Source organism: Clytia hemisphaerica, unplaced genomic scaffold (assembly GCF_902728285.1).
Source record: "Clytia hemisphaerica strain Z4C2 unplaced genomic scaffold, Clytia hemisphaerica genome assembly, whole genome shotgun sequence".
NCBI lineage: Eukaryota > Metazoa > Cnidaria > Hydrozoa > Leptothecata > Clytiidae > Clytia > Clytia hemisphaerica.
Genome location: NW_027103770.1, coordinates 831,348 through 969,663, shown reverse-complemented (window position 1 = coordinate 969,663; position 138,316 = coordinate 831,348). Strand labels below are relative to the sequence as shown.

The window sequence follows — 138,316 nt, the reverse complement described above, 5'->3', positions numbered from 1 at the left end:
GGGCCACTTATTTTCACCAAAATCGTAAGTGTACTTATCAAATATTGGCGTGCTCAAGGGATTAGAATAGCATGTTTTTTAGACGATGGTTTATCAATAGAATATTCGAGAGGGAAAGCAACAGAAAATTCGAATTTTGTATCTAGCTCTTTAGAAAAATCTGGTTTTATAGCTAACAATCAAAAATCGCAATGGGAACCTGTAAGTGAGATTCAATGGTTGGGTATACAAATCGATTTCAAAAACAAAACTTACTCTATCTCCGAAAAGCGCATCCAATCTTTATTAACTTCACTTGAAAACATTTTTCAACATCCAACACGCATTACAGCAAGAGAGTTATCTCGTATAGCAGGCAAAATAGTTTCAATGAAATTTGTTTTAGGAAATGTCATTCGTTTAAAAACACGTTTAATTTATAAAATGATCGAATCTAGAGTGTCTTGGGATAAGAGAATGAATTTGACATTTTTTCATGACGTCCTTAGGGAGGTGTTGTTTTGGAAAATAAATTTACGTGTTTTAAATAAAAGAGCCATAAAGAAATATGAAGTTCCGGAGTTAAAAGTCTTTTCAGATGCCAGTTCCACAGGGATTGGAGCAGTTTTAAATAATTTGGTTTGCTACAGAAATCTACAAAAGGAAGAGAGAGGAGAAAATTCCACGTATAGGGAGTTATTGGCTATAAAATATTCTATGGAATCATTTGACCAGTTTTTAGAGAATAAAACGGTTTTGTGGCACACAGATAACATTGCACGCATTGATCGTCAGGATTGGCAGTAACAAGATTTATTACAAGGGTTGGCCAATGACATTTTTATGATTTGTAAGAAAAAGGACATAAAATTGACAGTGACTTGGATCGCTAGAAAACACAATAAGAGAGCAGATAAAGTAAGTAAAACAATAGACTATGATGACTGGTTTATTAGAAAGGAATTTGTGAGAACAATAAAAAAAAAAAAAAATGGGGCAAGATTACAATAGATTTATTTGCAGATAGTTTCAACAAGAAATATGATCGGTTTTGTTCAAAATATTTTTGTCCGGGAAATTTTAGAACGGATGCTTTTTCCTTCGATTGGACTGGAGAATTTTGTCTCATTGTGCCACCGGTCTATTTAATTCCCAAAGCAATTAAACATTTTTTAGTTTCTAAAGGAAGAACAAGAGGTATTTTGATCGTGCCCTATTGGCCTCCCGCGGTGTTTTGGCCATATTTAATAAAAAGTGAAGGGGTCTTTAAAGATTTCGTGAGAGAAAAGCGGTTTTATGATGACTCTAGGACTTTCGTATCACAAGGGGAATATAAAAGGTCCATATTAGGAGACAAAAATTTAATCATTCCGTTTTACGTTTTTCTAATCGATAATTATTTTATTTAGATTTGGTTTCAAGCAAAATCATACAAAGTTTTCACGTTAATGATCCGGAGTTACAATCGTTAGTTAATCTGGTACCAGGGGTATTGATTTGTTCCAGGGCTAACAACACAATTAAAAAATATGAATGTTATTTCAAACAATGGGTTAGTTGGTCTAATCGTTTTAAAGAGATATAACCATTCCCAGCAAAGATTCAACACATTATTTTGTTTATAATCGGATCAATACAAGAAGGAAAATCTTTTTCAATAATAGAGTCGACCGTAATGGCCATAAAGTATTTTCATAACATTTCGGGATATGAATTCAAGCAGTCGAGAATGTTAGAACATGTTTTGGAGGCCGCAAAAAGGCTGGTGGGGAAGAACTCTAAAAAGAAGGAGCCTATTACAGTAGACATGTTAAGAAGGATGGTAAAAGTTTTGTCAACATCGAGGACTGGCCTCAAAGGCTTCAGATTGATTACAGTATTACTTGTTTCTTTTGCTGGATTTTTGAGATTTTCCGAATGTGTGAATCTACGAAGATCAGATATAAATTTTTTTACTACACATGCTGCTTTGTTTATTGAAAAGAGTAAAACCGACGTTTATAGGGTTGGACATTGGTTACACTTAGCGAGGTTAAAATCGAATTTATGCCCTGTGAATGTATTGGAGGGATATTGCAGAAAGATAAAAGAACCTGCTAACTCTGACAATTTTATTTTTAGAGCTCTTACATCGTCACAGAGATTAAGATCAGCCAACAAAGCAATATCGTACTCTTCAATCCGGGACGATTTTAAAACCAGTCTTGGAAGTTTCTGGGTTTAAAAAGTCACTTTTTGGTCTACATAGTTTGAGATCTGGAGGCGTTTCGGCAGCTGCCAACCTCGGGATTCAAGATAGATTGTTGATGAAGCATGGTCGATGGAAATCGGAAAGTATCAAAAACAAATATATTACGGAGAATTTAGGTAACTTATTGTTTGTGTCTAGGAATTTAGGATTATAATATATTTATTAAAGTCATTTATAAGACGGTCCCTTTTCACTGGTCAAACGAAAAGAACGAAAGTTGTCTCATGCTCTTAGTCCACAGGATTTGGTACGGCTCCTACTACCAGAATACATAAAACTGTCTCGAAATCGAGATTTTTGGTGTCAGCTTATTCTTTCCGTTTTCGGTTTTCGGTTTTCGTGTTCTTCATTTGTGAGGTTTTAGCTGTTGAATAGAGTGTCTGTATTATTTTCGGGGAATTAGGAAATAAATCAATTTGTTTTCGGTTCGTAGATAAGAAAATAAGTGAATTTATTTACGGTTTCGTAGAAAATCAAATCAGGAAAAGGTAAGGGGCGTTCTTTTTAGACTGGGCGGTTTTTTCGTATTTGGGAATTTTATCGTTCTGTAATTATAGCTTTTCGGACTTTCTGCGTGGTCATAAAAATGGTAGATTTCAAGGAGTACATCACACGTCGTTCAAACCTGTTCAAGTCGTATTCTAGAAACTTTTCCCCTAAAAATTCGTGTTTGGCAATTTTTTTAAAAAATATGATAGATACTATTTATTTTTGAATTTTTTCGAAGATCCGTAGGTTGTTGTTACCATATTAGTTATACAAATAGAATTTATGAGTTGTGAATCATTATTGCTAATAATAAAACATGTCGTTGCAAAATTGAATAGAATATTCATGAACGCCAATTGTGTTTCGACTACGTACCGAAGCATTAGACGTTTTCTAAGACGTGTTCTGTAAGTTTATATCAATGCAAGTTCGTATGTTCCTTTTTCGAGTGTTTAAGTATTCGTCGGGTTTCGTATACGATTTCAACTTTCAGAGGTTTTATTGAGTTTTAATTTTAGAAAGTTCATTTGATTTCAAATTTCCAAGGGTTTTCAAAAAATTTTTGTTTTTTTTGTTTCCTCAAGTTTCATTCATTTTCGGGTTTTATACGATTTTCAAGTACATTGGCTGGATCGAGTTTTATATGGGTCAAGTTTTACGTTTACTCAGTTCCAAGCGATTCAAGTTGTTATTGTTTTGGGTTTCATACGTTTAAAGTTTGTTGTAAGTTTACCATTCGCATACGTTTTTTAAGGACCGTTTCTAGGGGTGACGTTAAACGTTTTCAAGTTTTATGGGTTGTTCATTATATTCCTAGGTTTCGGACTGTAACCCTCTACGGTTTTTATCTCTAGCAGCCCAGTTTTCAGAGACAGTCAGGGCACCCAAATTGGCGAACGGGGCTAGAGAGTTTTAATCCAAGAGGGTCAAGAACGAGATTAGCACTATACCATCGTGTTTAAGCGTTTTAAAAGGAGAAAGTTAGAGTTAAGGAAGTGTTTATGATTAAGGTTAGGATTAGGGTTAGGACTAAGATATATATTTACGATTAATTTTTACTTAGTTAGGATATTAAATTAATTTTTATACGACTCAGGATTTGGTACGGCTCCTACTAACAGAATACATAAAACTGTCTCGAAATCGAGATTTTTGGTGTCAGCTTATTCTTTCCGTTTTCGGTTTTCGGTTTTCGTGTTCTTCATTTGTGAGTTTTTAGCTGTTGAATAGAGTGTCTGTATTATTTTCGGAGAATTAGGAAATAAATCAATTTGTTTTCGGTTCGTAGATAAGAAAATAAGTCGGAAATCACCGAATTTGCAGATTTTCATTAGACTTTTTCCTAATATTTCTTTGTTTTGTCACACAAAAACATTATTGATAACAATGCCTACCATCAAGCATGACTCAATTGTCAATAAAACTGATTTTCGAAGCTGGAACTTTCTTAATATCGCCGGAACAGCTGATTATCTCCGGAAAAATGGTATTTCTTGAAATTCTCGAGCTGTACTTTATAGCTTTTTATGAAATTTTGCACACTGATGTAAAATAGCAATACCTAAAATGTGATATTGCCCGATTTTCAATAAAACAATTTCCGGCCGAAAATGCCGGAAATATGCCGGAAAAACCGTTTTTTGGCATTTTCTCGAGATTTGGCATCACGTTGGCTCAGTCCCAGTCTCTCTTTGCATTATTATCATCAATGTTTAGTTTATAAGCTTCACAGTATCAGTATAATTCGAAGAAAAAATGAAGAGGAAATTGTCTTGATTTACTGTTAAAATCAGAAAAATCCTTATCGCTCACTTCAATCAAAGTAATCGTTAAAAATACCTTTAAGAATACAGGGGAAAAAATAAAACTGAAATATTTTCTGTAGAAGAAAAACGGATGTTTTTAATTTAGGCGCAATTGTTGAACAATTTCCAACCAACCATCAAAACAAAATTATAAAATACACCTCCAAAAATTTCTTTGAAATTCAAGGATTCCTTCGAAAACTTAATCTTATATATCTTCCGACTCTTCAAGTACCAAGAACCTTTTGTCCGAAAAATTTGGCCTAAATTTTTGTCGAATCAAAGATTCTTCAAGACTTTAAACAAAACCATTGACTCAAAATATTGACGTCAACTTATATCTAGGATCTTCAACACTATTTATAAACATCCCTGTCTCACACAGCCCCGGTGGAACTTTTTGCCACTGTGGATCAAAACCATCACTTATGAAGCTAGGATATTTTCATAACTGTTTTAAAATTAGGTACATTTATCAAACATATAATTTGTACCTTAAATTAATCATTGAATAAGTAGACTTTTTATAAGAAAGATCATCAAAACATCTTTTTCATTCCTGTAACTAGACTTTTCAATACCATCAACTTTAAAAAGTGGAAAAAATCAAGACCTTCCTTCAATTTTAATACTACTTCATCATCTGGCAACACCTTCAAGTTACAAATTGAAGCTTTAGAAATAGAAAAGGGTACTTTTATTGGGGAGGGGGGACTCGGGGTTGGCGGTGAGCACGATCGGCCCTTTTTTCAAACAGTGTGGCGAAATTCGACAATAATTTCGACGAATTTTAGAAATTGGGTCCTCTATCGGAGACGGAAAATTGGACAATTTTAGTGTGGAAAAACGAAATTTAGCAAATGATTTCGCGGAGTTTCGGAATTGGCAAAAAACATTCAAAATTTCCAGAATTTTGGACAAAACCTTCAATTTCAAAAGAATTTTCGGTTGCGGAAATTAGGTTCTTTTTCAGACGGTTTGGAGAAAATTGGCGGAAATGCGGAATCAGGTACCCCTGAAACCACCCGCTTTTATCAAAACTAAGAACACTTGAATTCTTTAATATGCATGAACATTTTTGGAGAATTTTTTGGTGGGGTGCGGAAAGAAATATTTCACTGAAAGTATCCCTTAAGTCAGAGAGTTATTCTATCAAAGTATGTAATAAATATTTTAGTAAAATAGATGCTATACACACCTTATCACATGAAAATAAATATGGAAGTATTTAACACGCATTGAAAATTTTCGTGTTAATAAAAAAACCCTTAATTAAGACCAGGCGTGGTGTCCTTAAAAAAGCAAATAAAATTCGTGTTAATTTTTTGCGTGTTAATTTCAAGGCCGTTAAATACTTCCATATTTATTTTCATGTAATAAGGTAATACCATAGTGTAAGAAAGCCGCGGCTGGAATGATAACATCTGATTTTCTGTTATTCTATCTCTGTCGTATTTGATGACTATTTGTTGATCAAGAAATCAGTAATGTAGCATCTTCAATGGTAAATCTTATTAGTGTGTCGTTAATACTTACTTTTCAGTGTGTTTTAGACATTAATGATATGCCCCTGATAATACACTTGCATAATAAAATCATTGTAAGGGAAAAATCAATATCAAGAAATTTAAACAAGCACAAAATTGCTTGGGCTGAAAGAACTCAAAAATTAATGAGGTGCCTCGAAATGCCTTCACAATATTTCAGTGAAATCTTTTCAGAAATCAATGAAAAAGTACATCAAGATAATACTTTGAAAATTTCAAGCCAGCACCTTCAAAATTTATCATTCAAATTGACAGGAAAGTTGTCATCTTGAATATAGTTCTTATAATTTCAATTTTGGCGAAAAACTATTCTTTTCACAAAATACCCCTAAAATATGTCCAAAATTAGTTCAAGTGTTCTATTGGGTACAGATTCAAAGAAATTTGACGACAAAAAAACTCTTTGTGAAGGAAAATAAGAGAACAATTTCAAAAACTATCTACCAATAATAAACTGAGCATCTTGATGTTCTTATAAAGCTCGGAGACAGAGATGGAACAGCAATTAGCTGAAAAGACAATGCGGTACATATTCCAGCCGCGGCTTTCTTATACTATGGTAATACATAATTTAGAATTACAAAAATAATATGATTTATATTACAAAATTATCCTTAAGGTCTACATACATAAAGCGCTCTTAATATAATGAAAAGGTAATATATTGCCGGGGAACGTGGTGAAACACTGAAAAAATTTATAACTAGTTCCAATCTTGCTTTAAAACAATTTTCCTATTCGACGATTCTATATAGTTCAAAAGATCGAATAATTGCCTGACTTGCACCATCAATATTCCCGCAGATTTTTTGTTACACTCTTCCAGTCTGTCGAAAACGAATCCAAGCGATGGTTGGTAACCAGCTTTGGAGTTCTATGGAATAATATAAGAGGTCTTTTAATTGTAACATTCGTTACCGAAGCATTTTCAATACAAAGGTTGCAAAATTAAGTCTGGAAGTGCCTGTTAAGTACATGACATGTAACATTTATTTCTGATTGGTTCGAATTTATTGACACTAATAAAGTTATCAGCTGTAAGTTGTAAAGCAAGTAACATGGGAATAAAATCACGTGAACTTTTTCGAGTAATCACATGTTTTGACTGCATTGATTTAATTTTGCAACCCGTGTATTCTCTTACGCTACACATTTTTTTTATAAGAACAGACTATATAAGAACATAAGGCTTCGATGGCCAAAATGTTAAGAACATGTTAAGAACATGTTAAGAACATTTTAAGACTTCGCGTACTCTAAAACACCTAATTTCTTAAGAAAATGGACAAAAATACTCAAAAATGGCGAGAAAAAGAACATGTTAAGAATATTATTAGGCTTAAAACTCAAAAAGTTAAGAACATCCGAAGGCACTAGGGACAAATTTTTTGCAATACATATTTTTTTTATTAGGAACAAACTATTAATAAGAACATGTTAAAAAAGTTTAAATCTCAAAAAATTAAGAATATCCAAAAATGTTGGATGTTCTTATAAAAATAACGTATAGTTACCTTCATCTTTCTTTTCTGAAAAACGGATTTGCCAATAACTCTTTTCAAACATTGATGTTTCAATGGCTGAACATTGTTTAGTTCTTTTTGGTAATAATTCAACAATGTTGTTGCAACTTCATTTGAATTCTGAAAAATAAACAAATTTATTCATTTTTCAGTTGTAATAGGTTATTTCAGTCAATGCCCTAAGAAACATTTTTGCAAATTTGAAAAATTAAGCCTTTTACATTGCTGGATATAGACCAAAAATCATCCACCTTTATTGAAAAATAATTAATTATGAGACGATAAAGGGATAAAAATATTTTGAAAACTTTAAGAAACAATCTTCGAAAAAATCATTGGGGGTCAAAGCCCCATCCTGCCCCTGCTTCGACATTGTCAGTAACTATCTTAAATATTTGTAGAATTACATAAGAAATGAACTGAAAAAGACACCAGAACATTTTCTTACCGGGACCAAAAGCCAATTTTCGAAATCAAATTTCATGGAGCATTTATCATCCAGATTTTTCATACTGCATTCATCCTAAAAGTCAAAATTAATTTTAGGAATCAAATAAAAGTATTCCTGATATCCATGACGTAGTATTTTCTGAGCTGTTTTGACATCAATGTTACGATTCATGATATTCATGACGTAATGTTTTCTACAGAAATACCCCGGTTTTTGCCAGTAGTGGTAAATTTTATACAACTTTTGTCTAGTTTAAACTGGCTAAAACTGGGGTATTTCCGTAGAAAACATTACGTCATGAATATCATGAATTGTAACATTGATGCCAAAACAGCTTTTTACTAAATATCTGGTCGCGGGTAACCGTTTGCTTGGAAAATTGGTGAAAATTTGGAAAGAATCCATTATTTCAGTTCCATTCAACCAAGGGGTAAATCACTTCCAAGTGTATGAGATCAATAGTCGTTTTTATGATTTTTTAAAGATTTATAAAAATATTAGAAAAAAAATTTTCTCAAGCGATTTAGCCCTCGCATTTGGACACAGTAGCTTTTTCCACCAAACTTGTTTTCGACCCCCAAACCGCACACCATATTGTTCCTCTGAGTCATTAACAAACTCGTTTTAAGGTGGTTTGTAGGGGTTTGTAATATCGTTTTCTCTTAAACATTTTGGCTGAATAGACCTTATCGGAGTTTTTGATTTTTTTAAAACAGCGATGCATTGTGGGATTGTTTCGGGGGTATTACAATGGAATTCCCTCGAAGAATTCCTAAGAGATTTCTATTGTAATACACTCAACTAATAAATACACTGTAATAAACTCCGATAAGGTCTATTCGTCACCGTCTGATTTTAAAATACCGTTTCCCGTCTCTTTTTCGTCAAATCCCGTATTACCGTACGAAGAAAGGGTCAATCCCGTCACATCATAAAAGTACAACCTCCCTTTACATCAGAGGCTTCAACCAAGAAAAATGATAAAAATATCTACCACTGTATCACAATACTGTTTTTCCAGATGCTGATAACATTCATCGATCTTATCCTCGATTGAATCGATTCGGATTCGGTTTTTCGGTAATGATTCGATTGAACAAAGGATCACCATTAGTGATACTACAGAAAAGAAGGGAAAGATATTATTCGATTTCTTGGACAAAAAAAATCAAAAATGAAAAAAAAATTGAACCAGGTGAATCTTCATCTTGCTTACCTATTGTCAAACTAAAATTTCTTGCCATTTTCAAGTAATGAAGTAAAATTACGATTCAATAAGATTGTTGATTTTTTTTCAAACCTTTATTTTTAAAAATTATAGAAATTTTGCGATATTTATAGGCAAATTTGGTATTACAAAATACTTACCCCTCGGGTGAAGATAGAAAAGGTTTCAGCAAATTTCCGAGTTTTTCTGGTTCTAAAAGTGCTTATTCTCCTGATAGAATAGAGATTCCCTGGTGGTTTCCAATGAAGTTCTGCTGACAAATTTGACCATCTCAAAACATCTTGTAACGTCATGACTTCCTACATGAGTCAAAACGCGAATTTTTACTAAAATGCCTAATAAAGACTATCTAAAGAAAATATTTTATTCCTACTTACTTTTTCGGAGTCTTTCAGCTACAAAAACGTGAGTGAATTTCAACGAAAATTCTTTTCGCGCAATATACCTTTTTAGAGATCTTTCTTGGTAGATTTAGATTTATAATTTCAATGGGTTTCATTCATTCACAATGACACTGACAATGTTCTTGCTGACTTTTCCATTTCACATTTCCTACATTCAAAGTGTCGCAGTAGCATGCTTCTGACGTCACCAAACTGACCTTCTTTGATTTAAAATATCTATTGAAAAAGTACTGGGAATTATCAAAAGAAAGTGCTTCATTTTTCATCTTCAGCCTCTATAGCGGGAGATTTTCCAATAATTTGTAGAAAAACTCCCTTTAAGCACTATTGATCTCGATACTTCTATTAAAGGCAAAACTTTCTTTTCAAGAACGTAGCGTTCGTAAAAAAAATGAGTATTTTCGAAGAATGTTGCGATTATATTTCCTACAACACTTTTAGGAATTCGGACATTGACCTAATCAAAGAACTTGAAATGGAATTTTACTGTTTTGAAATTTTGCTTGCTCGAGTGACACATCATGCTGTACATGCAACTGTAGGGAGTATTTATTTGCTTTAAGAGTAGATTTTATTTCCTGTCGAAGGAGTTATAATCCATAATAAAATTTTCCTTTAACAAAGCTTCCTGGTATACACGCTTTTTTATAAGCATGATGTTTTTCATTTAATCATTCATTCTTCATTTTTTTGGGAAAAAATATCCTAAGATATTCTGACGGTATTCTTACGTTAGATTCCATAAATCTAGCATTTTGGCAATTTGAAGGTTAATTTCTCTAAAATTGACATTCTCAGGTTCGGTTACTGGATTCCATGATGGTTGTATTATTAGCATATTCGACCTTAATTTTTAGGCTAATTTAAACATAAATATTCTTATGGAGTATAATCTTATAAAATAAAAAGCGTGTATACTATATATTCTTTTAAGTAATTCTTCGGTCTTTTACAGGTGCTCGATACATAAGTAGAGCGATGTCAGTCAGAAAGAAAAGACACTTTTTTATTCCGCTACTGGCAGTTTCATGCCACTTTTGTGACAATCTTCAGGCAACTTTCTGACTATATATTCTTTTAGAATTATGATTTCACTTCCTGATGAGTGGAGAAAAAATAACATTCAGTCGTTTCCCTGGAAATGGGTTCAATTCCCGTAAAGATTGGAAATTTTACTCTCCACAATCAATCATACTATTTTGAATCAAATAATCGCCTTTTTTTCAAATATAAAACTTGTATAAGAATGAGCGCCAACCATCAATAACTGGGACTTATTTCTCACACTGTGAATTTCTTAGAATTTTCATTTAATTGAATTAATTGCTCTGCAGGGGCTTTTGTTACTTCACGTAGCGGACCTGCTCGCCAGAAAAATATTCATGTTCATGTTGTTCTTTCGATTTCTTTTGTGATATTTTTTTTAACTTTCGTGCATTTTACACAGAGCATTTGTGAATGCGAGAAATCGAAAGAAATGTATTGTTTCATATCATGGCAGCTTTTTTTTGATTTTAGCAAAATATTGGACTCGCTTTCATTTTGAAAAATGGAGCTGCCCTTGACCAAATGGCTATTTCAAATGTACTTTCTTTTGAGTTTTTTTAGTCCTGGTTCCTCTGGGCTGGGTATGCTCTGCGCCTCTGAAGGGCATTTTTAGCCATGGCTAATTGCTAGTTTATGGTTCAAATGGAGCTACATAAAAGAAAAATAATTTTTGTTTTGTCAGAGATGAAACCTTTACTTAAACTAATGGTATACCTTCTCACTTTTGGAGCGCTTTACAATCAAACAAACTTACAAAGCCTTTCTATGAAGAGCTTGAATGTCGCTTGAATGTTCTTAATTTTTAAGTTTTTAAGCCATAATGCACCTAATATTAATTTGCTGATTTATTCATTATACTAAAAAGGCTTAAAACCAGCATTTTTTTGTCGGATCTGGGGCTGCAATCTGGTTTAAGATTTTAAGCCAAATTTTAGCCTCGTGTTCTTATAGAATTGTCCTCCTAAAAAAACCATATAGACACGCCCAGGCCAAGGATTTAAAAATACTTGTTAATTTCTTGTGGCTAATACAGCCCCTTCTCACAGACCCATTGAGACCCTGGAAAATTGGTCAAAATATCGTCCCCAGTGGAAATTTATACTCCAAATTCTTGAAGTTGCAATAAGATATATTTCGGTCTTATTAAAGTTTAGATTAAAAAATGTTGAATAAAAATAGCAATAATCTAGTTACTTTGGACTAAAAGGATTAAAAGATTTTGGAAAGGTGTACAACATATACATTGAAAGATTAGATATAAATATTGATATAAAAGGTTTATGTAAATGGTATAAAGGTTAAAAAGCTGCCTCAAGTAAGACTGTTGTTAGATGAGTAAATTGATTGATGAGTTGTTAAATCTCAGTGATTAATGGCTTGAGTCTGGAGCAGTTTTGTATTTTCCTTGATAAAGACAAGCGTTCCAGTCTTGGTTGAATTCCAATTTTCCTGGACAAGCAACACATCCAACAGTAACTCCTTGCCAACAAGCAACGTATTGTCGTTTTTCAGCTGGGTCAGCCACATTTCCACTGAATTCTGGTCCATAATGGGGGCATTTGTCTGGACAATTGAAAGTGGTGGCTGGTTGCCATGCCTCTGTGGTAACGCAATCATCTTTTTTGTTATAAAGACATTGGTTACACGTTTCACTGAATTGTAAACTTAATGGCCAACAAGCTTGACAATAAGCATTTCCTCCGAGACATTGGACGAAGTAACTTGCCTGTCCATAGATGTTGTAGTTTCCATCAGCTTTTCCATGACATAATTTATTTGGACAATCGATTGCTGGTGGTGTTGTGCCAGTGATGTCGGGAACTTTCAAGCCACTGATAGCTAGAATGAAGGAAGAATGTGATGAATTCTTTTGATCGACAAAAGAAGTGAAGTCGAATTAGCCTCAGATAACGTTCGATGGCTTGATTGGTAAACACTGTCACACCCCTGTCTCGCTGCCCTTGGGGTACTTTTTGTGTTAGTTGTAAATAAAAGGAAATAGTAAAATCACAATATGCTGGAGAATCTTTAATGTGATGTGGATGAGATTTAAATGAAGTTTCCCGATTGGGATTAAACTTTTTTACTATTTATTGCTGATTACAAGAGTAAAATCAAAGTAAAATAGTGCAGAAAAGAAGATTTCCGATGAGACACTTACCAGCGATTAAACAAGCAGCGATGATGATCTTCATTTTCGTTTTTTGTTCTTCTTCTGAACCAGCAGAAAAATTGAGTTAATTTATTTGTGAGTGATGAATATAGTTGAAAAAGTTCTTCCCTTTTATACACAAACTAATGACAAACATTAATAATAGGTTATATAAAATTGACAAAGAAAACAATGAAATTAACAAACAGTAATTTATTAGCTTAATTAGATTAAGTTTCAACAGTAAATAGCTAATTAACACAATTAATGGTTGGCATAAAAATTGCAATTAAAGGGTTCGATAATGTTTTCCTTTAACACAGGACATGTTGAATTTCTTGTTTCTACCGAACTATTGATGAGAAATTTACGGCAATTCTTTTTTTGTTTCCATCGAAATGAATGGTTGTTATGAGATAGATGACCATTATGAATTTCCGACAACGTTATGGAAAGCTTCGATCGATGGGCAAACGATGTCGCTTTTTTTTCTTTTTTCCTGTCGCCATGGCCTTCAGAAATAAATAAAAATTTTCTGTGACTTAAGATTTACTCTGAAAAAGTAAATTAATGAAGTAAATTGATTTTATAGTAACACACCGGATCTTTGATACGGGGGTGTAGCAGTTACCATGTAATCAGAGGGAGATTTACATTTACCTTTTTTGCCCAGGGCCACCTTAAAGGAACTTATTTTGGCGGGAACTAATTTTGTCGGGCAGCAAAAATCCTAAAAGAAATTAATTTTGGCGGGAACTAATTTTGGTGAATTTCGTCTAAATTCGCTAAATCTACGTCAAAATTAGTTCCCGCCAAAATTAGTTCCCTTAACGTAACTTCAAAGCCCCGAAGGGGCTAGACCCGAAACTCCTGGATGGGAAATGAAGTAGACTAGAGTCGTTTATAATGTGTGTAGTACAGTATATGAAATATGATAATACGACTATTGTTACGGGAGGGGGGGGGGGGAATTGTTCCCTCTATTACTTTTTGCTTTATTTCCACTATGTTTGAATTAACCGTCTAACTTGATAGACTAGAAATGAAGCCTCTTATTTCCCATCCAAAACGCCTGCGCGTGGTTTGTACACAAACTCTAGGTTAAAAATAAATCCTGACGCCAGATTTTGAAAATTATACCGCTTAAAAACAAAGAAAGGGCTATATTCAATCCGTCAATCTAAATGCGACGCAAATCTTAAGGCTTCACTTTTTCTTGCTTGAGAAAGATCGAAGATTCATCTCTAGCCCCTTTGGGGCTTTAAACCAGTCATGCCAAACAGCAGAATAAGGGCAAAGTCTTTCTTTTTTCTGTAACTTTCCGAGGAACTATTCAACCGTAATAAATTTGGTACCGTTGGAAAGATAATCAAAAGCACGATATTCTGCATTAGTTTTTGTTTTTATAAAACGAAGATAAAATAGTGAGAAAAAAAACTTTTGATACAAGCATGGTATGAATTTGATTTTTACACATTGGAAAGCTGAAAGGTCGGCGAACTCAAAAATACATACTTTTATTGAGAACTTTTGTTTCTTATTTGCAATATTTGTAATATTTAGGAGATTGAAGGGATATTGACACACCCCTGTGTCACAGACTCGCTGGGATCCCAGCCCCGCTTGAAAATTTGGCAAACATTTCGTCCCCGGTGGGTTAATACCCTGGAATTTCAGCCCCACTGGGAAATTTACTTTGATTTCATTCCCATTCGAAAATTCAATGTTTAAAAATGGCACTCCAAAACCATCCCCACTGGAATTTTTTACTTTAGATCAGTAGAACTTATATCCCCCTTGGATTTCAAATAGGAATTTTTATCCCTGTTGAGGAAAAAGTTCCGACGCGGCTGTGATACGGCGGTGTATTATCTCGCCGATCTTTCAGCCTCACAATGGTGTAAAAATCAAATTAATACCATACTTTTTAGTAAATGACTCAACAGATGCAAATAATTTAGAAGAAAAATTGATGTTTTTTTCATTACCTTTGTTAATCTCCGTTAAATATTAACGACTTTAGGATGTATTTTAGAGGATAGAAAAAAAAGCAAAAATAAATAATCGAAAATCATCAATCATAATGACTTTGTATGAGCAATTTTGATTCTTCCTTTTTTTCATCTTCCTTGTAGAAGAATGTTTTGGCACGAAAACTGAAGTAAGAAGGATTTCCAACATATGTCGGTGATTATTTAATCTTCAATTCTTTTTAATATGATCCTCGTGGGCTGTTTTGCTGGGTGTTTAATTCGGTTTAATTCGGAAAACCAAATTTGATTGAGTTTGACTAAAATAGAGCGTATACCATAACTGTTATTTTCAAACTTTGAAATTACTTTGAAACTAATTTGAGACCAATGCGTTGCGCACGTTCGACTATGATTGCAGTGCAATACTCTCTCCTCCCCTCTCCTCCCCTCCTATCAATTTTAGGGAAATGTTTTTGAAAATTCCCTCTTTTGCCCTAATCTATATATTAATAGCCGTAGTCTGTATGTGTGTTTGTTTTTTGTGTGTCACTTTCGTTTTCGCAAGCAATGTTTTGTTCTTTTAAAAGATGACTTTTGCTTCTTGCTCCACAAATGTGTTAAATCAGATTCGCGCCGTTTTATAAAGACTTTGTTTTGATTGATAGATTAGACTTTTTCTTTTTTTTTATTTCTTTTCTTTTGTTTTATGTTTTCGAATGTAATTAACGACCTTATTTGATTTGAGACATTCGAATTCTTTTCAAAACAAAAGAAAATCTTTTAAACAGAATCTGTTAAAGAAAAGAACAAATATAAAATAAAACATAAGAATCACAAGACAAGTTTGTTAGAACAACAGCAACATTCAAAATACATTCAAAAGGCGGGCGGTAAAAAACTAGAGTTCTTTCTTCGTAAAAAGGGACCTTTAAACATCTATGTCGATAATTATTTTGCTGTAAATCTAAGTCATTGTTGAATTTGAAAAGTTATCGAAGTTATGACGAAGTTATTTTATAAAAAGCACCATAAAATTGCTGCCTTCCGGGGGGACTATGGTTGCGAGCTGACTTTCGGCCCTGCCCCTTGGACCCTTAGCAGAATAAAGAGGAGAAGAAACAAGGGAAATTGTGTGAATTTTAATTCACTTTTTGGGACTAATTTCACCAAATTTCTATCTTTCTGGGGGAAAAAAGTTGAAATTTTCCTATTTTTCCGATTCTTAGTGGGACTGAAGTTTGATTTTCCGATTTTTCAACATCAAGAACTACGGCAAATATAACGCGAGCGAAGCGAGAAAAAAAAATCTAATTGCAGAGCCGTCTCGGACGTCGCTGGTCGCCGGTATGGTGTAATTTGGGAATGGCGCCCTTTCTGCTTTCTGATCATTTTGGCCACAAAAATCTCTTTCAAAATATGGTTAAAAGATACGTCACCCGGGAGGGATAGAGTCAAACTTTGAAGAGAATTCTTCCCTTTAATTTTGATTTCATCGTGTTTAAGGGGTGTTTAAGCCACCTTCCCAACATCCAAAGGACTTTAAATGCGTTCAGCAAACAGCTAAACCGGCGTGCGACGCCGGGTACCGGCTAGTTCTTCTGTATTAGCCTACTTTTCAAAGATTTTTCACCCAGGACATTTTTGAGAATTTTTCCACCCACAACGCTTATTCCAAACCCCCCGTTTATTAGGTAACCGAGAGTAGTTCGGCTCATCCTTTTTTAATGTAGTTTCTAGAGTGTCTTTTAAAAATAGATATTTTACAAAAATTCTGTCGTTTTCGCAAAGCCAAACACACTGGCCATTGGCACAAAAAGGGTTAAGATAGTGGTATTCTAAACTAAGATTAATATGATTGTGGCAAATTTATTTTTAAGAAGCATTTTATTAAGGGATTATCCTCTCGCGTGCTGTAGATTCAAAGTTCAAGCTGAATTCTTCAAAAATGAAATCAATTACCATGAAAAGGCAAAACTTTTTCGCCGAGAGAGGGTATAGAATCAGTGGACTTATTTTCGCGGTTACCAAATATCCAAATATGGTGTAAAACCAACGATACTTTGCAAGCGATAGATAGACCACAAATTTTTGACAAGTGACAAGTGCCTTAATTACAAGGAAGGAAAGAATCGAAATAAGATAATTGGAAACTCAAAACTCTGGATATCAGTTTCGTGGATTGTTTTTTATACCTCTGCAGTAGCGTAGCCAAGAGGGGCGCAAAAGTTGTGTAGGAGAGCAGATTTTTAATGACACTGTAATCATCTATTCATAATATAAAAGGATAATTACTGTGTCATAAAAATCTGCTCTCCTACACAAATTATGCACACCTCTTGGCTACGCTACTGCTCTGAACTGAAACACCGAAAAATATATTATCTATTAACTCTCGCAAAATAAATACCGCTAAATTGGACTCATACAAACTTTTCCCCATAATTCATAATTTATATGAGTGAAAAAATATTCAAATTTGACTACGATGTAAGATTTGAAAAATCAAATAACAGCCAATTAATAGCCATAAAGACAATCACAACAAAAACTATCTTCCCATCCCATACAACCAGCCTACTTAGACACCCCTGTCTCACAGACCCGGTGGAAAGTTATATCGAAATCCAAATTCTATTATTCCCAGGTCAAAAACCCAATATGGTGATGGTTTTGGAGTGCAATTTTTTCCATTGAATTTCTAATGGAAATGAAAACAAAGTCAATTTTCCAGTCGGGCTGAAATTTTAGGGTATTTTTCCCATCGGGTCTGTGCCTTGTACTTAGGACTTTTTATCTACCGTTTTCGATAAAATTTCCTTTCCAATTGAAGAATTCTATAAAAGTTTCGGTATTCATGAAATAAACATTGGCGATTCCTTAAACTTACAATAACCCTACAGTTTTGTAACAAACTATCTCTCAATCTCGAAATGGATGTCTGGTAAGTGCAAGCCATAAGAGTCCCTTTTTGAAACCATCGAAAGTTTCTTAAAGGGGTATGAAAACCATTAAAACCAGAGCTGTTATCTTAACGCTCTACCTTTTCCCGACGACGACTTTGTTGAAACCATCGAAGATGAAGAAGTACCTATTGAGTTGAATCTAAATGAAAACCTAAAGTTAACTCAAGAAGGTAGTCTGAATATTGCACACTTGAATATTAACGGTCTTCGTTCTAAGATAACCTTTCTCAAAATCTTTCTTCGACAACATAAATTTGATATTCTCTGCCTAAACGAAACCAAAATTGATTCATCCGTCGCAACCTCTGAAATCTCTATTCCCGGATATAAAACCTTTAGACAGGATAGAAGCTGTCATGGAGGGGGTGTCCTCATTTATGCCTCTGATCATCTGACTCCAAAGAAGCAAGCAAATATTTCCAACAAGGCTCTTGAAATTCTTTGGGTTGAGATAAAACGGAAAAAGGCTAAATCTATATATGTTTGTTCATTGTACCGTCCGCCAATCAAAGGTAATAATGTAGAGTTGGTAGAAAAATATAAGACATTTTTAATAACTTGCTTCAGTAAAATCCCAAAGAACTCGGAAGTTTTTATACTAGGAGATTTTAACTGTGACATGCTGCGGAGAAACCATCTCTCTTCTACCGTCCACGATCTATGTAAAGATAAATCTTTAGTTCAGCATGTCGAATCACCCGCCAGGGTGACTCAAACTTCATCTACTTTGATTGATCTGATTCTGTCTAATAGTAAAGAGGCAACTGAGTGCCAAGTCATTGACATGGGTTTAAGTGACCACTCACTTGTTTGTATCAAAAGGTCGAAAATTAAAATTCAAAAATCACCAAGGTTTCTCACTTCCAGATCTTTCAAAAATTTCAACCAAGAGGCATTTCTAGATGATCTAGGAAACCGTGATTGGTCGAAAGTAATCCATACGAACAATGTTGATACTGCTGTCTCCCAGTTCAATGAAAATATCCTCGAGATATTAAATCGTCACGCTCCTTTAACCAAAAAGAGGTTGCGCGATTCCAGCCCTCACTGGGTTACAGAAGAGCTTCTAGATGCAATAAAAAGAAGGGATTATCTGAAAAAAATTGCATCCAGGACGAAAAACTGTTATTGATTGGAACAGATTCAAAAAACAGAGAAACTATGTCATTAGTTTGAATAATCGACTTAAAAAGGGACACTATCAACGCGTGCTTGATGAAAACAAGTCAAATTCCAAGAAACTTTGGAAAACTCTAAATCACCTTGTCCCAAATGACAAGAAATCAAACAACTCACCCCAATTCATCACAGATGATAAAGGGGTCGAAATTTCTGACAGTAAAAGAAATTGCTGAAAAATTCAATTCCTTCTTTGTCTCAGTTGGCTCAAAGTTAGCAGCTGCATTTAACTTCTCTCGTACTGATCACATCTGTCCGTCTGTCTGCCCTAACTCCTTCATCTTCAGTAATGTCTCTCTGGCGACTGTACAAAAATTGATTAAGGAGCTAGATAATGATAAATCTACAGGACTAGATGGTATTTGTGTCAAATCACTGAAGCTTGGTTCTCCTATCCTCTCGTTCTACCTTTCTCACATCTTCAATCTGTCTCTTAGAACAGGGGCTGTCCCAGAAACTTGGAAACAAAAAAGGGTAACCCCTGTGTTCAAAAAAGGTGAAGTGGACAGTGTCAATAACTACAGACCAATCTCCATCCTCCCAATCACAATGAAGGTTTTTGAGAAAGTAGTTCATGAACAAGTTTCGACTTTCCTTGACAACAATAAGATCCTGAATCCATCACAATCAGGATTTCGATACGGACACTCAACGGACACTGCAGTTATCTGCGTTTCCGATTTCATTCTTGATGAGTTAGCAAATGGAAAGTATGTAGGGGCTGTTCTTGTCGACCTTAAAAAGGCATTCGATACTGTCGACCACCAAATTCTCTTGAAAAAGGTATTCTGTTATGGTATCAGAGATACACCTTTCGATTGGTTCCAGTCATATTTGACTAACAGAAAACAATGCTCTGTAATAGATGGAACTCAATCCTCAATGGCAAATGAAGAAGCTTATGGGGTACCACAGGGTTCTGTCCTGGGGCCCTTACTCTTCCTTTTATACATCAACGACATCTTTGACTGTATTGACCAACCCAAAAAGTTTTGCCACTTATATGCTGATGACACAATCATTGTTCAAAGTGCTCGTAGCCCTATTTCTTTAAAAACAGGACTGGAACAACAGCTTCAGGATCTCAGTGCCTGGTTTTACAACAACAAGCTTTCAGTCAATACTGATAAAACTGAAGTTATCTTTTCGGAAGAAAACAAAAAGGTTAACGAATGCAAGACTCTTCCACCAGTTGTTTTTCAAGACGCTGAAATTGAATGTAAAAGTGACGTAAAGTACCTTGGTGTCATATTCGATGAGAATATGTCCTGGGAAAAACAAGCTAGCAATGTTCGTAGCAAAGTTTATCTTAGTCTAAACAAGATTAGAAGAATATCACATCTGGTTGATGACAGTACTAAAAATCTACTAATAAACGCTCTTGTATTTCCGCATCTCAACTACTACTGCCTTAATTCATGGAGCAAGGTGTCTGCTGCAGTATTACGAAAGTTTGATTCTCTTTCTCGGCAGATAAATCAAGTCCACACAATGAATAAAGATTTTCGTCAGCTTTGTGACTATTCTTCTGCGTTGATGACTTTTAAAGCTATTAACAATCTTGCTCCCGAATATATTTGTGAGCGTGTAAATCTCGCTAGAAACATTCACGACCACTACACTAGATTAGCTGCTCAGAATAATTTAGCAGTACGGCAAAACAGAAACAGATTTGAAGCAAAAACCTTCGCAAGCTCTACAATTCCTATCTGGAATAACCTACCCAGGGAATGTCGTGATGCTGAATCGATTGTGTCTTTCAAGAGTAGAGCAAGAAAACATTTCTTCACCTAATTCTCCAATTATTTAAAATCCAATTTTCCTGTTCCTTTTTGTTACTGTTCTTGTTCTGTTCGTAGTGGCCCTTCGTGGAAACAATTCTTGAGCTGTCTAAAAGCTCTAGAATTTTTCGGAGCCAGCCACTTAAAACATTCGTTATTATTATTATTATTATTATTATTATTAATTAGAATTAGCAATCGATTCTCTGAAAGGGTACCAAAATAACAAAATACTGATCAAAAATCGACTCCTTCAAATTGATCATAAAATCTAATAATTTTTAGAAAAAATAAAAACAATTAGAAAAATAGTCTCATAGGGTCGCAAAAAACGTCGAAACTAAGGGATTGGATTGGAGCTGGCCTAGATTTCCATTTTTTTAATTTGAGATTCTCGGCTTTTTACCAAGAGTTTGTGAAATTCATTACAAGAAACAAGTTGACATTTTTCTGTTTTGTATCCGACCTGTTTTTCGATAATTAAGAATCCAGATTTTCTTCAATTTTTGATATTTTGTATAGTTTCCGAAAAATTTTCCGTCCTTATTCGGTAATGTTCAGTTCGTGAGTATTGTATTTTTTACGACGCAAGAGCGAACACGTACGTTTCTTTACTTAATTACAAAGAAGGGTCACTTTACCATTAAAAAAATCACCGCATTACCCCTTCCCCCTCCAAAAAGTGCCAGAATCTTCATTTTCCTTGGGATCTTTGGAAAATATCCCTAAACTCACTTAATTATTCGGAGTGATGTCCTGAAAACAATATCGCAGTCCTGCTCTGACTGAATTGCTATCAATACGAAGGTTAAGAATAGAAGGTAAATAGTAAAACGTGTGGTTTCATACATCTTAAGTATATTAATTTTGGCGTACTTAATTTGGCGGTTGGCCAAAATACGATTTTTAGCGGGGATTAAATTTGGCAGATATTTGATTTAGCGGACTTGACCAAAATCTGCAAAATCGACCAAAATTAATATACTTTAAGTATCCCGCGCGGGGTCCCTCTCTATTCCCATTTATCACCGTGGAAGGTCAGGTCACTAGGACCACTTTTATTTTTAGTTCAGGCTTTAATGTCAACTTTCCTGATTTTTATGTTCTTAAGATGTTCTAGGATGTTCTAAATATGCTTAATCTACTCACTTATTCTATTGACTAAGAAAGGGTCGTTATTTTTATAGCCATTATTATTAGTCTGAATCTCAGACCTCTACAAAACTGCAGTATAGTATCTATAAGGAGCACGAATCCGTCAGTGCCTTAGTTGATGCCACATGAGCCTACATTATTGCTCGTTCTTAATTTGTTCTTAGGTTTAGCCGAGTCTTTTGTTCTTATAAAATTATTCGTATAGATAAAAGGGTCTAGCAGCAGTTTTTATTGAGGCAGTTTTAAATGAAAAACAGAAGGAAATCGAGGCGTTCATTAATCAACATGACATCGTCATTTTTCACGGGAACAAAGGTCGTGTTCACACTACAGACCTTCCTTAATAAAAATGTAGTTAGGAGAATCTTTTGTTGACTACAATACAGAACGTGCATTTAACAAAGAGTCGAACGCGTAGTATTGTAATTTTTAATCGATCTTCCTTAATTAAGAGTCGTAAGCTCTGTTGTCTTAAGGGTAGGGTAGAGGCTTCCCTTAAAACAAAAGATTTTATTAAGGAAGCATAAACAAAGAATGCGTGCAGTGAACAAAAAGTTTTACGATTTCAAAAACGAATGAACTGAGGAAAAAATTAGAAATAGTGCAAACGGTGTTGTTGATGTGTAAGATGAATGCAGTTATTGAGTAAAACCATTAGAACAAATATGTTTGCGAATTTCAAGTGATGTATGGATACCAATATCAACCAATCACAGGTGAAATCGAAACTCTCAATAAAAAGTCAACCAATGAGAAGCCTTAAGCAAAATCAATTACCGTGTTATAATAGATCTCGTGAACCGACAAAGAACTGTAATAAACCAGTGTATTCATCAATCATAAATCTCTTTGTTTAACTTTGATAGATTTAATTAAGTAAACTTTCCAGTGTGAACGCGCCCAAAGTATGTCCTGCTGTTTTTTAATTACAAAATGTAGTTATGTAATTATTACACTCATCATTGGCTTAATTACATTTAGCAAAACGTACAAATCCAAATTGTCTCACTGATTATCAAATCAAACTACACCAACAAACAAGGTTAATTAACAAAGAACAGAAGAATCGATTTCCAAAAAATGAAGACGGTCGTACTTTTATTTTTTTTTGAAATTCACAAAAATGTATATTAATCGTAGAAATTTTAGCGAGACTAATTTTAGCGTTTTAGCAAGTTTTCCCTATTTTCGCTAAAATAAATATCGCTAAAACACGCCGAATCGACAGATTGCTAAAATTTGTCCGCGTGAAAGTTTTCGAAAAGCTGATTCGCTAAAATATAGCCTTTTTTGTTTGTAAGAAAGGGAAACTTTTTGTGCATTAATTTTTTTTTCAAAATCATTGCGCTCGCTAAAATTAATCCACGCGAAATTTTTTGAAATCGTGATTCGCTAAAATAAATCCAAAAAAATCAAGATTTTCCTGACTCACTAATATACGCTAAAATTAGTCTTGCTAAAATTTCTACGATTAAAGTAATTCATGCTATGCACCATTACAATGTCTTCCAGGGACCCAACAGCTAATTGGTTGAAAATGACGTACTGAGTGATTTGACGTCACTTACAACCAATCAGCTGTTGGGTCCGTGATGTAATGTCAGAAGACATTAGAATGATGCATATCATGAATACGTCATTAAATAGAAATTAACCACTTTGGGTGTCTCAATGAAACGCCCACGTCGACTGGAGGTAAGAGTACGCCCAAGAAATCGATAAGCCGCCCCATCCTCTCTGTGTACGGACATCCTTCGATTCACCTAATTTAAATAAAAAACAACAAACAAACTTCTGACTATATTCAATCTTAATTAATCTAAAGAGATTTCTTCTTTTCATTCTAGCTATCAGTGGTTTGAAAGTTCCCGACATCACTGGCACAACACCACCAGCAATCGATTGCCTCCTGGTACGTCGAAATACAATTTATTTTGTAAGATCAACAATTTCGAAAATGATTTTCGAGAAGGTTGGAGTTTATTTTGAGAGTCTTTTAAAACATTTGCAAATAAAGTGACTCCTGAATCTTATAATCCCAAGATGTTCCTAAAACTTATTCCAAGTGTTTCACAAAAATGTAAGACGCAAGATTACGACCTAATCGCTTTAGAACAACTCCCACTTGAGAAATTGTTCCCCGATAAAAAATATCTTCCCCAGTGGAAAATTACACTGCAATGTTTTTCATTAATTTCATTGTCTCCTCACAAAAGTGCTTCGCACGCACGAAGATATTTTACTTCCACAAGGGGGTGCCAAAATCCCTAAATTTTTGAGAATTGCCTCCCCTGCTAAATTTGGACAACCCGCCACGCTACTGAAAAAAGTCCGTCATTTTCAACACACCATATATTACAAGCTTGCGGAAAACTGTTTCGAATGACTCAAATTTCAATATTGGGACTTTTTGAATTTCTCTAAAACCGCCTAAGAAGCCAAAGAATCGATAAAATGGTAGTTAATTAATTCGATTTCCTGTCGAAGCAACATTTAAAAACGTTCGCATCCCTCATCTTACCTTCTCAAATTGCCACGATGAGGAATCATGCTCTGTTTTGCATGTAGTAAAACATAGACATAAGTTTTTTTTTAAATCTAACAAACATAATTCCAAACCATAAAGAAGTCATTTATTTTAATTGTTTTTAAGAATTCTTATTTGGTTTTTAAAAAATAAAATTGAAAAATATATACCTAAGGAATTTAAAAAGAATTATTTACAATATAAAATATGAAATATACAAAATATAATACAATGGTTTTTTGGCGAAGGAAATTCAAAATTGTAGAATTTCATTGTAATCTACTTTTTGGTCATCATCATATCTGAAAAAATAAAAATTCGGAAAAAAAAATTAAAATAATAAGCTACCGGGTGACATGAAATAAGTGCAAAGGTTTTGAGGCTATCTGCTTAATGAACATAGGCAAATTTAGGTTCTTGGTTTGTGCTGCTCTTAGAGTCGGTTTTTTTACCTACCAAAATCTTTTTAAACTAAGGGTTGCAGTTACAGAGTCGAAAGAGTCTCTGTTAGACCGTAACCTTCAACTTTTTCGGTCTCTTCAAGAGTACATAGTAACCAAAAAAAATCGAAAGATCTTTCTTAAGAATGTTTGTTACTTTTTACCGTTTTTGTCCCTCTAAGAGGAACTTCTTCGCCAATATATAGTCGCGCACTGAGCGTCAGGTATTAGGTCTTGGCCGAACACACCCGTGATTTTCCGGGGCACTCCAGGTGAGTGACCTACCGGACGTGCAGCCCTTAAGGGTGTAAAATTTGAGCAGATACCAAATTTTGAGGTAAAATTTGAGAAATTTCAAAGAATTTTTTTTGCCCCCAAAAGGGCAAAAAAATTCAAAAATTCAACGTTAAAATTAATATAATTTAAGAATTTCAGAATGTCTTTATAGGGATTTCGATTAAGGTTCTTCAAATGCTTTAAGGCAAAGTAACTGAAAAATAACTGTTCCATATTATGGCAACTTGGCTATATCATTAGATAAAACTAATAAAAACGCCAGCTCTTTGCGTATAAAGTGTATCTATCAGGTTAGAATAAAAAATATAACTCACTCAAAGTCTGCCCAGTCAACGCTGTCAACTTTAACACACCTTGGTTTAGCCACAGTGATGGGCAATGCAGGGGTGTCAACCAATTGGCTTTCGTAGGACGAATAAACAGGTGCTTCTGAAAAGAATAATGAAGATGAGATTATTCAATCGTGAAGACGCCCCTTCTCACAGACCCCTTTCCACTGAAAAAATTGGCCAAATTATCTTCCCCAGTGGAAAATAATAAATCAATTTTTGTCCCCAATGTAAATAATTAGATAAGCAAATCTTCACTTCAAAATACTGTGCTTTTTTTCAATCCCCACTGAATTTTATGGTTCGAAAACAATTGAATTCCAATCATTAGCCTTTAAAAACATGGAAAAATCAATCCCCATCAAGTTTTGGTCTGTTGTTCTTTCCCCCACTGGCTGAAAAAATTCTACCGGATCTGTGTGAAGATGTGAGGCCTTTTGCCAAGAATAGAGAGTAGAGTATTTGAGCAGGACATTCTACACATGAAGATTATTATGCTTTTCTTAAAGGGAATTATCAGATGATTTTTGATATTTTGCTTAGAAATACCTTTTATGGTCCTAAGAAACACCTCCAAAGTTTTTGACCCAATTATTTTCCAAAACTGAAATATTCGACTGAATTTTCAAATTTTTACTTGAGAACAATAGAAATTCAACGAAAAGGCTGTGTAGAGACTCATTTTCAGAGATTTCCTTTACCTTTCTTTGTTGGGTTGATGATAAGTCGATTCAGTCTTTCCTGTGATTTGGAGCTGAAATAAATGATCCAAATAGAACGAATTTTAGCCAATATAGTTTCAATCAATGGGATCAATCTCAAATAATTCCAAGACTGTTACACTCTGATCCCTGTTGATTTTAATTTTAAGAAGTATTTCCACTATGGTCTTGTTCTATCTGAACCTATTTTTTAGTCCCACTTCTGTTAATACTTTATGAACATTTACCTGTTGATACGAAAGTCTTGTGAGCCTTTAACCTTTGGAATTTCGAGCGATCCAAAGCCACTACGAGAGAAAAAAAATTCATTTTAAGCAAACATTCGTTTGAGATAAGGTTTCTTGGTGAAAATCCGCCAAATAAATAGACAAATACGCTCAATAAATAATCGTCACCACCATAAATCATCCAAATTTACGACTTTTCAGAGGTTCTGAAGTTAACAAATAATATCACCATTATTATTAAAGTCATTTTTCAAAAGTTTGATTGAATTGAACGCGCTATACAATAACGCTAGTACAGTGGAGTCTCCATAACTCGAACACGCACGGGGAACACAAATTTGTTCGAGTTAAGGGAAATTCGAGTTATGGTGTGAGGTTAATAAGACATCGTTAACTGAAGGAACGAAAATACTTGTTCAAATTAAGGAGACATTCGAATTATAGAGGTTAAAAGTTAAAGAAACTCTACTGTAGTTAACTATTTGGCAGTTTCGGTAGAAAAGAAAATTAATATTTAACTTACGGCATATATTTAACGTATTCGGCCGGTACGAAAAGATACCCGTTCATTTGTACGGGTTTCCTAAAATTGAAATAAAACATCGTCAAAGTAGGTGGTAACAAAATACATGTTTTTTTAATAAAAAGAAACTATTAAGAACATAAGGCTTCGCTGGCCAAAATGTTAAGAACAAGTTAAGAACATTTCAAGGCTTTGGTGCCTCAAAAACACCTGATTTCTTATGAAAATTAAAAAGGAAAAAAATTGGGAAAATAAGAACATTTTAAGAACATTTTTGGATGTTCCTATAAAAAGACGTGAAGTGTATTTCAATATACATCCATGTTCTCTTATCTGATATTTCGTCACTTTCAAAAAAGCTTATTCGTCACGCCACGCCAAAGGAAAATACCGCCCTTTTAGGGGTGCCAAACCTCTCTTTAGAGGTAGGTAGGTTAAATATGACTTTTAAATAGACACGTACGAAAGAATTTTCTTCGTGCAAATCTGAGATTCAACTTACGAAATTTTGGATTCAGGTTTTCTGCTTTGTTGAACGTTCGATTTTGCCTTTTGTTTTTGTTTAATAGTTGGCTCACAAACTTCTCTAATCACAGTTATTTCCCTAGAAAACAAATCATCATCATTAGAAGTCAGTCTATGTGTGTTGAAAATAAAAAAATGGTGTTTTACCGCCCGGGGGGGAGGGACTGACCTTGACGACCGACGGGAACGTGCCGCTGGAGTTTGAAAAGTTGACTATGTCAGATATGAATGTTTGGTAAATTGAGAACGAAAAATCGGGAGATTTTCCCATTTTAACCCGTGAAGAGTGGCAAAAATGACTTAAAGTAAATGAAAAGTTCAAAAACTAAATTCTTATTTCTATAGTGAAAATTGTTCAAAATGATTGAAAGTCGTCGGGTCGACATTTTTAGTAAATTTGGGAACCTGTCAGATAACTAACTCTAGAGTCTGAAAAAGGGACCATTATTAGTGGCACGTCCCCGGGGTTTTACCGTTTTAAAAGTATATTTTTTTAATTATGATGTTAACCGAAAATGAATGACATCTTTATTTTTTACCCTTCCTGGAGCACCCTTGTTGTTACTGACGGAACGAGCCACTGTGGATTTTCATTTCTATCAATAGTAAGAAAATGTTTCTTTATAAAACTTACTGAGACGGATCGTTTAAGCGCAAGTCTCGTGATTTAAATACAACATCAGTTGTGCCTGATGATTTGACGACCCTGTAAAAATAAAATTGATAAGCTAAATAGAGAAAACATGTCCAAATCATCCGTCATGTAATTCCGATTGAATTTTCTCCGAGAAGTTATAAAGCCGTTAGAAATAAGTCACAAAAAACGGTTATCGGGGAAAACTTCGTTGGGGAAAAGTGACGAAATTTTAGTCAAGTGACGAATATTTTTCCCCGACGAAAATTTTCCCCGACGAAGTTTTCCCCGATAAGGTATTCACTTGGTACCATCAAGAGTGCGTACGCATCCACTTTCAAATTGTACTATAGGTATTTTAGGAATTCTTACGGTTGAGGTGACTTGACTATCTGCTTTGGAATTTTTCTCAACGATGCGTTGACCGCTCTAAAATGAAAAGATGACATAACATCAAGCATATGTTTCGAAATATCAGATACTTTTCATTTACAATATGCAATGAAGAATCGATGGATTAAAAAATGCCAAAATATAATAAAAACAATAAACCAACCACAAGTAAAATTAAAGAAAGTATATTAATCTGTTGGCTATCTGTGGAGCCAGGAGTGAGGAATTTTACCCCCTTTTCTATTTAGGCTAGACCTGGGAGATCAAATACTGAGGTGGAGCGTCACACATACTCTCAGCTTCCAGTATGTAACTTACCACCTTATTTCAGATTACTCGATCTAAGCTACTCATTCGCTGAGTTTGCGGTGACTGGGGAACGAACCCTTAATACTTGGGTTGTAAGGCAAATGCTCTACGACTGAGCTCTACCCGACCAATGAGAAACTACAAAATTGGGCTCAAATTGTAAAGACTGGTCTGTTACATTCTATCACCAAGTAAGAGTGTGAAGTATTTGGGTGTTCACCTTGACAATCATCTAAACTGGAAGGTTCATACTTCTTTCGTTGCTGCTACATTGAGAAGGGCAAATGGGGCAATATCCAAACTTCGTCACTATGTTCCAATTCACATCCTTCTAAACATTTATCATGCAATTTTTGCTTCTCATGTTCGCTATGCTAGTCAACTCTGGGGACTGTGTGACAATACTGTCACACATAGAATTCTTACTCTTCAAAACACTGCACTAAGACTCATGACCTTTAGTGAACCAAGAACTTCTGCCACTCCCCTGTTTGCTGAACTTAAATTACTCAAAATCTTTGATCAGGTGAAAGTAATGAATATCTTATTTATTCAAAAATACCTCCAGGGTAATCTTCCATCTGATGTCCTATCAACACTTAATTTTGATGAAATTGATCACAAAACTGGCACCAGGGGCAAAGCTATTAAACTACTAAAACTTTCAACGGTCAAAACCACAAATTTTGGACTTAACTCTTTCTCTCGTCTTTCGTCAAAACAATGGAATGAGTTACTAATAAATCATCCTGACACTGATTTTCACAACCTTGATACTGATGAACTAAAATCTTTAGCTACAAAATTCTATTTAGACAAATACAAAGCTGAAAACGAATAATCTTTGTGTGTGTGTGTGTGTGTGTGTGTGTGTGTGTGTGTGTACTTGCCCGACCGTAATTGTGGGGACACACTCGTGAACTTTGCCTACATTGTGGGGACATTCTGCATTGTGGGGACACACAAAATGTCCCCACAATGTTTTTACTAATAAAAGGCCTTAAAACCCCTTTGAGAGCCTCGTTTTGGTACTGAGAAAAAAATGTCCCCATAATGTTGTGTGCTGAAATTTCAACATGACTTTTACACAATTCAGTTACAAAAAGTTTGCATTGTGGGGACATCCTAGATGGTGTGTGTGTGCATTGTGGGGACAAAATCCTGATATCCAGGAAACTTGGTTTGCAAGCCTTTAATAGCATTTGGTAATAGCTTTACCTTGTTGTTTTCATGCAACGCTAGCTGTAGTTCATTTTTATGCTGTTTTAATGCTGTTAATAACCCCTGTATCAATGACCCGGTTAGATCCGCCGCGGTTGAGTAACCCGTAGAAAAAAATGGCCAAAAATGGCCTAGTTTTAAGCCCCGGATGATGAGTAGGCCCGGTCAAAATTTATTGAACTTCTCTACCCCGATTGACTGGTGTTCCTCAGGGCTCTATCCTCGGACCCCTCTTCTTTTTAATCTATATAAATGACCTCCCTGAAAATATAATTTCTTTGATCAAAATATTTGCTGATGATTCATCTTTATTTTCACTTATTCTTGATCAAATTCGCTGTTTCCAAGAACTAAACAGTGATATAGTGGGCCCATCAGTGGAAAATGTCCTTCAACCCTGATCCTTCAAAACAGGCGGTTGAAGTATACTTTACTCGGAGGTTAATTCCACCTAATCCTCCAGTGATTAATTTTAATAATTTTGCCGTTTCGGTCCAAGATCATCAAAAACATCTTGGTCTCATACTTGATCAAAAGTTAGCCTTTGATTGTCACACCTTGATGAAAAAATCAAAAAAACTAATCGTGGTATTGGTCTCTTAAACAGGCTTCGTGGATTCCTTCCTAGGGATTCACTTGTCACTATTTACAAAGCCCATGTTAGGCCACACCTACAACCTAGATTATGGAGATATTGTATATGATCGTCCTGAGAATTCCACTTCTCTGAAAAAATCGAATCTAATTAGAAGCTTGAATCTATTCAATACAATGCTTGTCTTGCGATAACTGGATGTTTCAGAGGAACATCTAGAGAAAAACTTTATGCTGAACTAGGGCTCGCAAGTCTTGCGGACAGGCGTTTGAGTCGAAGACTAATTTTTTTCTATAAAATACTTAATTGCTTTGCACCTACTTATCTCTCGATTGTTCGTCCTCCCCAGAGAGAGGAGGAGGATGTTGGTGTAAGGCGGAGGTTAAGAACACCTCTTTGTGGCGCCTTTTTGTCGGACTGAACGATACCATGCCTCATTTTTTCCTTTTTGTATTAATGATGAGTGGAATAAACCTGGACGAGAATATACGAAATCTTCCTTCTATTTCTTCCTTTAAGACCGCGAAACTAAAATTTTTCCGACCAAACGCAAATTCGGTTTTCGGCGTTACTGACAAGAAAGGTGTGGTATTACTTAACCGTCTTCGGGTTGGTTTCAGTCATCTTCAAGAACATAAATTCAGACATAATTTTGTCGATACAGTTGATCCCTTTTGCAACTGTAGAAATAACTCCATAGAAACGACACAGCATTTTTTGATGCATTGCTCTGATTACTCTAACGACAGACTGGTAATGTTTAACAGCCTCCTTCAACTTGACATATACCTGCTTCCATTGAAACCTAAAACACTTTATCATGCTGAGTATGCCATGCTGAAATTTATACAAGATACTGGACGTTTTAGGGATCCCTTATTTTAAACTACTTGAAATGCTCTTTTAGTTTTTATTGTTACACCATATGTTTTGTTCTTGTATATTATTTTAAGATCCCTTCCTCCTCTAGTGGTATAATCTAGCGGTTTTTTGCGGAGGGTAGGGATCTTTTATTGTCTGTATTCTATGTTCGTGACTTGAAATATAAATTAAAAAAATATATCAGGCTGAATAATCTTTTTGTAGTACGCATGCGTATAAAACACGGAAATGTTTTTTTAAATAATTGGGTATAGTATTCAAATAAAGACAAAAAAAATCTTTGGGAAGGGAAGCACTTTTTCATCCTTCTGGTGCTGTTTCCTATCGATTGGACCTTGAGAACCTTGAAATTGGACCAAGCAACCTTGAAAACCTTGAAAATTGAATAAAATGTAAAAAACAATTCTTGAAAACCTTGAAAAAGCATGATTTTGACAGTATAGTTATCTTGTTTTGACTGAAGTCACTGAAGTCTTGGTCCATCCTAAAGTTCATAATCTTTCTTGCTCGCTTCGCTTACAATCATCTTTTCTGTACAAATTGCTGGAGATAGTCCCTCATACACTTCGACCCATAGTAATATCATACCTTTTAAACAATTCGATTCTCGAAAAACCTTAAAAATACACAGTAAATGGCCCAAAAGTTTTAGAGCTGATTTTAACTCACGAGGACGATATTTTGCCTGAGATTTTGCAGTGGGGATGGGTTCTGCCTAGGACAAAGTTATACTGTGAAACCTTTTGTAATATTTGCGCGTTTTTAAGCTGAATTCTTATCATTTCGAAAAACTTCAGATGCAATTTTGAATCAATTATTATAAGTTAAGAGAAACAAGTTTGCTTCAAGTATTGATTTTCATCTTGTTAATGATTGAAAATCGGGAGAAAATGTCAGCTTGTGAGTACTGAACATTACGGCAGTTTTTATCTGGCACCCAGATGGTGAAATTTTCATCCGACACGCTAAAGCTCTGAAGGTCGGGAAAATTTTCAACATCTGGAAGGTTTACATTACGGAATTTTGCGAGACCGCGTTTGAAAATTTATATGGAGCTTGGAAACGATCAATCGCCGCAAGCTAGCACCAGATGGGAAATCGGATGCTTCTCTGAAAAAAATAACAAATCTGGTGCAAGTCATGTAAACAAATATAAACAAACCCTAGTTTAGCTTAATTCATATATAATTGCAACTTAAAACATGAATTTCTTGCTAATTTATACTTGCCTGGTCACAGTGGATAAAGATTACACTTACCTTCATTGTTTTCAGGACTTCAAAAGTGGATTTTCAATGTGTAAAAAATTGCAAAATGGCCTGGCTTGGCGGGGATGGCACACAAAGTGAAGTTTCATCAAAAAACTTAAATATGATACAAAGTACTTCTACAGAAATTAACCAAGATATACTGGTTGACATTAAGCCATATTTGTATCTTTTTTATGATAAATTTGTCTGTTTTGGACATGTTTGTACCGCTGCTAGAGACTTTGACTGTTGTCAGTCGTCTGGCGGTCAAAAGCCAATTTGAGGGCAGTACAAGATTATACCAACAAGAAAGTAACTGAAAAAGGTATAATAGACTTACCTAATATAGTTTCGTTAAGTTCTTTGATTTTGCCTTTGAGAAAATATCAGCAACAAAAAGAAACAAAAACAATCTTCTTTTCTGTGTGTAAAAACACTCTTCTAAAGTTCTAAGTTGGTGCACATTACAGAAAATACACTATATACTAAAAGTAATGACAAAAAGGTATAAAGAAATTCAAATTGCAAAAGAAATCCAGCAAAATTAACCAAAAACAACCACTATCTATACATGAAAGTGCCTCCATCACTTCCCCTCCTTGAATTCGTAATTAGTTTATTATTGAGGCGCCAAAACTATAAAAAATTAGTTTTTGACTGCCGGCGCAGCACTCATTTTAGGGGCTTGTCGGGTCGAGCAGCAGTTTTCTCAAGATATATGGGTAAGGACAGTTGAACCCGACCGAGGGTGCGGCACATCAAAGGCCGACTATCATTCCTCTCCGATGGGAAATTGGCCCGCTCCCTTTAGAGCTTTAGCGTGGGCGGCCACCAATCCGCCATCGGAATATCAGATAACGGCAGTTTAAAAACTTAGTTTCTGACTTTTTTAGTTTTGATTTTTGTCTATTACGGGGAAGGGGTTAGTTCAATATTGGAAAAGTACTGGCCAAGACCACAATTTCTAAGGAAGGAAGACACATTCGATTTGATTAAAGGTAATACAAAATACAACACTCCTGTCTCAGTAAGACATTCAGAAAGAATTAGAATTCGAATCGATTTTAAAGTGTTTATATTTAGATGAATCAAAACATTTTTTAAACGTCTAGATTAGATAAACATTTTCAGAGGAATTGAAAAACTTTTCATGATCAATGATTTTCAGTCCCCCCCTTAAACCTAAAATCACCCCTTATTGATTTCCCCCCATTAAATTACGAAAAATGAATCTTATTCCCGTGTGTGAACCCTCCTTGCTAAAGGAGATGATAGAGCCTTCCCTAAAATCACCAAAGGTGAGGGGTAGTGACTAAATGCCTTATAAAGGGAGTGGTAAATAATAAGAGAGGGGTAACCTTTCAAAGGGAGGGCTCAGAAATCAACAAAATACGAAATTTTGCAATAAAATGCTGATGTCAGCAAAATTTCAAAAATGTTCTTTTGCAAAATGATCCTTTTAATGATACGCAACTTCAGTCCAAATTTCATGCTTCTATCTTTAACCAAACTAGAGTTATTTAAAAAACAAGTTTTACTGACGTCAGCATGTTTTAGTTTTTACTTTTTTCGCGAAAATAAGGGCGTAAACAATTAGGTAACACCTCTAAAGCGAAACTTCATCATGGTACCTTTCGTAGCAAATCATTGGTTTCCTCATTTTCCGCCGGCTAATGACCTTCAAAAATCATGGTAATTTTCAGGTTTTTGAGACATGCCATAACTTACCCGAGGGGTAATAACGATTTGTTGAAGAACATTAATAAGGTGCAATCATGGTGCAATAGCGCTTATTATTTTTTAGAAAGTTTCTGAGCAGTGAACTTCCTTAAAAGCATCTTTTAACTTCAAAACTGGGTGAAATTATTAGAATTAGGGGATAATTTTTCTCCTTGTGATTGTACTGAAAAAAAGAAGTTTTCTAAGGGGATTGGTACTTTTTCATCCGAATTTTTTATTCCCGACCAAAACTTTTACCTAAAGTAAAATCTAAATTTTTCACACCTTTATTAACCGAAATTAGTGCTTTAAACGTCGAATTACAAAATCTTTTTTCGAGCTAGTGAAGGAAACCATTTTATTTGGACAATTTAGTCGGGTGAAAGTGACTAAATAGTAAATTTGGTCGGGGAAAAGTGACGAATTTGAAATTTTGGTCGGGGGAAAGTGACGAAAATGCCTCTAGGTGACGAAATTTTTCCCCGACTAAATAAAACACTGACATTTTTTTCCCCGATAAGGTAGTCAAAAAGGGAGGGTTAGATTTATAAAAAGAAGGGTAGAGACCTAGATTCGTAAACAAGTCTGTTATTAATATTACTACAATAACAGAACTGTCAATCAAAATACGGGAAATAGGAAATATGCGATAGCGAAAAATAACAGACTTGAAGAATCTTGCTCGCCCATATTCTTCATCTAAAATAATAAGCTGTTTTAAAGAAAGTTGTGGCTAGTATAAAGAAATAAAAAAAAAAGTTGACTTTAATTGGCATTTGATGAAAAGAGATATTGTTAACATGATAGCTGCCAACTACGATTATTCTCGTAGTAGCGTTAGTAGCACGAACTTAACACGTTCGCTGCCGAGCTATTCAGATATCTAAAAATCGACCCTTGAAATTTCATCGAAAGTTTGACTTTCAGAGGCTCCTCTAAATTTTGCTTCAAACACTTTTCAACTGTATTGGAACGAAAAGCATTCGTCGTGGATACACGAACGGTCAGTTATTCGTCACGAACAGTCTATATATCCGTTCGTCACGAATGCTTTTTGAGCGACTTTCTTTTAAAGCGTTCGTCACAAACGCTTTCTAGATTTTGACTCATTCGCGACGAACGCTTTAACAGGGAGGCGTTTGTCACGAATGCTTTATGATTTATGACGAATGCCTAAGCGTTCACGAGGAACGCTTTGCTTCTAAACGAATGTCTTAGCGTCCACGATGAATGCCTAAGCGTTCACGACGAATGCATAAGCGTTCACGACGAACGCTTTGCTTTTAAAAGCGAATGTTTAAGCGTTCATGACAAACGCTGTCGCTCTAAAAACGAACGTCTAATCGTTTTTCACAGATGCTTTTCAAATAGAGTCACACAAATAAAAACCGTTCGTGAAGAATGACAGAAAAAGGTAGACTATATGTTATTAAAGCGTTCATTACGTTTACGAAGTAAATTCGAAAATGTCATTGAATATAAGATCCAGTAGTTAAGATAATTATCTTGTTGAAACTTTATGCAAAAATGCATCTGCCGATCACCCTTTTTACTAGATACCTAATTATGGTTTGTGAGCCCTGCTACTAATGTGATTACCAAAGTAACGACCAAGACGTGAGACATCAAATACTGTGCCATTTCAATTTTTAATGAGAATAATCTTATTACTGACTTTAAGCACAAATGTATTTCAAATTTCAAACGAATAAGACCCAATTCATTTTAGAGCTATTTATTAAAGCATGTACAAGGAGAATTACAGACATTATATTGTCTCCACCGTGAAATTAGAATTCAATTTTTCCAGCTGACACTTGAAAAAAGCGCCCGAATTTCTTTACATGTGGTTTTGTTATTGTCACAAGAATGAGCGAAATAAGCGAAATAATAAGTTGCAGAAGTAAAACAGTTGACGTTCTTATTTGATTTTCAAGGGCAATTGCCTGTTTCACAGCCCCGGTGGAACTTTTTATCACAGTGGGGATAAAAATTCCAATTGAAATTTCAATGGGGATAGCAATTTTATTATTCCAAGGTAAAAAGTCAATGGGGATGGTTCTGGAGTGCAATTTTTAAACATTGAATTTCGAGTGGGGATGAAATCATAGTCAATCACCCAGTGGGGCTGAAATTCTAGGATATTCTAGGATATTTTTTTTGTGTCTAATGTATAGTTTGCACAGAATGTGGCATAACACATAGTATTGAATTGCCCTGTGTTTGGGCGGTCAATATATCTGTTTAACATATTTCGTTTGAAAAGATCATCAGAATCCTCAGGCAATTCCTCAATTTCTTCTTTTGACTTGAAAATCCTGTACCTTTGATCAGGTAAGTTAGTGTTAACAAATGAAATAGCAGGAAAGCATTTTCTAAGCCACAGTTCAGGCATTGTTAAGTAAACTGCTTCCTGGATTGAGCATTCTCTATTAGAGTTGTAAACTTTGGCAATTTTAGACATTTTCTCAAACTGACTGTCATTTGAATCTTTGGCCTGTTTTAATGCTTCTTGCATTGCAGTTGAACACTTATCTTCACTTTTTGAAAAATAGGCACACATGTATGTAACAGCCTTGTATGCATTAAAAACTGGCTGAATATCGATATTGGCCTCCCATGCTAAGAGGCCTTCTGCAAAATAATTGTTGACAAAACAAGAATATGGGTCACGTTTTAGAAACAAATGCTGATCTTTGTCTGGTGAGATTGATAAGTAATATTCATATGTTTCATAATTTAACCCTAAAGAATCTAAAATAGTATCAATAGATCCAATTTCAATATACTCAGGCTTATCAGGATCCAGAATGTTTCTCTTTTTAGGATGCAAATTTGTATCTATATACTCTTGAACAGTTTGGATTACATTATTTCTAGCAACCAAAATGTCATGTTTTTCAGTTTCAGGTAACCCTTCAGGAAGCGGTTCAGACAAAATAGTACGCTTGCAGAAAAGTTTTCCAAATTGAAATCGGCATTCATTTTTGCGATATTTACTACACGTTCTTGAATGGGAGTGTATTTGATACTTAGTGACTAAATTCCATAATTCAGGACTTTCTTCCCTATCAGGAACATTAGCAGAAATAACACTATCTATGTGTTCAATATACTTTTCTTTTCCATCTTCAAGTTTTGGGACATCTTTAGCCCAAAGTAAACAATGATCATGTGGACTACCCCTGAAAGTAAATTCTACTCTGAGAGCATAGTATGTAATTTTTCCAAGTTGGCCATCCATTATTATCTCTTTGAAAAACAACTCTTTTCTATATTGATATTGACGCACAAGCACAATAGGATTGCTATTAAGGAGGGCACATCTAGATTGGTAATCAAGAAGTTCATGATCAGTATCAGCATCCCCGCTTAATTGTCTGATAATGGTAACAAATTCCTCCCACCGTAAATCTGCACAAGAGAGAGTCATAAAGTATGTTGGGACACCAAGTTGTTTAACCATTGCAAGAACATCAGATAACATATGTTGCCAGTATGCAGGGGTTCCTTTAATAGTACTCATAAACTTGTATGCATTATCAGATGCTACACAATTTTGAATTGTATCATTAAAATTATTTGCTAATAGTCCCGCAGTCAAGTTGGAATTTGAAATTCTCATTGCGATATTGATCTTACTTCTAAGGTTAAGCTGTAGTAAAGTTTTTGTGAGCAAAAAAAATGTAATCTGAATCCGAAGCAAACTTTTGAGTGTAATTTAAAAGACGCTGATTAAAGTACTTTGTTGGCGACAATTTTATATCTCGCTCTACGTTATAACCAAATTTCCCAGTAGGAAAAAGATGAGGATGGGCTAGCTCTTCACAGAACTCATCTTGTGTTAATGAATTGGGGGTTTGACCTTCACCTGGAGCTAAAATTGCATTTTCATCATCTAAAATAATGTTTGGCACTTCTGATACAATAACTGTTTCACATGTTGGTGTCCGATACGCACTGAGTGGATCATCAGAATCAAATTCATTCTCTAATTGCTCTTCAAAAGGCTTAATTAAAGTAACTGTTGTATCATCTACAAATCTTATATCATTGGAAGAAGCGCTTGATACGGAATCATTATTTTGATAAAACCCTTTCAACATATTCATCATTAGTTACTTGGTCGATGATTGACATATCAATATGTATATCATGATACAAAGGATTATTATTCACTAAAAAGTCCAAAGTTTCAAAAACTTTTTGTCGTCTTACTTGCTGCGAAATAACAGGGTTTTTGTAGGATATCTTTCTTTTTAATTCAACATTTATTACCCCACTACTATCACTTCCTCTAGGAAGTACTTTGCATACACCTGGTGTTTCAATGGGAACATTGCATATTGCACCTTGTAATTTAGGGAATTCTCCTTTACGCATTATCATGACTTTAGAAAATAAAATTCTTTGAGCCACTAAAATTCTTTCCAGTTTTCGTATATCATTTAGATTATCTGGGAGATCAAAAATTTGAAGCTTGTTAGTAACAGACTGACATGGGATTTCTCCCTTCATTAATTTTCTATGACAGGTTGTGCATACATAGAAATTACCATCAAAAGAGGTGACAGGATTAAAATTTTCTATCTCTTCAAAGTTGATCGATGAGTACTTTTGTTCATCAAAACCAAACACAGATTTTTTAAACATACTGCGGTTACACATTACACAGATGTAAGAAGGACCCTCCTGTTTTTTCTGCCTGAAGTTCTCAACCAAAGCAAACTTTTGAGTGTAATTTAAGACGCTGATTAAAGTACTTTGTTGGCGGACAATTTTATATCTCGCTCTACGTTATAACCAAATTTCCCAGTAGGAAAAAGATGAGGATGGGCTAGCTCTTCACAGACTCATCTTGTGTTAATGAATTGGGGGTTTGACCTTCACCTGGAGCTAAAATTGCATTTTCATCATCTAAATAATTTGGCACTTCTGATACAATAACGTTTCACATGTTGGTGTCCGATACGCACTGAGGGATCATCAGAATCAATTCATTCTCTAATTGCTCTTCAAAAGGCTTAATTAAAGTAACTGTTGTATCATCTACAAATCTTATATCATTGGAAGAAGCGCTTGATACAGAACATTATTTGATAAAACCCTTTCAACATATTCATCATTAGTTACTTGGTCGATGATTGACATCAATATGTATATCATGATACAAAGGATTATTATTCACTAAAAAAGTCCAAAATTCAAATTTTGTCGTCTTACTTGCTGCGAAATAACAGGGTTTTGTAGGATATCTTTCTTTTTAATTAACATTTTTACCCCACTACTATCACTTCCTCTAGGAAGTACTTTGCATACACCTGGTGTTTCAATGGAACATTGCATATTGCACCTTGTAATTTAGGGAATTCTCCTTTACGCATTATCATGACTTTAGAAAAAAATCTTTGAGCCACTAAAATTCTTTCCAGTTTTCGTATATCATTTAGATTATCTGGGAGATCAAAAATTTGAAGCTTGTTAGTAACAGACTGACATGGGATTTCTCCCTTTGTTAATTTCTATGACAGTTGTGCATACGTAGAAATTACCATCGAACGAGGTTACAGGATTAAAATTTTCTATTTCTTCAAAGTTGATTAATGAGTACTTTTGTTCATCAAAACCAAACACAGATTTTTTAAACATACTGCGGTACACATCACACAGATGTAAGAAGGACCCTCCTGTTTTTTCTGCCTGAAAGTTTTGACCCTTTTTCCTGAATTAAGTTTCTTGTTGTTATGTAAGTGGATTTGCAGCCTTGCGCTTATTTTCTTTTTCGTTTCATGTTTTTCTGATCCTTTATATATTTGCGAAAAGATTTTGCAGCCTTGCGCCTATTTTCTTTTCGTGTTCATGTTTTTCTGATCCTTTATTTAATTCGCGTAAAGATTTTGCAGCCTTGCGCTTATTTTCTTTTTCGTGTTCATGTTTTTCTGATCCTTTATATAATTCGCGAAAAGATTTTGCAGCCTTGCGCCTATTTTTCTTTTTCGTGTTCATGTTTTTCTGATCCTTTATTTAATTCACGTGAAGATTTTTGCAGCTTTGCGCTCTTTTCTTTTTGGTGTTCGTGTTTTTCGCTACCTCTAAGTTCTTCAAACCTTCTTTTGCGGGACGCTTTTTTTTTTGCCAACATAATTACCTCTTTTGAATCACTTTTTTGGTATTTTTCGTATGAGTGAAAATTGGTTTTTCAAATAAATGACATTAAACAAATTTGCCTTAGACTCAGATCTTATGTAATTCTTTATTTCAGTAATATTTTCAAACTGCAAAAGTACTGACGTACCGATTTCACCAGGAACTTGATGGCCCTTTACATCTCTACTATGGGAATCAAAAAATACAAAATTTTTCATTGTAATGAGCACACCTAAACAATTTCCAGCTATTACTAAGACTGCACCAGAATGCTGCAACAACAGTTCTTCATTGACAAAATTAACTGAAATACCTTCGTTCTCAAAATATCCTTCAACGATGTTGAAATCTAGTGAACAGCTACTATTTCCAACTGCAATAAACTTTCTGGAATTCTTCAATTAATGGTGATTGTCTAGTGATGCCAAGATTTTTAAAATTTAGATCCCCTTGATTCAAAACATAATCCAAATCATGATCTTCCAAAGTGATAATTTTCTGAGCTGTGCATAGCAAATGGCAAAAAAAACAATTGGATGAACATGTATACCAGCAGTCTCGCCAAACTTTGAATTTCCTTGATGAAATGAACCTTGAATACTTTTTATCTCTTCCTGTGGTGGACCTGGATTAAGTTCTACATCACCTGACAATAGTAATGTATAGTTCGCTTTAAAAGTAATAAGAACTGGCTCTGGTAAATTATACCCTGCATTATTGGATACTGAAAAAACATTCATCTTCGAAAAATGCATAAGGTCAAGAGGTGTTTGAATTTCAACTATTTCGTAAGACTTAGGGATTGCAAAAAATAAAAGTGTAAAAAGTGCTATGAATCTAACGGGTTTTCAATAATCGAGAAAAAGTGTTTTAGAAAATTTGGAGCCGATAAAAATGGACTTAGAAATGACTTCACATTTCTCTGAGCTGTGTAGGCAAAGCCTCCTATCAACGCACGGTATGATTCAATGGATATCATTTCAAAACTAAAAAACTATATCTAAATCTCTCTGAGACTCAAATATTTTCTAAGGTATCTAAATACGATATTTGTAAAAGCTGACAATGCAGCTTGGTATTGTAATCACTGACAATGCAAGTGAGTTTCTTTAAAGCTGGTCGATACGTACACAGCTGATGCCTCAACAGAATTCAGTGGCCCGTAGTGCATGAACCTGAAGGGAAAAAAGGCCTCAATCAGATTTAGTGGCCCGTAGTGCATAAACCGAAGGGCAAAAAAAAAGCAAAAAAGAAAAAAAATGCCACAATCAAATTCAGTGCAGTTAATGAATGAATATGAAGGGGCAAAACAGGCTTAGAACAGTTCTGAGGAGCAGAGCTGCTATGCAAATATGAAAGTAAATACTTACTATTTCTTCTTTAATTTAAAGTAATTTTGATTAAGTTGATCTCACGTTAACAGCTGTGGTCACAACACGACTGGACTGGTTTGGACAGGCAGTATACTGACTGGCAGCCTTAGCTACCATATTTGGCACATTTGATAAAAAAAACTACCCGGATGTGGGATTGTGAGCATTGATTGGCTAAACAGATTGTTTTGATCACGTGCTCACGGAAAACAGAACGCCCGACAAAAAACGCCCACACGCCATTATTTCGCCCGAAAAATTTTCTCGCCACGCACGCACACACACAGAAAGGCTATCGTAATACTTTCGCTAGGCGAAATTAATAAAATCATAGGAGGCGGGAATTTTCCNTTTCTACTATATTCTTAAGTTTTTTCTTAGTAATGAATTTGGTTGTCTGTAGAAAAGAACAGTAGCTCACGAAGAAGGCAAGCAGAGAAAGACTGTCCATGACAGTGATATTTGGATTTACCTTAATGGTATTAAATTTCGCGTGTTATAAAATTTCGCGTGTACTTAATTTCGCGATTTTTATGGCAAATTTCGCGAAATTTAATATCGTTTAAATTTTTCAAAAACCATACAAAATTGCGAAATTACACGCGAAAATCTTCAAAATAGGCCGTAAATCGCGAAATTTTTTTTACACTTAGCTACTATTTTTGTCACTAGTTTGTTACTATTTTTGTCACTAGTTTTGTTACTATTTTTGGTATGTTTACACCTAATACGTTGTGTTTCAAGCAAAATCAGTCATTTTCTTTCTTTATTCCCACTTTTTAAAAATGCCCAATTTAGTGAATCACGAAATTTAATACACGCGAAACACGTTTCCTTAAAAAAATTTCGCGATTACACGTTTTTTTTTTTATAAGAACGTCAAAAACTTTCGAAGCCTTCGGATGTTCTTAGTTTTTTGGATTTGAAGCCTAAAAATGTTCTTAAAATGTTCTTATTTTCAGCATTTTTTGAGCATTTTGATGTAATTTCTTAAGAAAATGCATGTTTTTAAGTCTCCAAAGCCTTAGAATTTTCTTAGAATGTTCTTAAATTTTTGAGCCTCGAAGCCTTATGTTCTTATATAGTTTGTTCTTATAAAAAAAAAAACGTGTAACACATGAAATTTAATACCATTAAGGTAAAAAGAACCATGTTCGAAAGTTTTATTTGAGGGTATTCCCTGACATTTTTCATACAGTGGTCGAAGAAAAGTTTGCAATCTGAGACGGAAAATGGATTTTACACCATACTCTTGAAATTGGGGTGAATTATTCAGAATTTTGAAAAGGAAATGCGTCTGAAACAGAACAGCTTTTAATCTTTTTATAAGACTGGAAAAACTTATTTAGTTCGAAAGTGCAATGTACCTTAAGAGAAGAACTTTTGGCGAATGAGCCCATTCGCCAATTTTGGTGCAATTTTGCGGAATTTATTTTGGCGATTTAATAAAATTTCTAAATTTGCTGAGAATTAATTTGGGCGAACGACACATTTTCGTTCAATATTCTAGCTGAAAAAAGAGGAAACAAGCAACATGCTGAATGGACCTACCTAATGATTAACATCAGATGAAAATAAGAAAAAAGTGACAATAATTGTACAAAAATTCAGAATGGAAAAATAAAGCTTGTGTGTTGAATATTGTAAAATGGTCATGGGCATTGCCATTTTGCATCATTGTGCAAAAATCAGAAAAAAATTATGAGTCAACATTGAGAAAAGCTATATTTGCTTATTTGGTTAAAGGGAATTTCCCAAAAATACGAAAATCCGTTTTTTAAGGCGAATAAGAATTTTCCGGGAAAAACCACTTCAGCCATTCTTTAGAGAATCTTGCCCTCCATCTTTGTACAAAAAATCAGAAAAAAGTAATGACAGGATTTTGCACAAAGTCCAAAAAACCCTATTTTTAGGCAGTTTTTGGCCCAAATTTGCCCAAACATATTTTTTTTCGAAAATCGGGCTCCGACACATTTTAGGCATTGCCATTTTGCATCATTGTGCAAAAATCAGAAAAAAATAACGAGTCAACATTGAGAAAAGCTATATTTGCTTATTTGGTTAAAGGGAATTTCCCCAAAATACGAAAATCCGTTTTTTAAGGCGAATAAGAGTTTTCCGGGAAAAACCACTTCAGCCATTCTTTAGAGAATCTTGCCCTCCATCTTTGTACAAAAAATCAGAAAAAAGTAATGACAGGATTTTGCACAAAGTCCAAAAAACCCTATTTTTAGGCAGTTTTTGGCCCAAATTTGCCCAAATATATTTTTTTTCGAAAATCGGGCTCTGACACATTTTAGGCATTGCTATTTTGCATCATTGTGCAAAAGATCAGAAAAAAATAACGAGTCAACATTGAGAAAAGCTATATTAGCTTATTTGGTTAATGGGAATTTCCCCAAAAATACGAAAATCCGTTTTTTAAGGCGAATAAGAATTTTCCGGGAAAAACCACTTCAGCCATTCTTTAGAGAATCTTTCCCTCCATCTTTGTACAAAAAATCAGAAAAAAGTAATGACAGGATTTTGCACAAAGTCCAAAAAACCCTATTTTTAGGTAGTTTTTGGCCCAAATTTGCCCAAATAAATTTTTTTTCAAAAATCGGGCTCCGTCACGTTCTGGGCATTGCCATTTTGCATCATTGTGCAAAAAATCAGAAAATACTAATGAGCCAATCCTGAGAAAAGCTGGTAACAGACGGACGGACGGACGGACGGACGGACGGACGAACGAACGGACATGGGTTAATTTATAGAACCTCCACCGGGGTACCCGGAGGTAGGTCCAAAAAGGGTTTTTAGGAGAAATAGATAAGATACTAAATTGAAAGAAGATTAAATTCGGCGAGAATTCATTTTGGCGAAGACCTATAAATTTAAATTTCTTCCCTTAAGGTATTTGTACTTTATCTTATTATGTCTCTAACTTAGTCCAGGGAAATTTGAAAATCAAATTAAAAAAAACATACTGATACTTTCTTTTAAACGCCCTCCTTAAATAAACAAACACCCTGTTTTGAGGAAAGATTCAAATAAAAACGCACGCTTCCAATAAAAATAAATGAAAAATACATACTGCTTGGCTGTTCTAGAATTTCCATTGACGGAGCACCAACACCGCTGGCATCCATTCGCATGTAACCATCAGCTAACGAACTGAATCCTGTTAAACCACCCATTGCTTTGTACGGAACATCTCTGCCAACAGGTTTTCCACGTGATAAACGCTCTTCCTTCGTCTCGATTATCATCTTAAAAGTGAAAATTTTGTAAGAACAGAGTACATTGTGGATTTAAAAATTGTAATTTTTTGGTTTTTAAACTAAAATATTCTTCAAACGCTGAATTATAAGAAAGATTTTACCCATACCAAAGTTAAGAGCGTTTGAAGAGTTCCAAAACACAACAAAGAAGTTTAAAGTGACAGTTTCTCTGGAAATTTTTTGACTCGTTAGTTCAAACCAAGTCTTTTTCTCAAGATTTTCAATGGGTGGTTTCCAAGCTATGTATACATTTCAGGATGCACTGTTAATTTCTTTTCGTAAACAGATACATTTCCCAAAATCTCATATATGATATTGAAGTCTGTTGTTTTCAATAAAAATTACCAATACTATTTTATGAAATACTGTCTTGTAGATGATAAATCATACAGGCCCAAAACCGTTTATCTATGATATCGAACGCCCTTTATGGCTGGTTACTTCGAAAAAAAGTGTTATACGTTTTTCTAAAAAGAAGGCTTTACTGTTTGGAAGGGGATTAAATAAGTTTTACTACAATAAATACCCGATGATTGCTGCACGGATCGCCACATCCACATGTAAACTGACTGTAAAACTTCTTGCAACCACATGATGTTTTCTGACATTTTTTGGCCCCAACTACAGAGTGTTCTTCAGTAGTATGCTTGCACGTGCATCGAATGGATTGCGACCCGTTTCGTGGTATGTAGCTGAAGCTACGGCAACGGCAACCGAGTTCCTCACACGGTAATTTGAATGGTCTGTCGGTTGGCAATACTTCAAAATCACTCTTGTGTTGTTTGTATCTATGGAAATAATGTTGAACATCCTTATAAGTTCTACTAGACCCGAAATCTAGCGATGAAAACCAGTCGTCTGAATCCGATATTTCTGAGTTTTATGATGGCGATGGCTCCTCGGCAACGGGCTAGGTCGTCAGGGCAGACCTAGCGCAGTTTTCTGTGTTTAATGTTTCGATTGGTTTAAAGGAATCTCGAGAAAGAAATTGTTCTAAGCTTACTAAATTTTGGGAATTCTCCTTATCTAGCCAAAAGACAAAGGATATAATCGGAGAAAAAAGTCACAGCCAGATTTTTGGCTTTTTCAGTTCTGTCGGCTGAACAAACTAAAACCAATCGAAAATTCTATAAATCAAAATTTGTCCAATTTCGCACAATTTCGAGACAGAAGATATTTGAATAATAAAATGAACATTTTTTTTGGAAAATTGAATTAAAAAGGAATTAGTTACCTATGCTGACAGAAGCACTTAGTTTCTGGGCCAACTTGTTTACATTCGATGCCAGTTTTGAGTGAAGCCCAACAAACATAAAGACGATTGTTCATACGGATGGGTATCATTTTCTTCTTGTATTTTTCATATTGAGATGGTGTAAACAGTTTTCCTTTGTCATCACCCCCAACAATTCTGAACAATAAAAAAATTTAGGAAAAAATAAAAAAAAGTCTGAAAATACATCTCTTAAATTTTCCGGTAAAAGATTATGCTCCATCTTTCTGTGCAAAACTGTTGTAATGGAGATGAACATTATCTTGGGCTTTGAGCTTCTAATTTTTTATTGATCTTTGTTCCGGTAAAAAATTGACGGAGTGGTATACAGTTTTTTTTTTGTTTTTTTTTTTTTTTATTTTAGAGAAGGTAGAATTGCTGTTTTGACAAGCGTAGAAAACTATATATAAAACTCATTGATTAAAATGAAGAATGGAAATATGCAATAAACTATAAAGTGACTGCAAAAAAGGAATGACAGGTAAGACAGGAAAAACAAAACAAAACAAAACCATACAAAGAAAACGACCCAGAGACTTTAGCATAACCTTGCGGTCACGCCGGGCTGAAAGAAAACACACGGAATACTCATGCGATAAATGATAAAAAGTATAAAAATTAATAGAAATTTTCATTAAATGTTCTGGTTTAAGTTATTTGCCATTTCGGCGAAATCAACATCAGCCATCTCGATGGAGTGTTGATTCCTTCGTGTACCTCTTATGCAAAGCAAGCAGGATCGTAATAAGGAGAAGTTTAACTTTGCGCGTATGGAGTTTATTACCATAGACTTTGGAATGTTGCGCTTCTCCGAGATTCGGGTCGCCGCATGCGAAAAGAAACGATCGCATTCACGACTCATTCCTCCGAAACAGGTGAAGACCAGCGGTGTGAACGATCCTCCTTCCACGGTCCGAATTCTTTCATTGTAGCACCTCTTTTTTTCGTTCTCGTTCTTCTTGTGTGCAGCCTGAAGACTCTGGTTAAGGTGGCTCTTAGCTAATGGGTTGAAAACCCTTATGTCGACAAATGCTAATTGCCCTTTCACCCAGAAGTCTTTGACTGCGACATCCGTTCTCGATCCTTCCGTCTTGATGGCTGTCTTGTATGTCATCCGTTCGCCAGTCAATGGAGTAAGTGTAGGTTCGACTATAACATGGTTGCTGATTTCTTTTGCGATCTCGGCGGTAAGATCACGAAGCTCGTTGTGTCGGGAGATGATGAAACCGCCACGAGGACAGTTCATTGCGTGTTGGATGTCGAAAGCCAAACCACAGACACATGTTGTTGGTAGACGCCTCAACGGGATGTTATAACGAATAAAGATTGCATCCCAGAAGGCTTGTTTCTCAAGATAGAATCCATTTGACTTGATTGGCAGAGCTGTCAACCAAAGGGAAGCACCATTCTCCGTAGAAGCTTCAATCGATTTTAGCTTCAATTGGCATTGAGTCTCTTCTTTGATGTCATCAAGTTGTTTTTGGTTGTCCCTCCGTTTGTCTGCCCTGATCGCTATTTTGATCTTCATTTGCTCTTTGGCATCTTCCTCATACACTTTTTGATGATCTTTTAGCTTTTCTCTTGAAGAACGAGTCACTTTGATGGAATTTATGTACTCTCGTTCGCACATCTCTGACGGAATGATAAGTCCCATCCCACCAAATCTTGGTGGAAGGGAGAGCAGTTTACGATCCAGAGAGTTGAACTCATGCCCTTGGAAGAGAGTCTTGGTCAATGCATCGATGGCTTCATCTAGAGGTTTAAGGTGTTCTTTAATGTTTGGTGTCGTCCTCATGATATATACATATTTGTGTTGTAGACCATGGATAAACGCAGCGAAGGCAAGATGTGGTTGAGTCTTCGCGATATCTTGAAGAAGGTGGAGTTCTGATACCCACTCCTCGACTTTCTTCTCCATAAAGGCGTCTTTTGTTGGTTCATCACTGATGATAGTGCCAAGATGTCTTCTACCCCTCGTTGTTATATTGATCGGCGAGCTTTTGAAAAGCTCTCTTGCAGTGTCAGAACTTTCTTCCTTTACAATTAGCCAAGACTTTGATTCTTCAACAAAATATCCAAGGAGTGGACCATGCTTTATAATTGCATCCCACCAGATCTTGAGGACTCTCAACTTGCCTGCCCCAGTGATGTCATCTGCAAATGCCACTTGTAAGACATTGTTGGTTTCAATTGTTGTTAGAAGCGGTGTCAGACCGAGTGCGTACATAGACATGGCAACCGGGTCTCCTTGTGTAGTTCCTTCGTTGGAGGAAATTTCTCCTCCACCATTGATGAATAAACGTGCCGGTCTTGAATAACAGTTATGGATATAAGTTGCCAATTCGGGACATAATATCTTTATGTTGTGAAGTGTAGTTTTCCGATTTAGAGAATTGAAGGCGTTCTTTGCATCAACTTGGATAAACGCCTCTGTGTCATCTTCTTCAAAGGACTCTCGTATTGTATGGACTGCAACCTCGACTCCAGCTTGTTGTCCGGCACACAGTTGTTGATATCCAGCAGTCTTGATGACATCTTGCTTGACAATATACGAGACAGCTTTTCCCATAATTCTTCTCAAGACTTCGCCAATCCCGATGGGTCGGATTCCTGGTGATTTGTCTAGTGGAATGAGACGACATGCTAATAGTGCTTCAGTTGATGCGAGATCTTTTGTTTCCATTGAACAAAGTTTCCTTGCCATTAAAGCGACAGCGTGGCAAAGATCGTTTGCGGATGAACCAAAGACTTTGTTATTTGTCATTCGTCTCCAAGCATCGGCATCAAGATTCGAGGGACCATGTGATCCTCTGGTGCGCAGAATACACCTTCTTATCAGCTCGGAATTGATGCCATCGTAGATTATTGCGTCAATCTCTCGAACCGGACCAAGTAGCAACATTTCGTCATTCAGTGGAGCTGCCTCTGGATGTTTCTCTTTCAAACCATTGATAGTCTCTACCGTTGGTGGTAGCACTCCTTTTGAAGATTCTGATAGAAGTCGTACAGCTGATTGAACCTTTCCTTTCAGCATAAGCTTGGTGAATGTTTTCGTCACATCTTTGCGAATCAATTGGCTTTGTTGTTGTAGACGCCGCTGTATACTTTTAGCTTCTTTCAGGAGGCTTGTAATGTTACCATCTTTCCAAAGTTGCATTCTTCTTTTGATGTGATCTTTAATTTCAGAAGCTTTGCAATTTTTGTCGGTCCTTTGGAGGATCAGGTTTGGAAGGAGCATTGCAGCTTTGATAGACCAATGTTCTGATGATGATTCAGTTGTCCATTCGTTCAGAAGATGACAAATCTCGTCTATGAAAAGTTTTCCAGAAGCGCCTTTTGGGAGTTCAAAGAGGTTGTGTCTCCAATGAACAGAACTTTCGTAGGCGTCATGAATAGCTGTTTCTTTGTTTGATATTTCATTTGCGTTGTTTGTCTTTTCTGACGTCACTTTTTCTTCTGGAGAGATTGCCGTTGACGCTGGAGTGTCTTCTTGCTTTTTCATACATTTGTTTCTGTGTCTTGTCCTTCCACCTTTGTTTTGAAATTCTTTCCCACAAAAATCGCATGAATATGATCCCGGTTTGCTCTGCGTTGCTTGGGACAAGGGGATGATCTTGTTGTTTGGTGGTGATTTTCCCGACCCTCTGCACCTTTGACTGCGGGCGTCTTTTCTTCGAGGTACACGTTCGCCCTCACACTCACGCTACCTTGACTGCGGTAGTCTTTTCTTCAGGGTTTTTCGACCTTGTCTAGCACCACTTCGGATTGTGTCGGGATAGATGTTTTGCGAAAAAGAAGGCAGGTTCTGCTTGTGACACACGGAAGACTTTGGTTGTATCACGATGCTTTCTTGAAGATTTCTTTCCGATATTCCAGATTTTAAACTCTTCTTGGTTTTCTGTTCTCACCGGATTCTTTTCTTCTCCACAGCATGACCGTCCGCCATCTTTAACCGTCGTGCGGTATACAGTTGACTCTTTCTAATTCAACGTACTAAAATGGATATGCTTATACATTTGAACCATAATGCAGAAAAGTCTTCTAAGCTCAAGAGACGGAGGCTTGAATTTTTGTAAACGTTCCACATAGTGGAGATTATGATAATCTGGAATCAGTCTTCTTAGCCGTCTTCAGACCCCTTCAAACAGATATCTTTCTTTTCCTTTGCAACAATACAATGCTGACAAGCTGACACAAAACATTGATCCCTAATAATCGCTGTGGGGAGTTTATATAGAAATCTGCAACAAAAACGAACGTGGCCTCTTCAACTGACTTTTTCCCGGCGCTCTAGCGGAACTGTTTATCAATTTTTCAACCAATGAAATTGCCGCATTTTACAAGGCCCCTCCTTGGCCCAGTGCCTTGCACCGCGGGCGGCTGTAAAATCTCAGCCTTTAAATATTTGTTTCAATCCGTGATCCTAAGGCTTAGGCTTTTTCTCAACTTCAATTATCTGAAAAAAGCGGGAATTTGAAGCAAAAGTTAGATTGTCAACAAAGTGCAGTAAAAAATCATTGAATAAAAGAAGAACAACTTTAAATCTTAAATATTTTAATTTTGAAAACTCCAAATCCTGCCAAATCCCATAATCTTGATACCCGGGGGGGGGGGCACTGGGTTTGCGGACTGACGGTATGTGCGGGCCAAAAATTGGCTTTTAAAATTGCACCCTTACAGTGCAGCAAAAATCAGTGAAAATCATACCCTTAGAGTGCATTTTCCCCCAAATTTTCGATCCCTTTCGTGCAAAAAATGGTCAAAATTCTAGCATTTTTGGTCAAAATATCTAGATTTTTCAAGAATTTTCTGAAATTTCTACCCTTACAGTGCATCTCTAGTTTTTCCGACCCTTACAGTGCATTTGAGGTGCCTTGAAAAAGACACCCTTAGTGCCCGCACATACCCGTCGGTCCTTTTGCCCAGCTGCCCCCCCCGGGTCTTGATATAGGAGTTTTAGTCTGTACTGTCTAATGTCTTGTTCATAATGATATTCAATGGATCTGCTACAAAGTCAATCAGTTCTTTCAGCCTTGACGGATGTAGCTCATCAGGTCCAAACGATTTATTGGCGTAAAGCTGTTTGATCTGTTTTATTACTGTTTCTTGAGAAATTTCAAGAATATCAATCATTGATTCTTACTTTATGAAGAAGAACCTTTACCTGATGTCTCAATTGTATCTTTATACACCCCCTTCACACAGTGAATATCAATAATTATGAGAATATCTTATGTGCTTAACTTCAGTAGACTTTGAGTCTTTCATTATTGAAGATAGATGAAGAAGGAGAAAAATAAAAATGATCAAAGAATTTAGTGTTTGTTAGCTAGTTTAACCAAATAATCAAAAATTTTAGGGAAACTCGAAAAATCCGTAAAATCGCAAAAAACATCCAAAATCAGGTAAATACATTTTCCGTAGGCTCAGGATAATGCTTATTATATGCTTAAATTTTTGCCTTGTCTTGTCATATCATATGGTTATAAGCGCAATGCTTATAAAAACATGTGATTCAAAAACTTAAAACCTTTGTTAAAATGAATATGTCTTAATTTTCATTTTAGTTGGGTGCTATTTAATTCCTATTTGATTGGGTTTTAGCATAATAGGGCAGCCAATCAAATGTGGTAATTTTGTGAGCTGTATTGTAGTGATTCTCAAACGAACAACCTTCCTTTTTTCTGCGTAAAACGGTATGGCAAAGTCAATCAATCGGAGGCAGAGTACTAATTGATTGACGAGGACGTGATATATCTAAAAGTTTAGAGATTTACTTGAATTTGACTCATGTCAAAAGAGATTTAGTTTTTAATCATTATTCCTAAAATATGAGAGCCTTGGTGTATAGAAAATAAAAGTGCAAACACCTTGTTTCAAGTCTTTTCTAGTCTAGTCAGGTTTGCAAGAGACCTTTAACTGGTGAAAGACTCAACGAGGTTACTGCAATTACTGGAAATGAAGCTCGTTTGGTTTCTGTGGCAGACGGCTCAATCTGCATTTTTCGACACGTCAGTCAGAACCTAAAAAACTGCTTCGAATCAAACGAGCGCGAGAAGAAAAGAACCTACAGCGAACGTGTGCTCGAAATTGAACATGGTACCTTCACCCCGTTAGTTTTTGCTGCGACTGGTGGAACGGGTGGAGAATGTTCCAAATTTATTTCAAAAGAGATAAGGTTTGATGAAACCGATTTGTTAAATAACAATATTTTGAAATCTTCTCATAGTTCTGGTTTTAATTTTTTCACCGTTTTTCCCATTGCTTTTGCTTATGCTTTTGGGGCTGGCATGACCCGCTAGGTTGTGCTATTTTGAGAGGATTGCAATTCAGTTTCACTATATTTGTTTGTGTCGTGATTTCAATTTTTTATTTAACTTTGAATTCTATTTCCTAGTTCTACGTGTTTTAAGGTGGTTGTTAACAAACTTTTTGAAAATGTCAAAAAATATTCAAATTGAAATATTTCAAAAAGTATAAATGATACATTGTTGAAATTTTGTATGATGATACTTCATTATTATGTTGATCTAAAAATAGAAAAAATTGTTAGAAATTTCAAAAAGTCACTGTAGGGGCTTCTTCGAGCCGAACGTCAAATCATTTTTTAGACGGGGGTTTTATCAGAAAACAGCGCTAATTTTCGCGCTCAATTATAGATGAAAATGAAATTTTAAACATAAATCAAAACCACGACGTATCATCAACTGCTTTTTCGAAAGGCAATAAGATAATTTTTTGTCACAAAACTGCACGAAATCCAACTTTCATACTCGAATCCCTTGAATCAACCTCCTGGCAAAATTTGAGAATAACAGCTCAGCTACACACTTTTTTCATAAACTAAAGAGAAATAATTATAATTTTGATTAATCTATATTAATTTATTTAGTAAAAACGAAAAAAAATGTAAATATTTTTCTTTTTATAACTGTGAATAATGTATATATTACAGGGGTCCTGGTATAATATATATTTTAGTAAATGTTAATAAAAAAATGAAGAGCCAGGTGTTAAAGCTGTTGTCTCAGAGTTCCCAAGAATTTCCAGAATTCTTGTTTTTTTACTATTTAACAAAGAACGTGTGAATTCGAAAAAGAAGAATAATTTATTAATCGTTACTTTGTTTGGAAAAAATTGAGGCTGAATTTTAGATATCACGACACAATTCGACGAAAAAACGAATATAAACCAACATGAACAGTTTTATGATTTTGATATTATTTGTTTTCCCTGCCATCAAACCACGGTTACAATGCGACAATGATGAAGATGATCAATATCAATGGTATGTGATTGGTATTTATTCTGCATGCTATAATGAAACAAACCGAACAGAACTTCATCACCTTAGTGAAGCTTTAGACAAAAGTATCAAGTTCATGTGGGAATATAAATCCTACTATCTCAACAGTAAATACATTTCAATAGATGTTTGTGATGATTTTAATAATCTTCCAAAAATCGTTGAATCTATATACTTGAATGAATCACTTCACTACAATACGTGGTCTGAAAAGCTGAACAAATCATACAGCTTATCATCAGTCGTTGCAATTTACGCAGAAGGACCAGCAGAGATGATGAATTATCTGGACGCTAGTTTTCATGATGACATCAGGTTTACAGGAAGATACGTCTCTTACAATTCTTCTATTGACCATGAGCTGTATGACATTTACGCTACTATTCTCCATTATATAATCACGCATCGTTTAGAATTGGAGCATCTCGTTATACTCAAAGTTCAACCGTTCATGATGAGCCCTCTTTTTGAAATTTTGAAAAATAAAGCCCTACAATCAAAACTTTGTGTACATTGGAAAGAAATTGACAAGTCTTGGAATATAAATCAGGAAGATTACTTCTCTCCAAAATGGTTCAAGGAAAACAAACCAGCAGTGCTTACTATGGGTGATAAATATGGACAAATTTCAATTGTCAAACAATTAGAGATATTAATGGAAAAGGAAAATTTGACAATTCCGATATTGGTTGAAGGGTTTGGGAATAGTATGAAATGTAGTACGGATAATCCAGAAAACTTTGATTGCTTTAAAAATATCAGATCTTCATTCATAACTGTAGATTTTGCTATTTTTTCTCTGATGGAACGCTCCTCGGGACTCTACTTGCCAATGTTTAAAAGTTTATACTTACACATTAACAAAACTACTCAGGTTAGTCAACGATATTCGTTGCTACAATCGCTATTTCATTCCTGGATTTTCGATTTCCAAAGATTTGATGAATGCAGTTGTTCTCTTAACTACGAGTGCATTCGAAATACAATTCGGGAAAGAGCAGCTTTCATGGTAGATATGTTGAAAATCGTTCGAAACCAAGTTAAATCACAACAAAATTTGTTGTATGTACCTGTTACAATGTCAGACACAAGGATACCATTAAGCCATACTTCTGGGTGTGGCTGTCAGAAAAATGCTGAAAGGATAGAATCTTATGAATACGTTTTAATGAGAGATCGGTCTAAGTACCATGATGCAAACCAATGTACTTATAACCAAAACAACACAGTGAATGCTCTCTGTTGGAAAGGTGACGAGACTATTTTTTGTTTTTATTCTGTACTTTCTACATCTGGGTTTTTCATAGAAATTTATTCCAACTAATACAGAAATCCCGCTTATTTAATGAAACTGCGCTTTAATGAGATTGTTATTTATGATTTATTTTTAAAGTAAATCGCCTGAAAGTTAGAGGAGAGGTCTCGGAATGTCTTAAGAGTATAAAGATTTGATTTCTAATGTTATAGGAATACCTGAGGTGGAAACCAGTCACTGTTCAGCTTTAAATTGTGCACCTGGTTTCTACAGATCGTATGAGAAAATCGAACATGGTTTCTCTTGGATATGCGTTCGTTGCCAGAAGAACCATCACAAACCCGACTTTGGAAACCATTTATGTTATCCATGTGAAGGACGACTTTCGATAGCCAACGGAAAAAGAACGGCGTGTGTGGATCCTTACACAAATGTTTTCGTCAGCTATCAGTCAAAAGAATTCTACATCATCGGAGTTATCTCACTGGTTGGATCATTGACTGCCATACTAACTTTGGTAACCTTCATAATCAAAAGAAACACACCTATTGTTACGACTTCAGATTTCAAAGTTTCAACTTTGCATATATCTATTCAGGCAGTTACAATGATCATCGTCCCCTTTTTATACTTTATGAATCATATTTGCATTTCGAAACCATTAGTTTTCACCACCTTATACACCCTCAACATTGGTATTGTTTTCACCAAGTCACAAAAGCTGCTACAGGCATTTCTTTGCAAGGTAAAACTTAGAGCTGGGGAAGCCAAACGCACAGTAATGACTCAGATTTTGACCGTTGTCATTTTTCTAGTCTCCGTCAACGCTGTATTCTTAGTTTGCCTTTATCAACAACAAGTAACCATTCTTGAATTCGAAGATCCTCAGGGAATGACAAGAGAGTATGTATGCAATACCTATTTTCACAGCAATGTTATAATGATCGCAATTGCAGTAATCCAACTAATGTGCACGATACAAGCTTTTCGAGGACGACATCTTCCGAGTGTCATGAATGACGGTGTTGTTTTGATGTTTACCACACTCATATTGACCACTTCATTTGTTGTTTGCTTCATCATCGTTCCTTTTCAAAGGCCAATCGAGAAGGAAATTTCACAATGTCTCGCGATTTTGGCCAATACCATGGTCATTACATTCCTCATGTACGGACTAAAGACTTACCGTATTCTGTTTCATCCGGAACAAAACACAAGAGCGTATTTCCGCTATAAGTGTTTGAAAGGTATGAGACAAGACGTCAATCAAAGAATCGAGATGAGATAGTGAATATGTTAGTTATAAAACACTTGAAGTATTATTTAATTATTATTCGTATAAAAATTAATTACCAAAAACGTTCCTAAAAAACTAACGAAAAATCGAACTTTTCAGTGAAGTGATGAACTGAATCGAATGTATGTCCCAATATATTTAGCAGTAGAGGCAAGAGTGGCTACATCTTTTATTGGAACAATATTTTTTAGCATACACGTTATTTTTATAAGAACATCCAACATTTTTTAAGTCTTCGATTGTTCTTAACTTTTTGAGTTTTATAAAAAATTGACCAAGTCCACAAAGCCTTTAAAAAATGTTCTCAACTTGTTCTTAACATTTTGGTCGTCGATGCTTATATTATTTGATCTTATAAAAAACGTGTATTTGAATAAAATCTTTTTGAAGCTACCTCGGGTGTGTTCAATATTTAATCATATTTAAAAGATAACACAATTTTCTTTTCTGAGAATTTCGACCTTTTCGTGTCTTATTCAAGTTAAGGTATGTCATAAGGTTAATTGACACCTTCCTTTCTTTTGTTGATAACTCGCAAAAAAGAACCTTTTATGCGATAAAAGTAATTCTGAAAGCCCATAATCACGCATCGTTTAGAATTGGAGCATCTTGTTATATTCAAAGTTCAACCGTCAACAAGCCCAATTTCACACCTTAAAGGCTTGGCTTTGCTCCATTGTCCCAGGGAAAAAATCAGTCTTATGAGTATTTCCCTCACTTTTTGTCCCATGAAACAAAAAAAAGAAACCATGAGACATTCACTTTTTTGTTTGTGCTGGTGGGATGGAGCATGGTGCATTGTTGCACCAACGCGAAAAACACTTCTTGTGTCCCCTTAGCCTTAAAGAGTGTGATAACTGGTTTATCGTCAACTTGAAAAATAGCAACAAACTTTTCTATATTTTCTCTCTCATATGACTCTTTTTGTTTGTTATGTTCTTCTCTCTCAGCAATCTTTTTTACATCGATGAAATCAACATCAAAAAATTCGAAAAAAGAATCGAATGTTCATTAAAAGATAAAAATATTCTTTTGATAATTTGTTATGGATTGCAAGTGAAAAGTAAACTGTACCGTAGTACAGTGGTAGAACATCCGGCTACGGTTCGCAAGGTTGTGGGTTCAACCCCCAGCCGGGTCATACCAAAGATTCCCAAAATGGTACTTGATGCCTCTCTGCTTGATGCTCAGCAATTAAGAGAAGGATCAAGGGTAAGTGGAGAAATCCAGGGAGAAAGAGTGGCACCCTCCCCTACCTTCGGGTAGATAGCTATCGAAAGAGGAGCCTTCGGGTCACCTCCGACTGCGGTCGCAGACTTACTACTTAAACATTTCTAATCATAAAAGTGTAAAAAAATACGATCTCTTGCTTACCAGACTCCTTTTTGAACACAGTCTTGTATTTGCTCCGTACAATATAAAATACAGCATAAAAGATTGCTCATATTTTTCATGTTGATGATAAAGTTTTTTAAATGAATATTTCAAATAATTAATTATGAGAAAAAGAGATAGTATGAAAAATGTTCCAAATTTTTTAGTCCGCCTTTAATTGGATGAGTTGAACAACTGCAATTTAAGGATAAAATTAGGAGGAATCTAGAATGAGAGATTTTTTCTGTGCGAATGGATGAAAAATTCTACAAAAACTTTTTTTTCAAAGGCACAAACTTTTTTTGCAAAGGCACAACTCTTTTTTCACCAGGCACAACTCTTTTTTTCTAAGGCACAAACCTTTTTTCAAAAAGCAAAATTCATTTTTCAAAAGGCACGAAGGGCACGAAGGCATGCAATGTATGAAAAAAATCACACTCCTATATTTGCTACCGTAGAATCGTCTAATATCGACCCCCCTCCTTTTTAAAGTCAACACTGGATCTGTAAAATAATAAAAAAAAACTGTGAATGAAATTCTTGGTATAATTCATCAAACTAGAAGTTCAGTAAACATTGTCACTCTTTCAATTAAAAAAGAAGCCAAATTATAAGCAATTTTACACAACACACGAAACGCATGCAAACTTTCTTGTGTCCATCATTAAAATTTTACAACTTTATTACGCTTAAAGTCATGTGATAAAAATAATTTGTGCGCTTAGTCGGCCTGGTTTTGCTGTCCTTATTTATCACAAATGCCCGCTCTAAGGCGCTAAGAAGCCACACAAACTCAAACGATTCCCTATTTTTCATTTCAATTGCCGTGATGGCCGGTATGGCCATCACATTAAATTCATAAAACCGGGTTCTCTTTATTTAGGGTAGGGGGTAGAGTAACTTTTTTGGGGGGTATCTTCAGATCTTCTTCGCCTGGTGTTTTTTCTGTTCCATATAATGATAGAAGACATCCAAAAAAATTTTTTTTCAATTTTATGCATTTTTGACGAACTCCAACCCAAAAAACTGCCCGGGGGGCAGTACTTACCGAAAAATCTGCAGGAAAATCATAGTCATCTGGGCTTGGGATTTGGGTATATCCACCATTTTGGAATTGAAATTCTTGTTAAAATGCAATATTTTAATCAAAAATCCAATTTTTGACTGGAAAAATCTTAAAAATGGCAATAGACATGAACCTAAAATTTTTTTGCAGTGATAGTCTTCTGGAAATACTCCAGGAAAATCAAAATCATTTGGGTTTAAGATTTGGGTATATCTGCCATTATGGAATTGAAATCTGTGCTAAAACTGGCTAAATTGCAACATTTCAAGCAAAAATCCCATTTTGACTTAACAACTGCTCTAATATGGCAATTGACATGAACCTAAAATCTTTTTGCAGTGATAGTCTTTTGGAAATACACCATTTGGGTTTAGGTGATTTTGATTTCCCTGGAGCATTTCCAGAATACTATCACTGCAAGAAAATTCGGGCCCATGTCTATTGTCATTTTAGAGATTTTTTCAGTCCAAATTTGGATTTTTGCCTGAAAAATGGCTCTTACCAGGGATTTTATTTCCATAATGGGGGACATAGACGCATCCCAGACCCAAATGATTTTGATTTCCCTGGAGTATCTCCAGAGTACTATCACTGCAAAAAAAATTTCAATCAGCATTTAAACTCAGTTTGTAGAAGCTTGCCTTAAAAAATGCTACTTTTTGATAAATATGATTTTTTTTCTTCTAAAAAGCGATTTTTGAAGATGCCATTATGATTATTTGAAAAAAGTGAAAATCTTGAAATTCATTTTTCTGAAAGACTTTATTGAAGACTTCCATCTCTGAAAACTTCAGACGTGTGAATCAATTAGTTTAAAGTTTATGAACTTGCAAAATTGGCCTTAAAAATTATTTTGCTACCCAAAATTGGATTAAAACAGCTCGTTTAGGGCTCCAACGGGCACAATTTTCAATCCAATATGATTATTTTGTTGTTTCTTCATAAAATTTAGTACAGCAAGTGAAAAAAATAAGATTTTGCAATTGTTTTGACATATTTACAGGCCTTAAAATGCCTTAAAATGTCATCTTTTCCAATTTTTGCCTGTAGTGCGAATCAGTACCCCCAGGGGGGTTCGGCCAATTTTTGACTTCTGACCTTAAAAATGACGCAGAATGCCTCACAATAGGTTAAATTTTCATAAAAAAACACTACATCTTGAATTTGAGCAAGTTTTGGAAGAGATATGAAGAATAAACCTCAAAAAAGCTGTAAAAGCGGTAAAAAGCCCCCCGGGCAGTTTTTTGGGCTGGAATTCGTCAAAAATGCATAAAATTGAAATTTTTTTTTTAAATGTCTTCTATCATTATATGGAACAGAAAAAGCACCAGGCGAAGAAGATCTGAAGATACCAACTTTTACCCCCTACCCCTACTTTATTATTTTTGGTTCACGATTAAAAGCCTTACTTAAAGATTCCTCGCGTGCAAATGGGACTACCTGACAAAACATGGAACGCCGATTCTACCACCATTTCACCAAACCTCCCAGTTACATCAATATGCCAAAAACATTTTGTTCAACCACCTTCACTTCAAGGTAGGCCACCATAGAATGAACTTCCTTTTATAGGATGAACCATATTCATGTGGCTTTCAGCCTTGCACTCCATCACAGAGCCTATTTGAGATATTTTACTAACTAGCCCAGAGAAAAAGTTTAAACCTTTATTATTTGAATGCATGCCTTATTAATACTCAAATATAAAAAATATAAAAAATTTTTGACTTGGTCATTAGTCAAAAAAGTCATTAAAATTGATTAGCCTCTGGAGTGCAAGGCTGAAAGCCACAGGAATATGGTTCATCCTATAAAAGGAAGTTCATTCTATGGTGGCCTATCTTGAAGTGAAGGTGGTTGAACAAAATGTTTTTGGCATATTGATGTAACTGCCTCCAAAGTCATTTGGTTTGAGTTAATGAACGATGTATTTAAAAATACACGATTTCTCTTTCGCACCGAGTAGGCTTTTAAATTGAAATATGAAAAAAATCCGTGGTGGAACACACGCAAATGTTTGGAACGAAGAAGACTAAAAATTAGTGGCAAAACGATGGAGCGTTTGACGTCACTCACACGGCAAGTTACACACTCGTTACCGTGAGTGGTCCTAAATCCGACAATTTCTACTTCTTCATCTTCAATGAAGCTCTCAAAGTCAAATAGAATTAAGCACATAAGATATTCTTAGAATTGTGAAATGTCATTTGTGCTTTCGCTACGGTGGAGTGCATGACGTAACTCGCGCGGCAACAAACTCACCTTCTGTTGGCTGATCATATTGGGCGTTTTTGCGTTCCGTATCTCTGTCCACCATTTTAAATGAGTTAACAATAGATCCAAAAGGGCTCTCATTTGCTCTGGTCTCCGGCTTTGGGAAGTAATAGTGTTTTCGATTGTTTTTTATGGAAAATGGTAAGAAACTTAAGTTTACAAGTGTCATTTAGTTTTTGCTGGCTTATAGAATGACAGGATCCTGGATGGTTTCCCTAACTGTATTTGTTAATTCCCATTGGCAGTTGGTCACACTAGCGTCCCGCCAAAATACCTATCAAAGATTAATGCTGCAAAAGCGCTTTATCGTTTACCTGACTCTCAAGCAAAAAAATGCGCTGCAAAACTTCTAAAGGGATTCATGAAAAAATAACCCGGCGCTTTTTAATGAAATTAACATTCTCAAAAACTATGAGAAATTGCCTAAAATTTGAGGAATAGATGAAACAATTTGAACCAAGCCAACCTTGAGAACTAATTCGAAGATCAACTTCCCAAGAAAAAGATATACGGGAGGCGGAGCCCACCTAGATACGCGCACTGCCGGATAGGCTATTTCCCGGAAATTTTGCCGGACCTCAAACACTGACCCATTTACATGTGCGGAATTGTTTTTACTTTAGTGTATAAATAAGGCCTTAAAAATCAAAGCGCTGTCTCGGGAATTGAATTACAAACTTTGGTTGGTTGATTTTGGCTGCTGCACGTTTTATTTTGTTTCAAACTTTCAAGTTTTAATTAATTGTCTTGCGAACTTGATTCAGGTAACTCTCATCCTTGTTGTTCAAATACATCCTGTAGATGACTGATGTTGTTTTTTCTGAAAGCTAGATTTCCTAGTGTGACTACCGTGAGTGGTCCCAAATCCGACAGCCCTGCCTAAATCCGATGGGGTCTTTCAAAGATACAAACTAAAATAAAAACAAACTTTGCGCTTTGACGCAATGAAGATACCAAAGTATCAACTAAACTGAGAGATTTGATACACATTGATTTTGAACCAAATTACAATAATTGTGCTTCTTATACAAAACATAATTTTTCATTACATAAATTGTTAATGTTTTAAACACGAGCAACAGATTCAGAATAATAGAGGTAATTATTTTTACAACTCACACTTTTTTATCACATTAATTGACATCTTGACATTATAGCCATCTTGTTATATGTTTTGTTTCAAGGATCCTTGCAATAGTTTATCGTTCAACTTGGAGAAGGAATATTTGTAAACATAGATTTTTTTTCATAACAGTTATTTGGGGTGTCGGAATTAGGCAGGGTTGTCGGATTTAGGACCACTCACGGTAACTGATTGGGCGATAGGCAGTTAGGCGGCCCGCGTACTCTAATTCTCCAATCGGCGACGATGGTCATTTTGAATGAAAACAAAAAAGTTATAAAGGGCGCACTTATCAAAGAAAGTTATTGTGAAATGTTATAGCATAGGTATGCCAGAAAGTATGATTGATAAACTTGGTGGAGTTATCAAAACAAATCTGTTGTCAAAGAGATTTAACAGTAAGTGAAAATACAGGCCAGATATCAAAACAGTCCCATTTTTCGACCAATCGTCCCACCCAAGTTAGATTAGAGCAGTTGATTGGACTGTATGTCGATAATTTATATTGTATTGAGTGATTGATGCTAAAAAATTGTGAGCATCGATTAGCTATTGATAGGGAGGTCGGGACTTACGCGTGCGGCAGTAACAAAACATAGATTTTCGAGAAAAAAATATTCAAGCTTACATACCTCAAGGAAGGAAACCTCTTTTAACATAAGTATTTTTTCCAAAGTGTAGAGAATTTATTCAGCTTTCTTTTGCAGAAAAAATCAGCACATCATGATCATGTCTTCATTTTCCTTCAAAATTTGAAAATGAGTACTCGCGGGTGAGTTTTTTTAAACTTCTTGTGCGCGGCACGGCAAAATTTTTTATCCGGGGGTTCTAAAATCCAAAGCGCTAGCCACCCGAAACAGCTATCGACCTGGAATTTTTTGCATCGTTTCTCACAATAGTTTAGCTTTTGAGCCGTACCACGTTTGTTGGTTGGAGCAACGTATATTTTTCAGGAAGTCAAATTATGTACTTAAAATGCGTTTTTTTCATTGAAAAAATCAAATTTTTTTATCGAACGTGAATTTTTTAGAAAGAACAATGTCTTTTCTTTCCAAATGTGAAAAAAGTAAGAACCAAGCTGTTTCTGGTGGCAAGCGCTAAGGGAAAGATTATGGTGTAATTACCCCCGTTTCAGCTACATCTACGGAAAGTAAAACTCGCACCAAACCTCCCGCGCGGAATTTTTCATAAAACACTTTCGCTTTTCAGTCGAGGATTATGCTCTAAATAAGAGAATACCCAAGTTAGAGGATTACCTTATTTAGGAGATTTTCAGTCTCTTATTTAAGAGAACGTTACCTAAACTAGGAGAATTCTGTACGTTTCACAAATTTACTTCAGAGCAGACTATTTGCGCAATATGAAAATAAGATCACATGAAAGATCACGTTTCCGTGATTCCGATGACCCAAAAACCAAAATAAAATACCTTTTAATTCTTTTTCAAACTTCAAAAAACCATAAATAGCCTCATTTGCATGTGTTGACATAATTTTTAAAATAATGAAGAAACACCCTCGACCTTCAAAACGTGTTTTTTCTCAAACCCCCTTATTTAGGAGAGACAAGAGCGACTCACTTTCTGTTTGACCCGCCTTTTGACCGCGCTTAAACATGTTTCTTAAATATGGCCCGATCTATATTATTATTACTTTTCACGAAATTCTCATGATGTAGATCGGCCTTTAGATTGATAGACCCTAACCGTCCTAGGTCCACAAAACAAAAGCAGAACTCAACCAAATTTTGCTAGAAGGGAGAAAAAAACGTGCTGAGTCGATCTATGAAGTTCGAAACTTGCGCAAAATGATGAGCAGGCCAAAAATTAACGAAGAAAGAAAAGTCTCCTAGTTAAGAGAAAGAAATCTCCTACTTAAGAGACCTACTCTTAAATAGAGTATATCTCTTATTTCTTCCTCATTTTTCTTCTGATGGTTAGAGGGGGGTACCCAGTGCACGAACGGCAAACTTATTTTTCACTTTTTTCGCTTACTTTTAGTTTTTACATAAATCCTTTTTGACCATCTTGTAGACAAGGTTGAAGTCCTTCTTTCAATTTGTTATCACTTTGTTTGAAAGCGTCTTCTTGGAATAATAAGCCGTAGAAGCGAGCGCTATTCGGACCCAGTCCGCGAACGAGGAACCAGTGCGCGAACAATCTTTTGAAAGAAAAAAATAGAGCTCTGCTCGCAGGTAATACTTTAACTCTCTTCCGAGATGATACAGGGGTATTTGAACTTTTCAAAACCATGCGCTTTTTCACCAAAAAAGCGTCTTTTTTATAAGAACTTTAGCGTCTTACTAACCTGTTTATTTTTGTAAATATTTTCTTGTCGTCCATTTTTTTTGTTTTTCTTTTTCAAGTTTTGCTCATCGAAAAGCGCGGCAATGTAGTGTCTTCTTTTTTAATCGAGATCGCCAGCGCTTTCGAATGTTTTGACGTTGCAATGTCTTCATTTTGAATATGGTGTTCGGATCGTTCGCAGACTGGAACCTTTTTTATATCAACTACTAGTGATATGTTTCTATTGATTTTGAATATTAATGAGCTAACATGTTTCAATGAAATTTTGTGTGATGGAAGATAACAGGTTTTTAAAAAAGGAAAGTCATTTTCAGAACTCTTCTTGCGCAAATTTTCTTATAAAAAACATTTTCTCTCGCGATCAGCTATGTTTACAAAAATCCCGATTTTCGTGATTTTTTTACTTGGCCTCGTTCAAAATCGGTTTGGTGTTGTTCTAGTGCTCCGTTTATTTTCATTTTTGGAGAGATTGCAAGGAATAGTTTGAGGATTCTGCTGCACAAAGGAAGTTCTATAGAAGTTTGTTTTTTGTTGATTTTTTCAAGTTCAAAGCCGCTCGTTCGTGCACTGGGGCCGTTCGTGCACTGGTGATATGACTCTATGGCTTTCCATTAAAAACTTGGTTTGGTATATTATTCTGCAAGTAAGTTTGAAATTTCCTCTGACCACCACCCTACTATTGATTATCGTTTTTAATCGATATTTAATCAATCGATTAATTATCGATTAGCAATCAATTTTAATCGATAATCAATTTTATCGGATTATAGTAACGTCTGGAATTGATGGATTGGCAGATAGATAGATGGCAGACTCAAACAAAAACAGTATCTTTACCTTTCATACTCCAAATATTCATCTATACTCTCAGCACCTTTTTTTTCAATCTTCAAATGTGTGACAGCCATTTTCGTTAAAATAATCTGACGATTATCGGTTGCGGATGGAACTTTTTAAGTTAGTTGTTTATATTGAAAAACCAGAAAAACAAATCACTGCTTTTTGTTTTTTTGGCCGCCATTTATTTACTCCCCTTACCTGAAGAAAACATTTAGTGAGCGCGAGCGCGCAAGTCTCATCTAATTTGAATTCAGGCTACATTGGGCGGAAGGCGGGAAGGAAGTGCATGACCTCCAGCCCGCCCACATGCTATTTTTTTGTTAATTTGTACAAAGTACGCATGCGTCATTTTCAAAAACAAAACAAATATGGCGTCTTCTTTCGCTTTTGGTTATGCGAAAAATTTTTTTTATCAAAACGCATTCGGTTCAATTTTTCCATAGTTTTTTTGTAATTTTCCTGTAATATTTTTGGAATCAATGTTCCTTACAGTCAGTAAGTATGAAATTGTGAATACATTCATGGTGGTCAGAAATAGTCACAGAGGCAGAGATTTTGTTTGTTACTTTTCTTTTTTTTCTTTCTTCTTTTTTATAAAAACCACTAAAAATGCCCGGGCAAGGGCGCCCTTTTACTTGAATCATAGCATAACTTTGAAAATCCTTGTTTGAAATTGTTGGAATGTTTACATGTTGGACTGTTTTTATAAGTGCACTTTAATAGTTTTAATTCCCATAGACCTTTTCCCTTTCCCTTTCCATCCGCCATGCATATAGAGTCCCCTGCCCAGTTGGCGACCGGTCTAGTTGGCGACCGAACGTCTTTGAACCCAGAAAAGTCATACAAAAACAAACCTCTGGAGAATTTCTTTTGGTAGTTATCTGCCTTGACCTATTTCCCGTACTGTGTAAAAAAGGTTTTAGAAAAAAACGAGTAGAATCCGAAAGATCCAACTTTGCACGGAAGCACACGAAAAAGCCGGATTTTTCAAAAAAAATAAAAAATGGCTACCTGTGGACAAAAAAGCTTCGTAAGAAAAAACGCTTCAACTCCCACGCCAAAAAATACTTGTCATCAATGGATAGTATTCAATTGTCATTATCCCTTTATTTTCATTCCTAGAACTTTTGCAAAAAAAAGGAAAAATAGAAAAGTTGTATTTTTTACTGCTCTATTCACATACTGAATTTAAAAGATCTTCTATGTGGCGTTTTTTTGCAAACTTCAAAAAACTGATTTTTGTCCCGCCTTTGCGGAACTTTGGCTTAAGTGCTTGAGTGCAGCATAGGGTACAAAGTCCAAACATGCGTTTCCCGTAATTTTTGTGTGAAGAGTTTGGTCTACACTGGCATAATTGGCATTACTGTATATTAAAGTGTAATCTTGTAGAAGAAAGATTAAATTTGCTTCTCTTGAAAACTAAAAACAATTATATTCACTCATCTCACTCACTCACTCATCTTAGAACAAGCATATCAAGACCATAACATTAGACATAAACTGAAACTGAAACTGAAAAATCACCTGCGAAGGAAGGTAAAAAATAATTCTTACTCAGCTGACGGTAAATTATTCTCCTGCCGGAATAGAGAGCCACCAAATGATCAAATCAAAACATTGATGATGTGTGACGTCATAGTTACTGCTTTCAGTTTGCGTGTTTTGAAAGTTTGATGTGTGTACTCCGTCTTTGTGGAGTTTTTTAATGGCATGAAAACAAAATATGCTACCGTGAGATTGGGTAACTTGCATCAATGAGACCTGGCTGGTCATTAAAATACAAAAGTTAAATCAAACAAAAAATGTAGAGTAAAGATGCGAGCAGAGCTGCGTAGTTGTATAGCCAGGTCATTCATTTGAGAGCTATGCATGTTAGCCTCCACTGATGCAAGTTACCCAATCTCACGGTATTTCTTTAAGAACAAATTTCGAAAAGGCTTTTGTTATTCTGTGAATTTTTCTTTTTGGATTAAAAAATTCAATCTTTTATTGTTCTAATGATTATAATACTTATTTATAAGATGTTTTTTTGTCTTTTTAATCTTTGTGTAAACTTGCATATGTTTTGCATACTTTCCAACTAAATCCAACCACGGTATTTTCTTTCCTGTATTTTTGCATACAATTCAAGATTGCGGATGGAGAAAGGCGAAAAGGTCTATTGAAGAATCATAATTCTAGTTTTCATGTTATTATAATATTAACTGCGTGAAAGCTGGGTAAAACTTGCATCAGTGGAAGGAAACTTGCATACTGTATAGCCATCAAATGACAAATGACTGACCAAATCAAAGCAGCAAAATTTCAAAACAATTGAACTACACAGCTCCGCTTGCAGCTCCGCTTGCAGCTCCGCTTGCAGCTCTACTCTACCATTTTTGTTTTCATTTAACCTCTTATTTTTATATGCCTTTGATTACCTTTGATGTGTTTCAGAAAATTCTCTGCTCACTCAACCCGTGGGGTCCGGTGTTTGACCATTTCAACAATTGAATTCGAGTCAGCCATCCTGTAAGGGAGATAGGCAAGGAGCAGTGGCTGGTCAGGAACATCTTGCAGAAATTGATCAAGTTGTTTTTTGAAGGAATTTTTGGAATGTATTTTTCTTGGTAACACATTGAATAGTCTTGGACCGGTGTCTGAAAGGCAGCTCTTCCAAATGTTCTTGTTCGTTGTATTCACTGGTTTGAGGTGGCATTTTCTTCCCAGGCGTTGGTTTGTATATATGAATAAATACCGCCTTCCCCTTCACCATAGTTAAAATTTGGCACCAGTTGTTTGATTATACACCATGTATATATAATTTGGTATCTTGTGCGTCTTCTCTCGAGACTGTACATATTGAGGTGTTTGAGCTTCTCCCGATAATTCAAATTGGGTGGAAGTTGGATCCCTTTTATAAAGGATTTTTGCAGATACTCCAGTTCTTGCATCAGGGATCGCTTTGTAGGAGACCATAGCTGGGAGCAGTATTCCAGATGTTGAAGTACCAATGTCTTCCAAAGAGTGATCATTACTGATTTATCTCTGGACTTGAAGGTTCTGTATATCCAGGCACTTATACCCTTGACTCTGTCAGTGATCGTTTGAATGTGCATTTCATATGACATGTTGTTTGAGAGTAGGATACCCAGGTCTTTCACTGCACTTTTTATTTCGATTGGCTGCTGTACATCTGATTTGTAGACTGAGTGTACTTTCAGTTGTTCATTTTTCCGTATGCAATGTGTTCAAACTTTTTTCCATTGAGCTCCATATTGTTGATGGATGTCCAGTCATAGACAATGTCTAGATCATCTTGAAGCAGACTCACATCTGCAGCGCAAGATATTGCCCTCATAAGTCTTGTGTCGTCAGCAAAAGATGAGAGAATGGAATGTTTAATCTTTTCGTTGATGTCACTAATCATTACCAGAAACGAGAGGGGGCCCAGAACTGAGCCTTGTGGAACTCCGCTTGTAACTTTCGCTTCATCTGATAGGCATGTGTTTATGGAAACTTTTTGGTATCTCTCAGTAAGGAAGGATTGTATTCAGTTCAATAGTTGTCCTTTGATTCCATTGATTTTTAGCTTGTGTAGCAAGATGTGATGGTCCACCTTGTCAAAGGCCTTGCTGAAGTCAAGGTAGATTACATCAACATTTTCATTGTTTTTTAGGTGAGATATCAGTCTTTCTACATGAGCCAATAGTTGACTCAAGCAAGATCGCCCTGGTCTGAAACCGTGTTGTGTTGGATTGTATAGGTTGTTTTCTTCAAGGTGGGTTTGCAATTTCTCTCTGACTATTTTCTCAAATATTTTAGTGGTAATTGGTGTAATGTGGCTTGTTTTGAGAATTTCAGGTGTGATTCCTTTGTCAAAGTTGTTTTGCCATATCATCTTAAGTGGCTTAGAAAGTGATTTCTTGCACATTTTGAAAAACTTTGCAGGCAAGCCATCTGGTCAGGCTGACGAGTTGGCTGGAATAGTGTCAATTTGGGATTGCTGTAGCATCAGTTCAATGTCAATTAGTTTCTAATTTGTTTTATTGGTTTTGAAATTTTTTTGGAGAGTCTTTTACATTTTCTCATAAGAATACGACGATCTCTTGGAATCTTTGAAAAATTTTTTGGAGGTTTTCTCTTTGGACTTTGGCAAATGCTTTTTCACAATCAGAAGACATTTTTCAAGGAAGTTGGCATATTGACGATTTGGGTCATATAGATTTGTGTCCAGTTCTTGAGACCAATTAATGTCTGTTAATTCTTTGTTAACAATTTCCCAGTCAATTTTATCACTTTGGAAGTTGTAGAGGTCAAAATTAGCTTATTAAGTTACGTTCTTCAGTTTCTCCGAATTGATTATCAAAATTCAAATGTGTTGTAACATCTACAACAAGATGATCTGAATAAATAGTAGGTGAGCATGTGTAATTAAATATAGTGTCTGTGTTGTTTGTGAATAGAAAGTCTAAAATATTACCATCACGGTGTGTTGATTTGTGTATCAGTTGATTAATGTGCTGTAAAGTGACTTTTATCAAAATATATTTCTAAAACAAAAATAAAAAGTACAAAATTTAATTTATAAATCATGAAACAGAAAATTTGTTGCACCTTGGAAATAGTGTTTATTTATTTATTATATACTCACTGTAACTTATCTCATTGTGCCATTAGGCTAGGCTAGCTAGACTAGGCTATATTTATTCATTTATTTTATTTTAGTATGTTAGGCACACCTGGTTTCCATGGCCTCATTTTCAGTATCATGTCACAGTGTGAACTCAGTCTATTTAAGGCCTCACTTCAGTCACACCTCAGAGCTACCATTTTGTGTCATGTCATGCTGACTGACCATAATGGCATCATAATTCATAAGGCTCTAACCTTAAAGTAAATTTCAATTCAATGTGTCAATGTTCAACTCAAGTCAATCAATAGTCAATTCATTCACAGCATTTTTATATTGGCTACCTGGTAGGTTTCATTTCTTGTTCTTGTTCTTTGGCAGCCATCTTGTTTTTGCTTTTAGGCAGCCATTTTGTTTTGTTCTTTCAGTTCACACTGATACATTAGGGCCTTGCCTTGACATGATTCATAGGTTCAGTATTTCATTCAAGCCTTTATTTTCATTTTTCAATCAGACTTATACTTTTTCATTTTTCAATCAGACTTATACTTTTTCATTGAATTCAGACATTTTCATTTTTGAACTTAGACTTATTTTTTATAAACACAACACTCATAGACCTTTGTTATTTATTTCTACAGTTTGAACACATCACATCAACAAAATCAATCAAACAAAGTTACAAACAGTGTCATTTCCTGTAACGCCACATTCAAACAGAACGCATTGAACAGTTACCAACGTTTCAACGATTTACATGTCAACCAACCGGTCAAGACGCACTATCAAGCGCATTGACTACTCACAACTCAACTCAACCGGTCAAAGAGTCTATTTGACGCCAACTTCAAACGACGAAATGTCTCAACCCGATGAGTCGTCTAACCCAAACACAAGTTCTCAATCAATTAATCAATCGTCTCGTTCCATAGAAGATACAGAACTAGATGCACACGTTTTAATGCATGAAGCACTTGACCTGATCGATGAAAATCCCATCATTGCCGAAAATGCAGATCACATCTCAGTCACCATCCAGCGACTTCAAGCCCTACGAAATAAATTATACCGTCTTGATGGGATCTTGAAGAAAGCCAAAAGCAACCCTGAATTATTACATGAGATTAATGCCACCCTACTTGCAATCAAGGAATACTTCAAGGATTCAAAGAACCTCAAACCAGATATCAAATCAATTCAACCCACTCTGGACGTCACCAATTTCAAGGAGCAATCCAGACGTTTTGCAATCAGTGAGTTGAAAAGAACTATAAATGAAACCTTTAATGATTTAACTGACAATGAACTTATCCAGTTAAAAGCTGAACTATCATCAAAAGCTGAGAAAGTCGACAAGGCTGCAGAGAGGTATGAATCTATTCTTCAAACACCAGTCACAGAAACCAAGGACGTAACTGAAATTAAGGACCTTGGTGAACAATACGATTCATTGCTGAAATCCAAGTCAAGCTACACCACTCAACTTCTCAAACTTGTGAAAGACCGTGACGTCTACAAAGTTAAGTCTTTTACTGAATCAAAACTGAACATTCGCCTCGAAAGATTTTCTGGCTCAAGTGATTCCAGTATCGATTTTTATACGTTCAAATCAAACTTTGTTAAGCTTCATGAGAGATCTACACCTCGACATTTGCTACCTGACTTGCTCAAAAACAACTATCTCAGAGACCCTGCTCTGAGCATGGTCAAAAGTCTTACCGATATCGAGAGTATCTGGGGACAACTTCAATTTGCCTACGGAGACGTTAAACATCTACTGACTAGGAAGTTGAATCAACTCAACACCATCGACAATATTTCAAAGATCAAGGGCGCAGACAATATTGCGTTCGCATTGAGCAAAGTCATCAACCTCATCAAAGATCTCATTCTCATCGCGGATACTCACAACATCCAGGAATACCTCTACTATGGGGACGGTATTCAACGCATCTACGCACTGCTCGGAGATTCTCGCCTATCAAGATGGTTATCAACAATGGATGAAAGCACCTCACCTCACGTCATATGGAAGAGATTGGTCGAATTCCTAGAGAAAGAACTGAAGCTACAACAACAAAAGGTGATCATCATGGGTCCATCAGAATCCTCGTCAAAAAGACCACCATCAGACCAATCAAAGTCTAAGCAAGATTCATCCAAAACAAATCGACGAGGAGGATACAATTCCAACCCGCCATCACCATCAACCACAGCATGCACCATCTGCAACTCAGCCGATGGATCAACAGATCACATATCAACATCTGGACCAAAAGGAACACGACTCATCCAGTACCACACCTGCAAGCAATTCGTGGAACTGACACCAGCCAAACGTCTTTCACTACTCAAAGGGAAAGGCTACTGCTTCCAATGCCTCTATCCAGGGGCTGACATATCAACTGGCAAACACAAAGAGGGACGCTGCCAACACGATTTTGTTTGTCCACATCAATCCCACGACAATGACATCCCAAGAAGACATGTTCTTGTATGCGAAGAACATAAGGACACTCAAGCCAACAAAGATGTTTTGCAGAAGTACAAGGAACGTTGCACTAGAAGTCTGCGGCTACCAACATTTGCCAAGGAGATCAGCCTGTCATTCATGAATGCCTGCTTCAAATCAAACCCAATAAATGATGTTGACGTTCCTCAAGGTATCTTCTTATTTCAATCAATCCTGATCAACAATCGTCAATATACAATCTTCTTCGACAATGGCTGCTTTGATTTCATTGTCAAGCACTCTGCAGTGAAATCTCTCGGACCGCTGGCTATTCAAGAATCATCTCGATCCATTGAAATCAGTGGTGTTGGTAACACCACAACTCACTCAACCTATGGTACGTACAATGTCAAGATACCCATGCACAATGGTCAAATGGCATCAATGTCTGGCACATGTATGGAAGAAATCACTGCTGTCTTCCCACACTACACACTCGATGAACCATTTCAAGACATCCAAAGATCATATCAAACCTCTGGTCGAGATTCAAAGACACTTCCCATCCCATCATCAGTAGTTGGAGGAGAAGTGCACCTCATGATCGGTATGCGTTATTTACGTTATCACCCTAAGATGATACATCAACTTCATTCTGGCTTAGCAATTTACGAATCTCCATTCAAGAACGTCAACGGTGGTAGAGGAGTGATAGGAGGTCCGCATCCTATCTTTACCAGCATCCATCGGTGTTTCTTTGCTGACAAACCAGGAGCTTCAGCATTCTTCACCAGCCAACTCCGATTGTACAACTCTGGTTCAAATTTTGATCCTGACGTATCATTATCTGTCCTGCCTTCTCATCCAGGAAAGCATTTTGACACATCAGAATCAGTTGGCTCAGAAATAACCTATCGTTGTGTCAATTGTAGAAGCTGCAAGGACTGCAAGCAATCAAGCCATCAAGAAGCAATCAGCATCAGGGAGGAGATAGAACAAGAAATCATCAATTCTTCCATCACAATTGATACCAACAATCAGACCATCACAGCAAAACTGCCATTCATCGAAGAGGCTGATGTCAAGCTCACCCCAAACAAATCAATCGCACAGAAGATCTACTACCAGCAGCTGAGGAAACTTGATCGCAACTCTAAAGACAAGGAAGATATCCTGAAGTCTGAAGCAAAGCTACAGAGCATGGGCTTTGTGGATTATGTCAGCAACTTATCAGAAGACATCCGTCAATCACTTCACGCAAACTCAACTCAAAACTTCATCCCATGGCGTGCAGTTTGGAAATCAACTTCACTCAGCACACCATGTCGTATTGTATTTGATGCTTCCTTCCCTACCGCATCTGGTTACAGCTTAAACGACTGCCTTGCCAAAGGAAGCAACAATCTAAACAAGCTGCAAGAAGTACTGCTACGCTGGTCAACTCATAGAATTGGCATACATACCGATGTATGCAAGATGTACAACACTATCCACCTCAACCCAGACCATTGGTGCTATCAGCGTTATATTTGGCACCCAGAACTTGACTCATCAAAGACACCAATGGAAAAAGTGATCAAAACACTAATCTATGGAATCAGATCCAGCGGAAATCAGGCGGAGCGAGGACTTCGTCAGATTGCCTACTTATTTCAAGATCAATATCCTGAAGTTTATCGCATCGTCAATGAAGATGTTTATGTCGATGATTGTCTAACAGGAGAAGAATCAATCAAGATCGCCCATCAGCGTGCAGATGAATTTGAATATGTCATTGGTCATGGAGGCTTCCGTCTCAAAGGAGTCACTTTCACTGGCGAAGATCCGCTAACAGACCTCACTGATGATGGTGAATCAATTATCGTTGGAGGATTGAAATGGTATCCAAAGACAGATGAGGTATCACTTAACATTTCTGAACTGAACTTCTCCAAAAAGACAAGAGGCAAGAAGAATCAAGATCGATTGAATATCATTCCTGAAAAACTCACACGTCGTCAATGTATCTCAAAGGTTGCAGAGATCTACGACCTCACTGGCAAGATTGCACCTCTTGTGGCTGCAATGAAGTTAGACCTCCAACAACTAAACCTACGACAACTTCAATGGGATGATGTCCTGCCCAACGAGCTGCGACAAGTATGGCTCAATCATTTTGAAACAATGCAAGAAATTGGATCCATCCGCTTCAAACGATCAATCGTACCCAAGGATGCTGTCGATATGCAAATCGAAACTCTGGATTTTGGGGATGCAAGTCAAAGCTTGGTATGTGTTAGTATCTATGCACGATTCCGTCTCAAAGATGGCTCTCATTCCTGTCAACTTGTCTTCTCACGCACAAGAACTGTTCAAAAGACATCATTACCAAGAGCTGAGTTGTATGCTGCGTTATTGAATGCATACACAAGTGAAATCGTCAAAAGATCATTCAAAGGACTTGTTGTATCATCCAAGAAGTTTACAGACAGTCAAATCGCATTACATTGGATCAGTAACGATCAAAAGCCATTGAAGGAATGGGTCCGGAACCGTGTCATTGAAATCAATCGTTTTTCATCAAAGGACCAGTGGGCCTACATTCAATCGAACGACAACATTGCTGATCTTGGTACAAGACCAGGAGCTCAAATCAAGGATGTTGACCAATCTTCAAATTGGATCAATGGATTACCATGGATGCGGTTGCCATCATCTCAATTTCCAACACAATCTGCTGACCAGTTGAAGCTAACAGCCCAGCAACAATCAGAAGTTCAAAAGGAGAAGTCATTCCATTATGTCTCCTTCACATCCGAAAGCATTCTCAATGAAATGAAGAAACGGTATGAATATTCCATGTACCTTCTGGATCCAATGAAACACAAATTTACAGTTGTTATCAGAATCATGGCTTACGTTATCCGTTTTGTAAGAAATTTTGTCAAGCGAGCTCGAGACAAATCAGAGATTGTATCATCACAGAATGTATCATCACAGAAGAACAGCATTATTCTGACCAATGAAGAAATCACAGATGCTGAGATGTACTACTACAGAAAGGGATCAGATGAAGTACGTCATTTCACTTCCAAATCAAAGTATGAGAAGATTTCAACCGACAAAAATGGCATCTTAATCTACACAGGCAGAATTCTTCCAAGCAAAGGTGTATCGATTGTTGGCGCATTCACAGATATTATGAAGGATCTATCAACCGATTCATTTTGTGTACCATTGCTGGATAGATATTCACCAATTGCGTATAGCATCTCAATGGATATCCACTGGAATCATTCCACCGTCAAGCATTCCGGCATCGAAACAACCCATCGGTATGTTCTGAAGAAAGTTCATGTCATCGAAGGGAGATTGCTCATCAAACACATCAAGAGAAATTGCCATAGATGTCGATACCTCGCTAAACGCACTGTGGAGATGGCAATGGGACCAGTATCATCCTTCAATCTAACCATTGCTCCCTCATTTTACTACACACAGTTAGATCTGTCTGGACCGTATCAGTCATTTTCACCAAGTCACAAACGTACTACCGTCAAAATATGGCTTATAGTATTTTGCTGTTGTGCTACATCTGCAATCAAAATAAAAGTCATGGACGATTATTCAACCACCTCTTTCATACAAGCATTCACGAGATTTTCATGCGACCATGGCTATCCAAAACGCCTATTGTGCGATGAGGGTAGTCAACTTTTGAAGGGATGCAAGGAGATGCGTATCGATCTCCATGACCTGAGATCCAAGTTGATGCAGAACCTACACATTGATTTTGATGCATGCCCTGTTCAAGGACACAACATGCACGGAAAGGTTGAACGTAAAATCAAGGAGGTCAATCAATCAATTGAGAAGAGCCTTCAAAATCATCGCCTATCTATACTACAATGGGAAACACTCAGCTCAAGTATCGCAAATCTTCCTATTGCCATCGGTGACATTACAGGAGATTTCGAATGTCTAGATTTGATCACCCCGAATCGTCTCTTGTTGGGTCGTAATAACGAACGATGCCCTGACAACACCATTTTCTGCGACAATCCAACCAGAATAATGAAGGAAAATCAAAAAATCTACAACTCATGGTTCGAAGTTTGGTTGCTAGTTCATGTGCCCAAACTTATGAAACAGTCAAAATGGTTCAACAGTGATAAAATCAATATCGGTGATGTTGTAATTTTCACCAAACGAGAGTCAACGTTAACAAATCAATATACCTATGGAATCATCAAAAGCCTGGAGTTCGGTGATGACATGCTTCCGAGAAAAGCAGTTATTCAATACAGAAACGAAAACGAGGATATCATGCGAGAAACGAATCGTTCAGTACGTGGTCTTGTTATTATTCACCCTATTGATGAATGTGATTTTATGGTCGAGCTTGGCGAAATGGCTAAGAATGTGGACATGAAATTTGTCAATTAAATTTTTCCCTTTTTGGTGGGGAATGTAAAGTGACTTTTATCAAAATATATTTCTAAAACAAAAATAAAAAGTACAAAATTTAATTTATAAATCATGAAACAGAAAATTTGTTGCACCTTGGAAATAGTGTTTATTTATTTATTATATACTCACTGTAACTTATCTCATTGTGCCATTAGGCTAGGCTAGCTAGACTAGGCTATATTTATTCATTTATTTTATTTTAGTATGTTAGGCACACCTGGTTTCCATGGCCTCATTTTCAGTATCATGTCACAGTGTGAACTCAGTCTATTTAAGGCCTCACTTCAGTCACACCTCAGAGCTACCATTTTGTGTCATGTCATGCTGACTGACCATAATGGCATCATAATTCATAAGGCTCTAACCTTAAAGTAAATTTCAATTCAATGTGTCAATGTTCAACTCAAGTCAATCAATAGTCAATTCATTCACAGCATTTTTATATTGGCTACCTGGTAGGTTTCATTTCTTGTTCTTGTTCTTTGGCAGCCATCTTGTTTTTGCTTTTAGGCAGCCATTTTGTTTTGTTCTTTCAGTTCACACTGATACATTAGGGCCTTGCCTTGACATGATTCATAGGTTCAGTATTTCATTCAAGCCTTTATTTTCATTTTTCAATCAGACTTATACTTTTTCATTTTTCAATCAGACTTATACTTTTTCATTGAATTCAGACATTTTCATTTTTGAACTTAGACTTATTTTTTATAAACACAACACTCATAGACCTTTGTTATTTATTTCTACAGTTTGAACACATCACATCAACAAAATCAATCAAACAAAGTTACAAACAGTGTCATTTCCTGTAACGCCACATGTGCAAGTCTGCTTTAAAAACATTTAAAACGTCCAGAAGCTGTTTATTGCAATTTCGTGTTGGGGTTGAAGTCTCGTCATTAAGAGGTGTGTGTGGTATGTTAAAATCCCCAAGGATGTATGTGTCAGGTGTACAATCAGTAATACTATCAATTTTTGCTATCATTGCAGAAAGGAGTTCTTGTAATTCAGGTGCTTCAGATTTATGGTCTGGATTGTTGGGTTGTCTGTAGATAACACAGAGAAGAATATTAAATTTTTTTGATAAAAGCATCAATGCTTCATTTACTCCGTTCGAGAATTCAAAAATGGGCTCGAAGAATGGTGCAATGTCATTACGCACATAAAATACAACGCCTCCGCTTGCTCTGCCATATTCGATTTTACTCTGTCTCTGTTTTTCTTAAAAAAAGTGTAATTTTCAATCCCAAGTTCTCCTTTTTTGTGACAGTTGTTTTGAGATGTTTGTAAGATCTTTGAGGTAGGGTACAGATGAAGGTTTTGTTTGTGGGCAAGTCCTTGTATATTGACAAACGAAAACATATTCAGAGTAGGTTTAGAAGTAGTTTTGGTAGTCGGGTCAGCATCAGTAAGGGCAGTCACTGTCCAAGTAGATTCCTTGGAAATGTTGGTTCCATTGTTGGGTGCTGGGGTGGTAGATGATGTAGGGGATGTTGACGATTGAATGTTTGTTGAGGTTGATGTGACAAATCGTGGTTCCTGAATTGTATTTGTTGGTTTTGGTTGCTGAAACAATTGTTCACAATAGAGAGATTATTTCTGTGCGAAAGTTGTCCAGGATTGGGAGAAAATCCTGAGGTTCATCATTACGATTGTTTTGCTTTTTTCTGATGTCGTTTGGTTCCCTTAACATGCGTGAATTTGCAGTCAAGATTAAAGCATTCTCCTCTAGTAATAGATGATGAGCACATCCTCGGATGGAAGCTTTGGCACTTGGTACCTAGGTTGCAGCCTCTTGGTTGTTTGTTGCCATATTTGAGCAATTTTGTACAGGCTTTAGGATGGATAAATTGACAGTCTCGGCCTTTCAGTCCATATTTACATTTTCCTTTTATGTAAAAGCGACATATTTGATCATTTGTCTTTGATTTGGTCTGAGATCTTGATCGAGGATATTGGGCATGATCGTTGTTGCTGTTATTCAAGTTGATTTCATTTGGTGGTCCGCAAGCTGTTTGGTTTATTATGTTGGAAGTATCGTCTTCTGTCATTGGTGCATTGATCTCATCATCCTCATCTACTACACTCCAAGTAGATTTGTCCTGGGATTCAGTTGATCTTGGTGTTTTGTTTGGTGGATTCGGTGTGTTACTATCATGGGTGAAAGACACAGTGTTATCTTGACAGGATTGACATAGGAAGATCATGCCTGGAATTTTGAAAAGTTTATCGCTTATTGCCTCATTATGATCAACTAGGTTCATATCTTTCAAAAGATTCAGGTAGCACTCTCGGTGTACTTCTTGACCACATGATGCACACTGGAGAAAGGGTTCATCATTGAGTTTGATAACATAGGACATGTTGCAGATCTGGCATACATCTGGAAAAAAGCTTTTGACTTTGAGGCAAAGCCTTTGGACAAGTTCATTCTTGTTAGCAGATTCAACTTCCTGCTTTGATAGGAAGTTAAGTGTGTCGTGAATTGTGTCTTTTTTGAAACTTTTGGTCAGTGTAGCGATAATGGATTTTGTAGGTTTCTCTGGATTGTACAATTGAAGACAAGATTTAATCTGGGGATCCGGTGCTTGAAGTGATAGCTCTGTTACTATTCGTTTCCAAATCTGTACGTCTTCATTTGGTTCCCCTTCTGGTTCAATTTCATCCGTTGGTTTAGTAGCCATGGATCCAAGAAATCAAATACGTGACACAAACCAGGGTTCCTTATTTGTGGGGTGCTGGGAAATCTCTTGGAAGAAATCAGGACGAAATGCAGAAAAACTATACCTGGTCAGCTGCACATGTGAACCCAACTTCTGTCATGCACAACTGTTCCTCAGGATTTAACAAGATGCCTGAGTGACCAGCCACAGGACCCTTATGCTGTGATATTGATTGAGATGTTGGATGTTTAAGATAAAAATGAATAGTTGTATACCTCGAGAGTCCAGGGCTAACGGTGTGTTAAAGTTTAGGGTGGTCTTTCTCTCTTCTGTTGATCTTCAGAACAAAGTTTGTCCAGGTGATACTTGATAGCCAGCAATCCACCATCAAGCACCATCAAGCAAGGGGTGTCGTGGGCAGATGGGTATCAAGCCCCCCCTTAAAAATGGCACCCCCCTCTTTTAGCTCAACCCCCCTCTTAAAAATGAAAATTCCTCAACCCTCCTCTTTTTATTCAACCCCCCTCTTTTTCCCAGGTTTAAGTTCAACCCCCCTCTTTTTTTCGACCTTTTACGCACGTCTTACAATCTCTAACTATATTCCAAGGTTATTAAAACGAAGTTGTAGAAACAGAGTTTTTGCTTCATTCAAATGAATGGAAATATAATAATTGTTGAGAAATTTCAAAATGAATGGAAAACACTCGTTAGATTAAGATCGATGAAGTTGGATTGGTTCGATTAAATTGATTTATACCTTGCCGCCCAATTTTTTATTTATATTCCGAGGGCGTTTAAGCGGCCGCCCACGGGCCATCCTATATCTATCCCATCGGATGGGACAAGCTGGAGCTTTTACATACAAGCTTTTGTACGATTTGGTTGGTTGTTAATTTGTAAAAAAATATATATATTTAAATTTTTATTACTTTCTTTAAAGAAAGTGTCATCTCTATTACTTCAAATGAGCAATGAGTGAAGCATACAGTGCCTGCGTTTTGATTAAACAACCTCATAATTTTCTGAAAGGTAAAGAAAAGTAGAATCAATCCGACACAATCATCAAACCACATCAAACTTAAATCGAACCACATCGAACTTAAATCGAACATGTTAATGTTAATGTTAATGTATATATTCTTTAAAGTCGAAAAATGTGTACAAATCTGTACTAGCTTTAAGCTAATAGAGTTCGACTGCCTATTTTACAAAATGAATCATTCATCATCATCTGTTAATGCCCAATCGATGACTATTTCTTCTGTAGAGCATTTTGGTTTATAATTTGAAGATATTTTTGTTCGGTTTTGTAATTTTTTAACGAAGCATAGTTTTGTTCTTGGGCTTCCTCTTACGCACCAGTTGAATCCTTTATTGTTATTGTCTTTGTTAAGTTTCTTCGCTTGTTCGTGCATCTCCTTGATCTTTTTCCGTTCATTGATTGTGAAATCTTCTGTTATACTTACCTGAAAGAAACAGTTTCTTTTAGCATGTGTAAATTCTTCTTGATAAGATCTTTGTCATTTGACTTTGCAGGGTGACTTTCAGAGGACGGCCATTCTTTGTTTTTCTGTCTCCTAATCTGTGGTGAGTAACATTGATTTCTGGAACATTGATGTCATTTAGGAGTTCTCGGAACCAAAATATGTCATATTTTTTCCCATTTTCTTCTTTTTCCTTATCTGGGCCTGAATATTCGAGAAACCCGTGAATGATCATATTCAGTTTTCTAGATTCTATGTCTCTCTTTTCACTTTCTTCCTTCCGTTTTTTGTTCTTCGGCAGATTTTAAGTCTTCTCTGTGCTTCTTGGTAATCTCAGCGTATGTTTTCTTTGATGTTTCCGTCATTATTTCTGCTGTGTGCTTCATTTCCTCCTTAATCATGCTTCTTGTCTTCTCCTCCATCTCTTGTAGTTTTCCTGCCAGAAAGGTTTTGAGGTCATTTTTGATGGAATCACGGGTTTTTGGGTTGGTTTTGACCTCGTTGTTCAGTTTTTGTATGACGTCGTCTTTCTTTTTAAGTTCATTTTGCATCATGTGTTGAGTGTTTTTCCCCACTTTATTTCTTAGGTTTTTCGTTATATTCGTACGCAGTTTGAACATAAGTAATGATCGTTGTAGGATGTCACGAATATTTGTAGTTGATACAGGGGTAACTGTGTGCACTCATAATGAACTGATCTTTTACATTTTTTGCATGTTAAGCAATCCAGATCATCGTCTTCAGTACATCTTGATGGCGTGCAAGTTTGAGGTGGTGAGGCTGCTTCGAAAGGCTGATCTTTATCCATTTTGATGTTATTTTCATGAATTTTGATGTTTTTATTGGTTTTCAGACATTTTTTCGAAGAGCGTTGCAAAAGCGTCTGATCTAGTTGACGTCAAATAAAAACTGAAACATCAATTGAACTTCATTGACAAAGAACACTCATTGAACTAAATCGAACTTATGAAGAAATTTTTGTAAAGTTGGATAGCTGTTCGATCAGGTTTGGTATTCGAGCAGCTATCGTTCGATTTTGTTTGATAAAGTTTGATGGTTTGATTACGAAAATCACTTCGATAGGGTTTGGGTTGACACTGCCTGGTTTATTCGCTTTATTATTTTGAGACGACGTCAGTAGTCCGACACTTTCTAGTCCGACAGTTAAAAATGTCCGACGTTGGATTTGATGAATGCGTCAGTATTACGACAACAATTTTGTCCGACAACGAGTAAAAAAACAACATGTAAAACGAAAATATTAATCGCCGAAAAGGAGGCACATCTTTTATCAGCAACCACGTGCTTATAAAAACCCAAAGTTCCGACTTTGATGTTGGGCCCCTAAACCCAACTTTTCTTAAATTTTGGGAAGCTTCATAATTCTGAACATGCAAAAAGGGCGGTGCATTCTTTTTGCTATAAATTATTTCTTAGCAAATTTGATTGATCCTTTATTTCTAATTATGTCAAAATGCCAAAATGAACTTTTATTAATACTATCTCAGTAAAAAAACCCTTATTCAACATTCGACACTGTAAAATATTTCGTTTTCGGACATAAGTGACATTGAAAAAAAAGACTTCTAAATTCTAAATTTATTTTATAGATTCGGACTATTTTACTGTCGGACTAGAAAGTGTCGGACTAGTGACATGCACCCATTATTTTTGCACCATCACTGGTAGTATAGACCTAACTCTTCATACAAAAATTACGGGAAACGCAAATTTGGACTTTGTACCCTATCAGGAGTTTGTGCCTAATTAGGAAAGTTTTTTACTATTTTTCTGAACTTTCTTAATCAGGAAACCCTTTTTTAATTAGGAAAGTGAAACTGTTTTCAGAAATTTTGCAAAAATTACAAAAAGTTACATGTTCCCAACAGCATAACTTTATACCGTCAACCGCTCTAACTTGGGACAATTGGTATAATCTTGGAACGGTTGATTCCTGGACTGTATTTTCACTTACTGTTTAAATCTCTTTGACAAAAAGTTTGTTTTGATACTTCAACCAAGTTTATCCATCAAACTTTCACCATCTCATAATCACAACTAACACTAGGAAAATGAAAGAAATTTGTTCAAAAAAGGGCAAAACTGCAAAAATTAAAACCGGTGAAATGCAATTTTTCGGATATTTTTTTTCGACCGCAAAAATTAGTTCCTCCAAAAATTAGTTCCAATAAGGTAATTAACAATTCAATCACACTCACACTGTTCACATATTTTGATGCCTTCTTTTGTTTTTTTTTGTTGTCACAGTTACCGAGTATCAAAAACAGATCTCTCAATTTTCCACGGAAGAATGGACTTTTTTTATATCTGGACGCTTGCGATAATGCGCGTGGTCGCATTTACACCTTTTTGTCGCAAAGATTTGTTCCTTTTGCGGGATGAAAGCCTACCTAGTGAGAGTAGCGTATTCACATCATTTGCTAGCTATGATTCGCGGTATGTTAATTAAATGACTTTGGAAGTTCGGTGAAATAGTGGCGGAATGTCCTTCCCATGTTTTGTCAGATAATCCCAAGTTAAAGCAGTTGATGGTAGATTCTAACCTCTTCCAGAGGATTTGAAAGTTTGAAGTTGTATTTCAAGCAGGTGCTTGAGGTATGGCTTTTGAAAAAACGCTAACCTGATAAGACCCTTTCTACATGATACAGAAACAAAATTTCAAAATGTTTCCGGGACTTTAACGCTTTGAAATTTCCTAACTAGGAAAGTTATTCATTCATATCTCAACGCTCCTAGATTTCATATTTTTTTGCACATAGATCAATTTTGACTTACTAAAACTAATGGTTATGGTTAGAACTTGTGATTATAAAGTGATCAGAAGAAAAGGTAACTTTTTTAGGCACTTTCCTGTTAGGAAAGTCGGGCAAATCATAAAATACTTTCCTAATTAGGCAAAAACTCATGACTGCCTTTACTGCATACAATCACTCAAGCCCAAGTCCCGTAAAAGCAGGACAAAAATAAGTTTTTTGAAGTTTGCAAAAAAAACAACCACATCTTCTCAAATTCAGTATGTGAATAGAGCAGTAAAAAATGCAATTTTTCTATTTTCTCATGTTTTTTGCAATTAAGTTCTAAGAATGAAAATAAAGGGATAATGATAATTGAATACTACCCACTAATGATATCCACAGCACTATCATAAAGCTAGAATTGCTTTTTACATACTCTTCGCTTGAGAAAATGATTGACAAATTGAATTTTTTTCACTTGTGCTACCGCGTTCTGCAAGCCTGCGAGCGTTCTCGGCCCAATCCTCGGACTGCGCTAAGTAGAATTATAAGTGACAAATCATTTCGATGGAAGTTGTTGGAATGTTTACAAGGCTCTTGACAGAAAATCCTTTGTTTTTATTGTCAAGAATGCTAAGAGTGCGGCAATTTTCTCACTTTGTGGAAATTAATTTATAATTTTTTTTATTTAGAGTTACATCAATCATACAGGTCCTTTGCGCAAATGATTTTACTGCATTCTAAGATATTTGGGATAGAAATATTTTAATCAACAAGTAGACTAAGAGCAGAGAGTAGTTTGTTCCGGTAAACCTGTTCTTTACACTGCAATCAATGGTCCCATTTTAGTGTCTTTTAATGAGAAGCACCTGATTAATAAGGAACAAGGAAATTGTAAGAATTTTCTCAGGAATTTGTAGATTTAAAGGTACAGTAAACATCTCAGTGACTACTTTACAAAAGTTTGTTTATTATTGAGCTATATATTACTATTGAACTTCATTAACCTGTACTTAAAATTTGAAAAGTTTGTCCAGATAATGAGCTATGATACATTAAAAAAATCTGATCTTCAAACTTTAACGAGTTAATGACAGAATTGACAGTATTTCGATTTCGAAGACTTGCATCATCTGATAGCCAATGCTTTGAAGAAAAAAAACATGCTAGCATTTACGTAATTAGGACCCCGTTCAAAAGATATTTAACTTTGAACTCTCTTTGTTGTTTGAAAACCCCTTTTTGATTTTCGGAACAAAGCCTTAATTCAATAAACGCTGGCACGTTTTTGCTGTTTAGACTTTCTTCTGTCGAATGACGTAGGTTTTAAAGATATCCACCATCAACATTGGATCGCGAAAAGCTGAAGCAAGGTGTTGTGTTCAAGAGGATGCTCACCCCCACATTAACCTTTCAAAGTTGCAAGATTCACTGCATTTTTCGAGAAATCAAAGTTCTGAAATATTTCAATATTTTTCTTCTTTTGATCTTTACCAAAAAATTTGTTTGTTTTATCTTTTAACTAAATAGAAAATGGAAAGCTAATTCATTTCTTTGTTCTACTATGAAATTTCTATAATAGTGAATTCTGAGATGGAGAGCTTTTTCATCTCAGTTTTTTACAAGAACATCATGAAAAAGATTGAAATTACTTCCAAAAGTCAGTTTTTTTTCTTCGGAATAACCTGCAGTTCTGACCCGCAAAATTGAGGAGGGTAAAACTGCTGATTCATAGCGTCAGCCCCCCCTGCTGGTTGGGGGGGGTTACACCCTAAACTTTTCCCTAAAAAGGAGGGGGCTGGAAGTACACCACTTTTTTGGGGGGACCTATGTACTTGGGGAGAGCTAAAATCTCATCACTTAACGTGGGGGCTAAAATAATTCAACTTAATAGTTTGCTTCAATTGCTCAAATGGGACCTAAACCCAGGCTGACGCTATGTGATTTACCATCATCCTCGGCTGGTTAGGATCTAGCCAAATTAGATCCTTACCGTCTCCGTTGCTGAAAAGCACACATACATAAACTCGGCAGCAGTTTTCTGTTTTTTACCCATATTTTCAGTGAATCTCTTGCCTAGTGACTAATTTTCTTTAAAATTGAATTCTTTATTTTAAGACACCGCGCGATGGAGTGTTTCAATCTTCACTTTAAATTCTTTATTAGACAGCCATTTATTTCTCAAATAATGACTTTAATCAATAGGGATTAAAACATGCATATTTTTTTTGCACTTTTGGGACTCTGACATCATTAAACGTTTTAGAAAATAGCTCACTGGAAAGAGCGCCAAAAATTACACCAGATGAATGTAAACAAAATTTTTTTGATACAGGAAAATCATAATCGAAAAACAGGATTTTACTGTAGCCTTAAGGATGCTCTTTCTTTTAAAAGCATAACAATTTGTTTAGGGGTAATTGTTGAGGACCTCTGAAAGGTTATGTACTGAATTGAAAGTTAAAAAGATATCATGATGATGTTTTGTCTTAGTATACTAAGATATACGACAAGGTCTAAGTATTCTACGGTTAAACGCGACTGGATGGTTTGGTAAAGTAAATATTTTTCATCTGAACAACTTAAAGTGATACAAATTAAAAGAATACAGAATCAGCCATCATGGATTAATGGTTCAAAATAATTGGAATAAAGTTTATTGTAACATAACCCACACCATCCCACCATCATGTCAACGTTCCCATCAACAACTTATCAACCGCTTCTCTCTCACACTGAAGATGAAGAAGAAGAAGAACTCTCTGAATTACCACCAACATATGTCACAACACGTGGACCTGAGAAGAACGGTATAAATAATATTATTAATAACAACAGATATAGAAATTCTTTAGATTACTTTATTGGAACTTATTTTTGCGGGAACTAATTTTCGCGGTCGTAAAAAAATATCCAAAAAATTGCATTTGGTAGCTTTTAATTTTCGCGTTTTTTTTTTCATTCTGGAATTTTCGTGGGTTTTAATTTTCAGTTTTGCCCTTTTTTGGACAAATTTCTTTCATTTTCGTATGAATTTTTTTAAATTTTTTGATAAAATATTTGGAAAAAATTGTATTTTGCGGGAATTAATTTTTCCCGGTTTTACTTCTCTAAATTTTTCACTGGCTCAAATTTTTGCGATTTTGACAAAAAAACACAAAAAACGCTAAAATTAATTCCTGCAAAAATTAGTTCCAATAAGGTATACATATTTCTACCAATTTATTTTATAACATAGTGCAGTCTAAATTTGAAAAAAAATTTCATCGTATTCTGGATTGAACATTTATAATTCATTTTGCTTTTTCTTATATTCTAGGTCGATGGAATCATATAGAAAATTTGGATGACTTTTTCACAAGGATATACAAGTATCACAGGGCACAAGGATTTTTATGCCTTTTGCTGACCAATATTTCAGTTTTACTGTAAGTTGAAAAAAATTAAATTACATATATTCTTGTTAAATATAGGATACATTATGTCAATTTTTTCAACTATTTGTTTTGTTTAAAGAAGAAATATACACATTGTAAAGTTTAAAAGATATCACCAAAATCAAGGTTTTCATGCTTACTTTTTAGGCAATATATTTTCATTGTTATCTTTGCAATATTTTTGGCAATTTGCATTGATTATGAAATCCTCTTCAATGATCCTCATCCAACATACACCAAAGTTGTTCAATGGGCAAGGTTCCAACAGTAAGTGTCTTGATAGAATAATTTTTAGATAATGAGGTTGATTTTAAGTTTAGTTTGTTTTTTAAAGCAAAAAATTTAGAAAAAAAATAAATTTTCAAAGGCAGTTGTTATGTCCCCCTTGTATGGTATTATTTCTTTATTTACTAACTGAAGGGAAACAATCTTTAAATCATTGTTTTTATCTATAAAAAATGTTTCTTGATTTTGTAAAATATTCTTAGGAAAACAATAGTGTGAAAAGTAAACTTACATAATAATGTTTTTTTTCTATCTCAGTATTCCAAGTGGCTTTGTCCTATGCATGGTTGTTGCTTTTTTATTTTGGATTATCCGATTGGTTCAGGTTATTTATGATATTTGGAAAGCATGGGAACTTCATCAGTTCTTCAAACAAGTTTTATGTATTGGTGATGTGAGTTTCTTTTTTACATATTTTTTATTTTTATTAGAATATTATTATTAGAAGGTTGTGATAAAAAAACTTTATATTCGACCCATTTTATCTGGGTCAGCATAGTCATAGCGAGATACCCTGCAAAATTTATGGATGAGAGCGGTTTTTAAGACACTGTAATTATTGTCTTTGTTATATCAAAAGATAATGAATATATCTTAAACGTCTGCACTCCCTCATAAATTTTGCAGGGTATCTCGCTTCGCCTATGGTCAGCCTGTCTAACAAAGCTAGGTCAACTTTATACCTTTTTCATATTAATCAGAGTAGACAAAAATTCAGACATGAATATAATATCCAACCTTAATACCCATTTTTAAGATCTTATAAATTGAATTTGCGATCTCTTTTTAGAATGAGCTACAAAATATGACGTGGCAAGATGTTCAACATAAATTAGTTGAAGTTCAAGCTTCACATCAAATGTGTATTCATAAAAAGGAATTGACTGAACTAGGTATTATAAGCTTTCTATAAAAGATTTTGATTTTTTGATGGATTCACTTTTTTTATATAAGAATTGTGTTTTTCGTTTCATATTTATCATGGACATTCTTAACTACTTGGGGCTAATCATCCTTAAAAAAAAAATCGTAGGCTAGGATCCAAATTCAACTTATTCAGTTATTTAGCAAGAAACAGCATCTGGGGAAGGGGTATTGAAAGATAAAAAATGTTTAAGAATATCTTTTCTCGGGTTGAGTCGTCAAATTTTATGACGGTGATATTCTTAGCATGTTCATATTTGTTTGACCAATTTCATCATGAATAGTGTTAAATTATTCTTCAATGATGAATTATTTTACAACTAATATTCAAGACCAAATTTTCAGATTTTTGTCCTCGTGGTTATAGCTTTTGTAATGAGAAGTTGAACCTATTAGTTTAAAAAATAACAAGTCTGTTACTTTCCTGTGATGGTTGACTCTGTTGAGTGGTTTATCTTTATCCTTCCTTTTTAGATATCCATCATAGAATCTTGCGACAAAAGAATTATTTGATTGCGCTTCAGAACAAAGGAGTCATTGATTATCTATTCCACTTCCCATTCCTTGGTGAAAGGTAAACAGAATTTTGGTGCCACAAATAGAAATTACTGAAAAATGGGTTCTTACACGGTCCTTTCTCTTGTGCTGAAATAAAGAAAACTTGTAACTTGAAGAAACACTTTTATTTATTTTCAATTTTAATTTTAAACTATTTAGTAATAGCAATGAGGCTCAAAATGCTGAAAAAAGAACAATTTGAAGCTCAAAGTACCAAATGATAAGAAAAACTGAGCCCTCGAATATTTACTGGCTGTTTATGAAAAGAGTTTTTAGATTAGAGGACTTAAATAAACTGTTTCCTTTTGTTTGTAGGACGTTCTTGACAGAGGGAATGAAATTCAATTTATATTTAATCTTATTCAATGGACCTGGTGCACCTTTCGAAAAAAGTTGGAAACTCAAAACTCAATATAAAGATATCAGTAACAGGTAATTCTGTTTTAACTACTTTTCTATACCACTGTAGTTAAAAGGTGTTTTATGATATGAATTTTCTTTATTCTTCTGATTACTGATCTTCAAATTTATGATGACTATGGCCTTCTACTAAGAATCTTTGAAATGAGAAGTTTTTTTGTGAAATTATAGATCCCTAATTCACAAATTATTATTATTATTTTTTTTTAGGTCTCTATTAGCTGCACAGTAAGTTTAGCTTTAATTGACTCTCTTGAAAAAGAAAAAATTACTCCCACTCTACACAACCTATGTCTGTTAAGTCTGGTTGTACACAACCTATGTCTGTTAAGTCTGGTTGATACAGTTGTGGATTTCAGAATAAATATGAATGAGAGTTCATTTCCTTACATACAGTATATGGATTATGAAACACTCTTTATCATAAATTTTGAACCCCTCCTTATCCCTTAATAAGCTATCTTTGTCAATTTGCATTATATTATTATACGTCAGAATTTTATAAGGACTAAATAAAGTAAGCAGCATTTGTATTAAAATTATTTGATTATTTTTCTGTTTAGACTATCGAGGCGTATCTTCATGCTTGGTGTAATGAATTTCGTTTTTTGTCCATTCATTTTGCTGTACCAATTCCTCTATTCATTCTTCATGTATGCTGAGGTAAATGATATACCATAATTTACGCCTTATCTTGTGAGCTGAATAAATTAAAAATATTCAGCCGGAAATACAAATGTAGGGATATGAGAATTTGGGTTTTGTGGAACAAAACAAAAGGATACACTATTCTGGATCCGCTTATTTCGTCGAATGACTTAGTGGGCTAAGAAGACAATTTTCTGATTTTCTGACTCGAACCCTCGCTCCTTCTATGTTCAATTTAGTTCAATGGTTGGACTGGTTGGCCTAGAGGTTTCTCGCTAACTATGTTCAATAGATCTTGACCCTATTTAGCCAATAGCTTCTCACAAAACCAGCGGGTTTTATGCGAATAAATGCAACGCAATGCAAGTGAAAGTGAGAATTTTGTGTGCGTTTAGGGTGCAGGATCTACTTTGATTACATTAGATTACCCGTATACTGAATATTGAATTTGACTACACGTGTGTCAGGTAGTTTGTGTGTTGATTAAAAAACCATACTGGAATTCCTGCACTTTTACACGGTGTGATAATGTATTTCTTTGCCTTTCAGTTGGTGAAAAGATCTCCAGATCTCTTTGGTGCAAGGAAATGGTATGTGCCAAAACAAACACAAGTTTTTAATGGTTACGACAAATGCATGTGTTAATCTTAAAACAATATATTGTTTTTAACTTTTTTACTTTGGAATAGATGGAATAGTATCAGTATAATACAAGGTACGAGGGCTTTTCTAAACAGGTTTCCATTCAACTTTGAACAATCAGCAGTACATTTTTTATTTATTTCACAGGTCACTATATGGTCGTGTATATCTTCGCCATTTCAACGAGCTCGATCATGAATTTCAACAACGATTAAGTCGAGCATACGATCCATCTAAGAAATACATCAATTCGTTTATGTCACCTGTTCTTACAATCATTGCTAAGTATGTTCATTGAGGTTAAAGTTCAACATTCAAAAAAAAAGTTTTGAATTTATCATTTTATTGCTCCTTCACGTAGAGCACAGTCTTTGGTGATACAAATCCCCTCCATCAATACTAATTGAGGTTATTACAATCTTTGAATTCACATGGTAGGACCTACGACTCCTACGGCTAAAATCGAATCTTCTATTGTAGGATTTGAAGCCACTTATTTCCTTTACATAGTTGCACTACACAAGTGATTTTTATAGAAACGCTGGACTGGAAATAACATTTACCTCCATAAATCGAAAAAAAATGTGATTGCGCAGAAAGTTCAATTCGTCATCCGAAATGCGACGTAAAATTCTAAGACATAACTTTGACTTGTCTGGGAAGTTGAAACAATAGCTTTTAGCCTTAAAAAACAATTAATGAGATACTTTATAATAGGTTTTTATGTGGGTTGCTCGTATGGAAAGAAATGTAGTCGGATTTTTTACCTCATAGAACTATCAAACTATAGGCTAAATACTCAGATTTGCCTACAACCCAAACAAAACAATATAATAAACAAAATAATTATAATGATATTTTCTCTTTTTTTAGAAACATTGCTTTTTTTGCTGGCTCAATTTTGGCAGTTATGTTAGTATTGTCATTTTATGATCAAGACGTTTTAACAGCCGAACATGTTATTTCATTCATGGCTATACTAGGTAAGATTTCATCTATCAACTGTGAAAAATTTTTCATTTTGATATCGGAAAAAATGAAAGTAAAGCGCTTGTAAGAAACATTATTCAAATGATCCTCAACGGACTATGTTTAAAGCCCCGAAGGGCCTAGAATCAACTTTCTTGGATGGTAAATGAAGCCAATTATTTCCCGTCTAAAACGACTGACTCACACATTCTTTACACAAACGCCAGATGGAAAGTAAAATATATTGTGCCAGATCTTGAAAAGTTATGCTGAATCAAAACGAAAAGCGTTGGATTCAATCCGTCATTCTTTGCCGCACAAATTCACTTTTTCTTGCGTGGGAATGGTTAAAGATTGCGCTCTATCTGCTTAGACCTGCACCCTTATTGCCAACTAGCCGGGTTTATCAAGGATGGTATGGCAGAGTTTTAATAAAGCCTTATTGTTCTTATAATATTGTACTTATAAAAAAGAATGTATTCAAAAAAAATTATTTTTACTCATTTTTCTCTCATTCTTCAGGCATCACAATCAAAGTGTGCACTGGCTTTGTACCAGACGAGGTATATCTTTTCTTTTGTCCCTCTCCTGTTCATGTAAACCTAGCTGTTATTTATTTTTGCGGGAAGAAAGGACAACCACGTCGTCTGAGTATAAATTTCCAGGCAATTCTATTGCCTTTTCTGCTTTGTCTGCATAAGAGGCGCGCCTCTTATCTATATCATAAAAAGAATACCTCATACAATCAAATATTTTTTCAAAAATAAAAAAACAACCTCTAGATCATTGTTTTAGATCAAAACAACCTCAAAACAAGATTTTTACACCTGTTTTTGATACAAGTCTTGACAATAATAGTTACTTCAAAATATATCTTTGAACTTTTCTTCAAAAACTACGCGAACGTGGGTGAATTGCACCAAATCTGTACCATGGTTTTGAAAACAAGACAAACTGTCTTCAAATTGCCATAAAAGTAGATGTGTTAGGTATTAAAACTTGAATGTTTGTGGATTTGGTACTGCGACAGAAGGTATCAGTCAGGAGGTTTGTGGATTTGGTACTGCGACAGAAGGTACCGGGTGTCCCAGAAAAAAGTTCCGCTCTTTGAAGTGAATTTTCTCGAGTTCTATGAACTTTTCGATAATGAATATTTTTGCATTGGAAAGAAGAAGGATAAACTTAAATTTTGAGGGGTCATTTATTAAATTAAGTCAACTTGATCAAAAGTTATAGCCTAAATGCTAAAACATCACTTTTCAAAAAAGTCAAAAAAAGACGAAAAAAGAGGAGATCAAATCATCATAAAGAAAGCACTTCTTTTGCCAATTTATTTACGCTCAAAGTTTTTTCCATGCAGTTCTTTAAGGTGTCTTTATATTATTGTTAATTCCTTTTCATTTCTTTGTCTAATTTAACGAGCTCCCATGGGCATAATCAAGGGGCACGATGCTTTTTCGAGCTCCAAACATTCATCAAAATCTTACCAAGAGTTTCCAAAGCTTTTTGTGTCTTTGTCTTACAATGAATTTAATCCCCTCTTTTTTCGTCTTTTTTTGACTTTTTTGAAAAGTGATGTTTTAGCATTTAGGCCATAACTTTTGATCAAGTTGACTTAATTTAATAAATGAACCCTCAAAATTTAAGTTTATCCTTCCTCTTTCCAATGCAAAAAGATTCATTATCGAAAAGTTCATAGAACTCGAGAAAATTCACTTCAAAGAGCGGAACTTTTTTCTGGGACACCCGGTATCAGTCAGGAGTAAGTTATTTTTTGATACTTTGTTTTGTCTTTGAAATATTAGCAAAAATCTGTGACGGACGGAACGTCCCATCCGTCACGCATATGCTTGTTTTTTATCTACTTAATTTTAAATTTGGCTTTCTAAATTTTAGTCAATTTTATGTAAAAGTATTACTCTATAATGGAAGTATATGATTTGAAAATTTCAGGCTGTTTTCTTAAGCCAAATTTGAGTTATAGCGAAAATGTGTGACGGATGGAAAATAGTTTTGTTGTTTTCAAAGGTGAATTCGGTACAAGATGCTTATTTTTTCAAGAACTGTTTGTTCTGAAGATGTATTTTTGTATTTTGAGTATTCTCCTATCAAGATGTGTCCAAACAGTGGAGAAAACTGTAAAGATTTTGATTAATTTTTCCTGTAAGAAGCTTTGAACACTAAATTTTGCTTTGAAAACAACAAAATTGTGTCCTGTCCGTCACACGTTTTCAGTTATAACTCAAGTTTCGTTCAAGAAAATGGCTTGTAATTTTCAAATCATATACTTCCATTATAGAGTAATACTTTTACTTAAAATTGACTAAAATTTAGAAAGCCAAATTTAAGCTCTAATACCTTACACATCCAATGCTATGGTACTTTGAATACAGTTTGCCTTGTTTACGAAACCACGGTACAGAGTTGGGGCAATTCACCCATGTACAGGGATAGGCTGCGCGCATCCCCTCTGATATGTTTTGATAAATTAAAATCGATTCTGCGGTTGCGCACAGCCTAGCACATGGAAAGCTCACGAATTATGAAAATAAAGAAATAAAGATTGTTTAGACCTGACGAAGACCTGCACCAAGCAGGTCGAAATATTGTTTACACGAAAAATATATACAGAATGACCATCAAAATGTTATTTAAATTATAATCTACATTCGTATCAAAAGTATGACACTAAAGGCAAAGAAATAAAGAGTCTTTAATTTTCTCAGTACTTAAGTCTTTTATTTCTTCTGCAGAATATAATATACAACCCAGAGACGTTGATGCGGCAGATATTACATGTTTGTCATTATATACCGGACACGTGGAAAGGGAAAGCTCATACTTTGCATGTTCGCGAAGAATTCTCAAGACTTTTCCAATATAAATTTGTAAGTCGATATTTTTTTTTGAGGAAAACTGAATTTCAGCCAGTCTTTTGATTGTTTCACATTCAGCTGGCTCGGCTGTCTTTGAACTGAACAGTGCATTTGGACTAGCGGAGAATCGTAACAGCAACCACTTGGTGAAAGGCTGACGCCTTAAATCGTTCGGCCACCGCTATTCAAATTCTCCTTTTAATTTTTCTTTAGCGAAATCTATCACCAATTTGTATACAACGTGATAATCACTAGTTTAAACTCGAAGGCGAAATGTTTTTTGTTTATTTTACAGAGAAATTCCAATAATCAAACTCTTTTATAAGGTGATATTCGTTTTAGGGGGTTTGAAAAATAATTGGAAATAGTAATAGTACATTTTATACTTCGACCACACTTCGACCACCATCCAATTGTTTTTGCTTTCAAAATGGTTTCCTCTGCGGAGAAACTAAATTGCTACATGTCATATTGTTTTAGTCAGTAGATTATGAAATTGGCTTCGTGAAAGTCATTGAGGATGAAGGAGGGATCTTTTCAGAAATCGGGTTTGATCAATTTTTTTGTCACATCAAGTAACGTATTTTTATCGCCATTACTTTTCAAATAGCCACCTAATCCCATCATTTTCTCGCATTTCGACTCAACTAAGTCGATAAAGTCACTCTTGACTTCGTAACGCCATTTATTAAGCGCGTAACAACGATAATTTTGTCGATCAATCTCGGTTTTACGAATAAAGTGTCGTTCGTCGTAGTTTTCTTGATCAAGATAATCTTCCTCCTTTTTGTCTTGATCATCTGGTACTTTTTGTAGTTTGTATTGTAATTTACGACTGGTAAAATGAGACAAATAGTCACCAAACTTTTCCTGATCCTCTGACAATATCTGTGGTGGATCGTCTTGACCATTCCAATATTTTTGTACTTTGTGGTTTAATTTACGACTGGTGAACTGAGACGAATTAGTCTCGATAACATTGGATTTGGGCACGTAACAAGGTTGGCTGTTTAATGGTTTTTGTATTTCCTTCGAATCCTCATCGCCAAGAAAATCGTAGAGTTGACGAAGTGTCTTTGAAGGTTTGACGATGATGTCTTCATATCTTGTTTTTGAAAGAATAAAAAGAGAAGATAAATCTGTTTTTCTTGTTTTTGCTGCTTTGTGACTTTCTGCCGCACGTTTTTTCACAATCCAGAAAATATTCAAATATTCAAAGCAGTATATCTGCGAGTCGTAAAATTAGCAATTTTGAAGGAGAGTATTTTCAAAGAAATGAAACTTTTTAAAAATTTCGAAGGTTGTACAATAATAAAAATATTCAATTTCTTAAGGATCAGTTTTCACCAAAGTATTGGCCCTCTTAGGGTCATAGTAGTCTTTTCTACTCATCCTTGTCTTTTCACATTTATAGACCCCTCCGTCCCCCTGGAAATAAGTACTACCTCACCCACCTGACTGTAATAACATTCTTCAACTCTTTCACATCTCTCATATTACGTTCCATTTCGTTACATCTCATTTCAACGTAGCGTGTGAACCCGGGACCTGAATGGTTCTTAGCCACCCATCCCGTTTTCAATAACGACAAAAATGCAGCACGTGGGTCACGTATCAAATACACGACACGATACTTTGCACGGTAGTCTAATAAGTTTTGTAGTTGCTTCACGTCACTGAAAGGTATCCTGGGTTCGAGCAGCTAAAAAAGAGGTAGAGATTTTATCAAGCATATTTAACTTCATTTGAAAGTCAATGTTACTCAGCTGGCATTGAACACCATAACCACGGCTAAATGACGTCCATGTGATGTAAGATGAATGTTAAAACAATTCTGTGTGCCAGCTTGGTTATTATTGCTCTAGAGTGTCTCCTTTTTCACATTGAAAGAAAGGAGTCCGATATATTTTATTGTGTGGAACCCTTATAATAATATAATATCTCACTTGCTCGTCAAAACTTTTTCATCTCATCAACGGTTAAAAGAATGTTAGAGGCTTTGTTATGACATTTTCTGTAAGCTAGATAGCTGGTCTGTGATGATCGGTCACTTGACGCCTGGAAAAAGTAATTAAGTAAATCTGCGACCGCAGTCTGTATCGATTCTTTCGATAGCTTTCTACGCAACTCTATCTCCTTGGATTGCTCAACTTAATCCTTCTCTTCAATAGGCCATTTCACAGTCGCAAAGCGTAGTGGGTAATCAGGACCACTGCGCGCTAATAACGACTTACTATTGGTCCAAAGTTTTGAAAAAAATTGAAGATTTTTGCGTCTAGCCAACGGGAAGCCATAATGGAGGCGCAATCAGTCCTGATTACCCATGATCCATTTCGACCGTGAAATGGCCTATTACTGAGCGTCAAGCAGAGAGGCATCAATTACCATTTTTTTTCCTAAGTATGAAGTCTTTGGTATGACCGGCGGGGAATTAAACGTACAAAACCTTGTGCAACGTAGCCGAACCATCGAGTTTCAAGCCCGAAGGGCTAGAGGCGAAACTTTAACCCTTCTCAGGCAAGAGAAATTGAAGCCACTTATTTCCTATCCAAAACTCGCCGTAATCAAGACGACGGATTGGATCTAGCGGTTCCTTTGTTTTGGAGGACTACATTTGTTAAAATCTAGCGATAGATTTTAGTTTCAATCGTTCGTGTTAAAACTACGCGTGGGAGTTCTGGATGGGAAATAAGTGGTTTCATTTCCCACCAGGAGTCTCGCCTCTAGCCCCTCGGGCTTGAAACTCAATGAGCCGAACGCTACGGTCGCAATAAAAAGGAACTTTAATTACCTTGACCATTAGGTTCATTCGTTGACAATTCTTTTGTATTTGATTGGAGTTGAAATATGGAAGACATCTATTTAACTTGTATCCTTCTACGCCCCCGCCTTTCCCATCATGCCTGCCTTGTTTGGCGTTTTCATCTTGACATTCGTTCGAGCTTAGAACTTTAAAAGGTGATTCGAATATTCGATGCCAGCTTTGTTGGTCGTTGAAATCACATGCGAAAACTTTTCGTAAGTATTCGCCAGACATTGGATCGTAGTCGGCTCTTTCTTTCTGGTCTGCAAAATTGATGTCGATTTTAAAGGCTGTATCGTACCTTCAAAGTAAAATTTAATGACTTCATTTAATTTTCCATTTTCTACTCATTCATGTGGTGGGCTTTACCAGAAAAGAATTCCCCATTTTTTCATTTTTTGAAGGCCAACATAGACAACACTGGATCTGAACTAATTTTTGAGATACCTCCACCCCTTGGATTTTTGTTGAAATTCGGAGGAAGCCCATAGAAATTTAAATCCCTGAAACTAAATGATTAATGTTTGAAAAAACCAGTATCGGTAACAAAGCTTCTTCGTTTATATATTCTTAGTATGATATTTACCTCTCTCCCGTGGATCTTAAACTTCTTCTTTTATAAAAATTAAAAAAGTTTATATATTTATTGCATACTTACTTATATAAGGGCTCGTAAAAATACACCGATTTGATCGATTTACTGATGACGTTGCCAAGGAAAGTAGATCCAGAACGAGGCTGTGAAACTAAAACAATTAATTTGGGTGGAAGGAAATTATATTTCTTCTTATTCTGCTTGATGTAGGATTGCAAGTATGTTACCATGACGATCGTGTATAAAACAACACAACAAACTAATAAGCATAAACATTGTATACGCATTTTCACATCCGTCAGAATGATATCTTTGAAGGTGTACAAATTATTGTTTAAATTCCGACTTCTCGCCCATTAAAACTATCCTTTTCGGCCTTTTCAGGTTTTCTTTATATCTACACGGGTGAAAAGAAGCTCATCTTGACCTCGTTAAGTTTGCAGAAATTTCCTTGAAAAGATTTTAGCTTAATTTTTCTCTCCATTAGCATTAGTTGTTGCATTACTACTTGTCTAAACCCAACCAAAACAACTTTTGAATATATTATCGATCTTTCAATGTTATCAGATGCTGTATCCCCCTTTTTTTCAATTCATTGATTATGAAGTAAAGAATACTCAATTTCTTCATACATTTTATACAAAATTGATGCCATCTTAAGAATACTTTTGTATTCACAATCCATTACTTTTTCAAAGTGTTTTTATAAATACTTTATGAAAAGATATACATTCTCTTTGAATCGGGCATGTCATGAAACTAGTGGCAGATGATGGATATGTATAAAGACGGGACCTCCAAAGAACGAGCCTTAGAGAAACATTTTCAAAAACTTCGGTTTGCAAGGCTTATTCTCTAACTGGTTGCTTCTGTGGAGGTACCTCTTTGGTGCTGCATAACTTATAATCATGTGTGAGAATGAGTCTCCAAGGATTTCACTTAACTTCTCACCTACCATTTGCTTACACACAGTAACTGCTTACACAGCATCTTAAATTTCAATGATGTAAAAACTTTATCCTACTCGCACCGCGCGAGCACAAATTTTGAGAAATTATTTTCTTGCTAGCTCTCTTGTATTCAGATGTGCTTCCTTTGTGTACCATAAAAAACAGTGACACCTTTATAGTTAGCGGACACCATCGGGGAGATGTCCGCTAATTAGATGTGTCCGCTATTTAGAGATTTTTGACTTATTGGCTCAAATTTCAGAATTAAATCGCAAACCTAATATTTTCAACTAGGCAAAACATTTCTCAGATAAATTTCTTGAGATATAGACTCACAAAAGGGCACAAGAAACGATCATTCAAACAAAGCAATCTTTTCTTTTTTTTTAATCGTAAGAAAATGCCCAAAATATTTTGAAAGTTTGATCCGGACTGCAACAAGAGAAAGACTTGATAGAGTAATTCACAAAGGTTATATTGTACGACTTCTTATTGATTGAAACACTCTTTTGCACACGATTCAGTTTGACCCTCGATGTCCACTATTTGAAGGGAAAATGATTGGTTTTTGACGATTTTGTGCAACAGAAACTGTCCGTTAATTGAGTGTCCGCCTTTTGCAAACCTTTTTATAAGGATCAGTCTAGAAACCTGCCGGGGAAAAGCATTTTGTCCGCTGATCAGAGGTTCTATGTATTTAAAGTCTATTCACGATAAGTGTGCACTCTTTTTTCATTTACCTATAACTTTTGAAGGAATTCCTCAATCTTTATAAATTTGGTATCGTTGGAAAGAAATTAGTGAGTGGAACAATTTGGAATAAAAAAATCTATAAAAAATTCTAAAAATGAAGATGAAAATGAAGAAGAAAAAAATGAAGATCTTGTAGAAAGGTGATATAACTATCATTTTCACTGAAGTGACACCTTCATTATCGAACGTCATCACTGTGAAAAAATTTCTCAAAAATAATCATTCAGTCAAAAGATATCAAACAAAGTTATAAGCTGATTGACGTCTAAAAACGCTGTTTTCTGCTGTTTTCTGCTGTTTTTTGGGGTCAATCACTTATTAACTTAGCATCATAACTTTATATTGAATAAATGTTTTAGTGAAATTTTTTCACAGTGATGACCTCCTAAGATCAAAGAATCTCTCCAGTGAAAATGATAGTTATAGCGCTTCTCTACAAGATCTTCATTTTTCTTCTTCATTTTCATCTTCGTTTTTAGAATTTTTTCAAAGACTTTTTTACTTCAAATTGTTCCACTCACAAATATCTCTCCAATGATACCAAATTTATAAAGAACGAAGAATTCCTTCAAAAGTTATAGCTAAAAGAAAAAAGAGTGCACACTTATCGTGAACAGACTTTAACTTCTCTGTTTTGTTTTTTTAATTTAGGTATACCTACTCGAAGAATTATTGAGTCCTTTGTTGACACCGTTCCTGTTATGTTTCACTATAAGACACAAATCACAACAAATTATTGATTTTTATCGTAATTTTACTGTTGAAGTCACTGGAGTGGGAGATGTGTGTTCCTTTGCTCAAATGGATGTCAGAAAACATGGTCATAAAATGGTGAGTGGAAAGCTTAACCGGACTATATTGACTAGTTTTTGCAGGGTCTGAAAAAATCGGATCGAGTGAAGAAAGTATTTTAAAGAAGGCTTATACAGAAGTATTCGTGACAAAAGTATTAACGCTCAAAAATTTTCTCAGGGAGTTTAGAATGAAAAGCCCTGTGTAAGAATCTTCAAAATTTATATAATTAGCAGGAGAGACGCTTATTAGGTACACAAAAGTAGTAAAGTAACTTTTTTGACCGCAATCAAGGGTGACCGTTCCTTTATGTAAGCTATCTACCAAAGTAAAAAGATAGGGGTCACCTCTTTATCCCTTGATTTCTTCACTTTTCCCTGGATTTCTCCATGGCCTTGTGAACCTCAGCCAAACACTCTAACTCTATACTATGCCAGCGCCAAAAGAACACTGTCTTTTCCATTTTAGTGGATGAGTGGCCACGAAGCGGAACAAGAAAAACAACAGCAGCCGCAAGACCATCAAGTATTCGAGGATCTCGAAAAACAACAAGCTGAACATGGGAAAACTGAACTCTCTCTCATTCATTTCAAGGTATTACAAAACTTTTTTTTCTAGCCTTTGAAAATAACACACAATATTTTTTGTGACCGAGATTTCCGATGTTTGCCTAGATTTTTTTTGAGAGATAGAGTTGATAGAGTTGATTGCTACAGTATCGACATATTCGATATTTTTATTGATTTTACCCCTTCAAACCAAGCTTAATAGGGTATCAAAGGCATTTGGGGCTATGATTCAAATTTGCCAATTTTGTTTCCAACTGGATTAATTTTAGCGACATTTTAATTCGCGTTTTCGCGAAAAGTATAATAGCGGTTGTGAATTGATGTGAATCGAATTTTATTGTTTTGTAAAATTGGTTCTCTCTTTTTCGATTTCAAATTACTGGAAGAGAAGAATAAGAGAAAACATTTTACACGGATTTTCCAGCTGAGGGAGCAATATATTTGAGCTCGATTTATAGGGGTTTGAATTAGAAAGAGAGAGTTGACTCAAATCTTTTTCTCATTTTTTCTAGTATAAAAATCCAACATGGGAGCCGACAAACAGCGGAAAACAATATATTGAAAGCGTCCGAGAACACGGTATGTGCTTTTGAACTAACTTTTCGAAAAAAAAAAGCTCAAAATTAATTGCTGAAATCATGCGCAATGATAGACTTGAAAGTGTTTTTCAGTCTGAAACTAGTTTAGCAAGCTAGACGACTAATTTATACATAGTAGAAATAAAGCAAAAAGTAATGGAGGGAACAAATTTTAGTCGTCTAGAAACCTTTGTGCACTAACTCCAAACAAAAGAAAAGTGTCAATATTGCAATTAGAATTTTTTCCTGCTCAAAATAATTCTTGATAAAAAAAATATGTGTGGATTTGTGTATTGAAAGTTTTTCATTTGAGTTGATTTTGTTTTGAGAGTTTGTTGTTGCTTGATAAATTGTTTTCTCGCTACGCAAGTTTCTGCGTAGCTAGCCCCTGTATCTATAAGGCTGGAACACCGGATTCTTCCAGTCGTTTATACAAACTAAATCCCGTATTATTATTTTTATTATAGGTATTATTAGTATTACACGCATTATAAACGACTCCAGTCTAGCCAGAAACTATTTTGTCCACTTTTTGCACTTTTTGAAGCTCAATAGCTTAATAGTCTCGAGTTAGGTAGAGAAATCATATATAATCGCAATATATCTCTAGTCTTAATTGTTTGAGAGCTTTCCTAAAATATACAACAGGTCTCTTTTCTCATGCTAAAATTTTCATTAAATTTTGACCCTTTGATCGTCATATTTGTCCGAAAAAACACACCAAAATGTCCAAAAAAATTGGCACCTATGTTATTTTGATTCCCTTACCCCTTAACTTTCCAAAAATGTATAACATGTGCTTTGACTAAATATATCGAGTGATTTTACAAATTCCCCCCTATTAAAAGACACTAAGCAATCTAGAATGTAAAAGTATCGTTTTCCATAACTAAAAGTAATAGTCCCGCTGCTGAGGTCGATAAATGTTTCATTTCGTGACACACATCTTAGAACTAACTTTTTTTGGTTTATATAGATTCCAAAATCAAAAAGTTTCCACGATATTATCGTGCAAGTAACGAGTAATTGGCGATTTTTTGCGTTTCCAGGCAAAATTGCAAGGCCTGGAAATTCATGATTTTTGGGGGGTCTTCAAATTAAAAAAATACCTATATCACATGATAGAGCTCTTCAAACTGAGCAAAAAAGTGTATTACACCAAAGTCCCAACTTCTCTAGATCAAAATTTATTGGCCTATTAGTGGTAAAAAACTGATGGAAAACAGGGAATTTCCCCACAATCTGCATTAATTTATGCAAAATTAAACACCTTTTTGACCACAAATAATTGAAAATTATTTTGTGCGCCAAAATTAAAAAGATTCGTGAAATCCGTTCGTTTATATTTAAATGTATTGAATAGTTGGAACCTCTTAATAATATTTTACTTTCGTTACTTTCCAGCCCTCCAAGAATCGATGACTGCTTCGATGCACCACAGTCATTTTCTTCAAAGACAATCTTCCCAATCCAATTATGTAAGTTCCCTTTCAAATTTCAGCCAGTGAGTAACTTATCAACCAACATATTTTTTGTGATTTGCCGTCGGGAACGAGAAAAGAAAACGGCTAATTGGGGTTTACTCAGACTTTATTAAGATGCAATCCCTTGAAATATGATTTATCAATTTTTCCACAAATTAAATTTTTACAATCAAATAGAAAATTCGTCAAAAGAACTCAAGAACATTTAAAGCTCCAGTTCTTAGAAACATAATATATCAATTTTTCCACAAATTAAAATCTTAAAAACATTTATAGTTCTAATCCCTAAAAATGTGGTAATCAATTTTTCCACAAATTAAAGTTCTTACAAACATTTAAAGTTCCAAGCCCTAAAAATATGGTAATAAATTTTTCCACAAGTCTTACAATCAAGTACTAGAAAATTCGTCAAAAGAACTTTAGATTATCGTAGCTTTTTCATTAACGACAAGACTCATTTATTCTTTGTAGAAGAGTCCCTTACCAGGTTGGTTTAGTGCAGATGGTTCTTTGATAGGCTAAATCAATATTGAACGTGCTATTTAGAGTATTTTAAAAAATGGAAATCTTAATTAGGAATTTAATATACCAGGTCCTGCCAGGTGCCTGGAAACTCCCCCTCCCCTGTTATATTTTTCTAACCCCGGTCCTTATTATGCCCTCCCTGTCGTTTTTTATAAGAACTTTTGAAGAATTTTTTGAAGCCTTGGGATGTTCTTAACTTTTAAGCATAAAAATGTTCTTAACATGTTCTTACTCTCACCATTTTGTGAGCCTTTTTGTCCATTTTCTTAAGAAGCATGGCCGTGCCGTTTTAGAGTCTGCAAAGCCTTAAAATGTTCTTAACTTCTTCTTAAGATTTTGAACATCGAAGCCTTGTGTTCTTATATAGTTTGTTCTTATATTAAAAGAATGTGTATTGAAAAATATCCGGGACACCCGGGAGTTAACAGTCCCATATGATTACCCTTGTCAGCGAAGACATTTAAATGAAAAATAAGTTTGAATAGAGCTCAATTTCAAAATAGGGACAGGCGGTAAATATTTTTATTGTGAGAGCTTCAAACACAGAGTTTCCATTTAAACTTTATATTTGTTTTTAAAATTTTCAAGCTAGTACAACAGAGTATTCGACAGTTTAATGAGCTCAACTTTTATAAGGGAACTCTACTACTGTCAAGTCTTGAAAATCTTTCTTCAATGATATCGAATATTTTGCTGGAGGCTCATCGCAACAGTATTTCGCTTAAAATATAAATATAAACTTCGAAAAAACAGTGAATTTTCGCAATTTCGATCGCAATTTTCAATTTTATTATTTGAATATTACTATATTTCGAGCTAATTCTCATTTCCTGTCAAGGGGAACCCTTTATAAAATACTCTCTATAATTCGAACATATTAAACTTACCGTCCGACAATAGTTAAATGTATAACAAAGTAGCTTACAGTTGCAACAATTGAAATGGAAGAAATTTTGGCTTTGTTGGCCACCTTATCTGAGGTTCGGTCAGTGTGCATCAAGACATCGATGGTGTACTTATCCTTTGGGATCATTGGAAATTTGATGATCAGTGCCTATTTCATTGGAATCCAAAAAAACAAAATGGCCAAAATGAGTACTTATCATTATTTAATCATCAAATTAGCCAACATTGACCTACTCGTATGCTTGTTGTATGGATTTATAAACATATCGACAATAGCTGAGGCTGACTATATGGTTTCACCTAGAACAAATGTTGTATTTTTCCTGGCAGCTATATACCTTCCTCTGAAGACACTGTCTATATGTGTTTTAATGCAAATCTCATATTTGAGGTACCAAAGCATTGTACATCCTTTAAGAAAACCATGGAATAAACTTCGATTCACATTTTTGTTCATCACTGTTGGTATTTTTAGTGTCGGTCTGTCAGCTACGCACGCCACGATTTATTATAAAGGATGGATAAAAGATTTGGTATCGGGCAAAGATGCTACATTGTGGCCTTTACTGTCGTTCATTTACAAGATTGTATTAGCCTTTACCGATTTGGTGGTACCGATCACTGCTATGGTTTTCTTTTACTATCGATCTTGGAGAGTTTTAAATGAGAAATCAGTGGCTGTAAATTCGAATGAAGAAGAACATATTAGAAGAAGAAATAAAACGGCTTTGAAAGCTTTGAAATTTCTTCTCTTGGTTTATGTGATATGTATTTTTATACCAAGTCTTTTTGACTTGGTTCTATACCTATTTGTATTGAACGCGCAGCAGTTCGACCACTTCAGTCCTCTAAATTTGAAATTACAGATGATACATAACGTTCTATTTTATAATTTCTCGATACAAAATTACGTCTTGAATTTCGTGGTCTATGTTGCTCTAATGAAAGACTTTCAACGATTTGTAAAGAAGATTTGGTTCTTTTGGTTAGATTGAAGTAATGTATATGAACCTATACAGACTGGGGTCGTTTATAATTTGTGTAATACAGTAATATTGGTGTTATATGATAATTTTATACATAATTTTTAAGGGACAGAATCAGTTGTATAAACTACAATATTGGGTTATTCCTGAAATAGTTTGTACCCCCATGTTGAGGAGGTGTGACGTTCAGGGTGGTCTGGAAAATAGAAAATCCAGAGTGGTCCGGTTTTTTTAATGAAAAAATCCAATTTGGTCAGTAAAATTGGGTTGCGAATCCAGGGGAGTCATCTATTATAAAGGTCGAATTGCCTAGCATCTCACGCCATAAAACTAATTGTGGCGCAGACTGAAAGAAGAAGTGGACAGAAGAGAAATTTCCTGGGGAATTCTGTGAATGACTCCTCTGGAGTCAAGCTTTGAAGAGAACCAAGCGGGAGGAAAGCCTCAACACTGCATGATCTCAAAAAAGAAAAATATATGCATAGCCCATTCCCCCTTTCATTATTTTTTGGTTATTTTCTACTCTTTAAGAATTGGTCAAGTAGAAAGCTAGACTCGAACCTATATGAATATAGATGGTCCATATTAAAATCGTGTCAATTGAATTCTCGTATTCCATAATGATCGCTTGTAAAAATTACGAGCGTCAAGAGCCCTGCTCCTTAGGAAACCCCTGTTTCTACTTTCTATGGGAAACTTTAGAATAACTAGAATAAACGGCATTTCTGAAAGGTTAGCCACCAGTCATTTTTTGATATCTTCATGATGGAATGATTTATACGTACAGTTGACTCTTTCTAATCCGATCTTCGAGGGACCAAATATTTTCTTCGAAAATGAGAAAGATTGTAGATGAGATGGAGTTTATAAGATACTTTGATAATTGTTTTATTACTGGTTAACGACCAACCAAATCAAATAAGAGCTTGTAAAAACTTCTCCCAAAGATTCGAAGTACAGTGAGAAATCTATACCATTCCCAAACTAACGGGCCGATATTTTAGTTTGAAAGGTTTGAATAATAGAGGTTCGAATTAGAGAGAGTTGACTGGATTGTAAAAATTAAAATCGTTCTGATAAAAAAAAGCGTGTATTTAAGGAAATACTTGAACAACTTGATATATATTCTCAAATCTGTTCTCACTTTTAGGGTCAACCAGGATTTTCGAGTATGAATAATGACTACATGACGACATTTATTGGATTGCAATCACTGGGTTATCCTTCTCTCGAACCGAGTACGGCAATCATACCCGAACAAGAAGATGCGCTAATGAATGCCAGTATGATGTACGCACACGGTGTAAGTCGGTTCATATAATTAGTTTTTGCAGGGTTATTTAAAGTGATAAGGCGTATAGTCTAGCAAGCTAAACGACTAATTCAGACATAGTAGAAATAAAGCAAGTAGGTATTATGTAATTCTGGTTGTAACTTCCCTTGATAAATATCTATTCATTTTTTCAGATGCATGACCGTCAACAAACGTCACTATCCGGACCACCCACCTTAACGAACCAATCAGAACAAGGAACTAGCGGTAACCCACAGCAACCATTGCGCCCCGGTGTCCAACGGGAATGGAGACTACCCTCAAGTGTCGGAAGGTAAGATGGGTTTTCAGATCTGAAATGTCTTTTAAAGGTGCTTTGGTTTGACTTTTGAAGATCTGCATGTTACCAACTTTTTCGAGTTTCTCGTATTATTGCTAAACCAAAGCTAGGTATGTTAACAACTCGAAGTGCTTTTCTTTATTGGAGAATTTACAAAATAGCTTCTGGAGCACTCTAGCGATATATAAAGCTATGTACGTCACAATTTGGAACATTTGGAATTGGAAATTTCGCTTGGATTTAATTTCGCAGATCTACAATGGGCTCTTCCAGAAAAAATCCGTTCATGGGGGGTGGAGGATGAATTGTCCAGGGGTATTGAAAAAATACCAAAAAGTTGCCATGTCCAGGGGGTAATTCCAATGTCCAGGGGTAATTTTTTGTGTCCACGGGGTTGATTTGATGTTTGTCCAGGGGTATAACCCGTGTCCAGGGGGTTAAAAATCAAAATGTCCAGGGGTAATTCATGAAAAAAATAATATATCCTCCACCCCCCATGAACGGATTTTTTCTGGAAGAGCCCAATCTTACACGATTTCGCGAGATATATTTTCGCAAAAATGACAAAAATTCTCTCATCCGATTAAAATATTTCAAACTAAACATTGTTTTAATATTTTCTTTTGTAGCAGTGGGCATGAAGAAGACAGCCATCTGTGCAAAACGAATGAATCACTTCTTTAACCTGAAGAAATATTTCTACATCAAATGAAAATCAGTCCCTCCCGACAGTGTTGTTTAAGCGAATGTAAATTTGTAAGAAGTGAAATCTCAAGTCGCTTGCTAGCTGGTTTTTGAAAAAATTTCAAGAAAACAAATTTACATATAATATAAGCTAGTAAATATATGAGTTATTTTCTGATAGTGCAAGGAGATATTCTGCATATTCTGCACATATATTGAAAAAAAAGACTTAAAGGGCCTTGGCTTAGTCCACTATAAAGTCTTACTAGCTAGCTAAATATATTTGCTAGGTGAAGTGGTTTGCGCCTGAGCCAAATCATGACTCTTAATAAATTCTTCAAGTCAAATATTTTTACGATACTGAAAAATTTCTTTGTGAGGTTAAGTATACTGTACCTGTATATGTAAAAAAAGAAATGAAAAAGTAAGGCACGTTTCAATTTTACTAACCTTAATTAATAACCCATCCTAGTGGTTTGGTTGGATGGGTGAAAAGGCTTCTTTTTATTGCGTGAATGCGTGAAAATCGGAAAAAAAGTAAGCTTTTTTATTGCTTGAATAATTTCATTTTTTTCACATGAATGTGGTTCATTTTGGGTCTGCTGGAGGGACCTTTTACAACATTTTCGCAGATAATTATCTACAGCCACTTTTCCTTACTCAAAGTTCTCAGTACTAAACTACATACTGAAAAAAAAAAGTCTTACAAATTAATTTGTATTGTCTAAAATTTGGAAATTCTGGAGTCACTTTTTACCCAAATTTTGTTTCGGATTCTTCAAAGTTTTATTTTTTATGTGTTAATGTTATTCTTGCTTTTTGACTTGTGTAAAATATGTTCATACTACCGATTTAATGTTTAACCATCAATTTATTCAACTGTAAACTGCTTTATAGAAATGTATATCATTGAAAATTTTAGAAAAAGAAGCATTTTTGTATTGATAAAGTACCCCATTTCTGCTTTCTTATACCCCTGTGTCACAGACCCAAAGATTTCGTCTCCGGTGGGAAAATACCTTAGAATTTCAACTTACTTGGGAATTAACTTTTATTTCATCCCCATTCGTAATTCAACATTCAAAAATTACACTTCAAAACCATCCCCACTGAATTTTTTAACGAAGGAATTTATCCTCGCTGAAATAAAAAAGCTCCACCAGGGTTGTGAGACAGGGGTGTTTTCTTTTTTTTCAAATGATGGACTCCATAAGGGAGTGGTCAGAAAGTATCTACTAGGGAGGATATTTTCAAAAATTCCAAAAAAACTCGCATACCCCTTGATATCCTCAAAAAAATTTAAAGCCCCTCCCCTAACCAGTCAATATATTTTTGGTATTCCCCCTCCTACATTAATTGGATAAACTTTCGCGGGGTTTAAATTTTGTGGATTTTGCGGATTTGGGTGTCATCCGCGGAATTTAGTCACAACGGAAATTTGGAAGGGCCTCATCCGCGAAATTAAGTACCCGCGAAAAGTTTGAAATCTTTCTTCGATCCGCGAAATTTTAAATTTCTATGTCGTTTTTTCGTCCCGCAAATCAGACTACTCAAACCCCGCTTTGAAGAAAATAACCTCTTCGTTATTTTTCGAATTTTCTCACACTACCATATCAAAGTTCTGAGAGAAATTCTGTTTGCTACCCCGATTTTGCAAAATTTGGAATCACTTTAGCTTAGGAAAATTAGATTTAATCCTGATCCGCAAAAAATTAGGGAACTCCTCATCCGCGAAATTTTTGAATTCAGCCCAGCCGTTTATCAGTTTATCCCATTAAAGTAATATTAAATTATTTTTGACCTCTCAAAACGGATGATTTGAAGCTACATTAATAGCAGCTGCCAGAGGCGTAGCCACGAGTAAAGGTTCGGGGAAGAGTTTTTATAAAAAAACAATTGACCTCTTTTTGGGGAAAAATTTCGGAGAAAATAAGGCTTCAAGGTTCCAATAAGACTTGAAATATAGCCTGGAAGCCACTTAAAAGGACATTACAGTAGTAAAAGGTAAACATTGCGCGAACCACGTGTCATTAAAGAGTAAAATACCCAAAATTTCCAATATGTATTTGGCGCTGATTGTAGTTGCCAATCTTTAATTAAACCTTCCTTTTTTCATGTTTTATATTTTTCAAATTCGTGCAGTAAAAGTTACTTCCAATCTAAACAGGAAATTCGAATCAAGCCTTCGAATATACATATCCCAAGAACCTAAAAACGCCATTTTTGAGCAATTATTAACTATAAATGGCAAATTACCCCTCTGTAATGCTTAAAACTTCCAAAAATGCACGCGTATGCATTACATGTTAAATTTAGGTTGAATTTAGATCCTAACCTAAAATTACCGTACAATTGTTTTGGAATGGTTTTTCCCTAAAAAAGTTCGGAATTTCCATGATGAAATGGAAAAAGACCATTCTTATAAAAAAAGCGTGTAAAATTTCTCGAAGTCTTTCAAAGTCACCCTCGATTGACCAAAAATCAAAATTTTAGCCTCGTTTTTGCGAAAAGCTCGTCCCCAGGCCCTGCAAATGTCAAAATTTTCAATAAAAAAATATCCAAGATAAAGAGGCAGTATGTATGAGTACAATAAAGTTAAAAGTAGAATGTTCTTGTATTCTTGTTTTTTTCTCGATTGTTAGAAATAAATATTTACAAAAATTATGGCTGCTCTTTGTACCCACGTCTTCTTTGAGGTATATAGTTAATCGACTCGATATTTTCTAAGCCCAAAGCAAGCTGAAATGGAGATAAAGGAGATAAATACATCTAAATACAATAGTACCAGACCACAATAGGATCAAAAGATGCAGAAAGCGGCATTCTAGCAAACGTTTCGGAAGCGAAAATAATGAGTATTAGAAAATAAAATGTTTTTATTTTCTCAATCGTTATTGTTATTTTTTGCTTTTTCGCAAAACAGAGCTCCGACTTTTATATATATATTTTTTTTGCTTTAGATCAAGTATTTTTTTGGCTTATCGTTCATACCGACGGCATGAAATTTTAAATACAAAAACTACAGAAGTCTTATTGTTAACATTTATACTCACAATAGACATAAAGTTTAACAAGTAATACTTTAATGGACCTACCTATTTATAAAACGAATAATTAGAATTTAATGGAAGTAATGTTTAATTTTAAATTTCGATTTATATATCTATTGGAACGGAGAAAGCAATTAAGAAACGCATCGATGTTTAACGGTGAAAGAAAAATAATATCGACACTTTAATCAATCATTCATCTCGAGAAAATCTCAAAAAACCGCTTTTTTCGGGACATTTCCGGTTCTAGCGGCCGGAAAAATTTCTTTTTCGAAAATTGGGCTCTGTCACATTTTGGGCATTGCCATTTTACATCATTGTGCAAAAAATCATGAAAATCTGTCGAGTATAAGTTGAAAAAATGAAGGAAAACCGTTTTACGCCGGTTTTTCGGCTGTTCCGGCGATTTTTAAGGAGTTCCGGATTCAAAGGATGATTTTTTTGGAAATCAAACGATGCTAAGTTTTGGGCATCATCATAAAGAACATTTTTCTGTAAAGAAACAATTAAATAAGTTGAAAAAATGTGACGGAAATGTGAAAAAACGAAGATTTCCGGCACATTTCCGGTTCTACAGACCGGAAAAAAATTTTTTTCGGCAAACGGTTTTCGACACCTTTTCGGCAGTACTAATGTGCATCTATGTGCAAAAAAATCGCAAAAAAACTAATGAGAAAATCTCGAGAAAAATCTCAAAAAACCGCTTTTTTCGGGACATTTCCGGTTCTAGCGGCCGGAAAAATTTATTTTTCGAAAATTGGGCTCTGTCACATTTTGGGCATTGCCATTTTACATCATTGTGCAAAAAATCATGAAAATCTGTCGAGTATAAGTTGAAAAAATGAAGGAAAACCGTTTTACGCCGGTTTTCGGCTGTTCCGGCGATTTTTAAGGAGTTCCGGATTCAAAGGATGATTTTTTTGGATATCAAACAATGCTAAGTTTTGGGCATCATCATAAAGAACATTTTTCTGTAAAGAAACAATTAAATAAGTTGAAAAAATGTGACGGAAATGTGAAAAAACGAAGATTTCCGGCACATTTCCGGTTCTACAGACCGGAAAAAAATTTTTTTCGGCAAACGGTTTTCGACACCTTTTCGGCAGTACTAATGTGCATCTATGTGCAAAAAATCGCAAAAAACTAATGATAAAATCTCGAGAAAATCTCAAAAAACCGCTTTTTTCGGGACATTTCCGGTTCTACCGGCCGGAAAAAATTTTTTTTTCGAAAATCGGGCTCCGTCACATTCGAGGGTTTATAGTAATGCACCTTTGTGCAAAAAATCAGAAAAATTGAATGAGCCAATCTCGAGAAAAGTTGGTAACTAACGAACGAACGAACTAACTAACTAACTAACGAACACGGGTTAATTTATAGGACCTCCACCCCACCGGGGTAGGTCCAAAAATATAGAGAAAAATCAAGAATTTTGATTTGGTAGTTTATGATGCTTGTATTGTTGAGGACCACCCACCGGTCTGACAAGAATAATTTGAAATATGATTAAGGGTTGCCTTAGATTGGTGAAAACCATTAAACGGTCTTTTTCAAAGAAAATTCCCGAATTTTATAGAAGCTTTACCTGGTAACCCCTGACTTAAAGGAACCTTTTCCTGGTCGCTGATAAACCAGTGATACTCCTTCAGGTCGGTTTGAGAGAGACTTTGCTTTCCTCATTGTACTTACTGATAAACTCACCTGAAAATTGTAGGTTCTGGCATTCCTGGATCAGCTCCCTTACTCAACCCTGAAACAAAAAAAATGCAAAAATCAGTTCTCACTTTTACAATCAATATTGCTCAAAAACAAGACTTCCAATTTTGAAAAAGTTACATTAAAAGAAAATATTTATTGAATCTAACGCTAAATATTACTTGTTTTGGTGTGTTTATCAATAGAATGTGCTACTTATCAAGATAATTTATTTCAGAACTTTCAGTTTTAAAATCATCTTTAAAAATTTAGAGAAAGTAGGGTTCAATATGACAGTTGTTTATATTTAAGTTATTTATAATTCTGATAAAAACTTTTCAATTCCATTCAAAAGGAAAAAAACAACATACCTAGATAAACAACGAATGGAATGAAACCCCACAAGAAAGTTTTCTTTGAGTATTTGAAGACAGTTTGCAGTGCTTTCTTCTTGTTTGCTGACATTTTCACCATTTTGAATATCGTAAATTTTTCACTAAAACCCATCGAGAAAACATGTTTATTACTATAATCTATATTGATTTAATGCTTGATAAGCAAAAGCAGAGGGTTTTAAAGGAAGAAATACTTAAATATATTTACACTAAAACACTGCACATATTCGATCAAAAGGTTGAAAAAGGTTCACTGCTGACAAAATTTCTGGGAAAAAGCCTATCTAGTAATTTGCAGATCTACTCTCGGGTGCCTAACGAACAACCTCGTACTGCTTGTTAATTTTTCCAAAAATTTTCCACCTAGGCAGTATAAACTTGTATATCAAAATTACGGGATAGTTTCGTTTTGAGTGGTTTCATTTTCGATTTCAAGTCAATATCTTAGCAACGGGGTGCTCGCCCATAGTTACAGGGGTCTGTGCAAAAAACTAAACATAGAAAGATTTACAAATCCCCCATTTCGATTAATGCAATGAATTAATGCAACGTTTTTTTTTTTTTAAGAAACACACTTTTAAGAAACATGAGGCTCAGAATGCCTAAAAACTAAGAAATATCTAAGAAACATGCTGAGGCTGAAAATGAAAAAAATGACATTTTTAATTCGTTTTTTTAAGAACCTTCCAATCAAAACATAAAAAATAGGCTGATTACGTCAAAAAGTTTAGAAACATGTAAGAAACATTTAAGGCTCAAAAGGCTGATTTCTTTAGAAACATTGAGGCTGCTTGGTAAAACTAGTTTCTTAAAAAAAAAAAAGTGTAGCTCATTGATTGTAAGTGACGTAATATCAGTCAATACGTCACTTTCAACCAATCAGCTATTGGGTGGAATGGAAGACATTGCAATGGTGCATATCATGAATTCTTCAAAATGAAAATATTTAAGATTTTAAGTTGTTTTTTTTATTCCATGATTATTTACAGCACTTTGTTGACAATCTAACTCTCGCATCAAATTCCTGCTTTCTTCAGTAAATTGGGTTACTGAATTCCCAATGTACACAACATGTCAGGCCGCCTTCATGTATACACAGACCTGTCCACTTGAGATGTTCATTTTGCATGAGATAAAAATTTCAAAGCAAAATCCGAAATCTTAGCCCAATTTTTCTGATTTTTCTGATTTTCTGATATCGGAAATCGGAACATTTTTTCCAAAAATTCAGAAAATAAGAGAAATTTTTTTCTGAAAATCAGAAAATCTGGGAAACTTTTTTCAAAAAATTGCAAAAACAAGGAAATTTTGTTAGTCAAATATATCAAAAATGCGTGAGAAATCAACCTTTTGAAAAATTGCATGAGACAGTGTTGGAATATGTGAGTCTCACGTCCAATGCGTAAGAGTTGGCACCTCTGGTATACACCTTGGGCAGAATAAGGCCGGCTCGGGTGAGTTTTATAATGTCTAAAATGTTTACAAATTTTTATAATGTTTACAATGTATTTATTTATGACGTCAAAATATCCGATATCTTCAGATTGACTTAATGTAAATTTTTGACCCAGCACTTTTCGAAATTCTCTCATTGATATGATTGTTTTGAGCTATATATGAGAGTTAAGGAATAATGGGAAACAGTGCGCGTCATGCAAAATATATTTGGGACATGCCTTAACTCACCCGAGGGACTAGGTGTGCGTGTTTTCTCTGATTCCCTCAATTGAACAATCAAAATACAAAAACTAAAACTAAAAGAAAAACTTCTCGAAACAAAGGCCTTGTTCCCAGCGTGTACTATCGGCTCCTTTTCGATGTTTAAGTGATTAGGCGCCAGATATTACCATGAGAGTGGGTAACTTGCATCAGTGGAGGCTAGCATGCATAGCCCTCAAATGAATGACCCGTCTGGTCGGACACTGTCAATAAGAAGGTACAAAAAATGGCTGTTTTTGCACCATCTTTACACTCCTGACTGGTTTTGAAAATTACAGACTCATAAATGTCTACCAGGCCCTACATTGATACCTGTGGTTAAATTAAAAGGTCTGTCTTCAGACCCATGCTGGTCCCGTAACTGTAAAAGGTATACTTAAAGAGATATAAGCTTTTAAACTGCGGTCCTAAAAAGGACAATGAATTGTCCTAACAAAAAGGATAATGAGTTATCCAAGATCAATAAGTCTTGATAGGGTGCTCCAGCCCTGTGAATTCAGAAGTAGGCCGGCAAAATTTTGTCGACCTAGAGGTCATTTTAGGTCGGCAAAGCCGTCCTAAGTAGCATGTTTAGGTCGGCAAAGACAATAAATTTCCTACAGTTAGTTCAACTATCCTTAATAATTGTGTTAATAAGTTTTATGTTTTATAAAGAGAATGGAATGAGGCTCGATTATCGTGTGTTATCAAATGATAGCACAATTAGATTAACCTAACAAAGAATATTTTTCCTCTTTAGGTCGGCTTTGCCGACCCAAAACATTTCTTTTGTCGGCACGCCGACCTATTGTGTAAATTTCGTTGGCAAATAAAAGCCAACTTCAGCTCAGGTTACGTCGGCTTTCAGGTCGGCATTGCCGAATGCCGACCTGGATTCACAGGGCTGGTGCTCCAATCAAGTCGAAATTTGGTACACATGAAGAACCTTATCCTACAACAAGATTCCAATTATAAAATCTCGTAAAAAGGTCCAAAAATGGACAATAAATTGTCCTAAATGTTGTAAAGTATGGGCAATTAAAATTGTCATGAAAATCAACTTTAAATCAAAAATTCATTCAAGATCCTTACAGATCAGGCCAGAAATACCTCAAACATAAGATAATTAAAATTAGAATCGTTGAGCGGCCCCTCTCGTGGACAATATGTTGTCCTAAAGGCAAATGTATTTTAACAGGATTCAACCTGATTCAACAATTTTTATCTTTTCCAAGATAGTGCCAAAACTATCAGCTTATTTAAGCTAAAACTTTGCACAAAACTGTATGAATGGTTCACAATTAATTTTCAGGTAGCAGATTTTGGTTATTCGGTCCCAAAAAGGACAATAAATTGTCTTTTTTGTAAAATATCACGGTTAAAATTAAGGACAACTTTATTGTCTTATTTTGGGACCCAAGAACGTAAAAAGTGGGCCATTTTACTAATAGGAGTTAAAACAACCATTCAGCTTTAGTTTAAACTAGGTTTGGTATAGACTAAGCTTAAATGGCCCTTTTAAGGACAATCTTTTTGTCTGGACAAAAAATTAGCCATATTTGGGCCATTTAACCCCATGGAGTGATTTTAATCATCTTATACCCTTTCTAATGTTAATATAGAGGTTTCCTGAGATTTTCCCTAATTTTTTATATAATTTGGGCAAGTTATTACAAAAACCTTATTTTTAGCCATTTTTGGCATGGTGCATGATTTGTACCTTCTTGTTGACACTGTCCGGTCATTAAAATACAAAGTTAAATCAAAACAAAAATGGTAGAGTAGAGCTGTGAGAGGAGCTGAATATAGTTTATTTTAATGACCAGCCAGGTCTTTCATTTGAGGGCTATGTATGTTAGCCTCCACTGATGCAAGTTACCCAATCTCACGGTACATATTACAAATTTTTCCTTGACTGTGACTGACCACAACACCCTTGAGAGCACACGCTTACATACACCGCGCGCACCAGACAATTGTGCGATGGTAATTCCGTGTACGGTGGGATTTTTTGTATGGTTGTGTTGTATGGTGTTTTCAATCTAACCTAAAATACCACTGTACACCCACCGGACGCCCACCGGACTCCAGCGCACAATGTACGGCAGTGTCCAGCAGGGTCGTAATCATCCACTGGCCACGGCCTAACTGTTTTCCCCACAAGTGTTTCAACCGGTATTCCAACATGGCCATATTTTGATTTGTACAGAAATTTCGCCCTCTCAAATCAAAATAAAAAAATGGTCAATCTCACTAAAGCAAAACATTGCAGCCACAGCATTTCCCTGGATAAAAATTCTGGTCATGTGACCATCCGTGATTTTAGACCAATGAAAACGGATTAAAGTTGTGTCTACACTAACACGCGGGAACTAGCTAGAAAAAGAAAGAAAAACCGGGGCTCAAATTAAATTTTTCTCCCTTCTTGCGGCAAACATAAAAGACTTTAAGAGGCTATTTATTTAAGGGGTGTTATATCATAAATAAATTATGTAAGTAAGTGATATTTTAGGTAACAAGTTCATTAACAATTTTATTTTGAAGTTTGTTTTTAAAAACAAAACCCCATGCAATATGATAATTTCATTTTCTTAAGGGTACACGATGGTCAATTTCAAAAATTAAAGCAAAAAAAATCTGAAAAATTTTTTTTGAATGTATCTGATTCAAAATTCTACGCTCTTTTCAAAGATGTATATTATTAAATGGAAAATTGTTTGAATCGTCGTAAAAAATCACAAAACATACTGCATTGAAAGAGTTTTATTATTTTTTCATTGAAAGCTTTTACAAAAGATTTCTGTTTAAAAACCCCCATTGATTAGATTTTCCTTTTATGTTCAGTGAAGAGAACATTCTTCTTTAATTCCAATTCAATAAACAGATTAACTTTTCGGCAAAGATCAAAGCAGATAGTAGAGAACTTTAAACTTGGTTTTCTTGAAAACTGATTTTTTGTTTACTGGAAGGTATTCTTTCCAAAAAAACAAAAAATTTTGAATTTTGGCAAATTTTTATTTTTCGATGACGTCATCGTTTTATGACGTCATTTTGCCTTATTTCCTTTATATCTCCTGATATATTCATTTTCAGATATAGGTTGTGACCTTTTTCTTTATCAGTATTTCATGCTCTTTCGAATGAAACAAAAAATTTTTATTTTGGTTGCCATAGTAAACAATGACGTCAGTTTCTATGGCAACCGGTGGTCACACCCGGCCCCACCTCTCAAATTTTGATCTTCTACATTCAAGGAACAATATTCAATCATAAAATCCCTTTGCACAAGCTGCTGCACACGGGAAGCTTTTTCGCGACATAGTGGGTAGGGGCCCCATTTGGAAGTATTTGTAATACAGATCATTTGGTAGTGTAGTGTAGAATTGGAATCTAAAGTCTGAAGTCGTAACTCCTTGCCAGTGACCCCGCAGAGAAATTTTTAGTTGGCAGACACTGACTTTAGGTTTGTTTGGAAATCGTTTTATTTTGAAATGTAATCTTCACTTTAGATGAATACTTTTATTTATTTGGATTCCTGCTGAAAGGTTCAAGGTTTGTTTACTTTTTATTTCAAATTATTTCATTGATTTATTGAGCTGCAATAGCTGATTGAAAAACAAAGATTTTCGATAGTTATCAGCGTGGGCTTGGCCGCCATTTTGAATTTAGATAGATAGAAAAGAAAAGGTCATCAGCAGAACTCAGAAGGGGGAGCAAACAAAAAGTCATCATACTGTGACACTGTGTGTCAAAGGCTGGGTGTCCTGAAAAATCTCTTCCACTTTTGACACTGAAGTGTTCCTATGCACCAATACACAAAAAGTCCATTGATTTAGTCCCCTCCCCATCTCATTCATCAGCTTGATGAGCTCACATGCCATACTCCATGTGCTTTTTCCTGGTCTGTCGTCCTCCAAAACATTTCACTGCTTTCTCTACCATGTTTAATTCGGAGAATTTTTAAAAGGCCTAAGAGCGAAGTTTGTATTTTTGCCTTGAGGTTCTAACGAGTTCTTGATAAAGCTTGAGAGCTAAGTTGCTATTACGTAAAGAATGGCGCATGCGCTGTAATAAAAATTACCTCCGTTACTACCTAATCCCGTGTGCATAAAGTCTAACGTGAGCTTGTCATTTACACTGGACTGATTCGGACAAAGAGTAGCTGAACTTTACCAAAAGCCAAGAGAGTCAATATGTATCCAGTCACTAGAATTGCAGCTCCAGCTCTCAGAAATGCTGTAAGTTATGTTTTTTTATAATTCATGTTGGATTTTTTTCACATAAGCTGTGTTTACAGATGTAAAAAATGTTGATTTGAGCAGCTGAGTGTCAACAGGTCAAGTTTGTGTAAAACCAAGCTACTAAGCCTACGGTTATCTTTTTAGAATCCCCAACAAAATATTGGTCTGTATATAAGCTTTGCATCAAGTAAGGGTGAAACATTAGCCAGGTTATGTCAATCGAAAATTGTTTGATAACCGAACTGATAAACTAGCTGTATTGTATAAGGGTTGTGAAGCGATCCAGCAGACTCCACCTCAATTCGCAAGTTGCTAGCAAAATAAGAGACTCTCTAAAAATCCCTCTTCTAATAAAGCCGCTATAGAGACAGGGTCGTAAGAGCCTTGAGCCTTAATGACCCACGGCGGCACAACACCCGCCGCTGCCCCGCGCATCGCTCTTTTGTTTTCCTTCTTAGTTATTCTAGTGTAAATGGTGCCTTAATAAAATCAAACGATATTCGTCGAACGATCCAACATTTTTATTCGAATCACGAATCGTCTGTCGAAATCATCACAAAACATAAAAATAAAACAAAAACAAAAATGTACAAAGATGGCTTGTTGGTTCTTCGGCAGTTTTGATTTATTTCTTGACAAATTCGACAAATTTGATTACCTCCTTACTTCTTTATCATAGAACATCCACTTGGTTTTGCAAGGTAAGTTTCGTTCACTAAAACTAAAAGAGCACTTCTCCATCCCGCCCGCGCGACTTGCAAAAACCTCTCATTGATTGACCTTATTTGATATGATACTTGATACTTGCTGTTAAAAGTCAAGGGACGATGAAGATCCTTTCCGTCAGCACCGTTCAAACTATTTTTTTTTCCATTAAACAGCAAAATAAACATTAAAAACTGAAGAACCACTGCTTAGATTGCTTAGATGCGTGCCGCCCGCGCGGCAATTTGATCAACTTCAGAATCTAAGTCCAGACGGTGTCAATCAAACAACTTCAAACGGAAATCGTAATATTCGATTGTGTTCGATTGCGTTCAAGTAACGTTCGATTGGTAGTCAACCTATGTTTAATCGGTTCGATTGATTGTAAATTACCTTCGATTGATCTTCGATTATGATTATTTTCGATAAGTTTGATTACGATTAAATTAAATTTGATCACTCCTTTAAAGCTCTTTTTAGCGTGGACGGCCAAGTCGTAAGTAACCGTACTAGAATGAATAAAATAGAATACAATTGAATCAATCGAACGCAATCGAACATAATCGAATACAATCGAACGTAATCGAAGCAATCGAACGGCAAATTCTGAGTAATATTCGATTGCGATTCGATTGCGTTCGACAAGCGAATCGCAATTATTCGATTGTGTTCGATTGCGTTCAATTGATTCGGCGTTCGATTCATTCGATTGACACTGTCTGGCTAAGTCCGTGTTTCGGCTTCCGGTAATTTTGTTGCTGTTCACTACTGCTAGGGTGCACCATTTTAAAACGGCATTTTTCGCAGTCCCATCCTAGCTACCAAACCGAGAAAGTTTTCGTGGCTTCAAGCCAAACCATTCAAGGTCATTTTAAAGATGCAATTTATATAGCAAATTTTATAGCAAATTTTCGCTTGGGATAGAAGTTTAAAGGTACGTGCACAATATAGCAAAACTGCTTCGCTCATAAATTCGCTTCGCAATTACAGCCCTCGAATTTCAGGTCGGCATTCGGCAGTGCCGACCTAAAAGCCGACCAAAGAGTGCGTATGGTCGGCAGTTCATTGCCGACCATATTCATTGATTCTCTCGGCAGCCGACCATAAGTTATCTTTTAGGTCAGCAAAGCCGACCTTAACAGCAAAAAGTATTAAAAGAGAAAAACAATCTTTATTTGTCTTAGAGGGATTTTATTATTCTTTTATCCTGTAACTGTAAAATGAAAGTCTCTAATAAGAACCATATCGCACTCAAATAAAAAAACAAACATTGCCGTAGCCTTTAAACAACTTTGCCGACCTAAAATATAGCTCAGATCGGCATTGCCGACCTAAAAACAAGCTTAGGTCGGCAAAATTTTGCCGGCCTTCGGCCGGATTTGGACGGCACTTACGTGCCGACTTACTTTTACTTGAATTTCGAGGGCTGCAATTATTTTGATGCTCTCCACCGTTTGGGCTCTGGAGGTTGTAAACAAACCTGTTTTGCCTGCGTTTCCTTAGGAAAAGTTTTTTTGCTCTTTTTTAGTTATGTTGAACAAAATCCCCTCCAATTTCAGTATGTTCAAGGCGGTCATCGAAATATTGTTCTTTTCGCGTCACCTGCTATCATCATGTTTTCCGCTGATTCTCTGATGCGGAGATGTGGAAAAAAATCCGGGGAAAGCAATTTGTTCTTTTAATAGCTTTTTTCTCACTTTCTCTGACGGCCATCAAAAAATTGATTTGCTCGCCTCACCACCCGCCCCTGAATTACTGGCGTGATTAAAAAAACCAGGAATTTTTTCGACCGCCCGTCCACCCGCATGCATTTTTAACACCCGTTGCAACGCGAACAGAGCATTTTTTCGATTACCGTCCAATCTATTCATGATATTGTACCACCCTGAAAATCTTTTGCCAAAAGAACGTCGCTATCAACAGTTAGAAGCTGAAAACCCTAACCCCAGACGGTGTCAATTGAACGAATCGAACATTGAATCAATTGAACGCAATCGAACACAATCGAATAACTTTCAGATAAAAAATATATTGACAATGAATGGGTAAGCTTTCTAGAAATCAAAACACAAATAGCATAACTTTCGCTAAAAAAAAGCAAACTAAAGATTTTCTGTTAAGTTTGAAGAGTGCTTGATTGATTTTAGACATATATCACCTTCATTGTATATATTCTTTATATCGTTTCAGTCAAACATTCACTAATGTTATATACTAAGTAGAAAAACCTCCTGGTTATTATTTATGTTTGACTTAGAGTCAGACTAGAGTCAAGCTCAACAGGGTCTTCTTTCCCCGCTGATTTTGTCAAGCCCGTTCCCTTGGCTGTGGTTTCGCTAGATAGTAGATAGGGACAGTTGGAATCTCGTTAATCCCTTCATGCGCGTCACTAATTAGATGACGAGGCATTTGGCTATTTAAATATATATTCTTTCCTTTTTTACGGGTCGGTGCCCTTACAAACTTCAGTTTATATAAATATATAAATATATTCTATTTCTAGCCTATTATTTACAATTCGATATGATACAAAAGTTGTTTAAATAACTAAGCTTGTCATCTGTCTTCGTGCTATAGTCGTGGGGACGGAAGTGTATTCGGTCTAAGTGACTTAAGGTCTACCTAAATGACCCACGAAGGAGTGCTAGTTGACCACTTCCTTAGCACTGAGGAGGGGTGTGCCCGGGCCGAACAGATCTTAGTTCGACCACATATACTCCTCGTCTTTCATCTCGTCTCAAGTCGTGTGCATGAATGTCGACCAAAGTCGACATCCCCACTCCATTGCCCTGATAACCATCAGTTCCCTGTACTTTTTGGCGATGCCAAGCCGTTTGAATAAGTCGTCGTTCTTGGCGCACCAGACTCCACGTATAGAGATAATCAAGGCGGCATGCTTGATATCTTCTTGACCAGTAAGATTGCGGACATAGTCATTGACAGGCTCAGCGTTGTAAATTTGAGCTTTGTGATCCCAGTTGCCATTCAAGGTGATCGTATTACCATGTATTCGCATTCTGCCGGTGAAGATGGAAACGTCTATTATAGTAGCGGAGTCCGGTGACACAACAATCAGATCAGGTTTATGAAGTTGTTGATTGTTTATACGGATGTGGTGCTCGTATAAGACTCGAAGATTGGCGGCCTCGAGGACAAGGTTGAACAAGATGGGGGAGAGGGGATCTCCCTGCTTGACGCCCCGTAGGAGACGGATTCGGTCAAGTTTCACTGGCCCGCATGAGATGTTCGTTGTGGCGCCAGTATATGTGTTGATGATGTAGTCGATCATCTGTTCTTCTACCTTGTGCCGCCGAAGTGCTCTGGTCAGACTATGATGAGATACCGAGTCGAATGCTTTACTCAGATCTATCCCGACAATGGATAAGGTAGAACAACTCTTCCTGGCTTTCTGAGTCAAGGATAACAGTGTTTTGAGCAATACCATCCATGGGAAGGAAAGCCTTCTGTCTGGGATTGAGATGAAGCGCCTGAGTTAGACATTTAGCGAGGATACAATGGAGAAATCTCGCAATGACGATACTAATCGTAATCGGTCTCCAGTTGGAAGCGTCATCGAGTCCGTCCGGCTTTTTGGGAATCAGAGTAGTTCTATTCTTCTTCCACTGAACGGGTTGAGTTCCCGTGATGAGACAGTAGTTGAATATCATGCAGATCGAGCTCAGATTGGCAGCTTTTAGGTCTTTAGGTCTTTGACTTTGAAGAAGTCAGGGCCTGCGGCTTTGTTGGGCATGTTTTTCAACTCTCGTTTGATCTCCTCAATGGTGATTGGGAGAAAAGTCGGATTGCACGGATGAGGGGCTTCTCGATATTCGTGATTATCAGCAGGGCTCTCAGATTCGTAGATCCTCTGATACGTGTTACGAACACTTTCCGCAGTAAGAAAGGTATCAGTTTCTTCGCAGGTGTCATTCAAGATGTTCGTAGTGAGTTGCTTTCTACTACGTTTGAACATTTCTTGAAAACGGATGTAGCGCTTGAGACGTATACGTCGTCTATATGGCCTCCTATCCGGGGCAGGATTAACAGGTGGTCTCCTGCGTCGAGGGGCTTGTCTCGTAAAGTGTTCGTTGATGTATCTCTCGAGTTCGGGCGTAACATCGGCTCCGTGGTCAATAAAGCGGGTTAATATCTGGCTCAGTTCGATATCATCCTCTGCAATCTCTCTGATCTGTCGGAAGAATGGGTCTCGACTATCTGGAGGTGTATCAGCGAACCCTGATCTTGTCGTCACTGCCACTGGCGACGGGATTATCGTCCCTCTCACGGACGATGATGTCATTTAGGATGTTTCGATACTTGGCCGATTTCCGCTGACCCTTGATGGATTCTAGGGACTGTGGGAACTTACCGATGAGATACTGGTTAATAAAGCGAGTTTCAGGTGGTGCGGTCGCTACGGAGACAGCTAAAAGCCTTAGTTCCTCATCGGACCATTGGGCCTTGACGCGTTGAACGTCTTGTGCCGCCTCATGTTGGATAGGGTGAGCGTGGCGCATATGCTGACCCAGACCTTGTCTGGTTCTGAACGACCTGTCGCAGAGCGTACAAGCGAACTCGTGAACAACAACCTGAGCGTAAGAGAGTCATAGTTACTCCCGCCGTTTACCCGCGCTTGGATGAATTTCTTCGCTTTGACATCTTCTCTGGGCAAATGACATTGAAACTAGTTTCTTTCAAGCTGTTGACTCTTTAGATTTATTGAGGAGAAATGGTGTCACACTCAATCCTGAAAAAGTCCAATTCGCCCAAGATTGTGTCACGTTTGCTGGCTTTGAAATAACTCTGGACAACGTCAAACCGTGTAGAAGATTCTTCGAAGCAATTGAGGACTTCCCGACCCCTCGCAACATCCACGATATCCGATCATGGTTTGGCTTGATCAATCAAGTGTCTTTTGCCTTCCCATCCGCTGAAATACTCCAACCATTCAGACACCTCCTTCGTCGAAACACACCTTTCATATGGAACAAGCAATTGGACGAGACGTTCCAACTATCCAAACAGCTCATCGTCAACCACATTGCAGAGGGTATCACCATTTTTGACAAGGACAAGCCAACATGTTTAGCTACTGATTGGTCGAAGAAAGGCGTCGGCTACTGGCTCCTGCAGAAGCAATGCCAATGTGAAGGCTCAAAAAACCTGGTTGCTGTCATGATGGATGGAAGATCACACTGACTGGCAGTAGATTCACAAACTAATCTGAATCCAATTACTACCCCATAGTCGGCGAAGCATTAGCGGTTGCTGATGCACTGGAAAAGACAAGATATTTCACCCTTGGCTGCTCAAATCTGATTGTGAACACCGACCATAAACCCCTTCTCAATATCTTCAGCGACAGATCTCTGAATGACATCCCAAACACTCATCTGAGGGACCGCAAAGAAAAGACCCTTCCATTCAAATTCACTATCACTCACATCCCTGGCCTGAGCTGAAGAACAACATCCCAAACGCATTCTCCAGATACCCAGTTGGTGAAGCACCTAAAGACACTGGGGATGACGATTTTGACAAAATCTTGTCCATTGGATCTGCCTTTCAAGCAATTACATGGGACATGGTGAAGGTTGCTACACAAAGCAGTGTATCCATGATGTATCTCATCAAAGCACTGGAAGATGGATTCCCAAACAAGAAAGAGGACCTTCAACCAGACATCCAACAATACCATCAATACAGAAGTGATCTCCGTTACGTTGATGTTGTCGTGTTATACAACCACAGGATTATCATCCCACCGTCACTTAGGGCCCAGACCCTGGATTCCCTTCATGCAGCCCACCAAAGCACTGGCATGATGCTATCCCGTGCTAAGTCATCAGTATTCTGGCCAGGTATCACCAAAGATATTCAACAACAACGCGACAATTGTAATGCCTGCAACCGAAACGCTCCATCGCAACCAAGCTCACCTCCATATCCAACACCATCTCCAGAATATCCATTTCAACTTATCTGTGCCGACTTCTTTCAGTATGAAGGCCAACATTACCTGATAACAGTAGCCAGATACTCAAATTGGCCAACCATTGACCGCGCTCAAGAAGGACCGAAAGGCCTGATAGATTGTCTTCGCAAACAGTTCTCCACTTTTGGTATCCCCGAGGAGCTAGCATCAGATGAAGGACCAGAATTCAAATCACACGCCACCACCACATTCTTGAAGAACTAGGGAGTCCATCAACGATTTTCTTTGGTAGCTTTCCCACATTCAAATTGCAGAGCTGAAATTGGTGTCAAGACAGCAAAACGACTGATCACTGGCAACACTGGCCCCAAAGATAGTTTGGACACAGATAAATTACAGAGAGCACTACTACAATATCGCAAGTGCCCAGATCCATCAACCGGTCTCTCACCTGCGATGTGCATCTTCGAAAAACCTGTGAAAGATTTCATCCCAATTCAACCTGGATGCTACAGACCCCACCCCACATGGGTGGACACTTTGAACAAACGAGAAGACGCCTTACATCATCGCCATATGATGGCTTCTGAACGATGGTTCAAACACACCAAACAACTCCTGCCACTTAAAATTGGTGACCATGTTAGGGTCAAGAACCAACGTGGACCCCACCCACACAAATGGGACAAAACAGGCAAAGTTGTTGAAGTTCATCAATTTGACAAATACACAGTTCGAATGGACGGCTCTGGTCTGCCAACAAATCGCAATTGGCGGTTCTTACGCAAATTCGTCCCAGCTGTCCAGAAGACTGCACACCGCCATCCAATTTATGACTTCAAATACATCCAACCAGCAAAACTTGATGGCCCAATGGAAACACCTCGATCCACTCCAGGGGACACCCCATCCACACCCAATGTCAATCCTCCGAGGGATTCCATTGTTCATGACTTGCCCGTACAAACTCCGCCTCCGACTCCGACGTCCGGCAACCCTGGAGACGTTAGTTCAGCCAGAGAACTGTCTTCACCCACAACAGCACAGAAGTTACCTCTGGCCCTACGTTGTCTGCTGGATCATAACAAAAAGGGACTGAAAGAATGATCCAGCCCTGTCAAAAAGATGTAAAGATGGCGGAGAAAATTCAGGAAAATCTACGAAAACAACCGAATTCAGCATCAATTTACGACCTTTGCAGCCTATCTGAATGTGTTACAAGTGAAGAAGGAAGATCCAAAGGCACACTTGAATGTAAAAAGTGCAAGCGAATCGTACACTACATTTGTTCAAAGCTCCCCGTCTATCAAATCCAGTTATGTCTAACATACAAATCGAGAGCTTTTGTCTGTCAAAACTGTGTCGTGATCACCCCTGATCTATTGGAACGGGTCAATTCATGTGAAACATCAACAGTTTCAGGATTCCGAAAGGAGATAAAAGCTTGCGAAAATATAATGAAAGCCCAGGACGTAGAAATCACTCAACTGAAGTCCAAAGACGTTAATACAATGATCAGCGAAATAAAGGATAGCTTTGAGACCAGAATGGCAACGATCGAAAAGAAGATGGAAGACATCGTTGAGAAGAAAGGAGAAAATAGATCACAAAGCTACGCAGCAGTCACGTCGAGGCAAATCGAGAAAAACATAGAAAACGTACTTCGAAGGGAAAAACAGGAGGAACGACAGATTCAATCCACGGCGTGCAATCTAATTCTTCATGGTGTTGGCGAATCCACTGAAGATTCAGAGGAGTCAACCAAAATCTACGACGAAGAATATCTAAATGAAACAGTCTTACCTAAGAAACTAAGCTTAAGGAATATAAAGATTGAAGAAACTCAAAGAATCGGAAAATTTTCGAAGGAAAAGGAAGATGAAAAACGCTATCGACCAATAAGAGTCCGATTTGCAAACGAAGAAGACAAAAATACAGTGTTAAGAGCAATCACTAAAGGAGAAAGATTGCCCTTCCGTGTGACAGAAGATCTTACGAAAAGTGAAAGGAAGACAATCAAAGAGTTGTGTATGAAAGCCAAAGAAATGAACACGTCACTAAAGGATGCAAACTTTAAATTCAAAGTCAGGGGGAGCCCTAGGAAAAAACTCTATTTTAAGAAAATTGTAAACCGAACAAAGAGCGGTTCATAGAGGCCCATGTGCTCGCACGGTGGCCTGCGAACTTGTATAGCATTATTATTATTATTATTATTATTATTTGTTTTTTGGACCTACCTGGAGGGCCTATAAATTAACCTGTGTTCGTTCGTTCGTTCGTTCGTTCGTTCTCAGGATTGAATCATAGGAATCTTTTGAATTTCGGTACAAAGGTGCAAAATGGTAGTGGCCAAAATGTGAAAAAAAAATTTGGGCAAATTTTCAGCCAAAAAACAGCTAAAAAATAGGGTTTTCAAGACTTTATGAAAAATTGGATCGTTAATTTTTTCTGATTTTTTGCATGAGAGTAGGGTACCATCATTAGTAAAAGATGGCTAAAGCAGATTTTCACAAAAAAAATCTTTTTATCTATAAGAATAGTTGTTTATAAGTAGAGATCAATGTTCTTAGCCAAATTATTATTTTTATTAGTTTTTTTTTAAAGATGAAAATGTCACGGTGGACGAAGGGCAATGGTTTGAATTTGCTAGAAACACTTATTATTATTTTTGGCTGAAAAACGAATCTTTATATCAATAAGAATCACAATTTATAAGCATAGATCAATGCTCTTAGCCAAATCAATATTTTTATTGGAGTGGAGCGCGATTATTATCCACCGTTATTATTAAGCTCTACATTTTTCTAATAGTGGATTGTTTAAAAAAAAAAGCTTTTAAAAGCTTTTTTATTTCTTTTCCAAAAGTCTTATAGCGTTGATAGTTTCTCCCAATAGATATGCTTTCATTATAGTTTTTTTTTTTTGACCAGTCATGTCTTATATGTTTCATTGTTTCAATATTCATTGATTAGTTTTGATAACCAGGTAGGTTCATGAAAATATCACTTGTTTTTTCTTTTTCGATGGATCATAACAGAAAGGACTGATAAGATGATCCTATATTTTATCTTTATGTTGGACATTTTGAACCTAGGGGGAGATATACATATATCAGCACCTTCATTGTATATATTCTTTATATCGTTTCAGTCAAACATTCACTAATGTTATATACTAAGTAGAAAAACCTCCTGGTTATTATTTAGATTTCTAACTGAGTGTTCAATGTTGGGAGATATACTAAAAGTTTAACATTTTGATTTGCTGCCTCTATCGAACGCTGCTGCCGTTCAATTGAAAATAATGGTGAAAATAATGGTGAAAAAGTGCCCTTTTTGACCCCCAGCAGACGTTGCTCTGCCTTTTTAAAATTTGGCATGTAAGAAGCTCAGCCTCTTGGCACCTCAGAGGGCAACTAAGAACTAAAGGGTACATGAGTTTTTGTTTAATTTAAAGCTAATTTCAATACCTAGTCATTTGTTGTCTAGGATCCTAGACACTGTGATCTTTAGAGTAATGTTTAAAAATCGGGGAAATAAAAAATTGATTTTTGTAGTAAGTGCTGTTTAGTATCCTAAAAGAACCCCATTCTTTGGGTCAATAAAGCCTTTATATGTACAATTTGAACACAAAAATTTGTTTTAACAAAGTTTTCTCATCAAAATCAGGCAATTTTGGAAATGTTTGATTTTGGACTGTTTTGGATCCCTCAAAACCCTGCCTTATCCTGCATAAGATCCCTCAAATCAGAATCGGAATAATTCCCAATTATGAAGGAGTAGAGCTCTGAAATTTTCACTGGATATCTGTTTTATTGTTCTGTATCGGATAACTCTCGGGTACCTAATAGCTAGGGGGGTTGGAATAAGCGGGGGGTTGGAAAAAATCTCAAAACTTAAATAAGCGGGGGGTTGGAATAAAAATGTCTTGGGTGGAAAATTTTTGAAAAGGAGGCTAATACAGCTGAATTAGGACAAAAAAGGGAACTTTCAAAAACATTTTCCCAAAAATTAATAAACAGGGGGTGTTGGAATAAGAATGTCCTGGGTGGAAAATTAATTAGCGAGAGGACAGCTATTTTGAAGTACCCGAGAGTAAGGGAAAATTACAATTTTAAGCTTCATTAATTTTTCCTCACAACAAAAATTCAACATTTTTTAATCCGATAAATCCAATTAAAGATCGCCGTGGGAAAAGGTTTTATTTCATTTACATTAAGTTTTAAAAATTTTTCTCTCTCTTAAAATCTTTAAAAATTACTGATAAGCAATAGACTATATTGGCTTAACGTGAAAACTCAAATTTGACCCTCAAGAATTACCCGCAATGCTTTGCGCAGAAAAAAGTTCACAATGAAACTTTTCTGCACAAAGCATTGTGGGCAATTCTCGGGGGTCAAATCTGAGTTTTCATGTGAAGCCGATATCCTCTATTCTCTTTACCCCTTGCCTTAACCGCTTTACTTGCAAACTGTTTCAGAAATTGGTTTTACTTTTAAAAATTAAGTTTTAAAGGAAAAGCTCAGTTTTAAAGGAAAATCTCAGTTTTATTGGAAAACCAAACTGAAATAAGTATATCACTCAAATCTTTCAACCAGCTTGCCGTTAAAATGTCTTAAGACGTCCAAACAGAATCTGACAGAATATACATAATTTTGACCAAACATATCCTACTAGTGTCCTATTTCAAAATACCCATCTGCCCAAGGGTAAATACTTCCTTTTTGTACACAGGCTCCTCCTGACTTCAATGGTATCTTGTCTTTCGTCTGTATTCTCTATTACTATTGCTGACATTTTTTCCTATTTTCCCATACACAATCTTTAGACAGGTCCATTCAGCCTCTAGCTTGTCTTTCGTGGTCTTTAACCAAAACGCTAGTTTTCTTATCTTTTCTATCCGAAGTACTTAATTGTTTTAGCTTTTAAGTTATTAAAGAAAATTCATGAACAAGCAGCTCCTAATAATTTTTTCCTGTGCACATTGCTCTAAACTTTTAATGTAACGTAACAAATTTTACACCATTTTGTTGCCTGAGAAGTTGTCATCAAAATGGCATTAAATTGTTGCGATAAAATTTGGTCAAGCTTCTGGAAAAGCCCCCCCCCCCCAAGATGCTTCCCCTAGTAAAAGAATAGGAAGATGCTCTGAGGGTTTAGGTATTTGACAACAGTAAACAAAACTCAATGAGTGTGTTTTGCATATATAACATTTGAGAAAAGTTGTTAAGAATAAAGAACTTTATGACCTGACCATTTCTTTATTTTTAGACTCGAGCACTTGTCCGAACCCAACCAATCGTAAGATCAACAGTTCTTCCTACTACATCGGTATGAAACTTTATCTTTTTTGGTTGACTATTTTCTTTATTTTAAAAATTTTTGATTTTATTTTAATTTAGCATCTACCATGGGAAGATTTAAACTGGTGTCAAAAATTCTAAAGCCCAATGCCATTATTGCAACAAATTTTATGATCTTTTACAAATTTCATTCAAATAAAGCCTCAACAATAAAAAAGTGAAAATACGAAGTATTGAATACAAAACCGCTAAAACGTTTTCATAGTGGGCACCCTCCCCCTTGCCCACTTGAAAAAGGAGCGGTTTGAGAATTTTACTGGATTTAAAAGCAGTTGGGCTTGTGAAAATTTCAAATAAAAGGTGTGGCTTGGACCAAAGGGGAGTTAATTTTTTAATGGGGGCTTGGAAGATTTGTCAATTTGGAAAGAGTGTTTTCCATTAATTTTAAATTTCTCAACAATTACTATACTTCCATTCGTTTGAATGAAGCAAAAACTCTTGTTTCTACAACTCTTGATGGAGTAAGTTGATTTTTCAACCTTTGCAAGACAGCTGCTTTTGTTTTTCCACCGGTTATTTCACAAAAGGTTGAAAAAAGAGGTGAGTTGAACTTAAAGCTGGGAAAAAGAAGAGGGTTGAATGAAAAGATGGGGGTCGAGGAATTTTCATTTTTAAGAGGGGGTCGAGCTTTAAAGAGTGGGTGTCACCACTATGGTTTTAAACCGAATATGGTCGTAATAACATCAAGGAAGTAAATTTGTTTTATTTTTTTAACGGCGCTATTAGAAGTGTGTGTTTTTAGGTTAATTAAAGAAAGATAGTGAAACATTTATGAGACTTCATTTCTCTTTCAGGCCATAGTCCCATCCTCTGGATTACATACATCAACAGCCAACCGTGATATCGAGCAAGCTGCTAAATTCATCGGTGCTGGAGCTGCCACAGTAGGATGTGCCGGTAAGCATACAATGACATTGGTTTGTTATATCATATCTTTCTAAAAGAGGATATCTTAAAGAGACTAAACTCAATTTGAAATTAAGAAATGTCATTTTGAAATAGAAGATGTATCCAATCGCTGGTTTATAATAGCCTGAAGAATGAAATAGGCATACTCTTAAATACTTTCTGTAATTCGGGTCTTCCTGTAGTTCGAATATTTTACGCTGAGCTGGAATTAGCGAGAGTCAATTGTACATAAACCAGCGAATCAAGCCTTTTCTTGATATTCATGATGTAATCTTTGCGCCGAAACAATAGATAAAGCGTAACAACTTTTCTGCCATTATTCTTGATATGGGTAAGTCAAGATGACGTCATATTTTTTAACGGAAGCACCCAAAAAAGCCGGTTTTTGACCTCTGTGTTTCTATTTTTAGTAACAGAGAGGTCAAATCCCGGCTTTTTTAGGGTGTTTCCGCTAGAAAAATGACTTACGCATATCAAGAATTGGTGGCAAAATTTATGTATTGAAACCGGGTGCTTACGAAAATAACTTAAAACGTATAATAATAGAATCAAATATCTTTTGGAAATCTATTGTAGATAATTAAAGAATTTCAATGAAACAGTTCTTTTTGGACCTACCTCCGGGTGCCCCGGTGGAGGTTCTATAAATTAACCCATGTCCGTTCGTCTGTTCGTTCGTTCGTTCGTCCGTCTGTTACCAGCTTTTCTCAGGATTGGCTCATTAGTTTTTTCTGATTTTTTGCACAATGATGCAAAATGGCAATGCCCAGAACATGACGGAGCCCGATTTTTGAGAAAAAATTTATTTGGGCAAATTTGGGCCAAAAACTACTTAAAAATAGGGTTTTTTGGACTTTGTGCAAAATCCTGTCATTACTTTTTTCTGATTTTTTGTACAAAGATGGAGGGCAAGATTCTCTAAAGAATGGCTGAAGTGGGTTTTTCCCGGAAAATTCTTATTCGCCTTAAAAAACGGATATTTGTATTTTGGGGGAAATTCCCTTTAACCAAATAAGAAAATATAGCTTTTAACAATGTTGACTTCTTATTTTTTTCTGATTTTTTGCACAATGATGCAGAAGGGCAATGCCTAAAATGTGTCGGAGCCCGATTTTCGAAAAAAAATATATTTGGGCAAATTTGGGCCAAAAACTGCCTAAAAATAGGGTTTTTTGGACTTTGTGCAAAATCCTGTCATTTTTTTTTCTGATTTTTTGTGCAAAGATGGGGGGCAAGATTCTCTGAAGAATGGCTGAAGTGGTTTTTCCCGGAAAATTCTTTTTCGCCTTAAAAAACGGATTTTCGTATTTTGGGGAAATTCCCTTTAACCAAATAAGAAAATATAGCTTTTCTCAAAGTTGACTCATTATTTTTTTCTGATTTTTTTCACAATGATGCAAAATGGCAATGCCTGAAATGTGACGGAGCCAGATTTTCGAAAAAAAATATATTTGGGCAAATTTGGGCCAAAAACTGCCTAAAATAGGGTTTTTTGAGCCTGAATGGTTTAAGTGATTTTTTTTATTTGGGGAAATTCCTTTTTACCATTTTACATTATTCAACACACAAGCTTTATTTTTCCATTCTGAATTTTTGCACAATTATTGTCACTTTTTTCTTATTTTCATCTGATGTTAATCATTAGGTAGGTCCATTCAGCATGTTGCTTGTTTTGTTTTGGAGTATTTGGATTTCTGTATTAATCTTTTCTTATTTTTTTCTGGTGGTCCTTGCTTGGAAAACATTTTGTAACGCAAATGTTTTGCCACCAATAATGGCGTCCAAGTGTTTTGATTCGGAGTGTCAATCAAGGAAAAGATTACATCAGGAATATCAAGAATTCAATCTTGTTTGTCTCATTAATTCTTTCCTATGAGTAAGATTTAGTGTAGAAGTTCGGTCTTGGGATTTTTGCTGAATTATGTATTCAGTTTACTGTTTACCTAACCCTGTTTACCTAAGGCTTGCATTTTCTCGTTTCTTCTTTTAGGATCTGGAGCTGGTATCGGAACAGTTTTCGGTAGCTTGATCATCGGTTATGCTCGTAATCCATCATTGAAACCACAACTTTTCTCATATGCCATCTTGGGATTTGCTTTGTCAGAAGCCATGGGACTTTTCTCCCTTATGATGTCTTTCTTGATCCTCTTCGGCTTGTAGATATTTAGCAATGTAAACTTTTATTAACAATTTTTTAATTTTAGTAATTATGTTTCGATGGAACGGCTCAGGGTTTAATACCAAAGGAACTGGTTGTTCAGGATAAAGATCTTGTTAAAATGTAGAATGTTTTTTGTGACTTTTTAAATTTCAAAATATTTTAATAGAATCCATGTGATTCGACTCGGAAAAAATTTGTTTCATCTTCTTTTTATAGAAAACCTGTTTTGTGGTGATTGGATTTATGTTACCGTTTAGTTTCGAAATATTCTTGAATAGCGCTCCGCATCTCACACGTCATAATTATTTCAACTAGAAATCTGTAAGAGGTCCAATCCCACAGTGCATTTCGAAATGATTGGAAAACCGTTATTACCTTAAGTTATTACCTTTCTTTTGATATTGTACTTAATTAATGTGCAAGGGCAATTAAAGCAAGGGAGGATGGGTTTGCAAGTCGTATAAACGAAATAACTTGTGCAGATTTGTTACTGTTCTTAGAATCGGTGCGTTGTGGTATTATTACGAAAAATACAAAACTTGAATACTTTAAAGGAACTGTCGAAAGTGCTAAAACCGAACTGGCTTAACTTAAAAAAAGAGAAATACCCCCTCCCGGGATTCACCCATGGTTAAAAGTGGAAAATTGCATCCAAATCGGATCGTCTTTGAAGCCTCCGACCAAGAAATGAATGTTCCGGGCAATGTGAATAAAATGGCGGACTTTGAAAGATGGGGAAAAAATGGCGATGGCGATGGCGATGGCGATTATGTGCATCCCCCTCCCCCGTTGTACTTTTCGTACGCTTTATATGTACCCCCCCCCCCCTTCAGCGTACGTACGCTTTTTAGTACTACACCCCTCCCCCTAACCAAAGTCGAAACTTGAAACTCTTGTAACAGTAGAATATATGTAGGTATCCAATCGTATTTATAACAAAGTCTCAAGAAATTAAAAGAATCTATAAGATGAACAAAAATACCAAAGGAGAAATGAAAAATAACAATCGCAAAAACAATTTTATGATGTGAAAATGTTGCGTTTTTCTTTCAAAAAAGACAGTTTAGGAAAAATTACGAGCGTACGTACTTCTCCTCAAGGACCCCCTCCCCCCTCGTACGCTTTTGGGAGTACCCCTCTCCCCCCTCTCGAGCGTACGTACCTTTTGAATGGTCACTTAGTGGATGCCCAGCAGCCTAGAGATCATGAAATTCCAGGCCCCGTACATACAATACTACCGTAATAGTTTGTAATGCCCGGCACATTTTCTTAGGAATTCCGGATAGAAAGTCGCGTATAATTGGTTTTTCCTAATTCAATCCATACTATTTATAATACTTGTTCCAATGTTCCAATACTACTATACTATGCCATACTATGCTGTACTATACTATACTATACTATCTATTTTGTAGTACGTGTACCATATGTGCTGTCGTTCCATGTTCCAATGTTCCAATGTATATGCATGTGTAGTGTATGTAGTATGTGTACCATATGTGCCGTCGTTCCATGTTCCAATGTTCCAATGTATATGCATGTGTAGTGTATATGTAGTATGTGTACCATATGTGCCGCCGTTCCATGTTCCAATGTTCCAATGTATATGCATGTGTAGTGTATATGTAGTATGTGTACCATATGTGCCGTCGTTCCATGTTCCAATGTTCCAATGTATATGCATGTGTAGTGTATATGTAGTATGTGTACCATATGTGCCGTCGTTCCATGTTCCAATGTTCCAATGTATATGCATGTGTAGTGTATATGTAGTATGTGTACCATATGTGCCGCCGTTCCATGTTCCAATGTTCCAATGTATATGCATGTGTAGTGTATATGTAGTTTGTGTACCATATGTGCCGTCGTTCCATGTTCCAATGTTCCAATGTTCCAATGTATATGCATGTGTAGTGTATATGTAGTATGTGTACCATATGTGCCGTCGTTCCATGTTCCAATGTTCCAATGTATATGCATGTGTAGTGTATATGTAGTATGTGTACCATATGTGCCGTCGTTCCATGTTCCAATGTTCCAATGTATATGCATGTGTAGTGTATATGTAGTATGTGTACCATATGTGCCGTCGTTCCATGTTCCAATGTTCCAATGTATATGCATGTGTAGTGTATATGTAGTATGTGTACCATATGTGCCGCCGTTCCATGTTCCAATGTTCCAATGTATATGCATGTGTAGTGTATATGTAGTATGTGTACCATATGTGCCGCCGTTCCATGTTCCAATGTTCTCCACAGGAATAAGGCGGGTTCGTGGAGGTCAAAATTCTTGCAACGTTACAAATCATTTTCAGAAGCTCCTTTTGGGCTCAAACGAAGCGTATAACTAATTAAAATAAGATTCAGTCCAGGCAGATGTTTTTTCATTTTGAAATTTTGCGTAATTCGCAAAAATCCTCAATTTTGCGCTATTTTGATGACGTCATAAAAATTGAAATTCAAATAACTTTTGATAGAATCATCAAAATAATTTCAAACTTTCACCAAAGATGCATTTCAATACAAATTTTCTAAAAAAATTTAAAAAATTTAAAAAATCTTGATGACGTCAGCATTTTTTGAGGATTTTAGTTTTTTGCCTTAAAATTGATGACGTCATCAAATTTCATAATTTTTTTTATTTAATTCTGAAAACATTATTGATATGCATCTTTAGTCAAAAATTGAAATTATTTTGATAATTGTATCAAAAGTTATTGGGATTTTAATTTTTATGACGTCATCAAAATAGCGCAAAATTGAGGATTTTTGCGAATTACGCAAAATTTCAAAGTGAAAAAACATCTGCCTAGACTGAATTCTATTCTACTTAGTCATACGCTTTGTTTGAGCCCAAAATGAGCTTCTGAAAATGATTTGTAACGTTGCAAGCATTTTGACCCCGCCTTAATCCCCTGGAGTTCCAATGTATATGCATGTGTAGTGTATATGTAGTATGTGTACCATATGTGCCGTCGTTCCATGTTCCAATGTTCCAATGTATATTCATGTGTAGTGTATATGTAGTATGTGTACCATATGTGCCGTCGTTCCATGTTCCAATGTTCCAATGTATATTCATGTGTAGTGTTATGTAGTATGTGTACCATATGTGCCGTCGTTCCATGTTCCAATGTTCCAATGTATATGCATGTGTAGTGTATTATGTTATGTGTACCATATGTGCCGTCGTTCCATGTTCCAATGTTCCAATGTATATGCATGTGTAGTGTATATGTAGTATGTGTACCATATGTGCCGTCGTTCCATGTTCCAATGTTCCATTGTATATGCATGTGTAGTGTATATGTAGTATGTGTGCCACATGTGCCGTCGTTCCATGTTCCAATGTTCTATTTTATATGCATGTGTAGTGTATACGTAGTACGTGTGCCATATGTGCCGTCGTTCCATGTTCCAATGTTCCAATATATGCATGCGTAGTGTATGTAGTATGTGTACCATAATGCCGTCGTTCCATGTTCCAATGTTCCAATGTATATGCATGCGTAGTGTATATGTATTATGTGTGCCATATGTGCCGTCGTTCCATGTTCCAATGTTCCAATGTATATTCATGTGTAGTGTATATGTAGTATGTGTACCATATGTGCCGTCGTTCCATGTTCCAATGTTCCAATGTATATTCATGTGTAGTGTTATGTAGTATGTGTACCATATGTGCCGTCGTTCCATGTTCCAATGTTCCAATGTATATGCATGTGTAGTGTATATGTAGTATGTGTACCATGGTGCCGTCGTTCATGTTCCAATGTTCCAATGTATATGCATGTGTAGTGTATATGTAGTATGTGTACCATATGTGCCGTCGTTCCATGTTCCAATGTTCCATTGTATATGCATGTGTAGTGTATATGTAGTATGTGTGCCACATGTGCCGTCGTTCCATGTTCCAATGTTCTATTTTATATGCATGTGTAGTGTATACGTAGTACGTGTGCCATATGTGCCGTCGTTCCATGTTCCAATGTTCCAATATATGCATGCGTAGTGTATGTAGTATGTGTACCATAATGCCGTCGTTCCATGTTCCAATGTTCCAATGTATATGCATGCGTAGTGTATATGTATTATGTGTGCCATATGTGCCGTCGTTCCATGTTCCAATGTTCCAATGTATATTCATGTGTAGTGTATATGTAGTATGTGTATTTGAATAACGCACGGGCGGGAGAATCTCCCTTTCGGGTGCAATTATTTCCGCCCGCCCGCGCGGTTTGTTTATCGGTCCGATTTCCCGATTTTCTCCCGATTTTCCCCCGATTTCATAATTTATTTGCATACGCATGCGCGAAGCGCGCGAAATTTTTTTT

At 35.8% G+C, this 138,316-nt stretch overlaps 6 protein-coding genes across 6 annotated transcripts; 3 read left to right on the top strand and 3 right to left on the bottom strand.

The window, feature by feature from the left end:
• Window positions 1-11,835: 11,835 nt before the first annotated feature.
• Window positions 11,836-12,993, bottom strand: LOC136805879 (uncharacterized). Its single transcript, XM_067062447.1, has 2 exons — window positions 12,886-12,993; window positions 11,836-12,563 (listed from the first exon to the last, which is right to left on the bottom strand). The coding sequence occupies exons 1-2, from the start codon at window positions 12,917-12,919 to the stop codon at window positions 12,094-12,096; spliced, it is 504 nt and encodes a 167-aa protein (XP_066918548.1). The 5' UTR covers window positions 12,920-12,993; the 3' UTR covers window positions 11,836-12,093.
• Window positions 12,994-45,006: 32,013 nt separating this feature from the next.
• LOC136805878 (protein FAM221A-like) lies at window positions 45,007-65,640 on the bottom strand. The gene is made up of 4 exons (XM_067062445.1): window positions 65,414-65,640; window positions 46,538-46,714; window positions 45,830-46,091; window positions 45,007-45,291 (listed from the first exon to the last, which is right to left on the bottom strand). The coding sequence occupies exons 1-4, from the start codon at window positions 65,482-65,484 to the stop codon at window positions 45,022-45,024; spliced, it is 780 nt and encodes a 259-aa protein (XP_066918546.1). The 5' UTR covers window positions 65,485-65,640; the 3' UTR covers window positions 45,007-45,021.
• On the top strand, window positions 53,773-56,711 carry LOC136805977 (uncharacterized). Its single transcript, XM_067062562.1, has 2 exons — window positions 53,773-55,132; window positions 55,350-56,711. The coding sequence occupies exons 1-2, from the start codon at window positions 53,773-53,775 to the stop codon at window positions 56,423-56,425; spliced, it is 2,436 nt and encodes an 811-aa protein (XP_066918663.1). The 3' UTR covers window positions 56,426-56,711.
• Window positions 65,641-86,444: 20,804 nt separating the features above from the next.
• On the top strand, window positions 86,445-108,041 carry LOC136805876 (autophagy-related protein 9A-like). Its single transcript, XM_067062443.1, has 21 exons — window positions 86,445-86,642; window positions 87,152-87,260; window positions 87,417-87,536; window positions 87,813-87,948; window positions 88,345-88,447; window positions 88,953-89,052; window positions 89,352-89,468; window positions 89,667-89,684; window positions 90,020-90,119; window positions 90,654-90,694; window positions 90,894-91,031; window positions 91,620-91,729; window positions 92,238-92,278; window positions 94,469-94,603; window positions 100,344-100,523; window positions 100,953-101,078; window positions 101,566-101,632; window positions 103,036-103,109; window positions 106,683-106,835; window positions 107,000-107,139; window positions 107,775-108,041. Exons 1-21 carry the CDS (start codon window positions 86,522-86,524, stop codon window positions 107,827-107,829), a joined length of 2,184 nt encoding a protein of 727 aa, XP_066918544.1. The 5' UTR covers window positions 86,445-86,521; the 3' UTR covers window positions 107,830-108,041.
• Window positions 94,600-98,526, bottom strand: LOC136805877 (carbohydrate sulfotransferase 1-like). The gene is made up of 4 exons (XM_067062444.1): window positions 98,053-98,526; window positions 97,383-97,695; window positions 96,046-96,293; window positions 94,600-95,696 (listed from the first exon to the last, which is right to left on the bottom strand). The coding sequence occupies exons 1-4, from the start codon at window positions 98,274-98,276 to the stop codon at window positions 95,129-95,131; spliced, it is 1,353 nt and encodes a 450-aa protein (XP_066918545.1). The 5' UTR covers window positions 98,277-98,526; the 3' UTR covers window positions 94,600-95,128.
• A 10,724-nt stretch (window positions 108,042-118,765) lies between the features above and the next one.
• LOC136805875 (uncharacterized) lies at window positions 118,766-134,106 on the top strand. Its single transcript, XM_067062442.1, has 4 exons — window positions 118,766-118,905; window positions 130,819-130,878; window positions 131,705-131,807; window positions 133,810-134,106. Exons 1-4 carry the CDS (start codon window positions 118,861-118,863, stop codon window positions 133,977-133,979), a joined length of 378 nt encoding a protein of 125 aa, XP_066918543.1. The 5' UTR covers window positions 118,766-118,860; the 3' UTR covers window positions 133,980-134,106.
• The last annotated feature ends 4,210 nt before the right edge of the window (window positions 134,107-138,316 follow it).

What these genes read in the sequence shown, in the direction of transcription:
- LOC136805879 (XM_067062447.1), bottom strand. Translation starts at nt 12,919, where the DNA reads ATGAAGATCATCATCGCTGCTTGTTTAATCGCTG. An exon ending in CGCTGCTTGTTTAATCGCTG is followed by an intron (nt 12,564 to 12,885) that starts GTAAGTGTCTCA and finishes CCTTCATTCTAG; the next exon opens with CTATCAGTGGCTTGAAAGTT.
- LOC136805977 (XM_067062562.1), top strand. Translation starts at nt 53,773, where the DNA reads ATGAACAGTTTTATGATTTTGATATTATTTGTTTTCCCTGCCATCAAA. An exon ending in GAATGCTCTCTGTTGGAAAG is followed by an intron (nt 55,133 to 55,349) that starts GTGACGAGACTA and finishes CTAATGTTATAG; the next exon opens with GAATACCTGAGGTGGAAACC.
- LOC136805878 (XM_067062445.1), bottom strand. Translation starts at nt 65,484, where the DNA reads ATGGCTGTCACACATTTGAAGATTGAAAAAAAAGGTGCTGAGAGTATA. An exon ending in AAGTGCTTCTGTCAGCATAG is followed by an intron (nt 46,092 to 46,537) that starts GTAACTAATTCC and finishes TTATTTCCATAG; the next exon opens with ATACAAACAACACAAGAGTG. An exon ending in ATCCGTGCAGCAATCATCGG is followed by an intron (nt 45,292 to 45,829) that starts GTATTTATTGTA and finishes TTCACTTTTAAG; the next exon opens with ATGATAATCGAGACGAAGGA.
- LOC136805876 (XM_067062443.1), top strand. Translation starts at nt 86,522, where the DNA reads ATGTCAACGTTCCCATCAACAACTTATCAACCGCTTCTCTCTCACACT. An exon ending in TTCCCATTCCTTGGTGAAAG is followed by an intron (nt 89,053 to 89,351) that starts GTAAACAGAATT and finishes TTTTGTTTGTAG; the next exon opens with GACGTTCTTGACAGAGGGAA. An exon ending in GACTTTTCCAATATAAATTT is followed by an intron (nt 94,604 to 100,343) that starts GTAAGTCGATAT and finishes TTTTTAATTTAG; the next exon opens with GTATACCTACTCGAAGAATT.
- LOC136805877 (XM_067062444.1), bottom strand. Translation starts at nt 98,276, where the DNA reads ATGCGTATACAATGTTTATGCTTATTAGTTTGTTGTGTTGTTTTATAC. An exon ending in GAATGAACCTAATGGTCAAG is followed by an intron (nt 96,294 to 97,382) that starts GTAATTAAAGTT and finishes CCTCTTTTTTAG; the next exon opens with CTGCTCGAACCCAGGATACC. An exon ending in AAGAATGTTATTACAGTCAG is followed by an intron (nt 95,697 to 96,045) that starts GTGGGTGAGGTA and finishes TTCAAAAACAAG; the next exon opens with ATATGAAGACATCATCGTCA.
- LOC136805875 (XM_067062442.1), top strand. Translation starts at nt 118,861, where the DNA reads ATGTATCCAGTCACTAGAATTGCAGCTCCAGCTCTCAGAAATGCT. An exon ending in CTCCAGCTCTCAGAAATGCT is followed by an intron (nt 118,906 to 130,818) that starts GTAAGTTATGTT and finishes CTTTATTTTTAG; the next exon opens with ACTCGAGCACTTGTCCGAAC. An exon ending in CAGTTCTTCCTACTACATCG is followed by an intron (nt 130,879 to 131,704) that starts GTATGAAACTTT and finishes TTTCTCTTTCAG; the next exon opens with GCCATAGTCCCATCCTCTGG.